Source organism: Ovis aries, chromosome 3 (genome assembly GCF_016772045.2).
Source record: "Ovis aries strain OAR_USU_Benz2616 breed Rambouillet chromosome 3, ARS-UI_Ramb_v3.0, whole genome shotgun sequence".
Taxonomy (NCBI): Eukaryota; Metazoa; Chordata; class Mammalia; order Artiodactyla; family Bovidae; genus Ovis; species Ovis aries.
The window spans coordinates 167,166,207-167,310,385 of record NC_056056.1 but is presented as its reverse complement, the minus strand read 5'-3'; the positions used below and the strand labels follow the sequence as shown (position 1 = coordinate 167,310,385).

Sequence of the window (144,179 nt, the reverse complement as noted above, 5' to 3'; positions counted from 1 at the left end):
TAGATAGCTGAATTCTTGGCAGTGAGTGTAAAAATATTGAGCAAGTGACTTTTTTTCTGTATTACTGAATATTTGGCATTGGTTAATACAAGCAATAACATTTAATAGACTTAAAACATTTTTTCCACTTGTGTAAAATCTTAGATTTGACCATGAAAAAAGTTTAACCAAAAGCTTTCGATGGTATAAAGACTTCCAGGGAGTCACTGGCATTCCAGAGGATTCCAGTGAATCATTTAAAGCTTAAGCCTGTCCACATCTTCATTTCACAGGAAACGTATTACTAGTGAAAAAAGTACCCAGTGTGTGCATCTTTGAATTTCAGCTAAGTTCTCCATAAGGAAAAAAATGGAATCTTTCACATTGTTATTAATACCACTAATGATTATAATGATCATAAAAATCCTAAAAGTATGATTTACAAGTAAGAACAGTGATAATAATAGAAGTAACAATCACTGAGGATGTCTGAGGTGTGGGTACCATGTGTCATCTCATTTAATCCCCACATCCCACTTAAAACAATAAGTATGTTTTTTCCTCCTATGTTATACATGTGGCTTCCCCAGGTGGCACAGTGGTGAGGTATTCATCTGTCAATGCAGGAGACACAAGAAATGTGGGTTCAGTCCCTGGGTTGGGAGATTCCCTGAAGAAGGGAATGGCTACCCACTCCAGTATTCTTGCCTGGAAAATTTCAGGGACAGAGGAGCCTGGGGAGCTCTAGTCTATGGAGTGGCAAAGAGTTGGACATGGCTGAATGACTAACACAGACACACAGACACACAGACACACACACAGACACACACACACACACACTGTGCCAGGATGCATCTTATTTTTATATTATCCATGGGGAGAATGAGGCCAAGAAACTCATCCAGGTCACATGATTCTAAGGTATTGATATGGGATGCAAATCCAGTTTCTCTGATTCTAGTCCCTATCATTTCAGTCATGTTAACCCAGTTGTGCTACTCTTCTTAGATCATGCAGCATTTCTGGAGCATGTTGAGCTGATCTCACTGCTCAGATAGACGGAGTCAAGCCCACCAAATATTTGCATCCAGCCCACCAACCACAGCCACCTTCTAGAGCTGTGTGCATGCATGCTCAGTCACTCAGTCATGTCTGACTGCGTGCAACTCTATGGACTGTAGCCCACCAGGCTTCTCTGTCCATGGGATTCTCCAGGCAAGAATACTGGAGTGGGTTGCCATGCCCTCTTCCAGAGGATCTTCCCAACCCAGCATCTCTTATGCTCCTGCATTGGCAGGCTGATTCTTTACCACTAGTGACACCTAAGAAGCCCCTCTAGAGCTACTACAGGCTAACAGTTGTTGATAGATCTCCTTTCTGTCCTCATGGAATTTAGTTCTCGAAGGGAATAATACACTCATAGCAGCCTCCTTAATCAAATTGCATGGTTCACCTATACCTCATAAATTTGGAGCCTAATTGTACACAAATTGCTTTTCTATTTGAACTACCTTTGAATTATGTTCAGAGAAGAGCAAGAAGAGAACGTATTTTTTCTCAGCTGGGGCTGCATTAAGATCAAATACGTTAGCTCAAGGGATCCTTCTATAAACACAACTTTAAAAGGGAAAATGTGTAACTATTTTGTTATTGTCACTGACAGATAAATGGAATGAAAGGAAAATAATGATAGGTCACCAGGGTTTAGCACATAAACTACTGCAGGTCTTTTATTTCAACAGAATGTACCAAACACAGCCAGGTTTCAACAAAATGTTATTTTACCTTTAACTGACAATCATTTATTCTAACCATTTACCAAACATATCCCTAGCAATGATTCTTCCTGTGTGGAAAGAGGTGATGACAGTTATGTGTTGAAATGCTGCTTGGCAGTCCCAGAACAGATCGTCCACGTATGTGTCTTCATCTGCCTTTTGGAGGCTGACTCTGAGCCTTTCCTCTCTGGGGGAGAGTCTAGCTTACTTGTCAGGCCCCCTTCCAGAAGGAGACCTTTCTTCCAAGCCCGAAAGTGAACTTTCCTACTGACAAAGCTATCTTAGAGTTCAAGAGGTATTAGAATGAATCAAGAGGAGAAAGAGCAGCAGCTGGGCTGTACTTCTTGCAGGATGAAGACACTATTGAGGTCTAAAAGTGAAAGCATTTAAAAAAGAGAAATGAAATGGGATGCAGCTATCAAAGGTGGAGAGAGGAATAGGTGCAAAAGAGACAGCCCACAAAATGAACTGAAATCTGGACTGTGACTCCCCCAGCTCTTCGGAATCCTTTCTTTTCTTATATACAGAGCAAGGTGGAGAACAATGTAGAGTGGGAAATGGGGACCTTTGCTTTGCATCCCTGAAGTGCTTGAAACAAAACAAGTCCATTTCCTACCCAAAGAAAAAAATGTAAAGTTGTAATATAAAAAACCTTAAAAGTAAAGCTTTAGTATCTTATGTTGAGGAGTCAGTTTTTAAGACTTGGCTATCTTCAAAAGAAGATGCCTGCAAAAAGGTTTTTAAAGACAGGTTAGACAAAATTCAACATCCATTTATGATAAAAACTCTCCAGAAAGCAGGAATAGAAGGAACATACCTCAACATAATAAAAGCTATCTATGACAAACCCACAGCGAACATTATCCTCAATGGTGAAAAATTGAAAGCATTTCCCCTAAAGTCAGGAACAAGACAAGGGTGCCCACTTTCACCGCTACTATTCAACATAGTTCGGGAAGTTTTGGCCACAGCAATCAGAGCAGAAAAAGAAATAAAAGGAATCCAAATTGGAAAAGAAGAAGTAAAACTCTCACTGTTTGCAGATGACATGATCCTCTACATGGAAAACCCTAAAGACTCCACCAGAAAATTACTAGAGCTCATCAATGAATATAGTAAAGTTGCAGGATATAAAATCAACACACAGAAATCCCTTGCATTCCTATACATGAATAATGAGAAAGTAGAAAAAGAAATTAAGGAAACAATTCCATTCACCATTGCAACGAAAAGAATAAAATACTTAGGAATATATCTACCTAAAGAAACTAAAGACCTATATATAGAAAACTATAAAACACTGATGAAAGAAATCAAAGAAGACACTAATAGATGGAGAAATATACCATGTTCATGGATTGGAAGAATCAATATAGTGAAAATGAGTATACTACCCAAAGCAATTTACAAATTCAATGCAATCCCTATCAAGCTACCAGCCACATTTTTCACAGAACTAGAACAAATAATTTCAAGCTTTGTATGGAAATACAAAAACCTCGAATAGCCAAAGCAATCTTGAGAAAGAAGAATGGAACTGGAGGAATCAACTTGCCTGACTTCAGACTCTACTACAAAGCCACAGTCATCAAGACAGTATGGTACTGGCACAAAGACAGACATATAGATCAATGGAACAAAATAGAAAGCCCAGAGATAAATCCACACACATATGGACACCTTATCTTTGACAAAGGAGGCAAGAATATACAATGGAGTAAAGACAATCTCTTTAACAAGTGGTGCTGGGAAAACTGGTCAACCACTTCTAAAAGAATGAAACTAGATCACTTTCTAACACCGCACACAAAAATAAACTCAAAATGGATTAAAGATCTAAATGTAAGATCAGAAACTATAAAACTCCTAGAGGAGAACATAGGCAAAACACTCTCAGACATAAATCACAGCAGGATCCTCTATGATCCACCTCCCAGAATGCTGGAAATAAAAGGAAAAATAAACAAATGGGATCTAATTAAAATTAAAAGGTTCTGCACAACAAAGGAAAATATAAGCAAGGTGAAAAGACAGCCATCTGAATGGGAGAAAATAATAGCAAATGAAGCAACTGACAAACAACTAATCTCAAAAATATACAAGCAACTTCTGCAGCTCAACTCCAGAAAAATAAACGACCCAATCAAAAAATGGGCCAAAGAACTAAATAGACATTTCTCCAAAGAAGACATACGGATGGCTAACAAACACATGAAAAGATGCTCAACATCACTCATTATTAGAGAAATGCAAATCAAAACCACAATGAGGTACCACTTCACACCAGTCAGAATGGCTGCGATCCAAAAATCTGCAAGCAATAAATGCTGGAGAGGGTGTGGAGAAAAGGGAACCCTCCTACACTGTTGGTGGGAATGCAAACTAGTACAGCCACTATGGAGAACAGTGTGGAGATTCCTTAAAAATTGCAAATAGAACTACCTTATGACCCAGCAATCCCACTGCTGGGCATACACACCGAGGAAACCAGAATTGAAAGAGACACATGTACCCCAATGTTCATCGCAGCACTGTTTATAATAGCCAGGACATGGAAACAACCTAGATGTCCATCAGCAGATGAATGGATAAGAAAGCTGTGGTACATATACACAATGGAGTATTACTCAGCCGTTAAAAAGAATTCATTTGAATCAGTTCTGATGAGATGGATGAAACTGGAGCCGATTATACAGAGTGAAGTAAGCCAGAAAGAAAAACACCAATACAGTATACTAACACATATATATGGAATTTAGGAAGATGGCAATGACGACCCTGTATGCAAGACAGGAAAAGAGACACAGATGTGTATAACGGACTTTTGGACTCAGAGGGAGAGGGAGAGGGTGGGATGATTTGGGAGAATGACATTCTAACATGTATACTATCATGTGAATTGAATCGCCAGTCTATGTCTGACGCAGGATGCAGCATGCTTGGGGCTGGTGCATGGGGATGACCCAGAAAGATGTTATGGGGAGGGAGGTGGGAGGGGGGTTCATGTTTGGGAATGCATGTAAGAATTAAAGATTTTAAAATTTTAAAAATAAAAAACTAAAAAAAAAAATAATAAAAAATAAAGACAGGTTAATTGACTGACTTCTAGGTTTTTTTCCTCCAAAACTGTAACCTACTTTCTAAATTGAAACTTCATTAAAAAAAAAATCTCTGCAACAACAATAACAACAACAAAAAAATACCTGGAAAAAAACATCAAGCTAGCTCATTATATGAAATCCTCTCTCACCTTATTCTCCCTGTAAGCACAAACTCAGTTTCAGGCATTAATATCATTACAATTAAATTTCTAGAAATGACACTAAGGAATGCTGACATATAATTAAAATATGATACTCATAGTAATGGAAGCAGTTAGCACACCTCAGACGTGGTAGAGAATGAAAACAGCCTTTCCTTTCTCCTCTCTGGATCAAATGGTACTTTAGTGATTTCTGAAAGCCTGTTACTAGATTTTTATTTTAATTATTCTTCCCACATTTCAATGTCACAGTGTTAAATGTTTTGTGTACCTGGCTGTTCTCAAGAGGATTTTGGCAGCCTGATAACTTAAATGTTATCCCAGTCCATTGCCTTTGAATTATAGAAGTCTCTAGAGCATATTCTTTCCTACCCTGGGAGATAGCATGGCTTAAAATTTTCTGAATAATTTTCAAAATCAAATTTGAAAGTTTTCATGAGAGATGATCCTCCCTGGTGGGTGATATGAAGCACAACCTAAGGGGAAAACATGAAAATAATTAGCATAAAACATATTAGCATATAGATGCCTTTGAAATAATAAACAGCACAAAACCAAAATGCTTATCCCCAAAAGAAAGTTACAAAAAAGGATGAAATTATCGTACACTTTTCACATAACAACCCTAGCCTGCAAGCAGAACAGGATATTTTCATTCTGTGAAGGATGAAATGACCAGGGCAAAAGAGAAATAAGCCCCAAACCAATGCTCCTTGGCTCATTATCACAGCCTCAGTATTCTCTATTTGCTCTTCACCCAGGCCCCTTGTTTTCTTTTAAACAGAAAAAATTAACAGGAAAACATGTATCTTCCATTTATTTCCTCCTAAGACCCATCACCAAGTAGACAGAGCTAATATTCTCTTTTTCTGATTTTTTCCCTCCGTTAGCTAATGTTATCTCTTCCCCAAGATGGCATAAGAAATGCCAGGCTTGTTCATTTCAATTACCAGGAGGACTCAGAGGCTAGCAGGACAGGGCTTTGTGTTTGTTAACAGTGGACCATGAACACCACTGATTCTTTTTATAGTTTGAATTGGTACAGCCTCTCAAGGTAGTAAAAAAGCATACTGTGTTGTGAGAGAAAGAATATGGTCTTTAGAGTCAATCCTCATTTAAAAATCTGATCTAGGTAACCTTGGAAAAGCACATTAAACACACTTTTTCAGTTTTCTCATCCATAAAATAGTGATAGTGTGGTCTACTTTTCTGGATTGTTTTGTGTCAATCAGAGGTTATACAGGTGTCCTCTGATTTTTGAAAGTTTAGGCCAATTTACTTTTATGAAAGACCTATATTAGTATCTGTTTTAGAAATCCTAAGGGGACATTTGCTCTTATGGAGAAAGGGGAAAAGCAAAAAGAGTATCACTGTTTGTTTGCAGTGAGCCGTTCTAGAGGCAGTGTATTCCTGCGTTGAGATTAGTCCCACCCAGTTCCCTCCGCTGTGTGTCTCTGCATCCAGGCTCTGTACCTCTGAACCTTGTCTGTGAGCATTTGTGTTTTATCTCAATTTATTCTGTGCATCAGTTACCAAGATGTGTCCCAGGAACTGCTTCTTTGTTTATGCCATAAGATGCTCCACTTCTTGGACAGCAGGGGTTGGTTTTTCCATTGGTCACATATTGATGTGAGAGTTGGACTATAAAGAAAGCTGAGCACTGAAGAATTGATGCTTTTGAATACGGTGTTGGAGAAGACTCTTGAGAGTCCGTTGGACTGCAAGGAGATCCAATCAGTCCCTCCTAAAGGAAATCTGTCCTGAATATTCATTGGAAGGGCTCATGTTGAAGTTGAAACTCCAACAATTTGGCCACCTGATGTGAAGAACTGACTTGTTTGAAAAGTCCCTGATGCTGGGAATGATTGAAGGCAGGAGGAGAAGGGGACTACAGAGGATGAGATGATTGGATGGCATCACTGACTCAATGGACATGAGTTTGAGTAAGTTCTGGGAGCTGGTGCCAGGGAAGCCTGGTATACTGGAGTCCATGGGGTCGCAAAGAGTCAGTTGGACACAACTGAGTGACTGAACAGAACTGTATATATAAGCTGGAATATAATAGGTGCTCAATAAAGGTAGTTCAACTTACTTTCCTCAGCAGCTTAGGTGAAAAGTCAATAATTTAGGGTTCCTGGGATTTGGTAAGCCTACTTTTCAACCACACTTCCCCAATACTACTTGGCTGATATGTGGGTGAACATATGGCCGAAAGACATTGATTAAGGAGAGATACTACAAAAGTATGTTTTGTCTTGGATCCCTGGTGGCAGGGGATTATGAAGGTGACAGTATAAATTGCACTGGAAATAATAAAGGCAAGAAAATAAAGATCCTACACATAAATTTCACTCACAAAGCCAAGTGAGTGTGTTTAAATTTAACTTTGCAGCAACTGACAAATATTTTCTATAATTCAAAGGAAGTCAAGATTTGTCAACTACATCTTAAATTATCTGACACAGGTGAATTCCCTGAACAAGTTCCATGCTGGAGTATCAAAACATAGCTGGTCCCCATGTTTGGACACTCTCTACATTATTTCAATTCTTATAATATTTCATTACTTTTAATAGCTCTCAATTAAGCATTTAGAACTTTAGGAAAGGCTCTTTTGCCCATAATACCATTTGATTTTCTCAATTTGTTTTCAACTTTGAACTTTTAATGGATGCTAATTACTTAAGCTGGTCTCTCGGAATATAAAACAGCAAAGGAAGCATTCATTACAAAATACTGAATTCTGCAGAGATTTGAAATTCCAACTTGGCTTATGTCATTTTCATTCTCTTTTTTCAGAGCACTGGTCTTGAAACTATCCCTTGTTATCAATGCCTGCTTCTAAGTCAACAGTTACATTTTCAGTTAAAAAAAAATTGCCCATCAATTTCTTAAATGTTTATATTGCTTTATTAAAACACTGCACACTGCTGACCATAGTAATGAGATTGGGAGGGAGGGAACAAGAAAGAAAACCCCTCATATGTATGTTTTGTTAACAAATATACTACCTACTTGAGTCTGTAATAAACATGTTGCTGAGTAGGTTTTGGCTAATTGGTATGAACACAGAGCAATGGTCCTGTTTAAACTTACGTTATGGGCCATCAGTATTGAGACAGACCCCATCTGCATGACATTCCACTTAATCCTCATCTTTTCTATTTGCTCAGGCTTAGTGGAGGCCTAGTTTATTGCCCTTTAGGGCCAGTTTAAAAAAGAAAATGTTTACAAAGACACAGCCCAGTGAATAAACCGAAAGCTAGTGTTTCTGTGGCTCTTGGGATTTGAAAATATTTTGATTGCCTGTGTGCCTTCTGAGAATGGCTCCTGTAGCTATAAAGGGAAAGGGAATGTTTCACAAATCAAATAAAAACACATGTATACAACAGGTATTCTCAACACTCTACCAGTCATACGATAAGGTAAAACATGTTCTCTTCTGAAATCCAAAAAGGATTTGAGGATCTACCGATTTCTTCTCATAAGGATATTTTGACTTGTTACAGAGCCTGGTTTTAAAGCTAATGATATGCATATGTGTTTGTTTTAGCATCATTTTTAGAGGTGAGTAGCAGGGAATGAGCAGCCCTCTATTTCTGCAGATTGTAATATCTTTTTCCCTTTCAGTCAACATTCCCAAATCATTCTATCATTATTCCTCCAAAGTTTCTGCTTTCAGAACTTAGAGTCAGTTAGAGTTTGATCAAATAAATGTAAACCTTTCGAGTGAACCTCCACTGGTTATTTTTAATATTAAGTTAGTAGGATTTTCTTCATTTGCTCTTTATAGGATCAAAATATTTTTTCTTCACTCTCACAATAGTCAAAGTCACAAAAATTTACTCTGGCACTAACATTTCCTTGATTAAAACCAAAGGTGTGAAAAGACTAAATCTTTATCATCAAATATATATATATCAGTTCAGTTCAGTCACTCAGTCGTGTCTGACTCTTTGCAACCCCATGAATTACAGCACACCAGGCCTCCCTGTCCATCACCAACACCTGGAGTCTACCCAAACTCACATCCATCGAGTCAGTGATGCCATCCAGCCATCTCATCCTCTGTTGTCCCCTTCTCCTCCTGCCCCCAATCCCTCCCAGCATCAGGGTCTTTTCCAATGAGTCAACACTTCACATGAGGTGCCCAAAGTATTGGAGTTTCAGTTTCAACATCAGTCCTCCCAATGAACAACCAGGACAGATCTCCTTTAGGATGGACTGGTTAGATCTCCTCGCAGTCCAAGGGACTCTCAAGAGTCTTCTCCAACATCACAGTTCAAAAGCATCAATTCTTCGGCACTCAGCTTTCTTCACTGTCCAAATCTCACACCTATACATGACTACTGGAAAAACTATAGCTTTGACTAGATGGACCTTTGTTGGCAAAGTAATGTCTCTGCTTTTGAATATGCTATCCAGGTTGGTCATAACTTTCCATATATACACAAATATTCTCAGTGATAAGGAAAAATAAGTTAACAAAAATATTGATGTTCTTCTATGATACAAGCACTTGGAGGATGAAGATGGCATCCAAATTTGGGATGTATGATAGAAAAAGAACAATAGCTAGTCATAATAAAGATTGAAGTGTATCTCCTTTATTTCTCCCAAACCAACCTCTTCCATTTCCCACTTCCTTTTGTGCCTGCGATGACTGAGCTTTCAACGTTACACCCAGAGATATGGCCTTGCTGTTATCTTGAATGTTTTGTCACCTGGTACACTGTTGTTTAAATAGGAACTGGGCCATTCTCATTTCTCATTCCACCCAACAACACATGTAATTTGTAAAAACCACGCCCCATTCATCTTTTCAATGCTAAAGCTGTTAGACATATTTGTGCAGAGTCATAGTAACATTACTGCAATATAAAAACATTAACGAATAGAACTTTTATATCCCTAGGATTTTTTCTTCATTAAATTCCATGACCTGAGCAACTAAGGTGTCCGTAAGTAGGCAAATGGATAAATAACCTGTGGTATATGCAGACAGTGGAATATTATTCACACTAAAAAAGAAATGATCTATCAAGCCAGAAATGACCAGGATAAACCTCAAATACACATTACTGAATGAAACAAGCCGATACTATGTGAAGTTCTGGAAAAGGCAATACTATGGACACAGAGAAAAGATCAATGGTTTCCAGGGGTGGGGTTGGGGAGGTGAGAAATGAATAGGCAGAGCAGGGATTTTAGGGCAATAAAAATACTCTGTGCCATATTATAATGATGGGTGTATATCATTATATGTGCTTGCTAAGTTGCTTCAGCCGTGTCTAGCTCTTCGCGACGCCATGGACTGTATAGCCTTCCAGGTTCCTCTGTCCAAGGGATTCTCCAGGCAAGAATACTGGAGTGAGTTGCCATGCCCTCCTCCAGAGGATCTTCCCGACCTCTGGAGACACAGGGATCGAACCTGTGTCTCTAATTACTCCTGCATTGGCAGGTGGGTTCTTCACCACTAGCACCACCTGGGACACTTGACTGTTTGATGAGGACCAGTTAATTTCATAATAAATAAAGGAAAGATTTGAGGAAGCAGACTAGAATGAGTATGATATCAAAGTCCAAGAGTGTAACTTAAATCATAAACATATGATTTTGGTTATCTGACACTGAATGGGAAAAATCATGGGTTCATCCAAAACTTCTTGTGTAAAATGGATTTCTTTAGTTTTCTTCCAGTGTATTTGAGATGTTTACAAGGCATAGATGCCTAATAACAGATGTCATTTACTGGGCTTTTAAGCAGTTCTACATAAATTGTCTCAGTTAGTAGGGGCAGGAATTGATATCCTACCATATTCAGTTCAGTTCAGTCACTCAGTCATGTCTGAGTCTTTACAACTCCATGGACTGCAGCACTCCAGGCCTCCCTGTCCATCACCAACTCATGGAGTTTACCCAAATTCATGTCCATTGAGTTGGTGATGCCATCCGACCATCTCATCCTCTGTCGTCCCCTTCTCCTCCTGCCCTCAATCTTTCCCAGTATCCGGGTCTTTTCAAATGAGTCAGCTGTTTGCATCAGGTTGCCAAAGTATTGGAGTTTCAGTTTCAACATCAGTCCTTCCAGTGAACACCCAAGACTGATCTCCTTTAAGATGGACTGGTTGGATCTCCTTTCAGTCCAAGGGACTCTCAAGAGTCTTCTCCAACACCACAGTTTAGAAGCATCAGTTCTTCAGTGCTCAGCTTTCTTTACAGTCCAACTCTAACATCCATGCATGACTACTGGAAAAACCATAGCCTTGACTAGACGGACCTTTGTTGGCAAAGTAATGTCTCTGCTTTTTAATATGCTATCTAGGTTGGTCATAACGTTTTCCTTCCAAACAGTAATTGCTTTTTAATTTCATGGCTGCAGTCACCATCTGCAGTGATTTTGGAGCCCCCAAAATAAAGTTAGCCACTGTTTCCATTGTTTCCCCATCTATTTGCCATGAAGTGATGGGACTGGATGCCATGATCTTAGTTTTCTGAATGTTGAGCTTTAAGCCAAATTTTTCACTCTCCTTTTCACTTTCATCAAGAAGCTCTTTAGTTCTTCTTCACTTTCTGCCACAAGGGTGGTGTCATCTGCATATCTGAGGTTATTTATATTTCTCCCGGCAGCCTGATACCAGCTTGTGCTTCTTCCAGTCCAGCGTTTCTCATGATGTACTCTGCATATAAGTTAAACGAGCAGGGTGACAATATACAGCCTTGAGGCACTCCTATCCAAATGTGGAACCAGTCTGTTGTTCCATGTCGAGTACTAACTGTTGCTTCCTGACCTGCATACAGGTTTCTCAAGAGGCAGGTCAGGTGGTCTGGTATTCCCATCTCTTTCAGGATTTTCCAGTTTGTTGTGATCCACCCAGTCAAAGGCTTTGGCATAGTCACTAAAGCAGAAATAGATGTTTTTCTGGAACTCTCTTGCTTTTTCCATGATCCAGAGGATGTTGGCAGTTTGATCTCTGGTTCCCCTCCCTTTTCTAAATTCAGCTTGAACATGTTCACAGTTCACATATTGCTGAATCCTGGCTTGGATAATTTTGAGCATTACTTTGCTAGTGTGTGAGATGAGTATAATTGTGTGGTAGTTTGAGCATTCTTTGGCATTGCCTTTCTTTGGGATTGGAATGAAAATGCATCTTTTCTAGTCCCGTGGCCACTGCTGAGTTTTCCAAGTTTGCTGGCATATTGAGTGCAACACTTTCACAGCATCATCTTTTAGGATTTGAAATAGCTTAACTGGAATTCCATCACCTACACTAGCTTTGTTCATAGTGATGCTTCCAAAGGCCCACTTGATGTCACATTCCAGCATGTCTGGCTCTAGGTGAGTGATTATCTGGGTCGTGAGGATATTTTTTTTTTTTTTTTTGTTAAACAGTTCTTTTGTGTATTCTTACCACCTCTTCTTAATATCTTCTGCTTCTGTTAGGTCCATACCATTTCTGTCCTTTATTGAGCCCATTTTTACATGAAATGTTCCCTTGGTATCTCTAATTTTCCTTAAGAGATTTCTAGTCTTTCCCATTCTATTGTTTTCCTCTATTTCTTTGCACTGATAACTGAGGAAGGCTTTCATTTTTCTCCTTGTTATTCTTTGGAACTCTGCAGTCAAATGGGTATATCTTTCCTTTTCTCCTTTGCGTCTCACTTCTCTTCTTTTCACAGCTATTTGTAAGACCTCCTCAGACAGCCATTTTGCTTTTTTGAATTTCTTTTTCTTGGGGATGGTCTTGCTCCCTGTTTCCCGTACAATGTCATGAACCTCCATCCATAGTTCATCAAGCTCTCTGTCTATCACATCTAGTCCCTCAAATCTATTTCTCTCTCCCACTGTGGCTCAGATCATGAACTTCTTATTGCCAAATTCAGACTTAAATTGAAGAAAGTAAGGAAAATCACTAGACCATTGACGTATGACCTACCATATTAAGTAATACTAAAATCGCTTACCACATAAATGCAGATTACACAAAAGAAATAAATGGACTATGTAAACCCCAAATAAAGGTATTTCATTTTTGAATGGGATTTCATGAAATTTATAGACTCAGGAAAAGAAGGGATGGAGGAAGTTTGATTTGAACCCCTGGTCTAATATCAGAAGGTGTCAGGGAAATGAGTTGGTAAAATAACACTGCCCTGTGGATAGACAATAAGAAAGGCTGCAGGGAAATACACAGGTAGTAAACGCAATCCCCAGTTCTAGTGGAAATATGGTCCTTAGGGCTATGGAACACTGTTCTCTGAATACACAAAAGCATCTCTCTGAAAATTGCTATGCTGAAGATCTGTAAGCCATTTCGTTCTATATACTGTCCACACCCTGAATACCTACATGTTTGGAGGTGATTTTTGCCAAATAGTAGGGAATTAACAGTTCTATCCTGGCATTCACCTGAGACAAAGCCTATACCACCATGAGAGGTCTGTGCTGAGGTATAGAAACTTATCTTTCATCAACCTAAATAAACCCAATCGGGCAGACACATTTGTTGATCAAAGTTTTATGTTTTCATCTCAAATCTAAATTTGATTATTCCATCACTATTTGTGTCAGTAAGAATGAAACTTGACCAATCATGAGTGAGCCGAGATAGAATCCCCAATACCAACAGTTCCATTTAGCTGGACAATATGCAGTGGGCTTGTTAACATAATATCTTAACGAGCACAGAAACTTGAAATATTTATTTACAGCATTTATCATCTAGTCTCTTTTCCACATAAGAGCACATAAGGGAGCAAATCAATGAAGAGGGTAAGGCAAAATAAGAAAAGTGATTGCCTCCACATATTCCCACTTCTTAGAGCAAAGTATGAGTAATTCTCCTTGCACCACTGGGTTGAACTGAAGAGCATATTTAAGAATAGCACAGAACTAATAAATCATGGTTATGTGATGACTTTGCTAAAGGAAAAAGATGGATAAATTCCTGAGATGACTTATTTTCAAACCCTGGAAGCCACATTTTAACAGCACATGAAACATACAAGGGCAGGCTGATAAGTTTGAATTTGGGCTGTCACATCATAGTATTTGTGCTTCAAATACCCCAATCTATAAAACAGAGAGAATAACAGCCCGTACACTAAAGGTTCTCAAGGCAAGAATACTGAAGTGGTCTGCTGGTCCCCTCTCCAAAAATTTCATGGGGTTCTCCAGGCAAGAACTATAAAGAAAGCTGAGCACTGAAGATGCTTTTGAACTGTGGTATTGGAGAATACTCTTGAGAGTCCCTTGGACTGCAAGGAGATCCAACCAGTCCATCCTAAAGGAAATCAGTCCTGAATATTCATTGGAAGGACTGATGCTGAAGCTGAAACTCCAATACTTTGGCCACTTGATGCCAAGAACTGACTCATTGGAAAAGACCCTGATGCTGGGAAAGATTGAAAGTGAGAGGAGAAGGGGATGACAGAGGATGAGATGGTTGGATGGCATCACTGAGTCAATGGACATGAGTTTGAGTAAACTCTGGGAGTTGGTGATGGACAGGCAGGCCTGGCGTGCTGCAGTCCATGGGGATGCAAAGAGTCAGAAACAACTGAGTGACTAAACTGAACCGAACTGACACTAAAGGTTCTTATGAGTGCTTAGAACAGTGCCTGATACATAGTGAACATTATGCATTTAGGTATTCATCATTATTCACAATCATATGTTCCTCATTGAAGAGACAAAAGAAAACCCACATGTTATACTGGTTTTAGCACAAGGGAGAATTAAACACCATTTCATTATCTCAGTCACAGCCAACTTATTCACTATCACATACAGGATATTTAAGATATGTCGAACACTACAGTATTAAACACTACATACAGTATTAAAATTTCCTGTCCTTATAGAGTTCACATTCTAGGGGGATGATAGACAAACAAATTTATTGTATAATGTCTGTAGTGAAGATTATTAAGGAGAAAACTAAACAAAGACATTGAAAGGCAGAGTGACCTTTATTCTGTTTCTATATTCAGCTGTGTTTGACAAAATGGCTCACTGCAGGCCACTCTTTTCCTCTGAAAGGAATTCTCCCGTTGACATTCTAGGTAACTGGTTCATTGAAATCCCAACCATTTGGATGCAACAAAAATAATCCAGCATATGAATACATCCAGAAAGACATATGTACACTGGTTTTCAAAAATGTAATGTGTATGTAATTTCCCGAATGGCTGGTTGTCACATCCATCTGGTCTTATTTCCATAGCACTTGAATGCACTACAAGAATATAAACCCTAAAAGCTAGAAAACAGAATTTAAATACCCAAACACATACGAGGTGTGTTTTCAAAAGCAGCAGACAAGCGAGCACTGTGGTAACTTCATTAGCTTCTCAGCCACAGTTGAAAGTAGCTGAGGCTAAGCATAAAGGCCACAGAACATAAAAGGCATTCCACTGGCAGATCTCATTAAGTGGGCTTAAGACAAGCTTGACAAGCTAATGACAAAAGTCTAATTTGAAATTTCTGGATATGAACCTAGAAGAAGTCCAAATACACCAGAAATCTACCATGCGTGCTATCTAAAAAGGCAACAACTTGGTGTCAATTAGGTCCATATAGTTTATGAATCAAAGCCCGGGTATGGATGTTGTCCTATTCAATTGCACTGAATAGGAAATAATGCTCTGTGTGTTTTGGGGTCTGGGCGCTGGGCTTATTTAAACTGCACAGATGTTGTAGGTTCCTAAATTAACAGTGGTCTCCAGGGAGATGGCCATCAGGCTGCATGCATATCCTGAAAAAGGCACGGCTAGAATCTCGAGCCACACCATTCAGAAAGCACTTTTGCTACTGTTTCCTCTTCTCTAATAAAAAGGTCTTTCCTGCTTCTAAATTCTGTCAGCACCTATGGGGGCTGGACCCTGTTAGATTATACTTACTCACCTGTTTGGAGAAGGAAATGGCAACCCACTCCAGCATTCTTGCCTGGAAAATCCCATGGATGGAGGAGCCTGGTAGGCTGCTACAAGTCCATGGGGTCGCAAAGAGTCGGACACAACTGAGCGAATTCACTCACTCACCCACTCACTCACCTGTTAGCATTCTCTAGTTGCTCTAGGTATGTGTATATCCATTCCAACTACTTTAATGTCCCTCGAGTGGAAGAACATTCACATTCAAGAAATCATAGCACTCAGGTATGCCCAGCAACATGGGAAGTGCCTTCTATATATTATAAATTCCCAAATCAACCTTTTTATGATCAATCCAATTTTATAGATTAAGCAAGCTGAAGATTCAAATAATTTGCCCCACCTATAATTAGAGGAGCATTAAATGGCTTCCCTGGTACCTCAGACAGTAAAAAATTCACCTGAAATGTGGGAGACCTAGGTTTGATCCCTGGCTTGGGAAGATCCCCTGGAGAAGGGCATGGCAACCCGCTCCAGTATTCTTGCCTGAAGAATCTCCATGGACAGAGGAGCCTGTCAGGCTACAGTCCATGGGGTCACAAAGAGTCAGACATGACTGACTGACTAAGATAGCACAATGATCTAAATATACCCAGGCCATCCAGTTGCAAAAACCACATTCATGTTCTACTACTCAGTGAGGAACAAATAAATTCTAAATGAATGAATACATGAATGGACAAATGCATTATTTAATATCTTTAGAATTAAAGGAGGAAAAATTTACCACCCAAAGTTCATCACTGTTGCAATAATAGGTATACAATGATGAAAGTGAAAGTGAAAGTGAAGTCGTGCCCGACTCTTTGCAACACCATGGATAGTAGCCTGCACCAAGCTCCTCCGTCCATGAGATTTTCAAGGCAAGAGTACTGGAGTAGTTTGCCATTTCCTTCTTCAGTACAATGATAGGATGGTTACTTAAAATTCTTGAAGGCATTGAATCTTTCTAAATTCAAGTTCTATATACCTACAGTGCTTTCTGCAATATCCAACACATGCAAGGTATTTGTAAGATATTTGCTGAATCAGTGAAATAATTTAACTTAGCATAACAAATTATAAATGGGTGAGATGGCGTTTGCAGGTCTTTCCCCTCTCCTATGTTAGCTCCTTACATGAAAGAAGAATACATTTTTCTATATATCTGGCTCCAGGCGCTAATTTCTTAAGAAATCCCTAGATGTACACTCATGTGTGGACCTCTGGGCCTTTTTCTGGGCCTGGGACCTTAGTTCCTGATCCTAGCTTTCGCAAATAAGACCCACATAAGCCCTAGTAATAACTGTGGAAAAGATAATGTCTAACTAGTGCGAACAGTGCAACCAGTCAGAATATCTTAATACAAGTTTGTTGAGGAGAAACAAATTCCATTTCACCTGTCAAAATCTGGATAATGTCCTGGATTTCATAATATACTCATCCTTGGTTCCTATACGTATACATAGTGATATTCTCTTAGGACATTTCCCTACCAATATTGCATCGAGAAACAGCATCGTTAGTTTCTTTTTTCCAAACAGTTCAGATAAAGACTCTGAGTGCATTTTCCTTGCCTCATCCTCTATCCACCCCACCCCTCAATATAGTAAGAGGCATTGGTTAAGTCACTTAGCATCTTTGCATAAATTATTTATAAAGAAGAATGAAGTGCCATTTGCTTTATCTCATTAATGTGAAGATTACATATGATAATGTGTACAGAATAATTCTTGAGCTATGAAGCGTTAGGTAGCTGTAAGAAACTATTGGAAAAGAAAACTCATGTACCATATACCTTGGGAAGCCAGGTGTTTAATTTCATTCTTATACAAATTATACGTGTATGTGCATACACATACGTTTATGTACAAATATATGCCTGTGATAAAATGGGCTTATATGTATATATTGGTGGGGAATTTTAATCACTTTAATGGATAAAATTTTTAAGAGTTAATGATTGCCACATTAAAAGCATTTCTCTAATTGCCTCTGTTGGTTTTTAATACAGAACTACTTTATTGTATATGGTAATTATATTTATTATTTATTGTCAACTTGATGACAGGCATCAGGTTACGGTGTTTGCATACATTATATAATTTGCTCATCATAACACCCCTATAAGTATGTATGATTTTCTGTGACATGGGTAAACTAAGGCCCAGAAGAATTGAGAAAAGTGCCCCAAGATCACACTGCTGACACATGACAGGCAAAATCTATCAAGTTTTGTTTACCAATTCAAATCCCATTCATTTGAAATTTGCATTAATTCAAATGTAGCCAATGTTATACTTTTCAGGGAGTAAGTTCAGATGAAGTCTATCCTTTGCGAATTGTTAGGGTTCCTTTGACCAGAACATAAACTGATCAAAAATATGCACTTTTTTCAAAATAAACAGGAGCTTAAAAATTTTTAGATGTCTTCAGAGGGTTTCCAGTCCCCACGTTAGATAATACATGGTTTCCCGTAACATAAGTTACTGAGATTTATACATGGGGTTAACGGCCGTGATTTTTACTCACTGGTGGCCACAGTTTGCCCAAGGAGAGCCCTCACATGTAACTCTTCTCCTGTGATAAAGCTGCATGAAGACAGAGGGAAAATTTAACAAAGAAGTATAATATATCCCTCAGGTAGCCTACAGTTTACCTTTTTGAAAATAAACCAGCATATATGAAGCAAAGTGTCAAATTCATCTTAGAATATATTAGCAATACTTGGAAGCAACAAAACTAAATAAAAATTTCTTCAAAGGATTAAGTCCCTCAGCCTTTAACTCAGTCTGACCTGCTTCCCCGACATGCCAATTAGAGCTCGAAGAGAAGATTCATGCATTTCACTTACAGACCCATTGAACCTTGGGAACAAGACATAAATCCTTAATAAGTCAGAAAGAGAGCTATATTTATTCTTAAAATTAACTAATTTTCACCCTGAAGTTAAGTGATTTGCCTAAAGACAATTCATTGAAATATCTGATGAGATGCCTTAACTCCAGCCTACGTTTCACATCACTGACCTGTTTTCCCATTTTAAGATTCTTACGTAGAAATGCTCACATGGGTCATCAAAGATTCTAGAAAAGATGATGACACAGAACAAGTTCATGTCTATACATGGAAACAAACTAACAAACAAAAACTCGTTTACTACAGTATTTACAGAATCTCACGGTGAGCAAAGAGTTCCCCAAACATTGCTATGAATAAAATAGATGGCTGAACTTTCTAGAGAGGAAATTTCTTCTTTTATCTATGCTTGGAAAGCCGACTTGCATTAATTCAGCAGTTGCTTTGGTGAATCCAGCAGCACAGAAAGTAAACACAGCTGACAAACTGGTTGACTAGCTCTAGTGATTGAATTCAACTCTTCACTTAGGTGATTTGAGGAATGTGTGTACACACACACACAAACACACTTTGGTTTTATAACAATGAACCTTCTTGGACTGTCCGCAGAACAATAAAGCAAACTACAATTAGCCACTGGGAAAGAAAACCTTCCTCCTCGAGCTTTTAAAATAGAGAAATTAGGAGAATAGAGGGGTCTTACCTTAAGTCTCTTTGAAAAGCCTAATGTCAAAAGGTTATCAAAGGCAAGACAATTCTGAAGGTGACTTTTCTAAGTGTACTATTAAATAATCATAACTGTCACGTCCATGAATTTTATTTTAAAAATACTGGGATTAATTTTATTGATTAGACAACAAATAACAATATTATGCTACAACTGGTAGTGATACAGAAAATGGAATGCAAAGCGTCCAAGCAGTGCATTATGTTCCTTTTCTCTACTTTGATTTAAGCTGTTTCAAGCCCTTCATGGTCTCCTGGGCCAGTTAACAGTGCTTTAACATGCTGCAGCTAAAATGTAACTACAGCAGTCATTTTCACAAATTCCTTATTTTTAGTAGTAGATTCTATTGTAATTTTGCTAGATCTAAACCTATCCTAGAGAACCCACATTACACAAAACTTTGGGGATAGAAATTAGCATAATTGAAATAATTCAATTTTTGGTAATTATAATTCTCACTTAAACCTAAATTAAATATGCCAAACTATAATTATGTTCAAATTTGCATCATGAAAATTATCCCCATTTTGCTCATGGCATCTTAAAACATCTAATAAGGGATCTTAAACTCTTAAGTTTGAGTCAAAAGGCCTTATTTTCACAGCCTTTGGGAAGAAGAGACTTATTATGCATTAAGCATAGTTATTTTGCCTCTTGGGAAAAGGAATATGGGTCCATTATTTCTTCATTATGTGGTGTGCAGGATTTGTATTATAATCTTTGGGTACATCTAAGTTACACTGCAATTAATGAGCGCTGAGTACCTCAGCAGACAGTAAAAGATTAATGCTTTCTTTGGAGAGAATCCTTACGCAAAGCAGATCATGCTTTAGGACAAAGGGAATGGGAACCACAGACACAGAAAAAGCTCTAATACTTCAAAACTGGGCAGCTGAAAATAAGCACTGCTTTTCTATTCATTTTTAAAAGATTAGAGATGCAAGAAAATCTGAAGACAATGAGAAATCACCTTTCAGCCCTGCAAACTGCTTGTTGATTCTTAAGATTCCTATGAGCAAACTTTTTTTATTATTATTACTATTAATTTATTAATTTGGAATGCAAAAAAACACATAAATTATTACTCAATGTAAGCTGTCTTTCTAACTAAACTTTCTGCTACTTGATTTCATTAAATTAGCCAATTGATATGATTAAACTTGCAAAATGTTTTATTTATCTTCCTCTTTGGGACAGTGGGTGGATACCATTTAGGAACATATTGGTCAAGAAATAGATGTTTCTGAATGTGCAAAGCTGGCACATAGTCAAAACACACAACCAGTTTCTTACAAAGGCACACAACTAGTTTCTTACAAAAAACATATGAATATATCTCCAGTTGAGTAAAATATTCACATTAATACTAGAATAAGGCAGAAGAACCCTGGCTGACATCCCATCTGTTCTTATGAATTAAATTTAGAAATCATATGTAATATAGACATTTCTGTCTGAATATCATAAAGCCCTGACACATCCAGGCTTTCATTAGAAAGCCCTACGATGTGACTTGAATAACAATCTGTCTTAGCTAATTAGTATTTTCAGTTTAGCATATTCACTTCCAGACATATTGCTGTTTGCACATGGTAATTTAGGTAAACAGATACCATCCACAGCTGCATCAATTAACACTGCTAATCAAAACTGAATTCAGGTAATTAGGCACATTTATGCAAAAAAAATGTATAATTTTGGAGAAAAACTAGATTCTTCAGTATTATGTCAATAAGTAAAAATCCGCTTTTGCTTAAGAAGATGAAGAATGAGAGGATAGACATCCTTATTAATATATACATCATGCAGACAGCATTAAAAAAAACCTCAAACTTTAATTGGCCTGTATTTTCAGAAATTGGATCATATTTTTCATAAATGTTTTCTTCAATGTTTCCACATAGTAAAGTTGATTCACATCTGCCTAAGGGTTTAATCATCATCAAACAGGACTCAAATGGTTAATGAATGCTCAAGTATTTATCCCATTTGTAGAGGTGTTGGTCAAACTTGCTCTCCTGTCTTACGTCTTGCGTAGCATCTCTTAGGAGAGATGCTCTCAGTATATCTCATCTTATCACACAATTTAATTTTCTCTGCTGCCAAGTACTTTCATTTGTAGTTAGAATAACAACAGAATTTCTTATTTTCCTGTAAATACTTTTAAACTTTCCTGGTTCTATATAGTGCCCTTAAGTTGCTTTTCCATTCATTTTCAAAATGAATATTGTGAATTATTTTCCCTGTATTCCTATAGACATAATCCACTTTTATCATTTTGATTAAATATTCTTATCAGTTCAGAAAAGCAGCTAGGTTCCCTGTTAGGTTATAAGTGACTGGTGACTAACAAGTCAGGATTGGGTGAGGTTGATACGCCTAGAGGTAAAGCTATGCAAAGGAAAAAAGGGGATCATTTAACAAATATCTTAACTTGCATATGGGAAAATATAACTGTCTCTACACCTGTATTCCTCTCTCTCAACTTCTCCTTTCTCTTTCAAACTCTGAAGTTAGAAAGCCTAAAACATTATTTCTTAGTTTATTTCTTAGTGCAGACACCAGGCCTTTAAATGAAGCATTGGGTTTAGTTAGCATCCCAAGCTTTATTTAATGGTAATAGTCACTTTCAATCCAATTTGACAAACATTTCCTCAGTACCTACCTGTATCAGGCACTTTTCTAGGCCCTGTGGGTAGATATAGGGATATATTTGGACTTATTGCAATTCTGTGAGCCACACTCTGAGAATTTATAGACCAAAAGAGCCAGCTTTCAAAAGGTGGAACAAATTTCCAAGGGAAAATGTATCTGTCAATCCCAAATTTGGGGACCTCTGAGGCTAATTTTTTAGAGGTTTACTTTTTTTTCTAACTCATCCATGTTAATTCCTTTAGTCTCATAATAAATCAGGAAATGAAAGTCAAAATTGTTTCATTAAATAGCATGGTGTATTTTTCTCATATTGTAGTCACCCTATAGAACTCGTATCCTTAAAATACTTATCAAAAAAATTTCCCCATATATTCCTTTAAACTCAACTGACAGAAACAACTGGACAATTCCCTATGGAACAGAAATCTAACAGACTCTGTGCTCAAATCCAGTTTCAAAGGCAAGGATTATAAAACTTGGAGGCACCTTTATCAGTGATTGTCTAACTATTGAACCAGCAAAAGTAGATGAGGGGGAATGAAGGTCACTCTTACTTGAACTCTATTAGACCCAATTATTTATGAATGTTAAATGAAAAATAGGTAAGCAAACACATTTTAAACATATTTTTTTAAAGGGCCTAAAGGGTGTTTTTGTGTTTGTTTTTTGTTTTTTTTTCTGAACTAAATGGCCAATATTTGCAGAGGACAATTTCTGGTCTCCATGAAATGAGCCAATAAGTGACGTTCATTGTCTGGAATAATCTGAACTGTTCTAAAGCACCGCTTCTCTTAGAGAATTCATTCTTTCATTGAAGATCCTGTGATTTAGGAAATTCCTCATCTGGGGAAAGTGTTAAACATTCCTGTGCTCACGATAAGCAAGTTTTGGCAAAATGGAAGACTACGGATAATGCAAGGGCAGCTCCCGTCTCAAAGACCTTGAAATATGGCACTGGCTTCCAACCCAGGCTGTGTCACTGACTTGACTTTAGGCATCACTCTCCACCCTTAAGTCTCAGGTTCTGGTTTATAAAATGTGGTTCATAGATCCACCTCCCTTGGTTGAAGAGGGTACCTGGAACATAGGAGTTGCTCAGTAAATGCTGAAATGGAATAAAGGTCAGACAGTGAAGGCTTCAGAAACGCTAAAGGCATTTTAGTCAGTTATTATAAAAGCAGTTCTCTAGCTTTCAAGGGATTACGTAGAGGTGGTGTGATCGTTTTAATACAAATAGCAGGTAACGCATCAATAGGCCACAGGCCATTGCACTGTATTAGGGCAACTTCCAATTCACTTGAAAACTAAAGCTAGGGAATTAACCTTCGCAATTAGCTGTAAAGTCAACATCAGAGCATTTACTGTCTGAGAGCATATTATTTTGTCAAACAAATTACAAAAAATAATTCATTGGACTGACATAACCACTAATTTTTTTTCCAGAATGGGTGTCTGTTAAAGAGAATAACATCTTGAAAAATTGATGTGACTTATTTTTTCACTATTATTGATTTTTAAAACCCTGAAAATCCTCAAGTTTGCCACTTGTTCTGCCTCTTCAGCCCAGAGCAATAAAGTTGCTCATGGTGACCCTACTCTAAATTTTTGTGAAATTAAATTGCTGACTGACAAATAATACAGGATGTATAAAATAATACAATGGTCGCTTTTAAAACTGTATGTTTTATTGAACAGGACTCCAACTAGAATATGTGTCCCATGAAAATGTCAAACGAATTAATTTTGGCCAGTTAATGGCAAAAAATATTATTTCACAACTAAAAGTGAAAATGTCAGGTCTGGGACTGGACGGATTAGAAGGGAACGGATTGTCAGAAACAAAGGCAACAAAGAAACAAAAGCATCTTCTAAACACACTGAAGCAAAACAAATGACTGGATTTGGGATTTAACAAAATATAATCTTATTTGTCTTTGCTCTTTCACCAATTCTTTTTTCTACCCTAAGATGATATGTATTTCTCTTCTCTGATCTATGATTTTGTGTTATGGAAAAGACGGCTGACGATTAACAGCAACACAGAGAAGATGTTATCAGTAGTCTGGCGCATTAGCTCTTTATGTTTAGAAAATGGTGTGTTTACAATAAATTAGAATGCCCCAAATTATCTTCATTTAGTTCTGGTAAAAGGTGAAACAAGAATAATCAAATTAGAGAAGACTGTTGATATGTCTGAAGAATTAGTAGTGTTTATTTTAGGGATTTAATTTAGAGGTGGGGTTTATCTTTTTTTTAGTGAAAATATTATCAGGGAACAGCTGGATATTTTTTTTAAGTTTGACAATTCAATGTACCAAAACTAAAGCTGATAATCTACACTTTATCAGGCAAGGTACAGAAAGTATTTGTTTACCATTTATAGTTGAATACTAACCCCATGATTAAGAATTAGGAAATTATCCTTATAGCAAACAGATCTTAGTTAAGCATGTTATTAGTCTGTGCTCCGTGGTATTATCCCACTCTCTGGAGGATGTGAGAGTCACTTTGTTAGCTGAATAATCTCAGTCAGTCTATCACAAGTTTTTCATCTTTGACTTTCTTCATAGGCCTGGAGTAGAAACCTATCATTATGAAGGATGTTTAAAGAGCACATGAAAAGCTTATATAAAAATAAACTATAGTACCTCGGGCTTCTTAATTTTTACACCATAATACCTTGGACTTTTCTACCTTGAAACATTCAGACTAATTTCTTTGATGACTAGAGAGAAATAAATTACATATGGAAGGAAGAGAACATTTATTATCATTTTAATAGTCCACGGATACATAAAAGGAAGATGTGTTCATCATGTGGTGGAAACTAAAACTAAAAATATTCACTGACTTAGGGATAAAAATATTTAATATAGTATGAAAAATGGAAGCCGTTTTTTGAAGCAACATGAATACGCAACTTTTCACAAGGCTACAAGAAAATTTAACAAAGAGAAATAAAACCAAGCCATTGAAAAGCTTTGTAAAGAACTAGTTTGCTCCTCATACAACGTTTTTGAAAAGACCTACGCTATCCATAGACTATGAGAGACCATGGGGAATAAAATTCTAGTTATCGGAAACAATCAACTTTTGTGAACAGCTTCATAAGCAACCATACCCAAAAGCCCCCATTTTTCAGGAGGCGTCATATGGATTTAATATGGATCTAATATGCAGTTTAGTGGTTAGCACTAGGTAAGAATAGATGTCACTGTTACTTACCCTTTTCCAGCTATTTCTATACTCTTTTTCTACTGAGAACACACATTCTTAAGTGTGTGAAGACTGTCTTCAGGCTCCCTGCTTTTGTTGGGGTGGTGGTTTTGACGCTTTGAATGGGGAGGGGGTAAAGCCTAGGACTCTTCCACATGCCCCCAATTATCTATATGTTATTCGGCATGCTCTGCCACCACCATGCTTTGGCCTGAACTATAATCCTTCCAAAGCAGCATCGCATTCAGATGTGCAAAAATGAAAATTAAAATAGGAGGGTTTTTTATTATTATTATTTGAATGACATACGACCTGCTCAATGTTTGCATTTAAATGGGCCGGCATAATTCAGCTCTGGCTTTTAATTTCAGAAGGGTTAATCACCCTAACAAAGGTCAATCAAACTTTAATCTTGAATAAAATTGCTACAGCCCCAATCACCTGCGGGACATCTATTATATTCCTATTTCCATGTGAAAGAATGCATTGCTTTCATTATGCATCACTAATCTTCTAACTCTTTACATTAGCACATTTTACCAAAAATATTAATTCCTTTGAAACTCTGACAAGAGTTCATTTCTACACATCTCAGGAGATAATCCTGTTTAAAAGAACGCGTGCATCAGCTGTGAACCACTTTCCTGGCCCTTTCTAATCCTCATAGACCTTTGCTCCTCCAAGTGAGTTCCTACAATAGCAAATCTCAATTACACAAAATATTATGGAGGTTTAGGTTAAAACAACATTATATTATTTTAGGAACTTAATCCTCCCTATTGTCTGTGACTGTGCCATTCATCTACTTGTTTCTGTCCATAATGTTTACCGCGTTCAAAAGTTATCGATTTGGAGGCAGCAGATGCTAACAATATTTGAATAGCAGTAGAAAGACTCAAATTCATTATTTCATTGACTTGATAAAAATGCATCGAGTGCCTATTATGTGCCACATACTACCAAGGGAGAGAGTGAAGTCAAAGAAAAAAAAAAAAGGAGAGACTTTATCAGGAGAATAACATTCTCTTCCGAAAACAATGTCCAGAATATAATAAAATCATGATTTAAAATACCACTTCTAGCTTTTCTTATCAACGTCTTTAAATTTTAGTGAAGACTGGCAATGCATTAAGTAAAAATTTAACCAAAATTTCAATAAACAGTTTTGTAAACTATCCAGACTTTTAAAGGCTTTACAATTTACAGTCCCATAAAAGAGATTCATTTTTAAAATTTTAGAATATGAAATCTGTCAAGTTTTAAAAATGAGCATATTCAGAATGTCTAGTCTCCTAGGGCTAGGAATAAAACCACAAGAAATTTTATGGACTTATTAAAAAATATACGTGCTGTGCATTCATTTGTTTCTGAAATGTTATTTCATGATGTTTTAAAACTGCTATTAACACCAAAGATAAATAGCAATGGACCAAAAAAAAAAAAAATCATTGCGCTTTTTTCTGCCATGACATAGTGCCTAGATGACCATGGCGAGAAAGTAAAAGACCCTTAACATTTGTTCCCAATTACACTGCAAATTGATTGCCTTGGAATTATAGCAGGGCTGTGACACAGCATAAATAATCCAAACTTTGCCTCCTGCATGATTTTTTGAGATACTTTCCTCTCTCTTTGTACTCAGAGGAAGCACACAAGCAGAGACACAGAGGCGCATGCCCCTCCTCATCAATATTCACATTCATTAATTAGCAATATGTGAAGGCTATCATTTGGGAAACTCCCCAGAGTATGAATATTCAATCAAGCAAAGCAAATCATGGTAAAAAGAAAATACAGGTACAATAGTCAAGGGCCAGACTGGCATTGAGGAATAACGCATGATCTCAAAAAGCAGCAGTTTTTCTGAGTGTTATAAAGAAAAAGCCCCAATCTCTTGCTTAAGACCTTAGACCTCCTCCCCTTCCACTTTGAGCATTTCTGGAAACTGAAATAGAACTTCTACACATTCTATAACTACGATTGCTTTTATTCACTCTTATAACTAGGTTGACACAATAGAATAAAGAGGAGTAATGGCTTTTACGTTGTTGAACAAAATAAATCCTAGTGCTATACAATATAATTGCTCAACTGATATTTGTTACCAAACAGTAATTCTGTAAACTGATAAAGATTAGCTAGATACAGTAACAGGCAAATATACTGCTTTATATTCCATTCTCACCATCAAAAGCTATTTCATTTCTGAGTTTCTGTATTTGGAAAAAACTCAAAGCTACCTGAGAATGTGCTGTAAGTGCTCAAGAATCATATGGATCTTTCTCTGAATCGTCCTCGTCACACGACCAAAAAAAGCCCACTAACCATCAAATAAAAATCTTAATAAGAGAGCCCAGGATGTTGGATTATGAAAGAAACCTACCTTTGGCTGAACAAGTTCAAGATTTCTCCTTTTGCCTCCACAGCTCTGCCGTTCCACCTTGAGCGAAAGTCGACTCCGAGTCCCTTGTGATCTTTGTGACAATGCCATCATATCACTGGCAAATTTTTCGATTAAACTTTGCAGACGTAGTAGCAACTTTGTTAATTATGATATTAGCCAGCTGGCAGGTACAATCAGTCAACCGCTGTAGGAGAGCCAGACAAAGAGACATCTAATCATTGCAACCAGAGCAGATAAATTTTGTTCCTTTCTCATACGTGTCACAGATTCCATCCCTTCTGACCCTCTCCTCAGCCATCGACTGTCAAATTTAGATTCTGCCAGCTCCGAGGTTCTCTTTATCCCTGCCTCAGATCTGAAACTCCTGGTTATCAGGAAGACACGCGTCACCAGCTGTCTCGGAGCAGGAAAGCAATCAGGTGAATACTACTTATTATCTTCTGTTGCTTTCCTGAGAAGTGACAAGATTGATTTGGGACCAAGAATACATTCAGATCTCAGACAGGTAGTTCCTGGGGTTTTTAGTTCAAACAGTAGGGTATGTGCAAAGTTGCAATAAGAAGGACTCCAACCTCTATGTTAAGGATATGGAATATTAGAATAAGGAGAAAAATTTTTTAAATCTACCAGAGTTCCATTTTCAGATGCCTTTGTCTTTACTTTTCCACCTTTGAGCTACCTTGGTAATGTCTTATGATCAGGTTGTTAGCAGGAGGAGCCAGCTTAATGGCTAAATAGCTTTAAGTAAACTCAAAAAAGTGATATGCTGACATTAAGAAGTCTCTACTCTTCTGTTTTTCATCAAGAAGCGTAGTCTATAAATTCTGATTACTGGAACATATCCTCACATAAAAGTGAAAATTCTATTTAGGCAAAATAATGAGAAACTAATTTGGGTGTCTCTGCTAAGAATAACATACAACTTTAGATTCAGAGATAGTTATCATTACATCCTAATACACATTTTCCCATCTAAAAGTCAGCCTATTGAATTATACAAAAATGTGTGTGTGTGTGTGTGTGTGTGTGTGTGATAGTTGTTAAGTCGTGTCCAACTCTTTGAGACCCCCATGGACTGTAGCCCACCAGACTCTTCTGTCTATGCAGTTCTCCAGGCAAGAACACTTGGGGTGGATAGCCATTCCCTTCTCCAAGGTATCTTCCTGACCCAGGGATCGAACCTGGGTTTCCTGCATAGCAGGCAAATTCTTTACCCTCTGAGCTATCAGGGAAGCCCATAGAAATGTGTAGATATACACAAATGTACATATAAAGAATTTAGTAAAATTTATATGCATATTAGCTAACATAAAGTTCCTTAAAATGATATGACAGTATCTTTGAGAGTGAAACATTCACTTGGTCAATGAAGAGTTTGATCTGCTTGTTAAGCCATTAAACTGATGTAATATTTACTAATGAATTATTTTCTCCATTGAAATATTTAAGCATCAATGAAGTAAAAAGTCTGCACTGCAAAGCTTTAGAAAGAATAAAATACATTATGATAATAAAAGTTATATTTATCAAAAAATTAGTAGGTCTGGGATGGAAGAATTTGGTGAAAATTTAAAATGCAAATTTGTGGTGCCATTTTACATAAGGATTCTTTGTATCTGACTCCCTAAAAAGGACCAAAATGTTTATCTCTACCTGTGAAAACTGCAGTTATCAGGCACTGTGTTAATCAATTGTGGTGTACAGCCTAAATATACACTTTATTTTCACATGAAGATGTTCCTGTAACAGAGGGCCCAAAGTCCCTGCACTTGGTTTATTTAGGCTAAATTGCTGAAAAGATAAATGTATTTAGTGGCAATCTGAAATATATACAATGAGGATAAGATCATTTAGAGAGCCCTCAAACTACAGAGAAAGATACTTTCATCCCAGGAAGACAAAGTGCTCCTTAAATCTCAGAAAAGGAGGGAGAAATATGATTTCAGGGAGTCTTAAACTATATATAATACATATGTATACATATATGTGTATTCAGAAATATATGTACCTTTTTGAGCATAAGACAGTGTTTATTCTTCACATGTTGGGCTGATATTAAGGAATGAGTTAGATGCCCTAAAAGCAAAAGAACAAAGAAATTGGAATTGTTGGAGGACAAGAATGTGTTGTAACACAATGTCAAGGACAAAGCATCTTAGATACGGCTTTTAGAGATGCTGTAGGAAGTAAGATGTGCCGATCACATTCATTGTCATAGCCTTGGTAACCATCACAAGGTCTGGCACATAATACTTTCTTGAGAAATACATGGCTATGAAGAATGAACACTGTTGCACACATCCTCCTCAAGGCCTAATTTACGTGTTTTGAAAATTAATAACACGAAAGAAATTATTCCCTTAGACTTATGTTCATGTGTGCTAAGTTGCTTCAGTTGTGTCCAATTCTTTGTGACCCTGTGGACTGTAACCTTCCAGACTCCTCTGTCCATGGGATTCTCCAGGCAAGAATACTGGAGCAAGTTGCTGTGCCATTCTCCAGGGGATCTCCCCAACCCAGGGATCAAACCCATGTCTCTTAGTCTCCTGCATTGGCAGGCAGGTTCTTACCACTAGTGCCACCTGGGAATTCCAAAAAGAAAGGGCTCATCTGGATCCTGAACCTGGTACCTCTCATACCAAGGCGAGAACTGTACCCTGTAGACCAACCAGCCAGCTGCCCTATGCTGATGGTTATGTTGATGGCTATCTATTAACTAGAGTATATATTCATTCAAAACTATATCTTTAAGATACTGAAAAAGAGTTCATACTTAAAAAGAGTTCAAAATAGACATTCTTATAAGATTCCTAAATAAGTGCTTTCATAACACTGTTAGTTCCCTTGAACATAATTCTGAATCAGAAAGTCAAAATGAGTCAAAAAGCTCTTTACTGGTTGAAAGAAAAAAGAAACTTTTCCATATGAAATTCCAGGAGATTAAAACGTGCACAAAGTTTTTCACTGCAGTAGTAAATATGGGAAAATAGAAACAAACTAATGTACCCCAAAATGGATATTATTAAATTATTTATGGCAATTACTTGTATGCAGTCATGAAGTGATAATGAGGATGACTTAGAAAACCAAATTCTTCTGACTATGCTGACTGAAGAAAGCAGAATAAAGAATGGTACATACTTTGATTACTGTACATGAAAACCTAAGAATACATATATTCCATATGCTTGCCATTATATGGCCAATAATCCTAGTTGCAGTACTATTTGTAAGAGCAAAAACTGAGAATGATCTAAAAAATATTACCAAAGGAAACTGGTTAAATAAGTTCTATTACATCCATACTTTAGAATGCTGTATGGCATTAAAATCAACAAAATATTGATATGAAATTATTTCTGAGATCGTTTTAAGCAAAAGAAGAATGGTACAGAACCATGTTATTGTATGTTACCAATTTAATACGGATTTTGTACATAATGCCTGTATATAAAGAGAATATTTCTGAAAAATATGCAAAAACCTGCCAACAGTGTTTGCTTTAGTATGGAAACTGGTGCTTGGGGAGCAGGAGTGAGTGAGAACTACTCTTCACAGTCTATTTTTGGCTATTGTGTACATTTATGTGTTATTTATTTATTTGAAACATTAAAAAATTTAACACTTAAAATTTTTTCCATCATCCCTACTTGAATGTGCAATCGGCATATTTTTGTTTCTTTACAAAAAATCCCAGACACTCTCCATTTCCCAGTGTTACTAGACATGGTTCACCTGCTTATGTTTGCCCCGTTGATCTGAAGGACACAGCACTGTTTTTCTGTGCCATAACCTGACCTTGGCAACTTTTGCTTCCAGCTCTTATTTCAATGCCATTTTTTTCAGTTTTAAATAATTCATTTTTTTCTTCCAGTTTTATTAATGAATAATTGCAGATAGCACTATAAAACTGATATAATGGTTTATATAGTATAAATGGTCTGGCTTACATACATCATGAAATGATTGCCACAATAAGTTTAGTGACATCCATCATCTCATATAGATACAAAGGAAAATTTTAAAAAATCATGTTAGAGTCTCTTGGACAGCAAGGAGATCACACCAGTCAGTCCTAAAGGAAATCAACCCTGAATATTCATTGGAAGGATTGATGCTGAAGCTGAAGCTTCCATACTTTGGCCACCTGATGTGAAGAGCCAACTCATTGGAAAAGATCCTGATGCTGGGAAAGATTGAGGACAGGAAGAGAAGTGGGCAACAGAGGATGAGATGTTTGGATGGCATCATTGACTCAATGCACATGGTGAGTCTGAGCAAACTCCAGAAGACAGTGAAGGACAGGGAAGCCTGGAGTGATGCAGTCCACAGGGTCGCAAAGAGTTGGACAGGACTTAGCGACTGAACAACAATAACATTTTTAATAGTATTTGTTACATAAGTTGATTTTCCTCATACAGTAAATGCCAGAATGTTGACATTACTACAGCACTTCCTTTCGCAAAGGATGTCTTTCTTCCTTACAAAGGATTTAATTCAGTATATGAGAGACAAACTGCATTCTTACATTCTGGACAATTTCAGAGTTGTTTCAAGTAAGGCATCTTTTATTCATGTTACAAATGTACAATTGTTTGTCCTCTGACAGGCAGTTCACTCTCAAGGCTAAGTTCCCTAGATGCCAGCAGAGTATCCAGAGCCAACGGGATACAAGTTGCAACACAGCAGCAAAGCCTAGTATATAATAGGTTGTGAACTGGTAGGTAACCCTACAGTTTGATGTGGGATTAAAATTTAAGACTTTTCTTGTCTTTTCAAATATGCAAATTTGAGAACTCGTTATTAATTAAAAATATTATCTAAACAAGTGTCAATAGTTATGTTCAGAGGAATCTTTCAACTAGCAAGTTTTATCCCTATTTGAAACAAATAAGACTTTTTTATTTTTAAAAAGTGAGACTGCCAATCACGGATGTTAGCCATCAAAATGCTTGAATTCACAACAGGCAATCTTTGGCCTCTACTACCTCATTTGCAAAACAGCATCCAACTGGAAGGTGAAGAAGATGCTTGAATGGGTAACTTGATGTAGCAGACACAATGGACAAGGCATGGGGGCACTTGATAATGGGTGCTCTGATGAGCAACAGCGGCATTGTTGTCATTAATTATAAACACAGTTAGATGGTCCACAGCAGCTCTAGGATATGAAAAACTGCTCGTTCTTTTCATTCAACAAAGCAGACTCTTTATCATCTGAGCCACATTTTCAAACTTTCATGATCATGTGATACACTTGGTGATCTTGTTAAAATGCAGATTTTGATTTGGTAGGTCTGGAGTGGAGCCTGACACCCCACATTTCTGACAAACTCTGAAATGACTCTGCTACTAGTTGCAGAGTACCAATCAGATAACCACCATGGACTCACAAAGGGTCTCATGACATGGCAATGAATCTTAAACATACACATGTGTGCAGTTACATTTCTTAGTTCTGAAGTAAATGCAAGTGTGCAATGGAAGGGCAAGTAGAACTTCCTCCCTACATTAATTCCTAGTGGATACAAAGGCAAGGGGGAAAACCCCAATAATATCTTTCATAATGAAAGGATCACACTTACAATGGCTTTTTAAGAGAAAAGGTAAAGATTTTAACCTCGAGATATTTTAAAAGACTGATAATTGTTATTTCCTTTCTTGTCATAATAGAAGTATACAGCCATAGTTTGTATTCACTCTGGCCCAATGACGAAACAATGTATTAACAAAATCCTTTTTATGGTGTAACTAAATATTTATGTTTCTAAAACAACTACTGAAAGCTAAATAGTTTGATTGGTAAGAACACTGTACACTCAGTGTGCTGATACAGCCTAGCTCTTAAGAATTCTGGAAACATCTGCTAAGCTTTCATTATTATTTCTATTGCTATGCAAGAATTCCTTTGATTTGCTTGAGGTTAACTGGTGAAAAATATAATTCAAATATGGGAAAATAATACTCTAAATTCTAAAACTCAGCAGACAGGCAAAAACGTTCCTAGAAGCTATACGATCCAGCTCACTTTCAGTTTGGATTTTTAGGCTTGAAAAAAAAAAAACGAAACTGAGATTCACAGTATGAAAATATTAATATTCATAGCACAACCAAGTACCACAAATATACTCAAAATATTTTTGAAAACATTGTTCATGAAACAGTACTTACTTTTATTATATGCAACACACTCTGATATTTCTATTTTTCCTTTTACCTTTTTCTTTTAATGCTGGTCATGCTTTCCGTACTCAGCTGATTTCATGGCCCACTAATTAGTTATTCAAACTTCTGAGTAGACAATAATGCATCCTTGGGTAACTTCTGGTTCTCTGGAAATTTATAGATGCAACAGATGTTCAAGAACTGAAGACATGTATGATGGTCATAGACCAAAATACATGTCAGAGAGCCTGTACAAGGGCATTTCAATGGCAGCTAAAAATTAGAAACCACATCTTCACCAATATACCTAATATAAATGTTTTCTCCCCTTCCTTCTTTGGAGGATAATGTAAGAAAATCACCTTTCACACTTAGGCAAGATTAAGGGAGGTCAAACGACCCAATTACTATTTAAGAAGCAAATTAAGAATTAATATGGGTCAGAACTGGTGAACATAAGGAAATGTGCAGGTAGCAATGTAGAGTCTTTTAAATAAATTCTAATACAGTAAACTGCATTGACCTGGGAGCTAGATTGGTGAACCAAACAAACACTATTCTAACATAAACTGGAACTCTTTGGACTTGTAAATCACAGACAAACATAGAAACAAAATAAGATTTTGGCTTGTGTTGACTCACTTCATGTGGGCAAGGACAGACTTTTCAGAAGTTCAAGCAGCACAGAATCATTACAGACTAAGAAGAGTGTAGGCACTTTTGTCTCAATCATACAGAAGGAACAGGGCAATCAAGCATGAGAGATAAGAAACTAAAGGAAATAAAATCAGGAAACCTAAATGAAGTTCACTGAAACCACATATCTTTGCTTGGTTGGTTGCTAGATTTTTTCCCCCCAATGGAAGCATGAAGTAATAAGTAAGTAGGTAGGAAAGAAGTAAGTAAATAAGGACATAAATACACGGAAAGCACATTCCAGATGGTAGTTAGACAAACTGTTTAGAGGAGAGTAACATTAGTGAGTGGGTAGTACAGAGTAGTTCTGCTTGGAGGATTGAGTAACATTCCTTATTCTTTCCTGTACAGTTCTTCTCAGATTCCATATGGGAAATACAAGAATAGTGATGAAAGAATCCCCAGTGCAGTGTTGAATACCATGTGGGGGCTTGAGGGTTACTTGGAGTATAAGGAAGTTAGCTGAATATTTTTAAAGCAGCAATATGATACGGTTACGAGCAGGGATTAAGTTCCTTATATATATATATTTTTTATCTCTAAATGGTTCGAAGTAAGGTATTTATTCTGATAATTCACCAATAGTTATTAGTATATTTAGTGTATGGCTGTTAGGGTAAAGTATATGTTTAATAGACTAGCAGGTCATACCATAATATTCTTCCTCTCAGAGAGAAACTTTTTCATACCCTCTCAAGGGCTTCTGGAAACATCAGATTTTTGCTCAGCTGAATTATTCTGACAGCTTTGACATTACATTATCATCACAAGACTGTGATACACTTAAATGAAGATTCACAGGGAATTAAAAATAAAAAGAATTAACACAAGTCTGCAAAATACCAGATGAGAATATCAAAGGTTACTCAGATAAAAACTTGATATTTTCTGGTTCAATTAATCATAACTTTATGTGCTTTAATGCAGGAAGCAAACAATCCATGCTGTTCCCTCAACATCCCTCCATTCCCACATCACGCAAGTTGCTATACCCGTATTTCATTTTAGATTTTTTTTAAAGAAATGTTATTTTAGCATCCTATACCCTAGAATGATCTTTCCATATGGATTAGTTCTGATTCTAACTGATTTTCCCTGCAACTCAGTCCAATCAAAAAGAGGAATATTGCCTAGCAGGGTCTTTATAGTTCTATGATAGATTTTGCTAAGCAAGCGCTATGCCTCTTACTTCAATATGGTCTATCAATAAGATATCACGCTAACATACAACAAACTGAATTGCAAAGATCAGTCATTCTTACTTTCCATGCAAGTCTGGTCCTACAAAGCACTGTGTGTGCACACTCAAACACACACACAGTGAAATAACTCTTAACTCTGGTGGTCCCTTCCAGAGCGACATCATTTAATTGCTTTGGGAAATTTTTTTTTTTTTTCAAGAAAGTTTATCAGGACAACAATGACAAAAATGTCCAGCACAAAAAGTGGACATGTTTGTACCTGAGTTTTAAATGGCAATTTTTATTTGTTTCTAAAATCATCCATTTATTTTAAGAGCCCCAGCTAGAACTGGAGTTTGGAAGACTACGCATGAAGAGGAAAGATGAAACAGATGCAATACACAGTTAAGATCAAAGAGCCCCATCAATTCATTCGGAGAGTCAAGATCCAGCTGAGCCTCGGAGCCTTGTCTGCATAATAAGAAAGGTTGACTAAAACATAAGGATTAAACAGATGAGCTGTCTCCTGCAGAGGCGCGGGAGGGAAGCCCCACTGAGACACTTGTAAAGACACTTTGGAAGCACACACCTGCTCTTCCACAGTCAAACCTACAGGAGACCAGCCTGGCCAAGACGTTCCACTAAAGTACTAAATCGCTAGTCTGAAGAGAAAAGCATATATGTCCAATGGATGTCTTGTTATTTGTCAAGATCTGTTTTCAGTCCCAGAAAATGACAAATTAATAAATCACCTCTATTTTTCCAAGGTGACTTACCAAGTGCTTGCTTTTCAAAACTAAAAAAAATATATAGTGCAAATTTTCCAATTTAATTAAACAGTATTAGGACAATGCCTACCTCATGATTAAGTTTTTTCAAATGAATGGTGTTTCTTGAGATAATCTGAATAATATTAGTAAATAAATGCTAGTTCCGTTTTCCATTCTCAGGAAATTATCTTTTTTTAAGTATATCCTATGTTTTTATGAACACAGTTCGGGTTATACTCATAGCTATGCTAAATTGTGTAATTTGGTGCTAAATTGTGTAATTTGGTTCTAAATAGCAAGAATACAGCATAGAAGCCAAATGTGCTTTAAGTGCTGTGCCTGTGGCAAATGATACATTTATTCTAAACATCTCACTGCAATGTTATTTTGTAGCTTCTGATAAGAAATTGTTCCAAACACAAAAATAATTTTCTGCTAAGAAAGCTAACCTGCTTTAAGAAAGTTAAGACATCCAGGCCTTTAGCAAGCCAGACCTGCTGGGATAAAAATTGTCCAGACTTGTAACAGCAGATTTCGCATTTAATTTTTAAACTCTGGCTCTGCTATGGATTAGTGTTCTCAAGCACTTCACATAGGGTGATTTAAATATGTAGTTAATAGACCTAAATAAATGGTAAGCATTAGCTTTTGTTTTATTCACCAAAACAAGCAATCCAATTTGAAGTGAGAGCAAGGAAGTCTCTCAGGAGCAGAACAAGTTGCAAAATGTCAAGAAGTGGCTTCATGGGGTTGAAGTGCAATCTCTGACCTGCCCCCTATTAGTCTAATTATATTATCACTCACTCACTCAACCAGCCAACCAACACATTTTTAGTGCTGATTATATGTAAGGCACAATGAGAGATACAGAGAATGACACACGAACCATAAGTAACAATTCTACACCACAACACCAAATGTGTGACGGGAATAAATTCTTACAGAAGTGGATCATTGTGTGATGAGGAAATAGAAGTCTTTGTTTAGCAGGTGAGATTCGATTAGAACATGAGGGATAAGGCAAAGAGAGAAGTGAAGTGGAGAGGGGGATTGGTTTTCCAGGGGAAAAGTACAAATAGAAGAACCCAGAATCCAGTTTGAGAGGCACCATTCCATTGGCTAGACAGACATTAAATGTAAGCTTAAAAAGGTTTGAAAAAAGTGAAAGTGCTAGTCGCTCAGTCAGTTCTGACTCTTTTTGACCCCATGGACGGTAGCCCACCAGGCTCTTCTGTCCATAGGATTCTCCAGACAAGAATACTGGAGTGTGTAGCCATTCTCTTCTTCAGGGGATCTTCCCAATCCAGGGATCGAACCCATTTCTCTTGCATTGCAGGCAGATTCTTTACCACCTGAGACACCACCTGAGAAGCTCGCCTGAAGAGGCTTAACAGGTAATTATTAGAAGACTTTGATAGTACTAAACTAGTTACTAGTTTACTCCAGTCTTCCTCTAGATGCAGTCTGGAGAATCGCCTGGCATTTCTATTGAAAACCCAGATGATCTGATCCACTCCAAATTTTGTGAATCAGCATCTTCAGGGATGAAACCCAAGAAACTGGGTTTTTGAACAAGTTTGCAACTTATGATATTATTTTTCATTTTTTAGAGGTAACAGGGAACCTTTAAAGTCAGGGAGATGTGAACTGAAGGATATGTTAGAAGAACTTGAGGAAGGGAGAACATGGAGACAAAAAGAAAGTCTGGGCAAGTAGCCCAATCCAGAATTTCTTATTTTAACTAGGTGTGCGGTGATAAAAATCACCTCTGCTCCAAATAAAAATCAATATTTTCATTCCTCTCAAAAGGCTTTAATCCAAAATCTCATCAGAAATTCCTTCGCATCAATATTCCAGTATGTTTTAAGACTGACTTTGAAGTTCAACTGATTTTTATAAGACATTACTATTTCCTTAAAGAAAAACTTTTTTAAAGTACACTATTCTACTGATAATTCTGCTTAAAGTGCCCATTTTCAGAAGGTCTCACACAATTCTAATTCTTCAGTTGAAAGTTAGTTTGGTTAATCACTAGAGAGATTAGAAAATCATCCATAAATACTATCATAGTGCTTAAAAATTAAGAGAATAAATAATATTCATTGCTGATGATGGTATTAAGAAAAAGAACTCTTAACATATATTTTGAGAGTTTAAATTGGCACACCATTTCCAGGGGTAACAAAATTTTAAATGCCCATACTTTTAACAAAAGAAATGGTGCTTCTAGTAGTCTGGCTTTAGAAGAGCAACCATAGAGATGCATGAGGGTAGATAAAGCGCAGGCATGTGCACACACACTCATAGATGCTCATATAACCACTGATACTCAGGAAAAAAAGGAAGTTAATTTACATAAACATTCAGAGAATTACATCAGGTTAAATAAGTGTTACAGAAAACTACTCAGTTACAGTCACAAATTCTGAAAATTTATGTTATTGTAGAATAATATTCAAGGTACATAATTTTAAGTACAAATTATTATAAAAATGTATATAATAATTCAACTTTTGATGGAAAAAATGTGTATTCATATGTTTCTTTGTTTACAGAAAAAGTTCTGTTAACAGTGATGGAATTGGAGAATGGAAGTGAAGGGTAGGGTTTTCACGTTTTAAGGTACATGTGTCTATATCACTTAGGATTTTATAACAATGAGAAAACACTTTTAAGTAAATTTAAAAAACTTTCAAATTTAACTTTTAAGTAGCTAAAATATAATATTTGCAGCCTATTAAATGCTTGTTAAAGATTTTAAATAACTTCTGAAAATAGCATCACTTTTGAAGATGCTGTGGAGGGGAAACTGCCTTCCATTCATTTTAATTACTTAGTTCTCAAAATTTAATAGAATTGCAGGCTTTTAAAATCATTCATAAAAGTTATCAATGCACATACTGACTTCTACTTTACAAAAACATTGCCTTTATATTTATCTATTAATCTTTCCGCTTGATGGAAGAAACACTATATTTACATTTCTAAATTGTATGAAATAAATATATACCCTTAATATTAAAGTTTATAGACTAAAGTATGTAATTACGCTATGTAATCATTCATTAGAACTTCCCTGATAGCTCAGTTTGTAAAGAATCCCCTCCTGCAATGCAGGAGACCCCGGTTCAATTCCGGTTAGATTCCTGGATCTGGAAGATCTGCTGGAGAAGGGATAGGCTACCCACTCCAGTATTTTGGCCTGGACAATTCCATGGATTGTATAATCCATGGGGTTGCAAAGAGTCGGACAGGACTGAGCAACTTTCACTTTCACTTTCAATCACTCATTAGACACTTTTCATAAGACTACCTTCACTCACTCTCTGATTTAATACTATTAAGTGCTTAGTTCCCATAAAATATCCTAACATAATTTATGGGAATGTTGAAGAGAAGTGTCGCTTAGTTGTGCCCGACTCTGCGACCCCATGGACCGCAGCCCACCAAGCTCCCCTGTCCATGGAATTTTCCAGGCAAGAATACTGGAGTGGGTAGCCATTTCCTTCTCCAGGGGATCTTCCCGATCCAGGAATCAAATCCATTTCTCTTGCACTGCAGGCAGATTCTTTACTGGCTGAGCTGAGGGAAACCCCTATGGGAATGTTAAATATGAACATTTACTTTACATTTAAGTGTAGCAATAATTTGTTCTCATAATTTTATTCAATAGATGCTATTTAAATCACTAATTTTATACTATACTAAAGATAGGTTTTTCCTACACCAACAATGCAATTAAAAAATAAGAAATTTATATAACTTTTAAAAAGTTACAAAATATCTTTAAACTCTTACACATTATTAAAAAAATCATTTCATCATGAAATTTAGTTAAGTAATTTATGCATTTATAGTTAGGTAATTTACATATTTCTCAGGTTTAATTTTCCAATTTTATGCAACTGGCTTTAATCTGAATCTCAACTAATTTTAAGAAATATGAGGGAGAAAGTAAAATATAAAATAGTTATAGTGTAAATGAAATCATATTTTCATATATTTAATAGTACAAATGGTATACTTGTTATCTTTGCCAGCTGTTACATTGCAGTGAAAGGAACAGCTTTACAAAGACTGTTCAGATAGGAAATAATAAGGAGGAAACTATTTACTGCACAGTTTTCATATAATTTGATGGTAATTAGCAAGTCTTACAGCTGTTATTTTATTTAAATTACTTTTAAAGTTAGCTTTATAAACCGTGAGAATATTTAAGCAAACATTGAGTTCAACGAAAGTATCCTTTCTATAAGTGTAAAAGTGAAAAATTCAATAGAATAAAAAATCACGTAAAAGGTTTTCTCTTGCTAAATGATCAGCTATTGCTGGAGTAGTTTCTGCATTATTTTGACATCAATACGTTAAAACTGGAGATTTCATCTCTTACTGACTTAAGACTTTTGAACCCTTGGAATGCAAGGTTACAATCGGGCTCATCCAGAGAACATCTAGGATGAACCAAAAATTGTCAACAAAAAGCTTGTAGATGAGACAAAACACATACCTATGAAACAATAAGAAAATATCTTAAAAATAGTGTCACTATGCATAGTACAATCAGAATAAAAGGACGGGCCACAAAAATACTCATAATACTTTCTCTGGTGTTTCTCAAATATTCAAGTTTGGCGATCTTTCCTCAGAACTATAACAAACATGTAAGCGCATCTCTTAGAATATGCATTCTTCAGCTCTATCAATGCTAGAGGCCCCACTCCTCCCCTAAAACTTATCACCCTGTAGTAACGGGAGAACTGAAAAAATTGAGAATAAAATAGGTAAAGCTCCAAAGGCACATATTGGCAGCTCAACAAACATTGTTTGCTATGATGATTTTTGTTTCTTTATGCTATCAGGGAGGGTTTCCCAGGTGGATTAGTGGTAAAGAATCCGCCTGCCAAGCAAGAGACGTCTGCCAAGCAGGAGACCTGGGTTTAATCCCTGGATCGCGAGGATCCCTTAGAGAGGAAACGGCAACTCATTCCAGTATTCTTGCCTGGGAAATCCTATGGACAGAGGAGCCTGGGTGACTACAGTCCATGGGGTTGCAAAGGTTTGGACACAGTTTAGCCATTAAATAGTAGCAGCAGCAGTAGCTATTGGGGTAACTTGTTTATTTATTTAACAAATACTATTCTGCTCCTCCTATGTACTAGGTAGGATGGTCGGTACAATGCTAGCTGAGGGGGGACAGAAGATGAATAAACAGATATAGTCCCTAAACAAACAGGAGCTGGTGTCCTTGTTTTAAAGATTCTCTCAGAGAAAATAATTATATAATCTTTTCTTAGCAGACTTTTCCAGGTCCACAATCACTTATTTCAACACCTTAAACTACATACCTTTGTTCTCTATTTGCTCTCAACAAACACAGTACACACCCTTTAGATGCATTAAGCTTATGACATGTGCATAGATTTTGTTTGTTTTTTAAATATCTTTTTAGGTTTTATACAGAAAGGCAGAATAATAATAATAATAATAAAATAACACGTCCTAGTTTAAGCCTAACCATTGAGAAAATTAGGATAAAAAGGAAACTGGTTCCATTTTAAATTTAGGTTACATAAATCATATCAGAAACAATCTGCCCGGGTATGCTAGGAGTTAATGCCATAGCTTTGGGCTTAAGAACCATTACTATTAACTTTTCAAAAAGGTTTCACAAAACTAGCACTTCCAAAGTATTGAAATTGATCTTAATTCTTCTTAGTATTTGTGCAGCTACAGAACTTTTCATTTTTTTTCCACCAAATACTTCTGCTTCATCTGCAACCAATGAATTCATTAACTTCATTATTAATTCAAATGATTTTTTCATTTTTGTAAGCCCCAAGGTTGTCTCACTAAGATCAGCATTCTCTCCGTGTGCCATAAAATGTAATCAATCTCTATTATAGTCATGAAAATGGTATTTGTCACTTTGCTGAGAAAAAAAAAAAAATCAATATATCTTCCAAGGCTGAACAGGCATTTAATGCAACGAATTGAAAACTATTAGAGAAATTTAGCTTGCCAGGAGTTTAGGACAAGCTAATCGAAATCCAGAAAATTCACAGACGATTAGCCCATGAAATACATAGATATGCCATAGAAATTAATATTTAGATATTAGAATAACCTGTCATCTCCAATCCTGACAAGAAAATGGATTTAGACAGGCGAATCTCCAAGGGGTTGCCATTTTAAAAAACAAAAGTGAAATCACAGACCAGGAAAATATTTCTTGAACATGGTTGATAAACAGGAAAAGTTTCTTTTTCTTTACCTATAAAATTACCAGGTAAAGAGATACTTCTAGAGTTGCAAAATTGTACGAAAACATAAAGACAAGAAACCTATAGATATACTCTCATTGGAAATACACTAGCTCTGGGGCTTTTTAAAAAATTGAAGTATAGCATACATGTATAAAATAGATAACTGAGAACATACTGTATAATGCAGGGAACTCTATTTAATGTACTGTGGTGACCTGAACAGGAAGGAAGTTCAAGAGAGGGAATATATGTATAAGTAGGGGCTTTCTATGTGGTGCTAGTGGTAAAGAACCTGCCTGCCAATGCAGGAGGCATGAGAGACGAGACGTAGGTTTGATCCCTGGATCAGAGAGATTCCTTAGAGGAGGGCATGGCATCCACTCCAGTATTCTTGCCTGGAGAATCTCATGGACAGAGGAGTCTGGCGGGTTACAGTCCATAAGGTTGCAAAGAGTCAGACAGGACTGAAACGACTTGACACACGTACAGGAACACACACATGCATATGTCTAGATGATTCATTTTGCTGTGTAGCAGAAAGTGTACAGAGGTTTCAGAGCGCCGGGTTTGAGTTCCTTGTGTCATTCAGCCAATATCCACTGCTGCTGCTGCTGCTAAGTCGCTTCAGTCATGTCCGACTCTGTGCGACCCCATAGACGGCAGCCCACCAGGCTCCCCTGTCCCTGGGATTCTCCAGGCAAGAACACTGGAGTGAGCTGCCATTTCCTTCTCCAACCAATATCTACTAGCTATCTATTTTACATATGGTAATGTTTATGTTTCTATGCTACTCTCCCAATTCATCCCACCCTCTCCTTCCCCCACTGTGTCCACAAGTCTGTCCACTGTGTCTGCTTCTCTATTGCTGTCCAGCTGTTCATTCACACCATCTTTCTAGGTTTCACATATATATACATATATATATACACACATATAATATATGATATTTGTTTTCCTGATTTACCTCACCCTGTAAAATAAGCTTTAGGTTCATCTACCTCAAAAATTCCCTGTCTTGAGCTGAAATCTCCTTTTTAAAAAGCTGTCACTCCTGCTTCTATTCCCATTTTTTTTTAATTGGGGTAGATTTACAATGTTGGTTAGTTTCTGATGTACAGCAAAGTGAATCAGTTATACATATATTCATTATTTTTTAGATTCTTTCTCCAGTTGGTCATTACAGAATCTCGAGTAGAGTTCCCTGTGCTATACAGCAGGTTCTTATTAGTTACCTATTTTCTATATATCGTAGTGTGTACATATCAATTCCAATCTCCCATCTAGTCCCATATTCAGAACAATGTAAAGTCAATCTGTTGCCTATCCTTTGAATCAACCCCCTAAATACTTAAGGTCGCCTGTCACTTCTTTTGACCTGGTTTTTCTCTGGACATTATCTAGTTTCTTCATCCATTTCTCTTAGCACATCATCTACCATACACATGGTTATAGAAAATTCATGGCATTGTCTTCTGAGATACTCCAATTTATAAATGTGCTGTGCGTAGTCACTCAGTCTTGTCTGACTCTTTGCTACCCCATGGACTGTACCTGCCAGGCGCCTCTGTCCACGGGATTCTCCAGGCAAGAATACTGGAGTGGGTTGCCATGCCCTCCTCCAGGGGATCTTCCCAACCCAGGGATAGAACTCAGGCCTCCCACATTGCAGGCGATTCTTTACCGCTGAGCCATGGGGAAGCCCCCTTTTATAGGTTGCTCATCCCACTTTTAGTCCTGCTATAACTACTTATTACAATTACTTTCCAAAATGACACTCATCATTTTCTACATGTGACAACTGAGGCAGCTTGCCCTGGCTTACACTATAAGAAACTTTCAGGGTGAGATTCAAATTCAGGTACCTCTGGGCCAAGTCCAATACGTTTTTCACTATTTCATGCTCTCCTTCTTTAGAAAATTGAAAGAATATGAAAGGGAAAAATGGCAATGAAGACCTAAAGAGAGACCTTCTAGAATAATTTGTATATTCCTGATAACGAGAAGTACGATTTGCCAAAAAGTTTATTATATGTTCTCAGTAGAAAACAATTTGTATTAAGATAGCTTTCCTTCTCTGCTCTAGAGTTTCAGTTAGAGATCAAAATAATAAAAGAAATTTCAAATTTGACATTTATGTCAGAATTTGAATTTTTAATCTTTATGACTAAAGAAGTTGACAGAGATAGAAAGCAGGGAAAAAAGTTTACAAGAGGAGAAACAAGATCCCAGTCATGGACTCCATGTAAATTAATTCCGTTTGTGCGATCACAAATCAACTACTAAATTCAATGTAAAAAAAATGTACATAAAAAATTCAGCACATCTACTTGTTTGGTGGGAATAAGTCAAAATAGGCTAGAGATAAATTGAATTTTTAAAAAAATGACCATTTTGGTGGGTGTCACATAAACATGCATGACAAAAGTTTTCATCATTACCAGGTTTTTGGTAACTCCCTAAGTGACAAAAGATCAAGGTGATTTTGACCAAATAATTCAAACAATGACAACTTAGTAAAAATATTCCCCTTAAACATGTTAGGACTCTATTGAGACAAACTAGACAATCACTTGTTTGAATCATGGCATTATGACTGTACAATATACCAAGCCTTTCAACTATCTTGAAAATTCAATTTCTTAGAAAATGAAAGTACATGATGGCTTCATCTTCATTTCCAACAGATTTTGTGGATATTCAATTCATATTTATGACTTCTTCAATTACAAAATGAATAAGTGACTCATAGAAATCACCTATTAGATGGCAAGGATGAAAATCAAAGCTTTTATTTTCTCTCAGAGTTTAACTTGCCCCTCTCTGGTTTTCATGAATAAGATTTTCTAATGCTTCCATATTTTGTTGTCACTCTCAGAAAATACTTCTCATAGTTCAGCTGCAACTTTCATCAAAATTATGAAGTTGCTTCATTTCTGATGCCACCACAAATCAAATTAATTAAATGTATGTCTTTGATTCTAACATGGCAGATCACTATGTCTTACTAGACAGTTAATCCAAGTCTTCTATAAATATGCTTCCTCCATCATAAGTTTCAGAGTGTAAATAAGCTCATGTCAGCTGAGCTAATCACAATATAATTAATGTACACAACAGAGCTCTGGTCACCCACTACGTGTCAAACACTGTACTAGATTAAGGGGATTTGAAGAAATAAGGTTTAATCCCTTCCCTTCAGGTAGGTTCAGTCTAGTGGGTAAGACATAAATATGAACGTAAACTTTCAACACAGTGGGGGTAAAAATAGCATTACAGAGAGTTGTTTACGTTCACAGATGTCATCGGTACCCGGAAACATGACCATCACACAGTAGGCACTCTAATAGATATCTGTTGATAGAGGAACAAGTGAATGAATCACACTGCACTAAGAACAAGGAGGAGAGGCACCTGCATCCAGCCTGGGCACTTAATTGTGCTGGGGATTGGAGTGATGGGTAAGGAAGAGTGTTTGATTCAACCTGTATTTGCTTCTGGAATATTCTGCCCTCATTCAGTAAAGGGGGAGGCAGGAGAAAGGGAAAGGTACTGAGAGAAGGTAAAACCATCTTAATTGAATATCTAAGAGGATTTTATTTTAAGATGATTTCTCCTAAATTGCGGACTCTCAGCCTGAACCTTGGAGAAAAGCAGTTATTTTTATGCTGATTACATTGTAGCCCTAAGATAGAAAGTGACATATTTGGATTTAAGTGGTTGAGAGCAGAATCAGACCAGCAAGTACAGTATGTAGTCCACTTTGTCACACCCCAGAGAATGTATAAATGACAAAGCTTTTTCTATTTGAAGGCAGACTTCAACAAATTTCTGAGACAGGAAATTAAAGGTTTGACTTCAGACTGCCAACAGATGAAACTCTATTCCTACAATTCCTACAACTCTATTCCTATAAAAGCTGTATTCCTATAACGGAATTATTCTAAATAAATTTATAATTATCCCTTCTTAAAGGTTTATCTTTATTATCCCTTACTAACCAGAATGCAAGTGTGAATTCAGGCAATTACAAAGATAGTTGTTGAGACAAAGTAATGACGGTCTCCTGGTTAAAATCCTATTCAAATGATGAACTTTCTGAGAACCTATTTTACTATAAAAACTCAAGAAAACTAAGCCAATGAGTGTAGGTGTCCTCCACTTATGCTGCCTTACACAATGATGAATCTAGAAGGGAAGGCAAGCTGATCCCTGTCTAAATATTTGTCTTCTTTAAGAGCTGACTTAGAATAAATTAAGTTTTTCTGCCTAAAAGCGCCAAGATAGAAGCAAAATAGAAACAATGTTTCAATCTTGATTATTTAGTCTCTCCCTCCCTACATAATTGCATGACCACTTTCAGACTTCAATATTTTGCCTTACTGTCCTTCTCATACCCCTGGATCAATTTCTAACTTAGGGTAATTTAACTAAAAGCTCTACTCTATTCCTGCTCCAATGCTATTCAATGATACTCAAGAAACTTACACTACTGGGCAGGTTGATGACACTGCAAAGGGATAACTCTAAAGCTCCTTTGCTTACACTTATCCATCTCTCTGTCCTAGTCCTCCAGGCAGGCTGTGATGTATCTTTACTACTCTTCCTCTCTTGTCAGCTGTCAGCTGACTACCTTGCTTCCTACCTTCTAAAGAATGAAAGACCCAAAGAGGTAGAAACCTCTTCCTTTTGCCATCTGACAGTTGTATTAAGCTTCTTCCTTCCTCTCTGGGAGGAGAGAGGTTCTTTTCCAGGTGGACTGTATCCTTGTCCATCTCCATCAGGAGTTGCTCCATCAGGTAATCTGCTTCTGTTCTGTTTCTCTTTCATTACAAACATCACTCCCAACAAAATGTTCTCAAATCACATACTTTTTCAAGAGCCTTCCTTTGATCCCACGAGTACTGGTAGCTACCATTCTATTTCCCTCCTTTCTTTCAATACCAAATGTGTAGAAAATGTAGGTGGCCTGCCTTTACTGACTAACTTTCTCAAGTTATATTTATTATTCCATCCCTTATAATATGACTTACATTCCTGCTAATTCAAACTTTTGAGATGACCATAAACTTCATTATTCCTAATCAAAGGCTGATGCTTAATCTCCATACTGATTGGCAGCTTAGTGCAATCTGGCATCAATAAGATTCCCTTCTGCTCAAAATCCATTCTTCCCCTAAGTCTTCACTGGATTCATTCGGTCTCCCTTGACAGACCCTTCCATTCTGTCATTATTGTTGTTTACTTGATAAGTTGTGTCTGACTCTTCTGCGACTCCATGGTTTGTAGCCCGCCAGGCTCCTCTGTCCATGGGACTTCCAACAAGTATACTGGGGTGGGTTGCCATTTCTTTCTCCAGGGGTTTTTCCTGATCCAGGGATCGAATCTGCATCTCCTGCATTGACACGCAAGTTCCTTACCACTGAGCCCCCAGGAAAGACTTCCATTCTACTCATCTTTTAAATGTGAGCTGGTTTACCAAGTTTCTAGCTGTGGGACTCTTCCATACTTTCACCCCTTCCCTCCAACTGGGGGTTTGGGGGAGAGGTTCTCAACTCCTAAATAAACACTCTGTCCTCTGGTAGAGTTGCCTACCTCAAAAGGCACAAATCATAATGAATAGTCACAACTCTTTTCAGTTCTGCACTCACAATGCTAATCTCTGGAGACCTCTACTAGGACTCCTTTCAAGTATTTCACATTTAATATTTATTTCCCTCCCTATCCCCAGTACATTTTCATATATCTAGTATTAACCATATTGGCATTGTCCATCCAATCTTCTAAACCTGAACATTCAGTGCAACCCTTAAAGTTTCCTCTCTCTGTCTCACCACATTCAATAGCTCACTAACATTGATTAATACTTACTCAGAAATATTTATTGTATCTAATCTTTTTTTCTTCATTTTATCATTATGCTTAAAATCAAGTTTTTTTAAATTATTGGGGGAAGCTGGAAAATTATTGGAGAAGGAAATGGCAACCCACTCCAGTGTTCTTGCTTGGGATATCTCATGGTCAGAGGAGCCTGGCAGGCTCCATGGGCTGCAAGAGTTGGCTATGACTTAGCAACTAAACCATCACCAGAAGCTTATAAAATCTTCCTTAATGCTCCCTCTTGTTTTTCCTTTTAGCCAGTAAATATATTTTTTCCACGGTGACAGAGTAAACCATCTTAGAAATAATAACAACGAAGCATTTCAAACCAAAAGACTGTTTAAAAAACAAAAATATAATCATATACCTTGGTTGACTATTTTCTACAAGATTAGAAATTTTAGATTCCTTTCCTTTGCATTCAAAGCTCACTGCCATCTGGCCTCATCATGTCTTTCTAATTCATTACCTCTCTTCCGTCACATCCACATACACTCCAAGTTTCACCATATTGAAATTCCCCCCATAACTGTGAGGTTCCTTTGCAGGTATTACTTTTTTCCTCTGCCTAGAATGCTTTTCTCACTATATCTTCATTTTGTATCTTTCAGCAAACAGCCTGAATTTCATCTTTCTGGGTAAAACCTTTTTCAGTCACCCATAGAGTTATTGAAACCAATAAACCTTCTCTAACTTCTTGTGTAGCAATGTATCCATTTTCCGGTCATTCTGATTTGACAATGAAGTCTTTTAGGACAGAGAATTTATCTCACTCATCTCTGAATCTTCAGAGCTTTAGCAGAGTGACTTGGTTACAGAAAGAAGTCAGTAAATATCAAATTAATACATTTTTGATGCATACATATTTTACATTAATTACTGAAAATTAATGATGGGAATTCAGTAAGGTAAAGAAATTCACCATTATTTTCATTTCAATAGGTCTACCAGGTTAAACACAAACATTACTTTTACAAATTAAGTAAATATGTCATAAAGACAGTAGATTGTTAAGTCATTTATAAACTATAGATTGCTTGATAACAAATGCATTACTGTCAACTATAATATAAAATATTATATAGTCATATATATTTTTCATAATTTATATATATTGAGAAATATAACTTACCATTAAATGTATTTACAATAGCTATCAGTTCAGTTCAGTCACTCAGTCGTGTCTGACCCTTTGCAACCCCATGAATCACAGCATGCCAGGCCTCCCTGTCCATCACCAACTTCTGGAGTTCACCCAGACTTATGTGCATCGCGTCGGTGATGCCATCCAGCCATCTCATCCTCTGTCATCCCCTTCTCCTCCTGCCCCCAATCCCTCCCAGCTATAATGGCCTATTTTATTAAAATATTTTTTTAATATTAAAATGACTTCATACATACAAAAGTCAATAAATGTTTTAAATGGTTCACACTTTCATATATAAAATTTGTTGTGTATTTATCCTCTTTGACAATGCATAAGAAAATAAACTGCTTTTCAGGTACCCAGATCTGACTATACTTTCTTTTGTCCTATCAGAAAATTTACAAATCAAACTTTTAACTTTTTTTTTTGGCAATTAAATCAATATAAGTAGAATATTTCTTAAATTCATTTAAAAAACTGTCATGGCAGTGATCTCAAAGCTTAAGCCCAATTCTGAAATTTTTCTTTGTATTATATTGAAATCTCTGGAAGAATAAAAACAAGTGATTTTAGTAAAACAGAAGCCATCTATGTATTATCCACCTATTATTAATATGCAACAGCAACTGTGTACATTTTGTTAGCTGGTGGGTCAAAAAAACAAGAGTTAGTAATACATGGCATTGCTACCATATATTGTTATGGTTTTCATGAAAGGAAGCATCTGTAGTCACAGTAAAAAGCCTAAAACAGTCACTACTGCAGAAGACAAGTGTTGAGAATCTCAGTTTCCACTGTGAACCTTTTCGGTCTTTGTTGTCATATCCAAGCATTTGCTGTATTACAGTAGAAGAAATCTAAACACTATCCTATGTAGCTGTCAACTTTTCTTTAAACTTTGACAAAGCCTGAATTCTTGGCAAACAGTCATTCATTTGAGAAGATTTGCATTCTCACTCATTATGCATTCTTAAGTCAGAACTGTTTCTACCCTAACCTGTGATTCTATAAGCATAATAACAAGAATTAAGTATTAATATTTTCCTAATCACTTTGTATCTTAAGGAAAACCATTACCTTGATTGATTTTGCTTTAGACACCTATAATTTGCACAAACCTGACAACCAGATTTCACGTATTTGAGAGATTTCAGACAGACAATGAGAACCTAATATTTTTCAATTAAAATCTTTCACAAGCCATCAACAGCAAAGTGAAATAACAGTGAACATACATGAAGATCAGAATGAGAGGCTCTCCCAACAGAGGTGGCCAAGGTTTCCAAGAAGGTAATCCTTCTTATATTACTTCCTTTACCGTTTCCTTCTCTAATCTTAGTATCAGTCTGAGGGTCATTTGCCATGTTTCCGAAGGACAGAAGTCAGTATAGCAGTAAGTGAAAGCAAAGCTCTCACTTTCCCTACCTTCATATCCCAGATAGAAAACAAACTGAAGTCGGAAAGCATATGTATTAGGGTATCCAAAATATGTGTGTGTGCATGCATGTTCAACTGTGCCTGACTCTGTGCAACCCGATGGACTGCAGCCCGCCAGGCTCCTCTGTCCATGGGTTCTCTAGGCAAGAATACTGGAATGGGTTGCCATTTCCTCCCCCAAGGGATCTTCCCGACCCGAGAATATAACCCAAGGCTCTTGGGTCTCTTGCATTGGCAGGCAGGTTCTTTACCACTAGCGCTACCTGGGAAGCCACCTCGAAGATATGGTGAAAATAAATATAAGAATAAATAAAACTGACCGCTTTTGACAAATGTAATTCTGTCTAGGAACTTTTCCTTCATATTTCTAAAATGACACACAATAATACTTTTGAGTCCTTTTATGGGAATACAAAACCCAAAGATAAAAGCTGGGGTTTTATGGTATTACATCCATTACACATAAAAGTTATTGTGCTAATAATACTTTTAGGACAATATTTTAACATTATAATGATAATGCTAATGTAAAGTATGAAGTATATCTTAGGAAATCCAGCCATTTAAATTTGGACTAAACCCAGTAATTTGAATGAGTGTGTGTGTACATTCTTAATCAGGTATTGACATCTATTTCCATTGGGCTTGAGACAATATAGTTTAGTAAGACAGGGCCATACTAATAAATGGTTAACAAAACCCAGATTTCTTGTTCAGCTTAAGAAAATTTCTGGAAGTTCATTAAAAATAACTATAAGCTCTGCAATTGCGTATTGTGGTTCTAAAGAACTCTGAGAGCTGACAGTTAATAAAATGGGTTCAGAAGGTTCAATGTATATGAAGAAGACAGAGCTGGCTCTTAGTAAAGAGCCAAAGAGCAAAGAGTAGAACAGAAAGAAGGGATCAGGTGGTATGAGTGAAAAGGAACACAAAGCAAGAGAAAGAGAAAGAAGGTTTTGAGTTTGTCTGTGATGGGAAATGCTCAAAAGATCTTGAGCAAGGGAGTGACATATTCAACATAAAAGTGAGCAAATATGACTCTTAAGGCTGCAGTGGGTTTTACAGACATGAAAAAAATGAAAGGGTAAGCAAAATGTCTAGGAATCTAGTGACAAGGAACAGAAAGACTGCCGTTTACATCATGAGATATTCTACTCTAGTATTCTGCACTTGTGGTCTTCCCTGGTAGTTCAGATGGTAAAGAATCTGCCTGCAATGAGGAAATCTGGGTTCAATGCCCTAGAGAAGGGAATGGCAACCCACTCCAATATTCTTTCCTGGATAATTCGGAGAAGGCTGGTGGCCTACAATCCATGGGGTCACAGAGAGTCAGACACAAATGAGTGACTGACACACACACACGCGCGTGCGCACACACATGCACATTCTGCCCTGTGCACCAAAGAATGGAGATAATTTATATACCATTGACACTAACTTCAAATGATATATTTACTCTCCATTATTCATTTAAGCCTGATGTCACAATCCATGGGTCAGAATTCACAGCTCTCGTGTGTGTGTGTGTGTGGGGGTGTGTGTGTTTATGTGTGTGTGTGTTTTAGAGGGAGAGAGTTGTTACACAAAGGATCATTGTTGAACATTTGAACTAGTCACCAACTAGTTTCACAGAAACATCTGAATTTCCAACTTTATAACCAGTAGATCTTTAAAAGTTAAAATCACAAGACCTGGCATTGCCATATTTTTATATAACAATGCATTGTCTTGGTTTTCAGACAGGCCATGCCTTTTCCATTTTGCCACAGTCCCCACTATTCTATATCATTGCCATGAGTTCCCTTCACTATTAACGTGAAGGGCTGGCTCATTGGAATTCATAAATCTTAGATTTAGATCTTACAAAATGGATTTATGTTTTGGAACAATTTTTCCCAAGTAGTTTCCTTTTCCATGTAAAGTACTAATCAACAAGCTTCATCATCAAATATCTTCACTGCTTATGAAGAATTTTCATATATTAATATGATCCACACAGTCATCCCATAAGCTAGGCAAGGTCCATATCACTTCCACCATTTTACAGATGAAAGACAAGAAGTTGGGCTTCCCTGGTGGCTCAGTTGGTAAAGAAATCGTCTGCAATTCAGGAGACCTGGGTTGGGAAGATTCCTCGGAGAAGGGCATGGCAACCCACTCCAGTATTCTTGCTTGGAGAATCTGTTATGAGACATAGACATCCCTAAGCTGACTTTTGGTAAGCATGCAAGTTGACATTAGGTCTTAGATCTTTCATCTTCTGGTAATTGGTCTTCCTGCTCATCGAAGCTATCTGATCTATATTCTAATGCTTATATTCTGGAATTTATAGAATCTACTCTCTTAGGAAATCCATTCCTATCTCTCATATTTGCTCAACATTTTCCCCCACTCCATCCTATTCTTAGACTCCATATTTCACCCAACCTAGCCTCTAGCTTCAACTGATATTTCAGCTCCAAAATAAAACCTTACTTCCTGAGGAAACTTTCTCCTTAGTTGTACCCATTGTACCCTCTACTGAGCCTGTTGTCACATGCTTCACACTGGATGAGTGTCTGTCTCCCTGTCTGGATCTTCAGTGCTACAGGATAAGAAGCACTCTTTCTCATTCAGCACTGTGTCTCCAATCCCTAGAAGAACTGTGTCTGGCACATGTAAAAGTCTGGTGCCAAGTTTCTGGTTTTGTGTTTAAAAATAGTGTTTTAATTATATCAGTCTAACTTAATAAGTGAACAGCGACTGACATTTATCGAGCATTTTCTATCAGCTTCTTCAGATGTTCAGATGTCTTTATTGATGTCAGAACGGCAGGATTCTGGATGGGAACAAAGTGTGTGTCTGTTCAAAAATACAATCCTGGGATTCACTCTCACCACTTTCTCGACTTGTAAAGGATGCGCTGCCTTCACGCTTTATTTGATATATACCATAGTTATGGCATCTCTTATCAATGACACTTAAATTCTTTGTGACCTCACCCAATGTCTAGTTTGTAGCCAAGAATTGAGACAGCAATTTAGCTCACTTGGGAAATTTTCCTGTTGTTTAATATAATCTTTTTTCTTTGTTGGCTTTGTCTAAACTGTCAGTTAGCAATAAATGGTGACAATCTTTATTCTTAAAAAGTGCTTATTTACTTTTTTAAAAGTACCACACTTTTTTCCTGGAATCCTCAGAAAACAAAACAAAACAAGGCAGGGGGAAGGATGTTTTAAAACATTCTCTAATCTCCTTCTGGTTTTACCCATTTTCTTTATTTCTTTTTTTAAACAAAAGCCTCTTTGTCAAGGTTCCTATAGCTAAAACTCATTAACTATAAGCTCTCTAAAAAATAAAACGCTATTCTAGGTATGTCTTATCTTATAGATCTTTGAGGCAAGGCTAAAGTCCTACTTAACAGTTAGGAACTCATTAATTACTAATGAGTTTTATTGTAGGGGAAGAAGGAAATAAAAATCGTCAGCAGATGGTAAGTTTTTGAAACTGGAAGAAAGCTGCTGGCAATCAATATGGCAAAGATAGTCAGTAGGGAGATATTGAGATCATAAATAAAATTTTGCTTTAAACCACTCCTAACTTTTAGCTATTGTCCAGACACAAGCAATATGATGTATGAAGTAGAGAAATACAAAATATCCCATAAAAACAGTAGTTCCACTGGGAGACTTATTAGTGAGTCCTAAGAAAACACACCATGAATGAAAACCCAAGGAAATTGACACTGTGCAAAAATATTGATATGTCTTTAGGAGTGTAGTGTTAGTCACTCAGTCATGTCCAACTCTTTGCAGCCCCATGGACTGTAGCCCTCTGGGCTCCTCTGTCCATGGAATTCTCCAGGCAAGGGTCCTGGAGTGGGCAGCCATCTCCTTCTTCAGGGGATCTTTCCAACTCAGGGATAGAACCTGGGTGTCCTGCATTGCAGGCAGATTCTTTACTTTTGAACCACCAGAGAAGCCCATATGTTTACCATTACTAAATTTAAAATGCTTCTTGATTTTTCTATATCTAGGCTGCATGGCACTCATTTTGTGAAGCACTTTCTGACTCTATACCCCAAGTGAGTCACTTTCCCTACATTCACAGGTCAGTCCATCCCTGTTTATTGTAGCAGATGCCACAAAACTCTAAATCCATCTCTGCATCCCTCTGCCTCCCCAGTCAGGCCGAAAACTCTTGGAAGGTGGAATCAAGTCCTCATCATTGTGTCTCCCATATGACCCGCCACATAGTATATACTCCATAAATGAATGATTACTGTGTGAGCGCGGCAAATCTGAGTAACAAACTAGATATGGAGACAGGGCATTGCTTAAGGACAAGAATGGAGCTTCATGAGAATTTCAGGGCACTAAGATAACCAATGTCATGGTCAGCAAAGTGCTCCATTATAAGGAGAAATAAAGACGCTCTGTATTTTCTGACGTTATTTTTACCTCCACTGGCTGCACAGAATCTGTGACACAACATAATACAGTGATCGATACAAACAGATCCTCAAATCTAGCACCTCTTCCGAGAAGCCAAAACTCAATTAAGATTAACCATAACCGACACTGTGCGTGCTGTCTAGTCCTGTCTAACCCTTTGAAACCCTGTGGGTTGTAGCCCAGCAGGCTCCTCTGTCCATGGGATTCTCCAGGCAAGAACGGGAGTGGATGGCCATGCCCTCCTCCAGGGGAGCTTCCTGAACCAGGGATCGAACCCAATCTCCTGTGTCTCCTACATTGCAGACAGATCTTTACCACTGAGTCACAGGGAAGCTCCATAACCAACACTAATACCATGTAAACGCAGCATGAACAGCCGTCATATGCTTGGAAAGGTGGGCTAGGAATCAGGCAAAAACTAAGCATTTTCTTGAAATCTGGGATACAATTCTGCTAATTAACATCAAAAACAGCGACTCTGACATCTTCTGTTTATTAAGCCTTCTCCCCTCATCCATTTCCTGCAGACGCTTCTCCAGATGGATATGGAGGCAGGCACCTGCTGCAGACCCCGTCCTCCCCTGGGAAACATGTGTTCGCTGTTTTCACGGCCATTCTATTTTAAGACGTGCTTTTAGGAATGCCAAAAAAGGGACCATGGTGAAGCTAACTTGCTCTGCCCAGCAAGAAGCAGGTGACAAGCATTTCTCTCATCACAGTGGAAACTAACCAGAAACATTTGCTTTGCTGGCTTTGTTATCATACCTCTTTTCATTTCTTTCACCTACTTGGAGACAGTGGGAGAGAATATTAATGAATCGATACAACAATGAACATGTCCTCTGGAGAGAAAGTGATATACTCTCAATACGGGGCTATCTCTATTATATCAAATAAGCTAATTTACAGTGGTCTACACTTCTCAGTTATGGAGGGTACAAGAGGATAGGCCTTCATGTAATAGCCACATTCCATACAAAATTAATTTCATCCCTGTGGGTATGTTGTTATGACATTCTATTTAACTTCAGCTAGATTTAAAACACACACACACATATACACACACACACACACACACACACACACAAAACAAGGGCCCTGACTTTTAACTGTGTTTTAGTATATTTCCAACCTGGGTATTATTAAATTAAATCTATGGCTATAAGACTTCTGTTGTTGAGTGAGGAAACTGTCTCATCTTCATATTTCAAAGGCCTAAGACAGTGCTCCTGAAAGCTCTGTCTGCCTGCATGGAGCAGGCAGTTTTGTTACTGTTCCACAACGAGATAAGCCAGAAACTGCGAGCAAGGATTTGGAAGTGCCTGTAGCCATGTGAGAGAAGGCAATGGCACCCCACTTCAGTACTCTTGCCTGGAAAATCCCACGGATGGAGGAGCCTGTTGGGCTGCAGTCCATGGGGTTGCACAGAGTTGGACACGACTGAACAACTTCACTTTCACTTTTCACTTTCATGCACTGGAGAAGGAAATGGCAACCCACTCCAGTGTTCTTGCCTGGAGAATCCCAGGGACGGGGGAGCCTGGTGGGCTGCCATCTATGGGGTCACACAGAGTCAGACACGACTGAAGCAACTTAGCAGCAGCAGTAGCAGTAGCCATGTGAGAGTAATTTAATGTTCACTGAATCTTATAATAAAGAAGTATGTGTGTTTTATATGCTTTTTTAAACTTTATCTTTCCAGTCATTCAATTTTATCCTATTTTATGAAAGTATTAATCTGCATCAGATTGTAAATTAAGAGGGAAACAACGCAGAATGGCAGTGGTGCCTGGGGTGCAGGGTCAGGCAGACCTGCAGGAGATTCTAGTGCTTCCATCCAGAGCCACGGGGACAAGTTGTGTCAACCCCCTGTGTCTCAACAGTCTTATCTGCAAAATGCACATAATGCTGTTTATATCCCAGGATCTGTGAGAAAAAAACCGAAGACACTGGCTTTGGTGTCTGCCTCCAGTTTCCTCGAGTATAAAATGAATATAATAATACCACACCACAAAGCCTCTACAAGGATTAGCAACTGGGTAATGTCTGTAACTCAGCACCTACTTGGCATCCACTAAAACCCCAAGGTTAGCAGTTATTATTATTGAAAGTTTTTTTTTTTCTTAAAGCATAGGAGGTAGTTGATACATACTAGCTATCATCTCTTCTTATTTGTGTAGAGGATCTTCTTATGGTTCATGGGCTCAGTCCAAACTTCCGAGTGAGCTAGGAGCATTTCAGACTGACCGTGCTGCACACAGATGCTCAAAAGAATGATCTGGGGCCTTTGAGAAAACAGTTTGCGGATCTAGCCCATCCAGACAGGCCCCTTCTGTACTCCAGTAGGCGTTTCTCCTCTTGCAGTTTCATCTAAGAATTTCTGTTTGTGCTGTCTCTACATTATATGGCATGATGCCGGCAAAAGGTAACGGACAGAGGTATCATAAGAATACACAGAAGAGCTATTTTAGGTAATAAGGGAAAAATGTCAAAGGAAGAGAATCCTGTCTCCTCTTTCACAAATTACTAAACATAATGCATCTTTTCATGTCCTTCCAGAAAAATGTTGCTTGAGAAGGCAGCCACAATGGTTGAAAAGAAGGCCAAAAAAACTTCTACCCCACTTTTGAGTTTACAACACACTTTCAGCTGAGGCTTACAACACGAAGCAGTGCCCCCTCCATTGACCAACTGAAGCTGAGAAATTATTTTCCAGCCATAAGTTCCTTGTGTAGGCATACCTGAAACATGAACCCAGTCCTTCAAATCCTCAAACCTATGCACAGAAAATACAGGTAAAGTAGAGGTACATTAAAAAAGAAGAATATTTCAAGGGCATGTCTCAGAATAGTAGTTTGATGTGTGAAAAACTTTAAATCATGAATACAAGCTTTAGTGAAAGAAATACAGTGAATAACCAAGAATGAATACGTGAGTGGATGTATATCTAAAAATAAAGAAGAGTATTAGAAAAAAAGTATTAATCAAAGGATTAATGCTTGTGGTCTAAGGCATCACTAAATGCAAAACCCATATACACAAATGGAAAAAGAAAAAAAGACAGAAAAGCAGACAGACATTCCTAGATGGCCCCAGGGCTTAGAGAGAGGCAGCCTTTGAGGATGTCAGACAAGCTCCAGGAGAGCCCATGCAGGCACCTCGGACAGCAGAAGGAACCTTACTCCTTGGCCCAGTTAACTGTTCCCACTCTGGAGAGACTTCCAAAAGGCAAAGGAGAGATCACACTGTCAAACAAACTTCTCCAGCTGCTTCCAGGTGCCTGGAATCTCATCAGCTCTGCATCTGATCTTTGATAAGAACTCAGTGACCCTGCCAAACACAACGACTCAAATGTTCTCAGTCATCTAGACCTTTGTGGGGATAACTTTCAGGTCCTTACTTGAAAGGAGGTTTTACCAGCAAAGGTAAGAAGAGAGGCAAACACAGGGCATTCAAAGGGAGTCAGGAGAGAATGCAGCTACTCGATAAAAGCTGGCAATGCTGAAGGGAGATATTGACTTTTCACAGCTTTACCTAAGGTTAGCCATTATTCTTTGAATAAGGCACTGCTTAGAAAACTGTGTATACAGGGTATGTATGTATCTGCACTGATATGCAATAAAAATTAGTAATACTTTAATCATTGATTGTATTTATTGACCTCTTACTATCTACCAAGCACTTTGTTTTACACTCATTATTCTGTTTAATCTTTTCAGCAACCAAATGGGGGTGGGTATGACTGCTTTCCTCATTTTATAGTTGAAGAAGTAAGCTTAGAAACTGTTTTTACAGCTGCTGCTGCTGCTAAGTCACTTCAGTCATGTCCGACTCTGTGCTACCCCATAGACGGCAGCCCACCAGGCTCCCCCGTCCCTGGGATTCTCCAGGCAAGAACACTGGAGTGGGTTGCCATTTCCTTCTCCAGTGCATGAAAGTGAAAAGTGAAAGTGAAGTTGCTCAGTCATGTCCGACTCTGTGCTACCCCATGGACTGCAGCCCACCAGGCTCCTCTGTCCGTGGGATTTTCCAGGCAAGAGTACTGGAGTGGGATGCCACTGCCTTCTCCGGTTTTTACAGCTAGTAAGTGGTAAAACAAGAATTCAAACCAGTCAATCTAATTTCAGTTTAACGACTACCTTTGTGCACCAAATTTAAGCTGCACTGTTTTCCTCATGAAACACACACACACACATATCAATATTCTAGACCCAGTCCCAGGCAGCACTGGTGATAAAGAACCCACCTGCAAATGCAAGAGATGTAAGAGACGTGGATTCAATCCCTTGGTCCAGAAAATCCCCTGGAGGAGGATGTGGCAACCCACTCCAGTATTCTTGCCTGGAGAATCCTATGGACAGAGGAGCCTGGTGAGCTACAGTCCATGGGGTCGCAAAGAGTTGGACATGACTGAAGTGACTTAGCACTCAGGAGCAAAGAAGCCAGAGCCTTCCACCTATTGTGCTCTTAATCTCCTGGTTTAATATACATCAAGTATACAAAAATTGGATTAAGAAGGGAAAGAAGCAGCAGTTCAACATTCAGAAAAGACAGGAAACAAGGAGAGAAAGAGTGAAAGTGGAAGGACATAAAACTTTAAGTGTGGAATATCTATCAAAGTAGAAATGGGGGGAAAAAAAAGAACTTTCTGTAGCTCTGAAAAACAGGCAATAAAAATGTAACCTTCTAAAGGAATTGGTTTAAGTTCAACAAAATCCTACAGATTTGATGGGGCTTTTTGCTAAATTCTGACAATGTTCATCTAAAAGCCCTAAGTAGAAAGTGTACACAGTGTGGGTAACTATAGTGATTTACAATTTACCTATCTATTGCCAGTTCATCTGGCTCACAGACTTGTTTATCTCTGCTCAAGGCTTTTCAGACTTGAATAGGAATAGCCAGAATACGCGACAGTGTTGGGAGAGGGGTAAGATAGTCTTGGCACATAGGAGAAGCTCAATAAATGTGAAGCCCAAGGAAAGTAAATTAAAAGTTTTTCAAATAAAAAAGCAATCACAACACATAAAGAATAAAATATTTAAAAATATAAGTGAATGTCTAACCTAAAACTTCAAATTAAAAATGGACTTGCTCTGGCACGTGTTTGGGGCAGCACCCCACTCCCCAGGCTCTAAGGAGTCCTTGTTCTCTCTTTTCCACCATTTTTATTACTTGGCTGAAAAATCTGGACAAGTATATACATGTGAATATGCGTGTGCATGCATGCAAGCTGGTCATGGATCACTGACCTTCATATTTAAACGTGAATTGGCTTAAAGGATCTGTTGTCTTTATGTTATGTTAGAAAGAAATGGTGCATCCTTCCTCTTAGCTCATTAACAGGGAGCACTGTACCGTGGCCCCTAAGAACCACAGTAGCGGAAAGATAAACATTTCTTTCCCTCTCTCCTCATCATGACAATTATGTATTCATACTTCATGCAATTATTTGATCTAAAAACAAAATAAAGACACAATACTCCAGCATGTTGCATTTAACAAACTAGAAAAAGAAACACACACATACAAAAAGATAGAAATGCAAAAAAAAAAAAAATCATTCTTATCCCCCACCCTTCTATCCCTTGCCTTAGAAGGGATAGCTATCAACCAAAGGGTTTTGAAAACCTGAGAGATATCATGCTGTTAGACCACTGGTAGGTCACTTCACCCACTAAAGCACAGCCATCACAAGTGTCCCAAAGACTCTGGCTATCCTCATGACACTGTTGATTTAGTTGAGCAAAGAAGTACATGATAAGTCTGAAATATTTTGAACTTATTGATCTTAAACTTTTCTTTAGAAAATAAACGAGTATCAGAGATTCTTCAAGGACCCCAAGGGATGTTTATAAATAAAAAATCTTTGTCAGCTTAAGGTCAAATTGGCTAAAGAACCCATCTAATGACTAAAATGGAGGGGTCTCATACTCCTGAAAAAATTCCAGATATAGTTATGGCATGGATATCCATAAGCCTCTAATCATTCATATATATGTGCACATGTGTATGTATATGTATAAATGAAAAAAATATATGTGAAATCATATATTTATCAATTGAATTTTTGCTAACATTTTAAAGGAGAGTTATTTTTCCATGGCACTCTCTGTTAACTTTTGATTGAGTCTGATAAGAAATAGCCAGGATGGTCATAGAACATAAAACAAAGTAAACTTATACCTCACTGTAAGAAGGTACAAGTACAGCCTCTAACTCCAGTGAAAGAAGAGGTTTTGTAAAATGTGTTTAATATATGGCATGTGGGCACCATCTGAGGAATATTTTGATTTATTCATAAAGCCTGCTACAGCTGTATCTCAATAATCAGATGTATCTCAGAGCACTAGTCTTCCCACCTTAAATGTATATTACATTTATCCCTCCGAGATGACTCTTACATCGTACCCTTAAGCCTCCTTAAAGATATATTCAGTACAAATGCAAAATGATATTATTCATCCCAATTTCGCCACTCACAAAGAAATCACCTCTGAGGGGACAATTCCACAGCCCACTGCTGCTCAGGGAGAAGACTAACACCTTTCCTCATGCCTTCTGCTCCCTAAATTCTCCTCTGTAAGGATATCAGAAAAAGGCATCCAACGTGGCGGAGTGACAGGTCAAAGGGTCAGGGATCAATACAGTGATATGTGTTAGGGTATTTGCTTGATTAAATGATCTTCATAAAATATTTAAAGAGGTTTATACCTACCACTTAGGAAAGAGGAGTCAAATTAACAGAACACAGAGAAATCAATTCTCAATTTCTTATTTCAATAGAAGCAAACAATAATACGTGAAATATACAACTTGAGAACCCTCACAAAAACCTATATTTAATGGTAATTTTCACCCTGCACATTTAGTTTCTGCTAACCCAAGAGCTATTAAAACTACTTGAGATTTTTCCATGACATCTGATTTAGTCAGTGGTAGGAAGTAGCCCAGTAACATGCTGAGTAGAAGGAGATACCCATTTGGATTGACAAAATCCACCAGAGTTAATCATCAAAAGTGAAATTTCTCTATCCTATAATCAAGAGTCGCTGGGCATTTGATTAAATACCCCAGGCATTTGGTCCCCAACCTACTTTTGTTTCTCCCCCCAACTGGCAAACAAGAGAAATGAGACCAAGAGCCTGAAGAAACAAAGCATGTACTTTAATACAGAAATGCTTTTACCTGCCATGCCTGCTGTGAACGGAATGGGCTGGGCTTTCAACACGTTAGTCAGCTTAACTCTCAGTTGGTGGCACTGGGAAAATGTAGCCACGAAGTCTTACTGCTCTGTTTCTGTTCTTTAACGGCCAACTGGAATATAACAGTGGAGTCAAAGGGAAACAAAAGAGAGATGGATCCAGAAAGAACCCGAAGGATGAGAACAAAGCAAGCAAAGAAAATGGTAATGAGTCAAAGGCTGCTCGCCAAAGCTGGCCTCCCAGACTATTTTCACACTGAAGATAATTATGCTTCCATTAATTGCCACTTTCCCCCTCAAAAACTCATGTTTTACAAACTACAAATTATCTAGTGGAATTCTTCTTTGTAACATGTTAGGAAAAGTCATAGGATGTACTTAATCCAAAGAGAAAATGGCTGCTATTACATTGCTCAGACATCGATAAGATATATTGTACATATTGTGGGAGAATTTTATATAAACATAAAGCATAGTGATGTTAAAAACACTAAGCTTTTGGGGCTACAAAAAAGAGCCAATGAGATCTTTTTTGATGTATGACAGTATCTGTACCAAATAGAGATGACTAGATATTCGAGAATCTTCACACTGTATCTACGGGCACCTGGAATTTTCCATGTGTCTGACTCCTTCATCACCTCTCCATCATACTTTGTACTTTTTTTCCTCCCATGCAGAATTTATATTATTATAACAGTAAACACAAGGCTGCCACTTACCATGAAATCTTTAGTTCCTACTTTAATTTTAGAATACTTCAAAGCAAGCATTTCATTGTCTTTGGTTTGATCACATTTAGGAATTCACACATCAAAAGTTAAACTTCATCAAAGGTTAGAGAATAGTTTGCCTTTTCCCCCCAAAAGAATTACCATGTACATAATTTATTTTTGCTTAAATATACATGATACATTGAGTTATAATTGTCTGAGCTGGAAAGGATGGGAAAACAATAAAGGGAATATAATTTATGCAGAAATAAAATACATTAAACAACCTAGCTTTAAATCCCTGGAACTGGTCACTATTGAGACAATGCATGTAAAGCTTTATATTATGGTTTTCTGTGTCAAACTGAAATGCAAAATTTTCTTTGGGCTGGGATCATAATAAATAATATTAACTTTTATCTCAACTTAATGAGACATGATAAAATCTTACCTCATACGATGGGACATCTAGAATTTGCACTTTCCATGTTATTCACTAATAATGCAGCAGCAACCTTCTAATAGTCTTTCTTTTAGAACATTGTTTTCCTGGGTAATCAGAGTCAGGGTATTAACCAAATGATGGAAAGTTAGAAGGCAAATCATAAATAATTTTTTGTGGTTGCTATTGCTTCAGCCAATCTGAAAGTTCAAGATCAGAAAAAGAGTGCTAAGAATTTCCCACTGTATATCAAAAAGAAAGAAATATTAAGATAATCCTACACATTACCACAAACTTGCTAGCATTTCATATTTTTAACTTCCTTATAATCAACTTTTGATCCCACAAAGTATGAAAATCCAAATTTTATCTACGCCCAGACATAGCAAAGCAGTGGTAATTTGGCAGTTTTCTACTTGGAGGCCTGAATTATCTTCCTTGATCATCTACTCTGTTCAAATTCATTATGAAAATGACCAATTTACCACCTCACTTCACACGAGGAAGACAATACTATAGAATGTAGGTCCCAGGGTAGAACAATCAAATGCTACCTGGGGACAGATGAGCAAGCTAGAGCATGTGTGAGTAACTTAAATTGCTCCAATTATTCTTTTACTTATAAAACGATTTCTATACTCCCCATTATGAGTTCCAAAAACATACGCTTGGAAGCAAGAGCCATGAGCATACATCATGTTCAACTGCCAGAAGCCAACTCACAATATATTGCTTACCTTGTAGAGATGGAGCAGCACAGGGCTCATAATAGGATGAGTGATGCATAAAATGTTCTTCAGCTCACTTCCCCTAGGATTTATGTTTCCAAACCTAGGAACACCGTCTGCCTGCATGGACCGAACGCTAAGCAATGCAGTCAAACCACCAATGCATTAGGTATAGTTTTTCAACTTTGTGAAATCTAGAAGAAACCCTAAAATAAGTACACAAACAAGCAAGTATGTGTCTAAAAATTCTGGCACAGATTAGCAGGAAGAGTACACAGTTTAAATTAGGAAGATCAGTAATGGGCACATATTTTTAAGTTTGCATAAGCAACATGCTTTTTCTTAGAAACTGAAGGAATATTGCCTCCTTGGTTGTAAGTTTATAAGAGAGACTGTTTTGTATTGTACAACACAAGTATTCCACAAGGAAATCACTGGATCTGAATTATAGATAAGATGTTGGTCAAAAGATCAATTTTTTTTTCCCAAAGGAATAAAGAAAATAAGTGAATTTAAGAAAAATATATGAGAAAAATATATGGTCCAAATTCTCATTGGATTGCCTCATTTAATTTTTTTGAAAAAAAAAAAAAAAGTCACCAATTTTCTAAAGGCATAGTTTCAAATCAGACTTGTTTCCAGTCTAAATTTAGCCTCCATTCCTTGTGTCATATTTCTTCTGTATGAGAAGGAAAATCAATGCCCTTACTCACCTTTGGAAGAATTTCACTGCCAAGCCTCCATGGTTCTACGGGATTCAATAATCCGTGGCTCCGTATCGATTTTTCTCTGACACCTGTAGAAACAGCCTCTCCTTCCTTTCTAATAAAATATAGCGACAAAAGTTGTGTAGTTTCTGAATAAATTAAAGAGGCTATTAAGCACAACTTCATCCTGCAAGGAAATGTGGTTTACACTTTCTAAAAACTCATTAGCTTCCCTTGATTTTTCTGAGCCACTTAAGAATAACTTGAACATATAGTTTTAAAACACAACTTGAGTGTTACATTCTTAAGTATGTTGCAACTAACACATATGTTACAATTAGTACTTATTTTTCTAAGAAAATAGACAAATGGTAAAGCCTATCAAACTTCAACTCCCAATTTAAAAATACCTCCAAAATCAAACCCTTTTTTTAAGTATGAAAAATCACAAGCATGCCTTGAAAATCAAAAGTTCTGATAAAACAGAAGACCCTTCCAGGCAGCGGAATAGAGCATATCGAATCCTAGGAGAGAGGGTGGTTACACTTTGGGATGTATTCTTTAGCATTAGAAGAGCTAGGAGAACAGGCAAGAGTCATCAGTTTCCTTGAGAAATATAAATATATTAAAACAATCTAAAACCTCAGAAATCATGTTTCCAGCATTCTTCACACACCTGATTTAAACTTCAAAGGTACTTGTTTCACCCTGGGCAGACTTCTTTGGGCTTATCTGAATACACATTTCCCGCAGCCATTCTGCGCCGCTGAGTGGAGTCACTACAAGTTGGCAACCCACTCCGTCACTCACTCCATGAGGCTGCAAATCTGCAAAATAAAAAATGCAGTGTTAGAAAAATTCCCTTTTCCTTTGCTTTTCCTTGTAAAATCCTAGAGAGGAAAACACAAAGCAGGTTGTTTCCCACAATATATGTGACACGTGGCATCTTGGTTAAAAGTGACACAGCCATGTTGCACGTGACAGGTTTAGTGTGAAGACCTGACAGATATAAACCTGCAAGAATAACCTCCCTGCCACAGATATTTAAGCTCATGTTAAAACTTTGATTTGATCGTCCCTTGATTAGCTTGCGCAACAGAGAGTGCTACTGCCTTTCAAGCTCATTAGAAATTATGGTATTCTTCACATTACTGTCAATTTAAGCTCCCGTTTTACTAAAATGTAGGCATTTTAACTGCTCATCAAACCTGTGCACATTTTTGAGTTAAAGAATTAGATCAGTCCAGACTCCAGTTCTCAAAGGAGAAGTTCCATTGTTTATCAGGCCATGTCTACACTGGCTGAGCAAAGCGCTCGGTTCAGAAGGAGAAGCGCCTTTGGCAGCTAGAGTCCACATAGCTGATCCATGGAGGCTCGGGTGAAGGTTCTGCACCTAATTATACAAGCGCAATGAAATTACTAAGCATTTGATGAGAATGACCCATGACGACCAAAAAGGCATGGCGTGATTGTTATTCTAATTTATTTACATGGTAGTCATTTAGGATGCAATTCAAAGACCCCATAACAAATAAGAATGCTTACACTTCACAGGAGACAATGGATGTGGATATTAAAATAGTTGATAATTCAACATTTGGTTGAATCCAAGTCATATTCTTCCTAAACAAGACAGTGATGGCATGATTTTAAAATGCAGTGCTTTTCCTTAACTGATCTAGATAAAACTTATAGCTCTGATTTTATATTTATTGAGAACAATCTTCAGAGTTTAACTAATTAAAAAGATTAGTTCAACCTCACAAAAAAAAAAAAAGGGTCAAAACGGTAATTGATATTTTGGAGGAAATATTTACACTCTTCTAACTTGCACTATTAAGATTTAGTAGTGACCGGGATTGCATTCTATTCTGGGGACAGTACTATACCATCAAATCATCTTGAACATGGAGATCCTTTCATTAATTTTTAGAAAAAAAAAGAGATTTAGCAGAAATGATCTGCTAACAGCTATGAAATTATAGGCTTCCCCCTCCATCCACCCAAACACACTCCACCCTGTGAAATAATAGATACGACATTAATCACATTTGGAATTTTGCCAGGATTCCCCCATCGGTGAGCAGGCAGAGTTGGACCAAATTGCCTTGAAGGAAAAAAGCCTCTCTCACACCCACAGATGCCTCAGAATGTGTTAGGGAACATCCATTCCAACCCTTTGCAGAAAGGAAGAATGTGTGGGAATGAATCAGAACAGTGCTCTCAGAGCTTCACTTGTCAGTGCCCCAAAATAAATTAGCTACGCTTACGCTATGTAGACCCCAAACTCTAGTTACCTCAATGCAGGTAGAATTGCCTCCCCCCACCTTTTTTGCTACTCTTATCTTCAGATTTTTAGGTTTGGGGTTAGTCTCTCTGTTTAATAATCATTCGAGTTAGATGGTAAGGTCCCTTTGGCTGGGTGCAAAATCCCACCTCCAGACCGAGTCATGAAAAGACATTTGTTGGCTAACTTATAAACTACCACTCATTCTAAAACCAAAATAAATCTAGGTGATCTAAGAATCACTTTACATAGCCAACTCTATCTAAGATATATTGAATCTAGTATCTTTTCCCATACAAAAGCCCTAAGAATGTCTAAATATAAAACCACTGTTGATATTTTTGCCACACCATGTCTGAGCACCTCATGATGTTGGAAGTGTCACGATGACAATGATGTCATGATGACGGTGGTGACGATGATGTCATGATGACGATGGTGACGATGATGTCATGATGACAGTGGTGGTGATGATGATGATGAAATAATAAGCACACTATGGTACTTACTGTGTGCCAGACACTGTTCTAAATGCTTTGTTCTAAATGCTTTATAGACATGAACTCATTCAATCCCTGTAACAACTCTGTAAGGTACGTGCTATTATCTCTCTTTTACAGATAAGGAAACAGAGTTACAGAGGCAGCAAGGAACCCACTCCAGATCACCTGGTCAGAAAATGGTAGGATTTGAAAATGGAAGGATTTGAATCAGGGCAGTCTGGCTTCAGAGTCATGTGATACTTATTTTCCTGTCCTTGCCTGGCCACAGCCACCAAACCAATGTCATTATGTGTAGAGATTTAAATCAAAACGTGGCATGAATGAGCCCCAGGCTCATTTATCTACTTCTTCCTGGGGCATTTTCGTCTATATGGAGCCAGCATCTCCTTCTGTCAGAATAAGTTCAATGCACCTCGGAGCAAAACTGATTCTCACTGATCATCATTCGGGATACTATTTACTCCTTTAAAACTTAAATTCTGGAAGATGTTCACTGAACATAAAATATATATCAAATCATAAAAGGAACTGCAGGAATGGAAAATGATTGAATGGGGACTTTCAGTAGGGCAGGGACCTAATTGTAGCCTAATGGAGTCAGGCTTCCTGAGATCAATTCCTAACAGTACTACTTTTCACAAGTGCATGAGTTATTTACTAATATCTCTCAACAACCTAATTTCCTCATCTATAAAATGGGAATAAAAATGGTATTAACACTGAGGGTTAGGAGGATTAAATAAACTGATCCCCACAAAATGCTTAACCTGCGCTCAAAAAATATATGCATAGTCTTGTTATTACTACATTTAGATTGTATAGATTAGACGAGCTGCAACTAAGCACTGACCATCAAAAGTTTTACCATTTCAGTGTAAAAGCATTAATATAGATTTTAGGAAAATTGGTTGTGGTCACAGGCAATTCTTTCAACCCAGGGACAATTTGGTTTTTAAAATTCACCGTGACATAGCTCCACAAATAATTTCATTCCCCTCTATTTGGTGAGAGCATAGACAAATTACAGAATATGAAAAAATCATCAGAGCTTAAAATTTTGTCAGAAACTCACTTCAAGAGCCAGTAGGCTTTTCTATATGGTTAACTTTTAAGTAGCATAAAAGGATGACTTGCTTAATTGTTTGTCTTTTATATCACAATCCATATTTTTGCACAGCATTACTGAAGAGACATTGACACAGACCACAAAGATGCAGTTTTAAAACTGAACAGTTCAGCAGCAGGAAAAGTGTCCATACTCCTCACTTGCCTTTTCCTTCTCTGCTCTCTTCTTTCCTTTAGATTCTAAAAACTTAGGCTTATGTTTAAGTCCTAACTCTTTCAGGTCAAAAGGGAGACTTAGAAATGCTACTTTAGGAACCTGAAATAGAAATTCCCATCGAAGAGAGAGTAATGTAAGCACTAGAGGAAGATGACTCGCAGAGTGCCCACTAACAACGGGCTCTTCTGTAAGAGTTATACAAAGAAAAAGGAACAGATTGGAACCTTTTTTTCTTTCAGTTCTAAAATGGACACGGCCACCAGAGAGAGAGCAAGAAGCCTAGAGGCCCCCAAAGAGAACTACGGAGAAGCTATTTGAGGTAAAGCTCATGCTTTCAGCTGGATATTCCCAGGATACACTGAGTATTCCCAGGATACACTGAATACCCTTTTTTGGTCCAGGGACCATGGGACTTGGGAACCACTTGCCGATCCCCAAGGTGCTGGCAGTGAGCAGGGGGGGTGGAGTGAGGGGCACTTGCCTCATTTCCCAGTGCCTCAAACATGGGATAAATACTCTTTAACAATCCTGAGGAGAAGAAAGCATTGATGTGAAAAGCTAGTCAAGAATTAAAATTTCGAATAAAGGGGTCAGAGTGTAGTCTCCTCTGGCATAAAGAGACAGAAATAGGAATGGTAAGACAACTACACAAGGTGTTCATTTTGATCCTACATGTGCACCTCTGGAAGCTTACCACCATCACCCTTCAGAAGGCTCAGACTTACAAACACACAAACCTTTCATTCTGAAAGGAAGTGTTAGCAATAATCAGTCTCCCGTTCTCCAGATAACGATGGTGCCTCCCAGAAAGCCATCAGCCTAAAAGATCATTGAGTCAGGGGCAATTCTAGGATTAGAATTCATGAAGGTAGAAGAAGATGGCTGAAGTGTTCAGAAGAAGTACATTTCCTGATAGCAATTCAATTATTCGGAGGAAAATGGAAAGTCCTGGAAACAACTGTCTTCTACTAGCAAGACAGGTCAGCAGCCTCAGCTGGGAATTATCTACACAAATGATAGGGGTGTGAAGAGGGGACGCTCTACTTGGTGTTCTGCAACCAAGAACATGTGGAGAACAGGGGTGACAAGGAGCCAAAGAGCGCAGTTTGGTTTCTCACTTGAAATGCTGAGCCACCTGGAGCAAAGAAATGGACTGTCTCAGCAATGCTATGGGAAGGTTATCCCACGCTCAGGCTTTCTATCTGCGAGCATCATTAAAGCAAGGGAGTGATGCGCCAGGCACAAAATTATCCTTCACAAATAAAATTCTCATTTTCTTGTAGCAGTGTTATTTTTCCTTATCGTCACCTATTTAGGTCTCATTTAAGGCTATTTAGGGCTTCCCTGGTGGTTCAGATGGTAAAGAATCTTCCTGTAATGCCAGAGACCCCAGTTCGATCCCAGAGTCAGAAAGATCCCCTGGAGAAAGGGAACGGCTACCCACTCCAGTATTCTTGCCTGGAGAATTGCATGGACAGAGGAGCCTGGTGGATTACAGTCCATGGGATCACGAAGAGTCGGACATGATTGAAGTGACTAATACTTTCACTTTTCATTAAGGTAACTTAAATCCTGTAAACACAGTGATTTTAGAAAGGATGTCACTTATTTCTTAACCATGTGCAAACATCAACCGTTGACACTGATTTCCCAACACCAAATGGAAAGTTACAAAAGAAAAAAAAAAAAGAGAGAAGAGAAAACTCAGATCTGCTGAGTGGTCCTCACTGACCACTCTGTGGACCTGTTGTCATTTCTCATTACCCTTTTTTTTATGATTGCTTATACAGATTAAACACAGGTGATTTGGTTCTTAGTGGAATGAATGTGAATTAATTCTGATCATAAATTTTAATGAGACAACACATCTCAGATGTTCCAAATACAACACTTATCTTTTTCTGTGGTGAAACTAGAAATTATTTTCTTTGGAAACTTTGGTTGTTTCATCTCTGCTATTTTGACTCAGTGGAATAACCTGCCTATCAATAAGGTCAGATGAGATAGAACTGGAATCTCAGGCTTCCTGTATCTATCTCCATATTCCTACCTCCACTCCACAGTTAAATATTTCTCTTTGTCTTTTATTCACAAGTTTTATAATCTCACAAAATGACAAGCCATACAGCATGACATCAGGCTTGATCTTGCCATTATGCCTGATTGTTCAAAATTACACTAGTCCTTGAATATTGACAAAATTCCTTTCAATATTTTCTCTGTTGGTTTATTAGGTGGCAGTGTCAGTCTTAAGGAAATGGGGCCTCATTTCTGGGGCTACTTGTTTAATTCTTTGAAGACTGACACCATAAACCCCCTCCCCAATCTTCTCTTCTGTATATCCTCAGTACATTTGACTTGTCAGAAATAATTAGAAATGACTTAATAAATATAAGACCATGTTCTTTACTTTTCCAGAATGAATGAGTGCAGAAAGCTTTGTTATGAGTTTTATTTGTTTGGAAATTTGCATTCAGCACCAGTCATATCTCATGAACAAGCAGAGGTCCGCCCTAATGTTTTAAATGTCTATTTCTCTGAATTCAGCCCTACCTCCCAAACGCGGCTTGTTCCTTATAGATTGTTATTAATGGTGAAGGCACTTCTTCTGAGGTGACCCTCACCTTCTTGTACCACTTTTCATATGAGCAAGTTCAAGGCAGTGACTTTTCTATGTCACTTTTTAATATCAGGGCAGCTTGTTTCAAAGCAGCTTTCTGACTAGAATGGAAAAAATAAAACCAGGAGGTGATGATAAAACCTTGAGCTCAGAGCTCTCTCTTATTTCACACTCTGTTCTTAGAATGGGCACTGCCTGTTCTTTTCATCAAAGGCAGAAAATCTGTTTTGTATCCAAGGTAAATGGACAATGCCCACAATTCCAGTTCCTTTCAAAGCTGACTATTCTCATATATGGTAAAAAGCTATTACAAAGGGTCCCGCTTTATCACAGTCCTGGTTGTATTGTTGGATAAATAAAGTCATCTCTCTGCGAAATGCCGTGTTCTATGTACCTCTCCAGGTGGATGGAATCCAATCTAATACTGGGAACATTATCCCTTTTCACTGATAATCGGGATTACAACTTTTCTGAATCTCGGATTTGTTGGTTGATATCAACGCCTCTGACAAGCTCTAGGAAAGGAACTCTGCCAGATGGGTTTACAAGTAGAGAGGCCAATGCTGGCTGAAACTCCTGCCACAGTTCTGGGAGACCAGTTTCTGAGATGGCTGTGGTCTGATGGAAAAAATTCTTGACTTGAACAAATGGGATTGGGTTTCCTCTCTACCACTTATTAGACGTGTGGCTTTGAGCAAACCACACATGCTCCCTGGGGCTTACTTTATAAAATGCTGGTAATAATACCTCTTGAAGTTTATATAATAAATTTGGCAGTGTATGTGGCAATGAAAGCATTGATTCATAATAAAGCCTCATACAAATGCTTGGCATTATTTCTTCTCAAACAACCACCTAGACCTAACGAGCAAATGCGTCATGGACCCCAAACAGGAATCCAGGGGACAAAGGCACATAAAATACAATCATGTTTATTCAACACTAGGAACATGGCTTTCCTCTAAAAAAATTACCATTACTAAAATTTAATCTTATGTATATATCATATGTACAGGTGACCAATTTTCAAAAAATGATAATGCAGTAAAATCCTCAAAATGACATATAGGGTAGACATAAATTAATACTCTGTTAATAATTCAGGAGGCATTTCATTGTCGTATTGCACCTAAGGGTCATAATTATGATTATCAGTGGCTCATTTACTGGAGAAATGGTAGGAATTGAAATCACTCTGTGATATAACTGAGAATAAATTTTAAGAATTAAGTCATGCTATCCATTTTAATACTGTCATCTGTCTCTATTTCAAAAAAGTAGCATCACCTCAGTAATACTAAGCTACCTGACTTGAGCTTTCTGGTGATCTGTGCTCTAAGGTGATGCTAACCACAGCAGAAATGTTTTAACATATCCCCAAGCATGCTGCCCAAGCATAATGACTTCTAGGTGTTCAAGGCAGGAGTTCTACTTCTCTGAATCTGGTGCATCAGGTTTGGAAAGAGCAGCAGGAAGTAACTGCAGAGGTGGGAAGCAAAGAGAAAATAATAAGCTCTGTCCTGACTAATGGATGAGACTGTCAAAAAGATGAAATGAGTTCAAGTTTGAGGAGGACTTTGAAGTTACTGGCATAGAGGAATGTAAGGAAAGTTGTTACTATAATTATTACTATTAATAGTCTCACTCAGTTTACAAAGGATAAGTTATATATAGCTTGAAAGAGAAGAATTTTTTTTTTTCAAATGATGGTACAATTTAGACCTCCATCATACAATTCTTGCTTTTTCAGCTTATCTCTCAGCCAACATGAATGACACGTATAGTCTCTTCTTGTTTTCTCCTGTTTTTGGCACAGTTGGAAGAGATGGGAAGATTGGAAGTTGTAAAAATAACTGTCTCTGAAGAGTAAGGTATAAAGTGCTTCCCTTGTGGCTCAGCTGGTAAAAAATCCGCCTGCAATGTGGGAGACCTGGGTTTGATCCCTGGGTTGGGAAGATCCATCCCCTGGAGAAGGGAAAGGCTACCCACTCCAGTATAGTCCATGGTGTTGCAAAGAGTCAGACATGACTGAGTGACTTTCACTTTACACTTTCATAAAGGGCTAAAGATGCTCTTTTTCAATATGGCTAAAAGCATGGAGCAATTATTGTAGGATGGTAGAATATTGAGGCTCGAAATCTGTACACTATTAGGACACCATTGTCACAAAGGGCAGATACATGTCATCATGATCCCTGCTCTGAGCTTGACCATCTGAACTGTCTCCTTGAAATTAATAAATCTGCTTATGTGCATGTGTGTGCAAATGCAGGCATGGGCTCCTATAGTTGTATAATTATAAATGCAAATAGTCACAGAAAAATCTGATATAGGACACATTTGGCACAAGGCTATCAACAATCATCCATGAACCAATTAAAAGTAAAACTAGATGAATAAAAAGTAGATATTCATTTCCCCACCATGAGAGGGACTATTTTATCTCTTTTAAGTAATTAACACAAGCATCTTTGGAATACTGCTGTAAGCACTTCACAGCGCTTATTGAGGGGGCAGGGGAGAAAACTATGAAGTGGTTTTATAATGGGCAGTACTCTCATAAACAAGAATGAGGGATATTCCAGCTGGCATGGAATGATTAATCCAGGGGATCTTCCTGACCCAGAGATCGAACCGGGTCTTCTGCACTGCAGGCCGATTATTTACCATCTGAGCCACCAGGGAAGCCCCTATATGTGTATATACATGTCTTTTATAATTGAGTCTACTACTCCAGGGAGGTAACTGAGTTCTGTAGAAGAGCTATTTTTGATCGATGTAAGCACCTTTCTGGCATTTAGCCATCACAGGAGCTTTCAAAGCTTCACCCAGGACACCATGCCCATGATAACCTGAAATCTAAGGGATCGAAAATAGTAGTAAACCTATCATGCTTGTCAGCCCACGTTCACAGCTAAAAGGGTTTTCCTTCTTGTTTGTAATGGGACAGATTTAAGGCAGTAGAGTAAAAGTTGTACCCTACTTATTATAAACCTGTGCATATGTACTCAGCATAGAAAATCCCCACAAGCTTTAGAACACAGGCCCAAGTAGCACACACTGCTTCCCCACTGCCAAGGGCACCATTCTTCCCATTATCAGTGCAGCTAAGCTAGGATCCTTTGACAGAACAGAGCACAAAGAACTAAGAGTCTTAAAAACTGGGTCTAATATTTTATCTACAATATGACCAATTTGACTTATGAGTTGGCCCTAATCATTCATTTGTGTGGTCAAGCGAGATCAGAAGATGAATTATCCTCTATTCACTCTCCTCAAGAAACTCACAATTGTACAAGCAATAACTTCAAATATAGTAAAGATCTTAAAAATCCATCTTTTCTAACCTTTGAAGAATTCATGTGTGTGTCTTTAATACAACCTAAAATCTTATTCATTGTAGGAGTGAGCATTAAAATTTATGTCCACACTTTGAAAATCAAAATAAAAGAGCTACTAACAGAGGCAGTGAGTTAAATGGGAAGTTTGTAAACCAGGACCATTGGGCCAAATCCAGCTTGCCCTGTTTGTGTAAAGTTTCACTGGAAGGCACTCATGCTCATCCATTTATGTATTATCTATGGCTGCTTTTGCACTACCACATAGCTAGAACAAAGAATAAGTTAAGTAAAATTGGACCATGTGCTTATAAAACAGAATGTACCTATTTGTCTATTTTCCACTTTGGGGTGTGTGTGTGTGTTTATTTTTGGCCTCACTGAGCATGCAGGCAGGATCTTAGTTCCCTGACTATTGTTCAAACCTGTGTCCCCTGCACTGCGAGCAGAGAGTCTTAACCACTGGACCGACAGGGATGCCTTTGGTGTGTTCTTTTGGGGAATCTATTTCTGTAGGATATTTGTAAGAGTGAATTCTTAAGGAAAGTGTGTTTCCTCTCTGATACTAGGCAGAACAAAAAGCTACAGTGAATACGTAGCATTGTAAAACATAGGTAGAGAGAATATAAATTAAAATTGGAGTGACTTTACAAGCAAAGTTTTTAAATCTCAACTTTGCCACTTGATTCACACCCATATGGGCCAAGTGCTAAAGTTTGGGTGTCTGTAGTGGCGAGTAGGAAGAAAGGCTGGAGTTGAATAATTAGGACAATAATGGATCTTATTTAACCAGTCTTTAGACATGTTTATGATGCTTTGAGAACTGCCCCAATTCCTGAATGTCTCAACTTTATCCTGAAAAGAATCTGGCAAAAAAAAAAAAGAAGAAATACTTAACATAAATTTTTGCAAAACATTTGCATGGATGGAGCTACATAGCTAACTGCCAAAGATGCTCCAATTTAATTATGCCCCACAAGTTGGCTGAGCTTGTCTGGCATTTCATTAACAAAAAATAAACCTTACTCTTCTGAGAAAATAACATTTGTCATATTTTGGGGGACAGCAAAGCTCAGTGTGCTACTTATTGGTACTATATATATATGTGTGTATATATGTATATATATATATATATATATATATCTGAAATGTGGATAAATAAACCTTTAAAATACTTTCTCTGACATCATAACTGACTCTTGTAACTCTTCTAAAGGAATTATGGTATTCTGTGCAAGTCAATAACTTAGTCTTTTTTAAATTTCAGCTTTTCTGGGGGAGTAAAACATAAGTAAAGTATGGATGCTGGGAGAGAGGTTAAAGGTACTTGTATATTTGTGACTCAGGTACTGTTCAGAAGGAAAAGGAAAATTAAAGTCCCAACGCATATACAAAGATATATATACACGCATATATATTTAAATGTTCACCTTCCTGACTCAGTTGCCAGCAGTGGGACCAACTGCTTCTGCACTGAATTCTTACCAAAGAGCATCTGAATTTAGTTGAAGGAAGTAGGTAACTAACAAGTTGTTCACAGCTACTGGTGGACTGTACAGCTCACAAAAATACAAATTAGAAAATCAGAGTTAATTCAATGACTGGCATATGCACAGGGTACTGATAAGAACAGACAGGTGGAGGGTGACAAGACATGTAAAGAACAGATTGTTGGAGGAGGTAACACACCTCCTTGTGTCTATGGAAGGAAGGTTAGGAGTGGGGAGGGAAGATGAGTGAGAAGTGACTGAGAGGCCAAGGAGTCTGTAAAAAGCAAAGCAATGATGTGGTTTATATGTAGAATTTGCAGCTATTGTGTGCTGCTTGAGAGCAAAGTTTAAAACAGGAAATCGTTAGATATAAGACTTTCAAGAGGCAGGAAATAGCACATTTAGGAATAGAATTTAAGATTCGACTCTTTGGGGCTTTATCCAGCATGGCAGGAAAACTGGGGAAGGTTTTAAACTTGCAAGTGGCAGGTTGACTTTCGGTTGTATGGATATGATGGTGCCAAGGCTGGTGGAAGAAAAGTCATGAAATAGCACGGATGCCCAAGCAAGAGAGAAACCACAGCAAGTGGCAGCAGGTCTGGCCTGCAGCAGCGGTAGTAAGGATGGTCAGTACAGTCAGATTTAAGAAGTATTTAGGATGGAAGGCTAGCAGGTCCTGGTAATGGGTTTGATTTGAAAAGCAACGGAGATGGGAAATGAGAAGCCAAAAATGACTCTGGGCTCTGTAGATTTGGGTGAATGAGTAGACAGAAGTCTTGTGGAAACAAGACTATGCAGAGACCACAGATGGAAAAACCAGGTTACAGGAACAATGAGGAGGTTTGTCTACACATGTTTATTTGGAGGGCTCCCAATGGACAGGGCAGACAGTTGGATATTCAAGTCTGAATTGCAGTAAGGAAATTCAAATTACATTGAAAATTTCGGAGTAACTGTAAATCACGGCAGTAAATAAGAGTATAAAAGGAAAGTGTGGTGGGTGAGAAAAGTAATGGGCTAAGGATGAACCTTGGGGAAGAGAAAGAAGAGAAGGCCAGGAAACAGACAGGGAAGGAACAATGAGATGATCTGGTGGGAATGGCGCCGCGGAAGCCAGGGTAGTAGAGAAGTTTGAGGAGGAAAGAATGATCAATGCACCAGAAATTCAGCGCTTCATGAAAGATCTCAAAACCCACCAGACGTCGCAGTCCACGAATCATTAGCTCCATTGTGAAGTTAGAACAGGTGTTAGATGCTGGGAATTGCAAAGTGGAGACAAGACAAAGAGCAAAGCACATACAGGTCACATTTTCAGGAGGTCTGAATAAGATGGGGAGTAGAGAGATGGGAGTGAAGATGGACAGGGCAAGGGGAAGGACTTTTTGGACAGGAAAAATACAGGGACACACTTGAACAGATGACCTGAGTCATCCTAGATGCCTGAGTGCCAACCCAGGCCACAGTAAACTCAGCTTTGGCTCCATCAACATCCATTCCACCCCATTCCCTTTTCTCTTCCAACCGTCCTTTTTGCTCTACGACATTCACACGGAGAGACCTTCTGGACAATCAACCTGAGTCCTGGGATTGCAGGTTCTTTAGCAAGCAAGCATGAAATGAGACAGAGGCAGATCCACAATTCTTTTATGATACTTCCTGAGGAAATCAGAGAACAGATTTGTTTTTTCTTAAATAATTACTGCTTTAAAAAATCTCTTTCTTAACTCCCATTTAAGCCCTATCAGTTATTACTAGAGTGATAATGCTTCATAATAACGCCTTTGTGATAGATGTGCGGGCACGTTATGAGATATAGAAAAAAAGATCTGATTTGTTGGTTGATGGCAAATATACGTGCCTTTAGTTTTCTACAGTTTAGAGTCTCCTACACTGGGAAAGGCCAGCACAGCATAAATAGAGGCTCAACTGATATAAATAGAATTGAGATCCTCCTGGCTTTGTCACCACCTAGCCCTGTGACCTTATGCAAGTTCTTCTTCTAAGTTCAGTCTTCAGTTTAACTACAAAATAAGGTACTTAAATCTGATGGTTTCCTCATCCAGAATTTCCAGCTAAAAGAAAATTATGATGCAAATTCCCATTACATTTTCTAAGATTTAGGAAATTACATCAAATATGTTCTGAAGTAAATCAACAGTTCCAAGGTCATTAAATTATGGCATATATCGTGGGAGAGAAATACCTACTGGTAAGAATTAGAAAAGAGAGTTTATACACATAGTCTTTTCTTCTTTTTTTTTTTTTAATGAAAAGCTCATCTGAATCACACAATATTTTTCTTTGCTTTCAAAGTCCCATATCAAGTGTTTGATGACAAATCAAAGCAGGATTGTTCCAGCCACAGTACACATGCCAGTGTCTCCAAAGGCAGAGTCAGAATGACAATTTCTGGAGACAAATGATTCGTTTCTCTTTCAGCTCTATTCACTAGAACATAACCACAGTCGAGATTCAATCTGAGGTTCAGTAATACAGAGGCTGTGCCTTTGGTTACCACACAGGCTGCAGTTTCTGCAGCGTCTCCCTAGACAATGCCGGATGAGAGGCCCTCAGAGAACTCCGGTGTATGGGAGCTGGGAAAGAAAAAAATGCTTTAGCTTTCAATATGTGAATATATGTTAATACTTGGTGATCCTGGATCTAAAATGGGATAGATCAAAGTGCAAAGAAATAGGCTTAAGTCTCTTTCTTCTTCATTCCAGAGACAGAAGGAAAAACACACAGTAAGTATGTTGGGCCCTCTTTCTGGAATTTATTACATACTCTCACTCAGTCTCACCCTATTGTAATTCTTCCATCAAATAAGCAAAACCTTTGAACAATTTTTAATTCCTTTCTGTCCTTCACTGTTTCTGAGTGTACCTTCAGTGGTGTTGGATTTCATTAATGTTATTTTGTGCGATTATTTCCTTCAGTTCAACTGTTCAGTCACATCCTACTCTTTGCAACCCCATTGACTGCAGCACACCAGGCTTCCCTGTCCACCAACTCCCAGAGCTTATTCAAACTCATGTCTACTAAATTTTCCCCCTTTTATTTCACATCACATCTACAGACCCAGTCTAGAATCTGGCAGTCACTTGCCTGAATTATTATGGCCTCTTTGATCTGGTCCTCAGATTTCTGAAAATTAAAACTCTTCATCTGCCTTTACTCAGCTTTCAAATTTCATGAACAAGCCTATGGTCCATACACAGCAGAACTGCTAGGGCTGCGTCCCTATTTTCCCTGGACCTCATCACTTCTACTTCCTGCATCGTCAAAGTTTCATGGACACTCTACTCCACGGGCTCTCCTGGCTTCACAGTCCATAGCGGCACCTCACCCTGCCCTGTCTCTTCGCCCTCTCTAGTCAGCCATATTCTTCTCCAGCAAGCCATCTTGATGCCCACTCATCTACTCATTACTCTTCCATTCCTAGGCCTTCTCCCAAAGTGTGTCCCACCTTTGTGATGATGCCTTCAACTCATTCAGTCTTCTCCCATTCTTCCCTCAGCAATTTCTGGCTTTAGCCTCTGTAAGAAGTCTACCTTTGCTGGCAATGTCTGGAAAGCAAACACCTTCATTGTAATTTCTCAGCCACATACCACCCACTACACCATCCCTTTTTTCAACACTTAAAACTACCCTATGATTTGCATGTCCTATACGTTCATAACTTCAGTGGTGTTTTCCCACTCCAAATGTATTATATCTGTATTTCCTTTATTAGACACTAAGCTCCCAAGTGCAAGAATTATATAGTTGTAAGTCAACCTTTTCTGGTACTGTCCAGTCATCATTTAAAACATAACTTTAATAGTGAGAATCATCTAGAAACTAGTATGCAATTTACCTGTTCTTCCAGGAGGATAAAATGAACCACAAGCTATGAGGTCTTAGTAACCACATAGCTCTATCAGCTCCTCAGTGGGCTTAGAAAGCACTAAGCTCTTTAAAAACAACAACAACAACAACAACCTTGCTCCCAGTCCTGTGGAGCTAATCCAACCACAGACTTGTCTTTGAAGTCAACTGGAACATCATGCATGGGTGAGCTCCAGAGAGCACACAAAAGCAAGGAAAGAAAACTAACATGTTATTCTCAACCAAAGAGACTGTGCTATTTCCGTGTTTCTACAGACACCTGGGCTTCCCACAGACTTCAAGAGCTTGCAGATGAAGTAGGAGAAGCTCAAGTTAGAAGTGTCTTGTGAATGGGGAATGTGCAGCAGATGAAGCCACAATAGAATGGAAGCTTGAAATTTCTAGTAAATAATAGTAAATAATACTCACTTTTTTCTTTATCAAGGGTCATAAAAATTACACACATGGAATTCTTCAAGGCTACAAAACTCCTCCCTGAGAATGTCAAGCTCTTCTAGAAATGGCATCCACTCTTCCTCTGAGGCACAACAATTACCTTGTAGACTAGCATTCAATTCCATGTAACAGCCATTTATCCAGAATCTTTACTGAGAAGGAGTTGCGCTCATCAGAATGAGAAGCACCATCACCATCTTGAAGAATAAAAGCATAAAGCAGCTCTCATAGCATATAGCCCTCCACGGCCACTTACAGAGCCACTCTCAAACAGCCTCGGTCCACGACGCAGCAACATGGTGAAATATAAATTACAGCCTTAACACTGCTTCTCAGAGTCAAGCACTTGAAACTAAATGACATTTTTGAAAATTAACTAAATTTATTTTGTGCCTACCTTTTGATCCTACAAGTCCTTTCCTAAAAACAAATTCTACAGAAATAAAAGAACCAAAAAGAGGCCCCAATACTTAACAACCATGTATGTTTAAGTAGGTTTTCTTTACCTCTCCAAGCTCAGTGTGGTAATTTGGAAACTGTGGATAATAATAGTACTTGCCTCACAGGCATGTGGGTATGATATCGGGAATGTGGGAAATGGCCAAGAAACGCTAGTGGGTGTTATAATCCTTATTTTACAGAGGAAGAAATGGTGTTTCAAAGATGCTAAACAATTGGTCCAAGGTTACAGCAGGTCTGGGATTGGATCTAATTTGATTTGCTTCCAAAGTCTCTACCATTCCTGCCTTAAAGGCTGCTGCTTAACTTAGAGCCCTGAAGTGAACAAGAAGAGGAGACATCAGCTGAGAAGATCCTCTGTGTGCCATCCTGATAATTATTCTAGGAAGCCTGCATTCCAATACACCGTTCTTCCAAAATACTGGAACATTAGACTCTCAGAAATAATTCAAGGTCCTCAAATCATGGAGCACTAAACTAAAACGTAAAAAGGATCAAAACCATGGCTGGTCAATATAGCCTAAAAAATGAACATACACCTGAAAACTCCGACACTCATAGATTACTGGAAAGATGTGGATTCACTACAGGTGCAAGGAAAAAGGCTCTGTGCTCTTGGACATGGATAGGACACTCTAATTTCAATTTCATCTTTACATATTTCCAAATGAAACATAAAATGCAGCCTTTGCCCTTAGAAGCATCATCCATCAAAACACTTCGGCTACTTTATTGGGGGAAAGAATTGTATGATGATGAGCAAGCTGCGCTGAAGTTAAATTAAGTGTGAGCATGCGGGAGATAGACCAAAGAGGTGTGTCAACCCCTGAAAGAATGAACAAGGTGAGAATGTCCACACTCAAACGTATTTGCTTTGAGAAGTGTGATGTTAAAATTACATTTGGAGAAGACAGTAAGACATCATGATGCAGCAAGTGAAAATGAAACTGAGAACAGTGAATCTCTAACTCAGCACAAACTTGATCTCTTTTTTTCCTAAACACTTTCTTTCATTTCTTCTGGTTCACAAATTTAACCATTTTCCATATTCCCAGATGTAGGATTCTTTGACCTTCTCAAGTTTTTTTTTTTTTTTCCCCATTTGTTTCATTTTTCTTCAAATGGTGTGAGTCCAAATGTATAGTTTTAGGCTAGATAGACTGTCTCTAAGTCTCTAATCTTCTCTGATCTTCATGTTCCAAATTGTCCTGAGAGAAAATGAGAGAAATTCTACTGAGGAATTTTTCAACCATAACTACATTGCATGGAGTTCAAAAGTTTCTACTGCAAACAGCTATCAGGATGAAATACAGCTCAGAGCAGACAGCAGTGAGAGAGTTCCTTATTTGGGCAGTGAAGGAATTTATAAGTCACAGGGAGGTATGTCACGTGTCTGCTCTCGTTACCTGTTTAGACAGGTAGATGGTGAACCTTGCTTCCGGAAGACACTGAGAATCGAGAATTGCTACATGCTAGAGAGGATGCTCCTTTCTAGTCTCCAAGTGGGTCTCATTAAGTATCTTTCTGTCTGATCTTTCGCATGATGAGTATCTATTATAAGTCCATCCACACACTAGGATCCCCAGGAGAAACAGTTCTTTGCTGCCCTCCCAGAAACCCTTAAAAAAAGGACATCTGTCTTCCCCTGCTTAGTGGCTGCCACACCCTATCCAAAGGAAATTCTGGTGGGATTGGAGTGTGTTTTTTTCCTCCCCAATTCTTCCCTTTCCTGAGAAAACAGAAACGGTCAAGGTTCTTCTATGTCTACAAAATATATACTCCTCAAGATGAAAGAATAATTATTATTGGGTTTTTCAACACAGTTCTCAATGCAACTAAGGATAAACATTTCAAGGCTTGTTAAATTTAAAAAATTTTTGTTTGACTAGTCTTTGGCTTTGGAAGATGAGAATCAATATACAAGCAAAACTGTTGATTTTTCTTAAAATCTTAAAAAATTTGTATTCCAGATAGGAACTAAAATTGAACCTATCCCCAAGCTCTTTGCTTAATGTTAGGTTTTATTTGGAGTAGTGTTTTTATTTTATTGTGGGTGAATGGGTGTGATATTTCTGTCAAGAGAGCAAAACTATGGGCAGGGCTTTAAACAACCAGAGATGCTATGAAAGACAGCTTTGAAAAGTTTTCCATTTTAGAGATTATGTTAGCTTGACTTCTCAAGATAGCAAGGAAGTTGAAGTATTTAAAAAGGAAACAAACTTCAATTTACATGTCTGTCCAAATTTTGGAAGAATAGGATGAAGTGCAAATAAGGCAATGGTAAACTCCACCAATCCTCACACACATATTCTATTATAAATAATTGAGTAAAGTAAGGCATTTAAAAGGTTCGGACAGTTGAATTAATTGACTAACCATGCAACACACTTGATATTTTAAAATCTTCATGGAAGGAAATTTTTTGCTGATGAAATCATTAAAAATTATAAAATCTATTTTCAAGAAGTTGGCCTTTATTCTAAATGCTCTCATTATTGTTCTCACAACAAATAATCTGAAACAATCTTCTGAACCCAAAAGCTATATTTGATTGTTAAAACTGTTTTCCACCTGTGAGAAAATAGCTTCTCCCTTCACAGTACTGAAGCATGATAACTAGGAGTAATTTTATTATATTATCCAATTAGTTCTTTAGAGTTCTTTTTCTCTTTCCAATTATACTATAGTCGATGAGAGAAAGATCATATTTTCTCCTTTTATAAAATCCTCTACAGTGCCTTTAGCAACACTGGTCAGACAAGATAATTAAGGGGGAAAAAGCCAATTGAATAATTGAGTAAATAAATGATTTGAATCCTTCCCAAATTTATGGCATAATTATGATTATTGAGTAAAAGAGAGACTGATTTAGTTAGGAAGATCATATGTTATACCAACCTTCACTCAACCTGGAATAGGAAATAAAATGCCCTAAACCAGTAGAAATCCAAAACTTTGAAAATATTTTGTTTGTAGTAAAGAATCACAAATTCTTCGCCACATGTACTGATATTCCCTAATGTATTTATTTAATACATGTATTAATGTATTTAATACATATATTAATAAATGTATTTATTTAATGTATTTAAATAAAAATTTAAAGAGATAACTGTCTAGAGGTGGTTAAAATGTTCATAAATATTAGAAATTCAATAAGCAACAAGGTGAATTGAAATGTATTGGATTGCATTGCATTGCACTGAATATGCAGGATTAAAGTACAATGAAGACTAAACTCAGGACTCAAATCTTTCTAGCACTTTGAAATCACCAGCCCTAAAAATTAAAAAAACACAGATCTCAGTCTTTAAGATGGCACACTTCCTATTTACACAGATAATTCCATTCTTATACCATTTTTTCTACTTGTCAAAACTATTTCCCTGGACTGCAAATAAGCACGTTAGGTGGGTGACAAGGTATGTTTCACATTTCCATTATGTAATTATACATATTCTTGGTGACTTTCTTGTCACTTGCAAGTTATACCATTCTTGTTGTTTTTAAAAAATTAAAATTAAAAGCTGCTAACATGAAACTATTTTTGTAAATGTCACCAAATAGAATTTCCTCTAAAGATCAACAGCATCATCACACAATATGCCTGAAAATGGAACGGTATTATTCGTGTGTCACTTAGAACCTTGTACATATTAAGTCCACAGCCAACAACGAAACAAAGGACTTAAGGAACTTTTCTAAACAAATCTTCTGACCAAAATGAGTTATTAACTTAGCATATTTAGAAATACCTTCTCTTTGTTTGTCCATTCAGACTGATACGTAATGTCCCCAAATTTACACAGTCCAAATTCAAGAGTGATCTAAAGGTCTTACCTGAGTGGTAACAAAACAACCAGTTAACTTAGAGAAAAAAAAAAAATATTCAAAGGACTCAACTGATTGAAATTGCATGGAGAAAACTGGGTGATTAAATATTTCCCTTTCCAACTGCATGTGGTGTGTTCTTATGGCAAATCACAGGGACTAAATATTGTTCTCCATTGTGCACCCAGGTGGCAGCGAGATACCAACAATTACACACTGTAGCTGAGCGCCAAGGTTCATGCCTGAAATTAGTGTCAAAATGAAAGGACCAAAGAAAGTTAGGGTTAAAAGGGAGGCAAGCTCATCCTCTGCATTTTACCAAGAGCAACACAGCATGAGATAAACAGATAAGCGTTTGGAACAGTTTCATATTTGGAACTCTTACTGACAGTTCAGCTGCTACTATTACAATACTGACTGCAGTAATGTTTCTCGTTTCTTAAGAGCAGGATAAAGCGAAAAGCCTCATGGCCCAAGCTGCATCCTCACTTATCTCAATTAGCTTGCAGGGATGCCCAAAGAATGGGGCTGCTTCAGCAGAGAACCTCCATATAAATTAGGGGGTACACACGGCTAGCATGTTCACTGGTTCAGGGAGCAACCTTTCCAACTTGCTTCACCCAAGAAAATTAATACACGTTATGTATGTATCAGGTATTAATAACACCTTCTTGAAGTAAGCCCTATATTCATATCCAGACACACAAGTCATGACTCTTAGTCAGTAAAATAGCTCCATGGCAGAGGTCAGATATAGTAGTTGCTTTAAGAAATATCCACCTGTATTTTCCTATGAAGTACACTTCCTAACTTAAGCAGTTGAGTTTGAGAATCTGTAAAACTACAGACATAACTATTTCCCTTGAGAGTTCAAGGCTACGATTTTTAATACAATTGAGTAAAAACATAAATAAAATTAACCAGAAGAGCTGCTCGTTGATATAGAGATTTGTGCGAGGATTTTGAATGCTGAATTTGAATTTTAATTTTAAAAAAAATCCAACAGGAAGTAGTAACTAATAAAGCTTTATGTTGGTTAAGCGACTGGCTGTTTCGTGGTGGGGAGGGGGTGGGGAAAACAGGCAGGGCCAGCAACTTCTGTATTGTGAGCCTTAATAGTGATGAAAACATGTATGAACAGGACACAATTGTATTTTCCCTTAGAAACATCAGAAAGTTCATTATGTATCTCATGGATATATATTGATACAAGTGACAGTTTATTCTCAGAAGAAGCAAAAATACATGAAAGTAAAGCTTGTTGTGTATAGCTATATAACCCTTAACAGGCTCCCCAACCCTTATTAAATATTTAAAGTTCTTTGAATGCCCTGGGCTATAAATTTGGAAATATTATTTTGTTTTTCCCTGTGAACTTTCTGTCTGTTGTCCATCTCTCCCTCCTTGGTCTCTCTTCCCTATATCCCCACCTCAAATGTATATTAGCTGTATGATCTATGCCAGGCCCTGTAATGGGCAGTGGGGCCCCTGCTTCCAAGACTTCCACTCTTAGCTTTTCTACTTTCTGATTTTACTGAGGAATCTCTGAATTCTTTGCCAACATGTCAATTGGGCATATCTATAAACAGTGAAGTGACTAGAATACAGGAAATATGTGAGGTGTTACCCAGCCACAAGTCACTTTACTTATTACAAATGCCACATGTCAAATGATCAGCACAGATAAAAGAATTTTAGGATTTCATTTCTAAGACAGGCTTCATAGCAACCATGGGCTTTGACCCAAACATTGAAGGATGGGAGGCATTGAAAAAGCAGCAGAAAGTGCTTCAGGTGCAGGAATGATCAGAGAAAATGCAAGGCAAACTTTGTGGGGGCAATGAGCAGATCAACCTTCCAGCGTAGAAAACTCCTGGCTAGAAATAGACAATGACACAATTGAAAAAGAAAAAAAAAAAAAAAAGACTGAAGTTAAATGGTGAGATTTCTGAATAAGTTTTGAAATTTTAAAATGTTGTTCTATTGGTTCTGGGGAATCTGTAGATGCAAAGGGAAATAACATAATGAAAGTATCAAAGTGCTTTGTGATACAAAGTGCCCTCTGTTCTAAGGGCAGAGGTTTGCCTGTTATAGACACTTCTTTTTTCTAAACATCTTGAGCAGCCAAGGCCATCATCAATGCTCAGTAATATTTGCTTAGTGACTAGAAGAATGAGTAGAGCCTGAAAGACCTGGGGTTTAAGTCATCTTGGCTGCTTACTAGCTTGGTGGCCCCCAGACAGCTACTTCTTAAAGCCACATTTTCCTCATCTGCAAGGAGGGTCAATGATGCCACCATGCTCATAATGTAATTGAAAGAACAAAGGTAAAGAGCTTAGGAAATTGACTGGCAAATGGAAAAGAAACGTTAGCCACTAATAATTAGAATTAGAGGTCCCTTAAAATAGAATCGGAGGCATTGGAAGAAAGCATAAAAAGTGATAAAACCAACTTGTTTGCTGTGTCGTGGGCCTGAATATCAATAAGATAGCTTATTAAAACTCACTGTGACTGTTTTGCCAATATATTCTTCTAAACTGGTATATATGCCTAGAATTTACTTTAAGCCATGTAAAGAAGAGGAAGGAGAAACACAAGTTCCAAAATGATATGGATTGTGATGTGATTGATCGATGATGTATGAATAATTGGTGAGCTTGCTATCATCTGCAAAATCAGGCAAATAATGAATATTGAATCAATGGAGAATATTAAATTAAGAGCTACAAAGATACAGGGTAGGCCCTGAATCAGTGTTGGTGGAATGAATGAATGAATATTTTCTAAATCCTTTTGGAAAGATATTGCTATAATTTACTAGATACCTATGTTTCAAACTTCTAGCAAACTGAATTTGTCTTCAAACATTTCCTAAAAATCCAATACTTTTAAAGATGTCTGTAGTAAATTATGTTAAAACCCTTGAGATTGTGATGGTTAACTCTACACCATATGTTCCTGACCACGGTAAGCCACCTTGTCTTCCTTTCTCCAAGGACACTCCTAGCCTTATGGTATATTTTAGTCTTTACTTTTGAACTGTAAACTCAATTGTCAGAAAAATGGAGGAAATTCAAGGATTTATGAATCATTGTGATTAAATAATGTCAAACAACATTAAGAATACAAATAATGGCTTAGATACATAATTAAAAATGGAAAAAGGTTCTGTTTACTATATGGTGTAGGATCATAAAGTCCAAAGCCTTTAGAAGGACTTGGGGCCATTATGAGTGTATATAGGCCATTTTTTTATTATTAAAAAATTATAAACACCGTTAAGCAAATTATAATTTTCACATTTTAAAATCTGAACAAACTTTAAATGTTTCAGTTAATTATTAGTGAGTGCTAGAGTATACAATTCAGGTTTTTAGAAAAATTTTTATTTTCTCTAATCATCCTGGTATCATTTAAACAAAAGTATTTGACTGTTGGCTGCGCAATTTAAAATCTGCTGTTGGATCTTGGAGGTGATTAATCAGTAGATAAAACCTTACCATGTGTCCTCGTCACCATGCTTGGATAGTAAGTTGGGGCAAACCCATTAGCTGTCTAAAAGGCCCCCTCCCTTCCCAGTTCTTTCTCTATAATAAATGTTCCTGCTGATGGTCAGTGTAATTTGAGGTTTGTCACCTGGCAAACTATTTTGTGGAAAATAAACTCACGTAGCTGAAGGAAAGATTTTATTGAATTATACAAGTAACTTGCCACTACTGGGAAAATCCTATATCCTAAAATCAACCCCTTGAACAACATCCCAAGGCCAGCTCAAATCTTTCAGCGCTTTATACACAATTTCCAATAAAACAAGTTTGATGTTTTCTTTTTTTTCTTTTTTCTTTTTTACCCCAAACCCAGACAAATAGTTCAGACAAATACCTTCAAAGTCAATACAACTTTCTAGGTGACAGAATAATGTTACACCAAAAAGACAAAAGCCAAAACTGTAGGAGGCAGAAAGCAACTAAGAGGAACCTATAACCCTGCAACACTGGTGTGTTGAAAGGAATATTAATTACAAGAAGAAACCAAACTTGGGAAAATTCAATAAACACATTAGAAGAGGATAATAATCTGATACTAGAGCATAATTTTAACTTTATTTTAAAAAATGTACTTACGGCATGTTAATTCAGCAATAATATTATATTCTGACTTTATTCACTACAATCAAGTTAAATTACATAAATTTTTTCTAATTAGCATTTAGAACAATGCAATTTGAAAGCTAATGGCTTTGTGTAACATACACAGAAAAACTGATTTAAGGATTTCATTTTGACTTAACACTAAAATTGATCTAATGTGTCACAACTCCAGTTCTCAAAAGATTTCTTTAAAATCCATATGCTTAACTTAACTTGTGTCTACATCTCCTGAAAGAATTGAGGTGCAAAGATGTTTCTGGTAATATTAGGTGCAATCAATATAAATTTATATCTCTGCACTTACCTATTCGATAAAGAGATATAATAACTGCATATTTTACACATATTTTTTATTTGTTAGCACATTTAAAATTTTTTAAAAATACATGATATCTGGAAGCAAAATCAAATCAATTTCGTGATAGTGGCTAGTAACAATATTTATTCCTTCTCTTTTCTCAGCCTTCCCTGACTTATATGAATGACTTTTTTCCTCTTGAAACCACAAACTGTCATATGTAATATTTAATATGTACCTTTAAGATACACCTACATATTGTAAGGAAGTACCAAATTAAAATGGGAGGAATCAGGAAATACTATTTTGTCTCAAGAGTTTAGTACAATTGCTTCAGCTGAGATAAATTCATGAAGACATTTCTAAAATACTTTTACATAAGGATAAAATGATTTCTATGTAAGAAACAATCACCAGCCAACGTTATTATCACCAGAAAATTGTAAGCTAGAATGAGCAATAAAAACATTGTATTTGGAATGAGATATTAGACAATAGCTATTAAAATATTTTACTCAATTTCTATTACACCTTAAAATGAAAGTCATCAAAATGTCATTACAGGCCTGTTCCCCAGATTCTTCAGAGACTGAATTTAATCATTTCAGGAAATTGAGCGCTATTCGACATTCACTTAAATCTTTTGAACTAACAGTAAAGCAAAACACAATGTGAAATTTATAAGACAATTTATATTAAAATATGTCCATATACACACATACATACATACCACATCCTGGGGAATATGTGCCTTCAGATACCTGGAATTCAATATTCCTCGTGAAATTAACCACTCATACAATGCATTACCTTCAAGAAGACCTAAGTAAGAAACCCAAGTTAAGAAGCCACAATTAAGCTTTGCAAAACCTCACTCTTATTAAAGCGCTAAAGAAGCAGTTAAGTAAAAATATCTTCAAAGCTCAATTTTTCTTAAATGACCTCCACCAAAATTATTGCCTGTACAACAGAACATAGAACTTTTAACTGCTGTTCAACTAAAGAGCTAAACATTAGTTGAATTAGTCCAATTACAGTAATAAAGGCATCCTTGTGTGTATTTTCAGAAAACTAACACACTTTGAAGAATTTTTAAGCTGTAAGAGACCATCCATATCACCAAATCCTGTTTTCTCTAACCAGTTCTAGAAATAAAGTCTACATAAAACAGATAAAGATTATTTTAATTGATCCTCAAAATGACCATTTTCTCTCAAATATAAAAATCTACTTATTCTCAAGGCTGAAAGTAAACATACAAAGTGTCTGATTGTTTTTTGTTAATAAAACCTAGGCAATCTTTAGCAAATGACTAACAATAAAATTCCCTAAGATAGTTTCTTCTTTTAACCTTTTATGTTTAGACCAAGGGTTTAAATTTTAAACACTCATTTAGAAAGCAGTTTTCTAATGTTACTGGTAAGAAGTACACGGAAACGGTTTGAAAATCGCACTTTAAAAAATGTTTAATTTTTACCTTTCAATTCCAGGAGGATGCCACTTCTTATGGAATCCATTTTTCCTGGAGATACTCAGTGTTGGCCGATTTAGAATAAAAAGCATTAGCATATCACTATTAAAAGAGAAAACTACACTACAAAGCCGCAGTCTCTCTTGGAAGGAATCAGACGGCAGTTATAAGCCATAAATGCCTTTCCTGATACCGTTTTGTTATTATCATCTTATTAGCAGACCGTGTGCTCCCCGCAGCATCAATTAATCAGTTTTTAAGGAAACGGGAAATGCACGCAGGCTCATCTGCTAAGCAAGGGCTGTATCCTCCACAGCCTCTTTAATCACCAAGGCTCCTTTAAACAAGGTTCTAGAATGCAAGGACGTCCGGGGACCATTAAGTAAGCATGGAGGCAGAACGTTCCTAGGAGCCACCAATAATGGATACAACTTTCCCTCAAAGAGCCGGCATGAAACTGAAGGCAACCCAGTCTTAGCACACCCGCCTGTCTATACCTCAGCTCTTCGTGGCAGTTGCCAAGCGGAGGCCAACCCCATCGTAGAAACTACTCCTGACTTCTTAGTGCCCCAGCAGAATCCTGGCATCTGAAGAAGGCCTGTTTCATAAGCAGCCCCAACTAAAGAGAAAGGAAAGAAACGGAAGGTTTACCCTCTCATCCTCCGTCCACCTACAGCCGCATCATCCGAATCAGGAATTAGACAAGAAAATGAATGCCAATTTCCTCCACTTTGCTCCAAGTTTCCGAGGCCCCTCCACAATAAAAGATAGCTGAGTTGTGGAGGCTGCCTTGTTCCATACCATTAACTCAGAACAAAACATATTTTTAGTGGGACAGCAGTGTTTACTTGTAAGAACTGATAAATGGTTCGCCACCATTTATCACTTGCAGACAAAGATGTTCAGCCACAATTTTGGACATAAATCAAGGTACATGCTCCTCAATTAAAAAAAAAAAAAATACTGCTTAAGTCCCCAAAACCACAGAGATTGAGGTCAGACTGGCCATAGCAACCAAGAACAGGACTTGGGTCTCTAGAAGGACCTAGCAACCGATAAATGAGTTCAGATCTCTTTTCATCTCCACTGGTGTGAAAGCCAAAATTAAAAAGATTAGATCACCCTGCACCCATTACAAAAGGCGCCACAATGAAAAAGTCATTTCCAGCCTTTGAATCACATCAAATAAATAACATTCATCCCTGCTATAATGAACAACTTTCAAAGTAAATTGAATCTCCATAGTACTGCTTTCCCTGGCTGCACAGTATTTACATAACAATATATCACAGGAAGCTCAGAATGGGTCTTGTAAATGGGGAACTCGGGATAAAAAGCATCTTTAGCCCCGATTACTGTATACTCAGACTGCTTTCCAATTCTCCTCTTTTAAACAATGTGTTGTATCAGGAACACAAACAATGTTTTTAAATTGTGGGAAATGAAAGTTTTTGGAACATTTTTAAATGCCTGGACTCACCCATTTTGTGGGGCACCAAGAATGTAGAAATCACTTAACCTCCTAAATCCATGCCCTGGATTCATTTTTGTGACAAAGAATTCTCATCTCTGTATACACTCGCTTCTTTGTTCATGCCAGCAGTTTTTACCCCATCTCCTGAATTTTTCTCTATTACTAAAGATGAAAGCAATTTGCAGATTTTCTTAGCATCTGTCTCATTCATTATTTGTCATTTCCTCGAAAGTATAAGGTATTCTCCATTGTTATAACAATGATATCTGTTAAGTTTTAGCAATAACTCCACAGAAAATATTCATCTTCCACAGTCTAATTTTGACAAAATTTCTCCAGGTCATTAACAACAACAACAAAATTAAGAACAAAAATCTTTAAATACCTAAGCTTCCATAAACTACTGTACAATTCAAATATTTCAAATGGAGTACATTCAAAAAAGAGAGTTAAATCTATGTTAAAAATATATCCGCATAATCCTATCTTTCTGTAACAGCTCACGTAGGCATTACTCTTTGAACTCCACAGGGAATCTCATTAATTTTTAAAACTCTCTGACCTCAGTACAGTTGAGTGTAAAAATAATTACAAATTAAGAATGAGAGAGCATCCTTGAATTCTACATGGCCATATGTTCTATGTTATCCAAAACATTGCTAACTATCATCAAACAGCATTTTTTTCCAGATATGAATTTAAACAGCATGATAAATGTCACCAGACAGACATTAAAAAGCAACTCACCCTTCTGCCCAGCCCCGCTCACACCTCACCTCCGATGATTCTAGTAACACAAAGCTCTGAGAACACAGGTTTGCAGGCAAGTGACAGCAGATGATACTCTCAGACAAATATTTCCCTATCGAGACTCCTGCTTTCTAGCTCAATGTCTCTCTCAGCCACAAGGATGCAAAATACAAGAACTGGGGCATAAATATTTTCTTACCTGAAACTTGTCAGAAGGACGGTCCTTGGGTCCTTGTCATTGTTGTCAACTCTGATGCCCCCTCTCTCGCCGTCGTAGAAATTGGCTCCACTGTGTTTATTGCCGTGTGCCTCAGTTACAGCTGTGGCACTCATCTGCCTGCATACAACCTATGAGGGGAAATGAGAGAGAGAGTAAGAGAGAGGGAGGGAGTGGATGTGTGTGCATGTGTGTGTGTGTGTGTGAGAGAGAGAGAGAGAGAGAGAGAGAGAGAGAGACTGCTGACTTGAGACTAAGAACCTGAAACCTCCGGCCAAGACAAGCCTGAATAAAAATGATCAAAGCTCTGCCCTTCATCAGGAGAGCAGACAGATATTTTTTTCTCCTCCACTGAAAAGTGGAACTGTCATTGGGGATTCTCACCAGGAAAGTGCAGAGGCAGACCGTCTCCAGAGTGTCAGCGCTGCCCAGCAGTCCGTGCAGAATACAGGTACCTATTGTTCCAGAGACAGATATGTAGCCAGCCAGTCAGACTCTGACAGATCTCAGCAAACCAGTGAGCCTGCCTTCATTTTAACTCCTTATTTACTAGTGCTTTTTGGTCAAATGCAAAGGTCTTCTCCTCACCCATGAGAGAGAAACGGAGATGATGCAGATGAGCTCTGTGGCAGGAACTGACCCTGTACCTTTTACAAAGAAGGACTTTTTACTACTATTATTGAAATGCTGAATTTGAAGCAACTATCTTATTTTTTCTGGGAAGAAATGAAGCATTAGATTATATGGGGAAGACTTAGTGAGTAAAAGAAAAATCTTGGCACCCAAGATGAACAGAACAGCCAGTCTTAAAAGGAGGGGAGCAATTGTGGCTCTGGAAAGCAGCCTAGAATATGAAGGGGGTTACCTGAGCCAAAGGGGTCCCAACGTTTTGCAGAGGGGTGTGGTGCACGAAATTCCTTCTGCACAAAAAGCTGCTCAGGAGACCTCTGTTTTCCTAGGGGTTGCAAAGACTCGACATTTGGAGACCCCATTAGACATCTCAAGCAACCCCCAAACATCTCCCCTCCTCAAAGCCTCAACATTGTCCTAATTATGCCCAAGGCAGTAAAACAAAATTAAGGAAGCTCAGAGAAAAATAACTTGGGCTCTATTTCCCCTGATGGATCCTGAGATCCAGGGAGCACCTCTGATGCCCTAAATTCCTGGACCTTCTAGATGACAGTGGGTTTCTAAACTTTATCTTCTGTATCAATTGAATAATTTTATTCTGCAAAGTGAAAGAAGGCAAAATCCCTTGCATTTGATTGTTTAGCACTATGAGAAGGCAGGTAATAGAAAAACAAAAGAAAAAGTAGCTTCTCACTGAATTAAAATAAGAGATAGACTTATGCACGCCGCAAAGCCTTAATCCACAAGCACTTTGGACTTTTTTCCAGAAAGAACACTAATTTTATTAATTGTTCACATTTACGCAAGAAACAGTGTGCATATTATGATATAGTAAGTGTGCCGCCGAGTCTATAAAATGGCTATCAAATTCCTTGGTAAGACCCACATTCAAGCATCACTTTACAAAGCCAGAGGGGGAAATACTCTTTGAAATACTCAAAGCTATAGGGGGAGGTTAAAGCATGCAAGGCTGTTAATGGTAATGAGATATGCTATACATATTTACGTGCTGCCCAGCAGCTTCTTCTAAATACCTAGGGTTGTTTTATTTTTTAAGAACTAAATAAGAGATTGCATCATGATGTTTCAAGACTATTTTAAAAAAAGGGGGGGAAAAAAAAGACCTAACAAATGCAGTTCCCTCCTTTCACACTGTCTCACAGCCTAAACGGCAGCATTTTGAAACCAGTTCAAGTTATGCCACTTTACCTAGAACTCTGTGCAATTAACACAGAACTCTTTTAGAAGTCAAAATTGCCCGATGTGGTGACTTCTGGAAGTCTACCTCTTGTATGGTCTTCAGGGAGAGCTTCTATTATGCTCAGAAGGGAAAGGATGTCAAGACGTTACCTGAACAGGGAGGAAAAGTATGCGAGGTCTCTTACTAAACTCATCTTCACCTATGAGACAGCAACAAAACAAGAGAATCCTGTAGCCTGTTTTCGCTAGGTGGAAGAAACAGATATTTTTCAAACCCATTTTAAAGAACACACATATCTTTGTAAGCTTAAGGGATAATCCAATTTATCATGACTGTCTTAATAGCAAAATAGCAGAAGGCCATTCAGTGAAAGAAAGATAGATGATAGGTACACAGACAGAACAGAACTGGATCACAGAGGAGGTGACAGCTAGCAGGCAAGGCTCCCACGACTGCCTCTAATGCAGCAGTTTAAAAGGGGCATCTAAGCTCTGCTCCTGAGCATGTGATAAGACTTAGGTGTAAGTACATTTAATTAGAGCATTACCCAGGCCCCATCCAGATGTCATTATCTTTTCTGGTGGTTTTTTTTTTTTTTCTCTCTCTTTTGATCTTCTGTCCAACTTCTGTTGTCTTCAAAAAACCAAGCTTGGTGTGCCAAACAGATTTTAAATATTCAGCTCTTACCATGTTTGAATATTGACAGTTCTCACAGTCGGGGTCCATTATTTTCTAGAAGCATGTGCAGAGGGTTATCAACATTAATGAGAGTCATGTGCACATGAAAATAAAAAAACCCGAGGATGCACTCCTGCAAAGTGTGTGTGTGTATAAATGGAAATTAGTATCTCAGCAAGGTATACATTTTTGTTGTTGTTCTTTTGTGAGTGAGGGAAAAGATCACTTTTTTTCTCAATAAAGTTCTTTGTGAAAACTCTACTAGGATGACTGTCCCTAGAACACCCCTGAAGCCTATTACACAGTCCTAAGTTATAATTCACACTTCAGTCCCCAATTTGCCAAATAATTCATGTCAAGCAGAAGTCCAACATAAAGTGCCAACTGTTTCTTGAAAGGAAAGGGGAAAAAACTGTTTCATGTGCTGGGTTTTTGAGGAATCAACCCATGAGGTGAGGGGCACCACTCATTAACAGTAGCAAGGGGTAGGCTAATTCCCCTGGTACTCGGATCCGTCTCTCTCTGTTTTCATCCGGAGACGTGAAATTAGGCTTCCCAGAAGAAATGTGAAAGGAAAACAGAATATCTTCATTATATTACAGAATAGTCCAATTTTTATAATTTACCCCCAGGACTTGCTACAGACACATTCAGTTACTCATTCACACAATAAGCCTCATGCTGGTAGAACTTCTAAGTGACTCTCTGGGAACATCGCAGGTAACCAGACTCCAGCAAAGTTAAAAATAGTCTCCCCATCAAATTAAATATTATCTAACTTCTCCACACAGTTATTTAAATATATAGAAGATCACCTCTGTGCATAATCTATAAATGGCTTGGATTACATATTAAAATTCTAATTAAAAGTTTTTGTCTTATCTCACTTGGCCGATGTGAGATTAGAGAGTAAATTCTGGTTCAGAGTGAAAGCTCAGGTGGAATTGAGATTTCTAACAGCTGCAAGTTGGCAATGCATGGCAGTATCATGAAGTATTTCTAATAGGAAGAAAAAAATACAAAACTATGAACAACTTCAGAAACCACCTTTAGATCCTGGGTATTTAGTGCCATAAAGAGATTTCCCGTGGATGTATTCCACAGAACTTTACTTTCTTGAGAGTTGGAGAGAAACAAAATTTCTCTTCTGTGAGAGGAAAGTATTGCCATATTCAAAACCAATATCTTAAAAATTCGATCATGCAACTGGCTGACTAGAAAACACATGGTGGAATATGTAAATTCTCTTCTCAACATTTAAGATCCAGGATGGGATAAATGCTACTTACGTTTCCATTTAATTCACTAAGTGAAAACACTGTTTCTAGGAGCACTGTTGTGAAAAGTTAATGAAAATTTGTTGGAAAATATTAGAGACTACTTTACACCACCCAAATGCCAGCAGTATTTAACAGTTCAGCCATTTGGTAATTAATAGAAGGAAAAGTATGCATTTTCCCCTAAAAATCCTCTCACTGCAGCAGAATAATACATATTATATAGAGTTTCCATAATCAACTTTCTGATACAGAGTTTAAATTAGGGAAACATTTTGTTTCAGAAAAGCTCCATGATATATTTTACTCATTAATTAGTAAGCAACTGGATATTTGGATAAAAGGGGAAAATATACTGTTTTCCTTATTCTCCAGAGCTGTTGGAAGTCACATCTGAGAACATAGGCCGAGACAACAGAATGCTAATATTTTGAATAGTAACAAAGGGAAAGCATTTGCATTGTTCCTTGTGTAAAGGAAACAATATGTTTTCCATGTTTCCATAAACATTCTCCTTAAGTGGTCTCAGACTTACAGCACAATGAGAAAAAAAAATTAACAGAGCTGATTGATGAGAGTTGATACTCAACACAAAAACATTGTGAAGAAGTTGGGAAACTCCCAGAGGAAATTAGGCAGAAAAGTTGGTCAAGATTTCCTCACATTTATTTTGTACAGCATTTTAAAAATCACAGAATATTCCCTTCAAGAAACTACAATTGGAAGTTTGGTTAAAAGTGTCCTGTATCCTATTCTTCGGGTGAGTTAGGACCTACCTGACTTTTCCAACAGCTGTTTGCAGAGCTTCACAGGAAGTGGGAGAGCGGCTGGTAGCCCCACAGCTCCAGCTAAAAGTGCTCTCCTTGCTTCATTCTGCCATGCACAGTCTTCCCATCCAAGTCTTTTGATAAAAGTCAGGATAAAGCATGATTTATTAATATGGTAAAGTCATTACAATCTTCAGCTAAAATGTTATTGGAGCTTTCCCTAGCTACTGCTGTTTAAGGAAGTCTTTAAAAACCAATTTAATTTCCTTCCACCCAGTCAAGTTTTCTCCACAGATAATTGGTTTTCATTATATGCACAAAAAGCATCAGTGAAGTCAGTGTGTATGAGGCATTTAAATATTTTCAAATGAAAGCCTGCATATATTTATGTTTGGCTACCCAAACACACACTTTCATTCGATTCTGTATCACTGATCATTTAACGACACCCTTTTAATACGAGAGCACCATGGAAATTGGAAAGGCTGCACCAACAGCCAAGTTAGTCATTAGTAATTGTAGAAGTTAAATAAAGTTGAAATGGTAGATGTCACATTCTTTTATTTTAAACAAGTATATTATTATAAAGCAAAGTGTTCTCTCTGCTAATTGTGCTGAATTTTTACATGCTTACAACTAGAATGCTCCTGTTTTTATTTTCAAAAGCTTAATCATTTCACTGGGAAAAATAAAACAACTCTAATATTTTTTCTAGTCATAATTTACACAACAGCCCTTTTAGGATTTATAGAACTCACCTCAGTATATTATTATCATCACAAGTGTGTTTGAGATGCTGGTGCAGAATCACTAATTGTTCATAAGTACCTTGAAACATTAGATTAGCGATGTTTATAATTGTCTAAATAGAGCATGACGATATGAAATCAATTACCATGCACATCAATCTTTGACATTTCATTTCAATGCATTACAACTGTGATAAAGTTGCCATAAACTTTTTTTAAAAAAGTCACAGTCTCTATTGCCTGAAAATCTGACTAATGAAGTAGTATTCAATTGCAAACATTGAAAAGACAAGCACTGTAGCATATGCAATGCTGAAACTGGTTTACTTACTTGAATATTCATCTTCCTCTGAATGAAGACTACTATTGAATTTGCAGAATTTCACACTGGAGAATTTTTCAGTGTCTTCTTGACCTCATAGTCCCTCCATCACAGGTGAACTATTATTAAATAAAAAGTTCCTTATTTCAACATCCATATAACTCTTTCAAAAGTCACTTAACTTCTGAGCATTGATAAGGTATTCTGAAACTTCCTCCTCGACACAGGTATTTGTTGCTGTCTGTTGTCAAATCAAATTCATCACAGCTTGTATAGTCAGGATCCTTCCTTTTTGACTCCTGAGGGTCCAGGGTGCTGAAGTGAGAAGATTTCTCCTTGGTATTTATTCGCTTTTTGATTGAAAGGAGAGGGTGAGTGGTTTTTTTCTTTCTTTTTTTTTTTTTTCTCCTTTTTTCTTTCAATTCAAAAGCAAAAACAGACATAGTTTTCTAAGTTGAATTTGGGTCTGAGATTTATTCCATTTCTGAATGAAACACAAACCAAAATAAAACATAGAGCAGAACAAATTCATTGTGCCCGATTCCATCAAGTCACTGTGATTTAAAAGAAAAAGACAATCAAATGAGAAAAGAAACATTCGAAGCAAATTAGTTTCTTCCCTCTGTCCCACACTACCCGCTTAAACCCCTGACCTCTCTGCAGGCCCCCGTCTTCCTCCTGTTGAATAGTAACTATTTCTGAACAGACAACACTTAATGAAGCTAAGGTCAGGCTGCTTCCAATTGGCATTTGCAGTGATAACAAATCAGAAATGATAGCATCACACAGATTTATGAATTTTTTACCCCTGCAGTCACAAACATCAGACGTTTACTTTATAAAGAGAGCTTTTAGATCCTTCCTGCAGTTTCCATAGTGATTTCATTTTTTTCCTTTTATCACAGATTGGCTGAAGAGCTGCTACCCTTTGTGCGTTAAAAGGCTTGTGCTACCAACTGTCGATATAAAAGGTAGCTGAGACAGAGACGCAATATATATACTGCCAAAAATAATTGAAACAGAGACATGTTGGTGAAAGGTTCCAGAAGAATTTTTTTTTCCTGTATCAATGTGATAGCACAGGAGAAAATAATTTCGCCTGAATTCTCATAATTACTTTGAGTTAAATGTAGTTGTATTTTACGCTGTGTACCATACTTATATTAAAACACTCATCATACAAAACATAATCCTTTCATAAAAGGGTTTAATATAGCTTACACTGTTCCAAGTGTCTGGGCTTGTTAAACATAAAAGTTCATTATGAAAACATTTTCACTTCAGTTACTTTAGTTTCGGCTGCAATGTTTACTTCAGTGTTTATTCTTCTTATCTCTCAGCTGATTCAATTTTTTTTCTGTTAAGAAAAAGTGCACTGCATTTTCAAATTAATCTAGACTGTCCTTAGCAAAACAGTAAAAACCTGGGGAAGAAATTTGTTCATTTCTTTCTAGCCTTGAGAAAGTAATGGCTCAGTACTTAATCTGGTGGTACACTGTTTTATGTACTTCTTCTCCCTATTAAAACTGAGCATTTAAATGAATTTTAAATGTTAAGCTGATTTTTCTTTCAGCTTTCATGTTATTTAATAATGTTGGCACCTGAATAATCCTACTTATAGGTTGCTATACTCCTAAGAGAAATGTCTGCTCTCTAACTACTTATTAAATATATCAAATTTGTCACAATGCTATAGATGCTTTACAAGTAAACTTTAAGCTTTAAATATGTTTTTTAAGATTATAATGAAAATAACACCATTGTTAATTACCATAGAAGTACATATTCTATTTATATATATTAAACTATTGAAATGACAGTAAATATAATAGTGATTTTAGAAAAAAATAACATTTCTATCAAAGTACTTAAGCTACATAATATGATATATTTTGGTATATTTCATATTAAAACTTTTGAATTTCCATAAGATGTAGAAATCTATGGACTTTTCCCTATGGTTATTACAACAAATACTTTATTCCATCTCAATTTTTTTTACAAAATATCCAAAGAGCATAGAGCCCAAATAGGCTAGCTATCTGAATTTTTATTCAGTGTGAACAAAATTGTATACCATAATAAGATTTCTTCTTCTTTTCATTCCACTTTCATCAGATAAAGTAGCTACAACATGGGTTTTGAAAGAGAAAAGTATAAGTTGACTTGGTGGTGGTGATGGTTTAGTCACTAAGTTGTATCTGACTCTCTTGACCCCATGGACTATAGCCCACCAGGCTTCTCTGTCCATGAGATTTCCCAGGCAAGAATTTTGGGGTGGGTTGTCGTTTCCTTCTCCAGGGAATCTTCTCATCAAAGGGATCAAACTCTTGCATTGCAGGCAGACTCTTTACTGACTGAGCCAACAGAGAGGTCCCATGAGTTGACTTACATGGTGAGAACCCTAAAAGATGGTAAGGTAGGTAGACATTGTTAAAGGATGCTGTTTTAGTCAAGTTCCTTGGGGATCAAGGAATAGGGATTCCCTTGACTTATCCTGGCTAGTGGCATAGTTGAGTGTGAGAAGACACTGAGTAGTAATAAATAAAGAAATCTCCCACTGATATACTGAACCATACTACTGAACCTCACAGAGAATAAAATGGGAGTCAAAGAAGCACCAAAGACCTTGCCAGTTACAATTCTGGGTTCAGTCACTGAACAAATTTTTATTGAACACATCATATACCAGACACTTTGGTAGATGTTTGGTGTACATTTGTAAATAAGAGCCATTATCTTTTCCTTCATGGAGCTTGTAGTCAGGAGGAGATAGAGGGAAAAAAGAGTTAACAAGCAAATAAAATATATATTGAGCAAATAAAATAGATATTGTATTAAATAAAATCACAGTGCCTCCAAAAACGACATCTGTAATGCAAGAACAGAAGAATGAAGCTACCACAGACCATTTGTGTCGGATGAGTGTTCCAGACAAAGGAAGATCATTGTTGTTTGAAGAAGATGAAGAGAAGACCAATGTGAATGGAGCAAGATGAGTGAGGGTGATGGTGGTTTATAAGTTCATCAGAGAATGCACAGAATGTGGCTTCAAGTCAATTAGTCCTAAACATATAAGTGTATCACTGAAGAGTTTAAACAGAGAAGTGACATGATCCAAGTTCATTTTTAAAGATCCTTCTGGATGCCATGTTCAAATAGATTAGAATAACACAGATGTAGAGACAAGCAAATAAATTGTAGAGACCCAGTAAAGAGATGCTGATGCCCTAGAGTAGGGAGATGCTGTCAAGATGGGAAAATGAACATGGATTTGAGTAGACGGAGGGGGCAGAATTGTTAACACATGGAGATGGATAGGCTGGTGTGGGTAGTGTCAGAAGTGAGAGGTAACAATTTCTAGAGTATTGTGAATGACAACTATGGGAAGGGGAAAACAGTAAAGGGACATAATTGATGGGGTGTGAAGAGTAAAAGTTTACTTTTGGACACATTAGATTGAAACATCTTTGGATGTCTCAGAGATGTGGTTTGGGTTGGAAACATAGAACTGTGAGTTTTCAGCATACAGGTAGTATTTACGGAGAAGGCAATGGCACCCCACTCCAGCACTCTTGCCTGGAGGAGCCTGAAAGGCTGCAGTCCATGGGGTTGCTAAGAGTCAGACACGACTGGGCAACTTCACTTTCACTCTTCACTTTCATGCATTGGAGAAGGAAATGGCAACCCACTCCAGTGTTCTTGCCTGGAGCACCCCAGGGATGGGGGAGCCTAGTGGGCTGCCGTCTGTGGGGTTGCGCAGAGTCAGACACGACTGAAGCGACTTAGCGACTTGGGAAGGTTGGTCATGAAAGAAAGCAGATGGTTGGGGAGGAGGTGAAGTTGAGGGAGACTTCCTTCAACACATTCAATATGGAAGAGTCTGGAGCATGTTAACTATGATGGGATTCATCCATGTATAAAGAAGAGTTTATTGATTGAGGAGAAAGAGAGAATGAGGGAAGAACTGAAGTCTTTGACAAGGCAAAAAGGGGTAGAATTTAGAGCACCTGTGGAAGCGTAAAACTTTCTAGAGAAGGCACAGTTCCACCAGTATCACAGGAGGCAATGAAATGAATATCTAAGAAGAAGCATGTAGGTGTGTAGATTCAGTGCTGAAAAGAGGAGGGCATTCATCACATATCAAGAGAATGAAGTGTGAGTTAAGGTGATCAGCTAAGAGCAAGGGGAGAAGAAAGGATCTGGAAGTTTGAAAATGGCATGAAATATGTCATTTTGTGTTAAAGAACTTTTCATAACACTTGTTAAAGACACTATCTGAGCCACCAGGGAAGCCCATGAAAGACAGTAGGAAGACTCTATTTGAGAGAGACCACTGCAATTGGGGGGTTTGCAGTAGGGAAGAGAGATCAGCTTACCTCAGGATACAACAAAGACAAGTGTAAATTTATAGCCAAGGAGAATAATGGGTGTTAATGGGTGTTAAATCTTTAAGAAGAGAGAAACATCAAGGGTAAGGAGGATTCTAGCTAAACCAACTTGACAAGATACTTGCTGAAGGGAGGCCAGGGTGATAAGATACCAAGAGTTGAGGGGATAAAGGATTTGATCAGAAAACAGAGGGAAACAGTGACAAACTATTTTCTTGGGCCCCCAAATCACTGCAGATGGTGACTGCAGCCATGAAATTAAAAAATGCTTAATCCTTGGAAGAAAAGCTATGACAAATGTAGTGTATTAAAAAGTAGAGACATTACTTTGTCAACAAAAGTCCATCTAGTCAAAGCTATGGTTTTACCAGTAGTCATGTATGAATGTGAGAGTTGGACCATAAAGAAGGCTGAGCACTGAAGAATTGATGCATTTAAATTGTGGTGTTGGAGAAGACTCTTGAGAGTCTCTTGGATTGCAAGGAGATCAAACCAGTCAATCCTAAAGGAAATCAGTCCTGACTATTCATTGGAAGGACTGATGCTGAAGCTGAAGCTCCAATACTTTGGCCAGCTGATGCAAAGAGCCGACTCTTTGGAAAGGCCCCTGATGCTGGGAAAGATTGAAGGCAGGAGAAGGGAACGACAGAGGACAAGATGGTTGGATAGCATCACTGACTCAATGGACATGAGTTTGAGCAAGCTCTGGGAGATGGTGAAGGACAAGGAAGCCTGGGGTGCTGCAGTCCATGGGGTTTCAAAAAGTCGGACACGACTGAGCAATTGAACAACAAAAAAGGGTAATCAGATTCCAAGGATGGTAGATTTTTCTAAACTGACTCAGCAGGATTTTTGCTAAAACTGGACTAAGCAAGCCAAGGACAGAGCCCAAGGTCAGGGCTTAATTATGAAAGGGCTCAGAGAAACCTGTCCAGAGTTTGTCATTCATTGAGAGAGTCTTTGTCATTGGTGGGGTAGAAATATGAGTTTACTAGACAAATATAGATGAGCTGTCAGGCAGATTTGAGGTTTACAGTCTTGAATCTAAATGAAATAAAATTCTGGATGCATGTGTGATTTTTTTTCCCAATGAACTTTAACCATTTCATCTGAGAAGTTACCAGTCTGGGGCTTTGCCAAGAAAAATGAGAAAGATATTAGATAAAATGAATTGGAAACATTTGCTAAGTCATGCTGTTTTGATGGACTATGGAATCACGTCTTGAGAAGGAGGGAAGAGAAGCCTTTCCTTTCTCCTCACAAATGAGAATGGGTAGGGCTAATGGGCTGTTGGTCTTGACAAGGTTGAAGACTGAATGAATGAGATGGAAGGACGTGAGACTGCAGTCTGAAACTGAGATATCAGAGGGAGAATAGTTCCAACCAAGACCATGAGAGTACATAACTGCTACTGCATGAAGAAACGGCCACTGGTAATAGGAAGTTAAAGACCTGAAAGGTATATAGGGTCAAGGAACAGGGTTGCCTTTCTGGAACATGATAAACATTTCCTGCATAAAGAAACTCCTGGTAAAGGACATTGTGTTCTAAGAAGAATGTTCTTAGCAGAGACTTTCCAACTAGATCATAAAAGTGATAAAACTGCATTTGAGAGAAAGGAAAATGGCCCAAAAATTGTAGAGAAGAAGGTACATATGGCTAGTGAACAGTAGGTAAAAGGGGAATAAGTTCTCAAGTAACAGGAAATGTGTCATAAATAATAAATGTACATTACAATACATATTTATGAATGAGCAATATTTGGACAAAAAAATTGAAATGAGACAGTCAACAAAAGAAACAGGTATGATCTTAAAGTATTTCTGATGTTTGAAATGATAGGAGTCATGATGAGACTATGACAATGAAAATGTGTATTTTGCTCAAAATCAATACGTGTAATGGAAGTGGTGGAAGTAAAACACAGCTTACCTAAAAGGAGGATGACAGTGGAGAAATGCAGATAAAAAGAACTTGAATAAAAATGAAAGAGAACAGGAATAAGAAGACTAATGCCACTGGGGTGTTCTGCAGATATCCCTGCTAGAAAAGACAATTTATAAAATAAATAACTATAGGAATAAGACATGATAATGTTGAGTAACTCCAATGATCTGCGCTTGTTCAGAAAGTCTCCTTCTGTTCCAAAAAATAAGCTGATACCTCCAAGTCAACCCTGGCAACAGTTTTGACTCTCAGATGATAGAATATACAATGAATGGGACAGATTCACTGAACTTCATTCTGACCAATAAGGAAGCACTGAATTCTTTTAAAACAAAAATGTACTGAGATGTTGTTATGTGTTTTGCTGGAAACCAAAAGTAGACCCTAAGGACAAAAGACAATATTTCTTGGGGTTAAAATGATAGTAGCCTAGGAAGAACATGTCTATTTCTTGTGGTTTGTAGTAGCCACAGAAGAGAAATATGTACTATGTTATGCAGATTTCAGAAAGTTTAAGGGAAATAGAGATGGGATTCTGTGTGTGCCAGGAAGAACTCAAGAAGGAAGAGGTCTCAAGGATGATGAGAAATTCTTAGAACAACTTAGCAAAAAAAAAAAAAATATATGAATAAGGAAAATTTGAAGAAAACAGTATTGCTTGAGTACATTTTAAAAGTGCTTGATTGAATAGAGTCATATAAAAAAGACAGAAAGAAAAACATATCTGAGGATGGTAAGAATAGGAGGGCTAAGAGCTATTAATATAAGATGCTATCAGAAAGGAAAAGATCAGTCTAAGCTGAAGTGTGTGAAAAGTATTTTTTTTTAAAAAATGAAACAAGCATTTTAACCTGTTTAACCTGTTTTTCAGGAAAAAAAAAAAAAAAACTGGAAAGGGATCAGTTCACTCCTGGGGGGGAATGAAGTCATTCATTCATGCAGCTATCCAGCAAGCTTTCACAGAGTTCTCACTGTGCAGTAGGTATTATACAAGCATGAAGTTGAAAAGCACACATTGTCCTCAAATAAAAACAACAACAACAACAAACTTAAAAGTAATAGTTACTAATAAATGAGTGCCTACCATGAAATAGGAAGGTTTAAAGCAGTTTCCATATGTTAGCTATTGAGTTCTGTTAGGAACTCCATGGAGAGTTATTAATACTATCTCCATTTTAAGATGAGAGTTTCTGATATAGAGAAAGCTTAACCAAATTGTTTAACATTACACAATTTATACAGAAGAAAGAAGTGAAAGTAAAAGTCACTCAGTTGTGTCTGACTCTTTGCAACCCCATGGACTATACAGTCCATGGAATTCTCCAGGGCAGATTACTGGAGAGGATAGCTTTTCCCTTCTCCAGGGGATCTTTGCAACTCAGGGATTGAACCCAGGTCTCCCTCACTGCAGGAGGATTCTTTACCAGCTGAGCCACAAGGGAAGCCCAAGAATACTGCCGTGATACCCTATCCCTTCTCTAGCAGATCTTCCTGAGCCAGGAATCGAACCACGGTCTCCTGTATTGCAGGCAGATTCTTTACCAATTGAGCTATCAGGGAAGCCCTTCATGCAGAAGGGTCAAGGTTTAAATTGAAGGGAAAGTCTGTAAAATCCACAAATCTCTTATCAGAAACTCTTGGAGACAGACATGTTTTAGAATTCAAAAACGTGCCGGGAAATATAAAATAATATACGCACTATTTAAAAAAATCCCCAGTATAGTCTGAGGCAGTGGTTGTAATACATTTATTAACAGTTTTATAGTGAAACATATTGGTTTAATACTAAATGGAATAACAAAGATTGTAACTCCATCTCTCAGTTCATGTGTAGACTTGTGGTCAAATGTATTTTAGTATAAGTTGAAGGAGAGAGAGATCTCTGAGAAAGGATAAATAAAAAAGGAAGGAAGAAGGAAAAAGGAAAGAAAGAAAAAGGAAGGAAGAAAGAAGATGGAGAGAAGGAAGGAGGGAGAAAACTTGGTTTTCAGTTCTTTTCTAATTTAGGGATCATCAATAAAGAAATTTGGACCTCTATTCTGTATAAGGGCTCCTCTGGTGCTTCAGACTGTAAAGAAGCTACCTATAACGCAGGAGACCTAAGTTCAAGCCCTGGGTTGGGAAAATCCCCGGGAGAAGGGAACGGCTACCCACTCCTGGAGAATCCCGTGGACAGAAGAGCCTGATGGCTATAGTCCATAGGGTTGCAAACAGTCAGACAAAACTGAGTGACTAACACTAATTAATTAACTAATTATTCTATATAAATTGCCGAGGAATAAAACAAAAATGAAATTCAAAGTATTTAACAACAGTATAGCTGGGGCACTGACCAATGAGAATGAAATAATGAAAACTAGCATTGGGGTGAGATCCTAAAGACCCTTCCATGTCAAGAATTAATTTTAGTTGATTACATTTAGTTGTTATATTTTAAGGAAGTCAAAGAATATCAGAGAAAGGTCATGGGGCTCTCAAGAGAGAGTAAATGAGAACAGTGGATGGAAAGGTAACCTTGAGATAACAACTTTTTAAAACAAACAAGAGGAAAAATTTCAATATAATACCACCAGTACCTTGGAGAGAGACCATTACATTATATAATTTCAGCATTGGCTCTTATAAATATATACATATACACAGAGTAGTACAACAAAGAGAAGAAACATCTAATACGTGGAAGTGGTTATAGGAGGGAAGGAAGGTGATCAGAGAATGGTTTCCTTATTATATTTATATTTACAGAATGTTGGAAATGGCAGCAAACACTGAAATCTTACACATGCTGGGTACTATTCTAAATATCTTATATGCATTCAGTTCAGTTCCGTTCAGCTGCTCAGTGGAGTCCAACTCTTTGCAACCCCATGAATCGCGGCACACCAGGCCTCCCTGTCCATCACCAACTCCTGGAGTTCACTCAAACTCGTGTCCATCGAGTCAGTGATGCCGTTAACTCCTTTAATTCTCACAACAGCTCTACAAGGGAGTGCTAATTTTATCGGCAGTTCACAGATGAAGAATCTGAGGCACAGAGCTGTTGAAAACTTTTTGCAGGCTAAACAGTTACTAGGTTTTGGGCCTATGTTTGAAGCTATGTAGTCTGGCTCCTGAGTTCACATGCAAAAGCTCATCATTCACACCACACTGTAAGTCCAGCTTTACATATTACTCCATCACATAGGACCAAGAATCTGAGCCCGGGATCAGAACACATTCATTTTCATATGTCCTTTCATTTCTCAGCACCCAGGATATGGTAGGTGCACAATAAATAGTTGTTATTGTTGCTCTCAAGTGATATAAAAGTTGAAAGGTCTAAGTAGGGAAAGTGGAGAAGATTCTAGCCAGAGAATGCAGTGTGAGCAAAGGTGGCAACTCCTTTTGTGGTTCCATCTTCATTACCAAGGGAAATAACCCTCAAGATAAAAAGGACAGAAATAATAGAGCCTCTAGACTCAAAACCTCCATGAACCAGTCCTGTCCCAGAAATGTGTGAAAATGCTAGATTGAAACAGAAAGCTTAGTATGGACTGAGTGGATTGGAGAGTGGATGACCAACCCAAAGACATTCAAATTCAGGCTTCTGGAAGCACTAATTTGGCTTAGAGGGACTAAGAAGTGAGATGATTAAAAAAAAAAAATAGCATTTAGGGACTTTGAAAAAAATTCAAACCCCAAATACGATGAACAGGTAGGATCATTTTTTGTCCTCTAGATTTATGAGCCATAAATCAGTGAGTCTGACATCAACTACTGGAGAAAATGCTACTAGAAATAATTGAATAGCTATGTTATGAGCAATTAGCAAAGGAAACAGAATAAATTGGAAGGCCCCCTGGATTCTTTAAGAAATGAGTAATCCTGAACAAAATATATTTCCTTCTTTGATAGGAGTTTTCCAAACTAGCAGATCATTATCCTATGACTTTTTGCAGATAAGGTGGAGAAACCTGAAACAGGTTTGTAGCTAAGAAATCTTGGCCTCTGTCCTCAGCCCTGGAGACACTCTATAAAGAGTATTATGTTGAAGTCAAGAGATCCAGCATACGATGGGACCGTGAGCTGTGGAGGCCCATCCAGATGACACAGCCAGGTTGATAAAATAACTTGAAACCACATCAATATGTAGAGTAATAGGGATATTTGGCCTAGAAAAGGCAACAGTGGGAAGGGAGTACAAAATGCCATCCCTAAGAGCTTTAAGGAGGCTTCCCTGGCAGCTCAGGTGGTAAAGAACCTGCCTGCAACGCTGGAGACTCAGTTCAATCTCTGGGTCAGGAAGATCCCCTGGAGAAGGGAGTGGCAACCCACTCTAATATTCTTGCCTAGGAAATCCCATGGACAAAGGAGCCTGGCGGACTACAGCCCATGGGATCGCAAAGAGTTGGACACAACTGAGCGACTAACACTGAATACACAGAATAGGAAAGAATGAGGTATAAACATATTACAGGCTCCCTTCTAGGACAATGGAATCTCAGTTTCTGGATCCCCATGTCTCTTGGGAAAATATCTTTCTAGTAAGTGAGACAGACTCAGAATTTTATTCCTTTACTGAGAGTTTACTTCAGGTCTACAACTTTATTAAAAAGGAAACTGAGAACTGAAACAGGTTAGGTGGTCTTGCCCAATGCCATGGACATGAATTTAAGCAAGTTCCGGGAGATGGTGAAGGACAGGGAAGCCTGGTGTGTTGCAGTCCCTGGGTCAAAAACAGCTGGACATGACTGAGCGACTGAACAACAAAAAGACTGGTAGGAGAAAATGCAAGATTCTGAATTTCTAGTCCAGTGGCTTTTCCACAACAATATGGCACCCGAAAGATCATTCAACTCTTTCTTCTTGGTTCTGGGAACTTGAAGAAGTGAAGTGAAGTGAAAGTCCCTCAGTCGTGTCTAACTCTTTGTGATGCCATAGACTATATAGTCCATGCAATCCTCCAGGCCAGAATACTGAAGTAGGTAGCCTTTCGCTTCTCCAAGGGATCCTGCCAACCCTGGGACTGAATCCAGGTCTCCCACATTGCAGGCAGATTCTTTACCAGCTGAGCCACACGGGAAGCCCAAGAATACTGGAGTGAGTAGCCTATCCCTTCTCCAGTGGATCTTCCTGACCCAGGAATCACACTGGGGTCTCCTGCATTGCAGGCAGATTCTTTATCAACTGAGCTATGAGGGAAGCCCAAGACAGTGTTAATTATCCCACTAAATTCTACTGCCAGTTCCCAAGGCCATAGGGTTCTAAGTAGAAAAAGCCAGGATCTGAAGCAATTTTTCACCTTGAAGTGTGATATATTCTTCAAGTGTCATGCAGCAATGGCCTTCTGAAGATTTTAATCTGCTTCATGAGGCAGACTGAATTTGACTTGCTGGTTTGTACAAAAAAAAGTGTGTTGTTTTCTCATTGATAGTCAAATATATTAAACTGACAGAACTTTAAACCTAATGTGCAAATATTCTCCATCAATACGTTAACAAAAGTTTCGTGTACCAGTAAGTAGCAATTTTCAATCACAAGAGCATGCATATTTTCCTGTCATTTACAGCAGCAACCACCATAGGGGTCATTTTAGAAACCACTTAAATACTCAATACAAAAAAAAAAAAAAATTCTCAGTACATGTTCCATGTCCAGGAGGCAAATTAAGATTTAGCACACAGGTTTTATACTCCGGGCACTGTCATATCATGTACTCCTTATAGCTATCTGTAAAGTATTTTATTATTAAATATGTATTTATCTGCTTATTAACATGCCAAAAATATTTGTCTATTAAACAGGTGCTGTTGTTGTTCAGTCACTCAGTCATGTCTGACTCTTTGCAACACCATGAACCGTAGCACACCAGGCCTCCCTGGCCATCAGCAACTCCCAGAGTTTACCCAAACTCATGTTCATTGAGTCAGTGATGCCATCCAGCCATCTCATCCTCTGTCATCCCCTTCTCCTCCTGCCTTCAAGACACTCTCAAGAGTCTTCTACAGCACCATAGTTCAAAAGCATCAATTCTTCAGCACTCTGCCTTCTTTATGGTTCAACTCTCACATCCACAACTGACCACGGGAAATATCATAGCTTTGACTATGCGGACCTTTGTTCAGTTCAGTTCAGTCACTCAGTCGTGTCCGACTCTTTGCGACCCCATGAATTGTAGCATGCCAGGTCTCCCTGTTCAACATCATCTCCCAGAGTTCACTCAGACTCACATCCATCAAGTCCGTGATGCCATCTAGCCATCTCATTCTCGGTCGTCCCCTTCTCCTTCTTCCCCCAATCCCTCCCAGCATCAGAGTCTTTTCCAATGAGTCAACCCTTCCCATGAGGTGGCCAAAGTACTGGAGCTTCAGCTTTAGCATCAGTCCTGCCAAAGAAATCCCAGGGCTGATCTCCTTCAGAATGGACTGGTTGGATCTCCTTGCAGTCCAAGGGACTCTCTAGAGTCTTCTCCAACACCACAGTTCAAAAGCAGCAATTCTTTGTCACTCAGCCTTCTTCACAGTCCAACTCTCACATCCATACATGACCACAGGAAAAACCATAGCCTTGACTAGATGGACCTTAGTCAGCAAAGTAATGTCTCTGCTTTTGAATATACTATCTAGGTTGGTCATAACTTTTCTTCCAAGGAGTAAGCGTCTTTTAATTTCATGGCTGCAATCACCATCTGCAGTGATTTGGGAGCCCCCCAAAATAAAGTCTGACACTGTTTCCACTGTTTCCCCATCTATTTCCCATGAAGTGATGGGACCAGATGCTATGATCTTTGTTTTCTGAATGTTGAGTTTTAAGCCAACTTTTTCACTCTCCACTTTCACTTTCATCAAGAGGCTTTTCAGCTCCTCTTCACTTTCTGCCATAAGGGTGGTGTCATCTGCATATCTGAGGTTATTGATATTTCTCCCAGCAATCTAGATTCCAGCTTGTGTTTCTTCCAGTCCAGCGTTTCTCATGATGTACTCTGCATAGAAGTTAAATAAGCAGGGTGACAATATACAGCCTTAACATACTCCTTTCCCTATTTGGAACCAGTTTGTTGTTCCATGTCCAGTTCTAACTGTTGCTTCCTGACCTGCATACAGATTTCTCAAGAGGCAGGTTAGGTGGTCTGGTATTCCCATCTCTTTCAGAATTTTCCACAGTTTCTTGTGATCCACACAGTCAAAGGCTTTGGCATAGTCAATAAAGCAGAAATAGATGTTTTTTCTGGAACTCTCTTGCTTTTTCCATGATCCAGCGGATGTTGGCAATTTGATCTCTGGTTCCTCTGCCTTTTCTAAAACCAGCTTGAATATCAGGGAGTTCACGGTTCACGTATTGCTGAAGCCTGGCTTGGAGAATTTTGAGCATTACTTTACTAGCATGTGAGATGAGTGCAATTGTGTGGTAGTTTGAGCATTCTTTTGCATTGCCTTTCTTTGGAATTGGAATGAAAACTGACCTTTTCCAGTCCTGTGGCCACTGCTGAGTTTTCCAAATGTGCTGGCGTATTGAGTGCAGCACTTTCACAGCATCATCTTTCAGGATTTGAAATAGCTCCACTGGAATTCCATCACCTCCACTAACTTTGTTCATAGTGATGTTGGCAAACTAATATTTCTGCTTTTTAATAAGGTGTCTTGCTTTGTCATAGCTTTTCTTCCAAGGAGCAAACATCTTTTAATCCCATGGCCGTAGTCACCATCTGCAGGAACTGTGTTTCCATTGTTTCCCCATCTATCTGCCATGAAGTGATGGGACTGGATGCTATTATCTTGCATTTTTGAATGTTGAGCTTTAAGCCAGCTTTTTCATTCTCCTCTTTCTCCTTCTTCAAGAGGCTGTTTAGTTCTTTGCTTTCTGCCATAAGGGAAGTGTCTTCTGCATATCTGAGGTTACCTATATTTCTCCCAGCAACTTTGATTCTGGCTTGTGCTTCATCCAGGCCAGCATTTCACATGATGTACTCGACATATAAGTTAAATAAGCAGGGTGACAATATATAGCCTTTTCATACTTCTTTCCCAATTTTGAACCAATTCATTGTTCCATGTCTGGTTATAACTGTTGCTTCTTGACCTGCATACACATTTCTCAGGAGGCAGGTAAGGTGGTCTGGTGTTCCCATCTCTTTAAGAATTTTCCACAGTTTGCTGTGATCCACACACAGTCAAAGGCTTTAGTGTAGTCAATGAAGCAGAAGTATATGGTTTTTTTTTTTTTTCAATTCTCTCGCTTTTTCTATGACCCAATAGGTGCTGACAATTTGATATTTGGTTCCTCTGCCTTCTCTAAATCCAGCTAGAACATCTGGAAGTTCTCAGTTCATGAACTATTGAAGCCTAACTTGGAGGATTTTGAGCGTTACTTTATTAGCTTGTGAAATGAGTGCAATTGTGCGGTAGTTTGAATATTATTTAGCATTGCCCTTCTTTGGGATTGGAATGAAAGCTGACTTTTTCCAGTCCTGTGGCCACTGCTGAGTTTTCCAAATTTGTTGGCATAATGAGTGCAGCACTTTCACAGCATCATCTTTAAGGATTTGAAATAGTTCAGCTGGAATTCCACCACCTCCACTAGCTTTGTTCATAGTGATGCTTCCTAAGGCCCACTTGACTTCACACTCCAAAATGTCTGGCTCTAAACAGGTAGCAATATTTTAATTTTTCACATAATGACACCATGGTTCTAAGTATAAGTATTCTGCCCAAGGTGTTATTACTGGTGAATTTGAGGTTTTTGCTTCATTGGAAAGAATTCTTAGATGAAATGACAGGTAAGAAGCAGATTTATTTAGAGACACATGTACACCACAGACAGAATGTGGACCATCTTAAAAGATCAGAGAGAGAGCAAGCTTCAAAATATGGCAGAGCTAATGTTTATGGGCTGGGTAATTTAATAGGTTAAAAAGTGGGAGGATTATTCCAGTTATTAAAGGTTGGAGATGTCCAGGAAATGGGCCACTGCCCACTTTTTGACCTTTTATGGTTGGTCCCAGAACTGGCATGGCACTGGTGGGTTTGTCACTTAGAATGCTCATGTATTACAGTGAGCATATAATGAGGTTTGAAGTCTGCTGGAAGTCAAATCTTCCACCATCTTGGACCCATTTGGTTCTAACCAGTCTTTGTCATGTCCTATGTCCATGTCACTGGCCTTGCCTGTGTTTTAAAGTTGTGCCCTGCCCCCTTCCCTTCTATTTCAATGTCAGCTAGTAAGTTGGGCTGGAAATTAAACTTAGACATACTTATGGCAAAGACCTGTATGTGCTTTCTACCCTACAGTTTTCATGTGGATCAAAAATGGTAACTTCTATATGATATAAAATCGTACTTAAGGAATATAGACTTGAAAGTTGAAATGATTTTATGTTTTCATCATGATGTTATATAAAATTCATGTATTCTCAAAACATATATTCTTAATAATTCTATATTTAAGCCAAGTCAATGAGAAAACTAGTTTTGATATATAAGCAAGGTTCAACACTGGGTCTAACTCTTATCTTTTTTTCCATGATCAGGTATGGTTGAGAATGGAGTGTGGAAGCTACAGTTCTCATCACTGTTCTGGCACGCTTGCTCTCCAGGTAGCAGTTTCTACATCTGTAAAATGAGAAGCATCAAACTGATAATTTCTACAGCCTCTTCTAGCTCTAAACCTTCTGTAATTCTTAATTACTTCACTTATGTCTTAGTTGCTCAGTTGCGTCTGACTCTGAGATCCAATGGACTGTAGCCCGCCAGGCTCCTTTGTCCATGGGATTCTCCAAGCAAGAATACTGGAGTGGGTTGCCATCTGCTTCTCCAACTACTTCACTTTCTTCTCTCAAAATTCAAAGTAGCACTGAACAGGAGAACATCCAGAAGGCACCACAAAGTGGAATAAATATAAGAAATTAAAAATCAAAAGCCAAAGCAAACTTCTTATTAGGTTCCAGAAGACAAAGGCCTGGAGTACAATACATTAAAAAAAAATGTATTCCCCTCCTTGCTACCTTAGGCTTTCTGGTTTAGTATAGGATCAAGGGTGGCAACAAAACAACTGTGTGGGATAATTTGTTTGGCTTGTAACCCTAATCCAATTATAAGCAGAAAATGCCAAATATATCTTGTAAAAATCTATCATTAGATTCCTTAAACATTTTTATAAGCTTAAGAGTTTAGATACCTTCAACACAAGTTCTAGACTCCTGGGTACCTTTCATATTCAACCAACATAAGAAGTGAATATGCAAAACTGCAAGATCAAAAATTCTTCCTCAAGGACATTTAATTAAATTCATTTATTTCTTTCTTTTCTACTTTTTTTTCTTTGCTTTACTTCATAATTGCTAAAAGAAAAATCTCCATCTGCAATAACATAACACAGATGTCTGACCCAAAATTCAGTTCAGTTCAGTTCAGTTCAGTTGCTCAGTCATGTCCGACTCTTTGCGACCCCATGAATCGCAGCACACCAAGCCTCCCTATCCGTCATCAACTCCCGGAGTTCACTCAAACTCACGTCCATCAAGTCGGTGATGCCATCCAACCATCTCATCCTCTGTCGTTCCCTTCTCCTCCTGCCCTCAATCTTTCCCAGCATCAGGGTCCTGTCAAATGAGTCAGCTCTTCACATCAGGTGGCCAAAGTATTGGACTTTCAGCTTCAACACCAGTCCCTCCAATGAACACCCAGGACCGATCTCCTTTAGAATGGACTGGTTGGATCTCCTTGCAGTCCAAGGGACTCTCAAGAGTCTTCTCCAACACCAGTTCAAAAGCATCAATTCTTCAGCGCTCAGCTTTCTTCACAGTCCATCTCTCACATCCATACATGACCACTGGAAAAACCATAGCCTTGACTAGATGGACCCAAAGTTAGCAATCAATAAATGCTAAGCATCATTATTAATTCTTTCAACAAATATTTATAAAGTGCTTACAATGTGAAAGTCACTGTGATGAGCACTGGGAATAAAATACTGAGCAAAAACAGCCATGTTTACTGACCGTATAGCTAGTGGAGGAGACATTAAAATTGCAAAGGAAAAGGATGGATTCTGTGAGAAAATACAGCAGACTGCTAGTCCTGTAGGCCAGGGAAAGCTCCCTGGAAGAGGAGACCCTTGAGCTGAGATCTGAAGAGGAGTATTAGTTAAATAAGCAAAGATAATGGGCAGGTTCCTATAGGCAGAGAGAAAACAAGGGCAAAGGCTCGAGAGTAGAAAAGTGCATGCCAAGCGTGAGGGAAATAGACAAGATTTCCTGCTCTAGAAAAGCTGACTTAGAGGCATGATGGAAGATGGAGCTGGAGATGTAGATAAGAGCCAAACCAGAGAAAGTTTGGTTGATTATGTTTCAAAGTGAAAGTGTTAGTTGCCCAGTCATGTCCAAATTTTTGTGACCCCGTGGACTATAGCCTGCCAGATTCCTCTGTCCATGGGATTCTCCAGACAAGAACACTGGAGTAGGCTGCCATTCCCTTCTCCAGGGGATATTTCTGACACAGACACTGAGCCCACATCTCCTGCACTGCAGGTAGATTCTTTACTGTCTGAGCCACCAGGGAAGCCCATGGAGTTCTGTTTTTTATTCTAAAAGGAATGGGAATATATTTAAGAGTTTAAAGAAACAGGAAAGTGATAGACTGTCCTTTCTGAATTTATTATTATAATTTCGATATAATTTCTTAGAATTCCTTTAAGATGTTTTCCCCTTATTTCCAATTCATATAATTTAAGGGTATTTTCTATTATAGTGTCTCCAACTAAGAAAGACTCTCTTAATTAAATTAATCATTATGGTGAGCTTAGATTTAATTTCATACATTGATGGGGTTGCTCTAACAATATGGTTGTATTTTGCAGCTATAAGCACTCTTTGACTAATTGATTCAGAAATCAGGTAGGTTACCAAACACTAACAGTTCTAAGGAACAATATTTCTAGTCATATTATTATTTTTACTGAAAAGGAAAAACACAATTTAAAAATAGGTGTTTAGTCCTCTAGATCTTCAGTTCAGTCGCTGAGCTGTGTCTGACTCTTTGTGACCTCATGAACCGCAGCACACCAGACCTCCCTGTCCATCACCAACTCCCGGAGTCCACCCAAACCTATGTTCATCTAGTCAGTCATGCCATCCAACCATCTTATCCTCTGTCATCCCCTTCTCCTCCTGCCCTCAATCTTTCCCAGCATCAGGGTCTTTTCAAATAACTCAGCTCTTCACATCAGGTGGCCAAAGAATTGGACTTTCAGCTTCAACATCAGTCCTTCCAATGAACACCCAGGACTGATCTCCTTTAGGATAGACTGGTTGGATCTCCTTGCAGTCTAAGGGACTCTCAAGAGTCTTCTCCAACACCACAGTTCAAAAGCATCAATTCTTTGGTGCTCAGCTTTCTTCACAGTCCAACTCTCACATCCATACATGGCCACTGGAAAAATCATAGCCTTGACTAGAAGGACCTTTGTCGGCAAAGTAATGTCTCTGCTTTTTAATATGCTGTCTAGGTTGGTCATAACTTTCCTTCCAAGGGGTAAGTGTTTTTTTAATTTCATGGCTGCAATCACCAACTGCAGTGATTTTGGAGCCCAGAAAAATAAAGTCAGCCACTGTTTCCACTGTTTCTCCATCTATCTCCCATGAAGTGATGGGACCAGATGCCATGATCTTAGTTTTCTGAATGTTGAGCTTTAAGCCAACATTTTCACTCTCCTCTTTCACTTTCATCAAGAGGCTTTTTCGTTCTTCTTCACTTTCTGCCATAAGGGTAGTGTCATCTGCATATCTGAGGCTATTGATATTTCTCCGAGCAATCTTGATTCCAGCTCGTGCTTCCTCCAGCCCAGCGTTTCTCATGATGTACTCTGCATATAAGATCTTGGGGACCATTATTTTCTACTTTTAACATAAAGGCTAAAATATCAATTTTATAAGATAAATTGTTTTTATTTATTTAATCTTTATTAAAAATAATCACAAATACATTATTAAAATTTGTTGAAAGAAAAGGGGTCAGAATAAGTGTTTGGTGAATGAAACACTAGTGTCAATCTGGGTTACATGAGACATGATTTTTCTCTGATCAAAATGGAAAAGCACGGCTGAAATACTGTAATCAAGTGTTCAGGTTAAACCACTGAAACAGAAATATTTCTAGTTCTAATATTGTGGTATAAAGTTAATATTTTCCTTTTATCCTGTTGGAAATTCTCCTCCTTCGAAGAAATTAGGTGAATGTGAGTAAGAAATTTAAGCTCTATATCTGATGAATTTAGGATACAGTTGAAGCCTTATATCAGAAAATGGATGGAGTGTCCAACAATAGCAGTATAGATCACGTGGAGGTGTATGCAGAAGAATGAAGAGGGGAGTTCCCTCAGCTGCAGAGATCATAGAGACCTATTGAATTATTATTTCCCTAACATAAATTAAAAATCTAAATGTCTGCTCTACTACAGTAAGAATGATAACAAACCAGCTAGAGAGGGGAGTTTCCTCAGATATGACTTGGTTCTGAAAAACAAAAGAATCTCAGCCAAATAAAAATAGTGTAGAAAAGCTAAACATTGCAGGAGGCAACCTATGGCAGTGAGGAGAAAAGAGAGCTTGTATCACGAACCAACCCACAGCTGGTTCTTTCTGTTAACTGGGGAGAGGTAAGGCTAAACAAAATCTCACATTTACCTGGGTCAAACAGAAAATTCCTACGCAACTAAGGCATGATCTTGGGTCTTCCCTGCTCGTACATAGAAACCTCCTTCAAATGGTGAGTTCAGAAGATGATAAATTTTCCACTTTAGGGTGAATTCAAAAAGGACAGACAAGGATAATATACGGAGATACTATTAAAAAAAAAAAACTAAGAAAAGGAGTCACAAACATAGTGATAGATGAAGAACACTCACCAAAATATTTTGAAAAAAGGTTTCAGTGAAGTAGATGAAATCTTTGACAAATATCTAACTAATTAAATGTTACTACTACTATTAAGAAGACAATTACTTCTAAGAAGCAAGAAAATAACTTGTAATAAAGGAACTCAGGGGAAAAATAGGAAACTGGACATGAAATAGGAGTTCCCAGAGATCTGCAAAAACAGTGAAAAAAAATTAAAAGTAAGAAATGATAATGAATTAGGCATATTAAGGGAGTACAGACACTGCTGAAATACAGTAAGAGATACAAAGAACAGAAATTTTTAAAATGAGTAAAATCAAATGGAAGGAAGAAAGAAAGAAAAGATGAGCATGAGAAAGGAGAGGAGAGAGGGAAAGGAAAAGATAAGGAGGAAGCAGAGAAAAAAAGAACTCAAGCAGTAATAGACAAGCAAAAAAAAGAAAAAAGAATTCTAACATGTACACAATTGGAGTCTCAGAACAAGAAAACTGAAGTAATGAAATAGGACAAATGTTAAAATACATAAAGAAAAAAAAATCTTTAATAACAAAAGAATTTAATCATCCTACAGGGAAGGTACAGTATTCCCAGAATATAATGATTTTGTATACTTAGTACTAAGAAACTATTAGAATATGACACAGGGAGCACTAACTGGGTGCTCTGTGACAACCTAGAAGGGTGAGATGGGGTGGGAGATGGGATGGGGGTTCAGGAAAGAGGGGACAGGTGTATACCTATAGCTGATTCACACTGATGTATGGCAGAAATCAACATAATATTGTAAAGCAATTATCCTCTAAGTAGAAATAAATAGATTAAAAGAATACCAAAATAAAGAATACAAAGTTTCTCCTGGCAAAATGGCTGAGTAACTTAAACAGTAATTAAAATTTTAAAATCAGTTTACCTTAAACTTCTTCAAACCAATACACAACCTACAAGATCCTGAAGAACAGTGTCACCCTGTAAGTGAAAGTGAAAGTTGCTCAGTCATGGCCGACTCTTTGTGACCCCATGGACTGTACAATCCATGGAATTCTCCAGGCCAGAATACTGGAGTGGGTAGATTTTCCTTTCTCCTGGGTATCTTCCCAACCCAGGGATCGAACCCAGATGGATTCTTCACCAGGGAAGCCCCTATAATCAGAAGCTAGCCAACATGCACTGGAGAAGGAAATGGCAACCCACTCTAGTATTCTTGCTTGGAGAATCCCAGGGATGGGGGAGCCTGTTAGGCGGCCGTCTACAGGGTCGCACAGAGTTGGACACGAATACAGCAATTTAGCAGCAGCAGCAGCAGCAGCCAAAATGCCATTTAGACATAAAAAGATAATCAACTGTTTAAAACATTAAATAATTCAGAGACTATTTCACACAAGAACTTCATGTATAAAGAATCTTCTATAAAGTAAACTTAAGCAAATTCAGAAATAACTGTGGAAAACTATGGCAAAAGACCACTGGCGAAAATTGAATCCCTTTAACAGCAGGATTAAGATTAAAACAAGTATGAAGATTGTGTTTATATAAGAGAATGCTGCTGTTGTTGCTGCTAAGTTTTATCAGGCGTGTCTGACTCTGTGCAACCCCAGGGACTGCAGCCTACCAGGCTCCTCCGTCCATGGGATTCTCCAGGCAAGAATACTGGAGTAGGTTGCCATTGCCTTCTCTGATATAAGAGAATATAGTGATATAAACATGAAACATTAGAAATGTTATAACTAACAACAGCTTGGAGAAGATAGAAGATAAAAAAAACTTAAGCACAGTGTTTTTCTCAAAATAGATGGAAGTCAATCAATTAAAGCTGACACATCGTGGAAAAAAATGAAAGTTTAATGCAAAAAGGTGGTTATAAAAAGGCAACTAACATAACATTGTTAATCAACTTTAGTTCAGTTCAGTCATTCAGTCGTGTCCGACTCTTTGCGACCGCATGAACTGTAGCACTCCAGGTCTTCCTGTCTATCACCAACTCCTGGAGTCCACCCAAACCCATGTCCATCTAGTCGGTGATGCCATCCAACCATCTCATCCTCTGTCATCCCCTTCTCCTCCTGCCCTCAATCTTTCCCAGCATCAGCGTCCTGTCAAATGAGTCAGCTCTTCACATCAGGTGGCCAAAGTTTTGTACTTTCAGCTTCAACATCAGTCCCTCCAAAGAACACCCAGGACTGATCTCCTTTAGGATGGACTGGTTGGATCTCCTTGCAGTCCAAGGGACTCTCAAGAGTCTTCTCCAACACCACAGTTCAAAAGCATCAATTCTTCAGCACTTAGCTTTCTTCACAGTCCAAGTCTCATATCCACATATGACCACTGGAAAAACCTTTGTTGGCAAAGTAATGTCTCTGCTTTTGAATATGCTATTTAGGTTGGTCATAAGTTTCCTTCCAAGGAGTAAGCGTCTTTTAATTCCATGGCTGCAATCACCATCTGCAGTGATTTGGGAGCCCCCCAAAATAAAGTCTGACACTGTTTCCACTGTTTCCCCATCTATTTTCCATGAAGTGATGGGACCAGATGCCATGATCTTAGTTTTCTGAATGTTGAGCTTTAAGCCAAACTTTTCACTCTCCTCTTTCACTTTCATCAAGAGGCTCTTTAGTTCTTCTTCACTTTCTGCCATAAGGGTGGTGTCATCTGCATATCTGAAGTTATTGATACTTCTCCCGGCAATCTTGATTCCAGCTTGTGCTTCTTCCAGTCCAGCGTTTCTCATGATGTACTCTGCATAGAAGTTAAATAAGCAGGGTGACAATATACAGCCTTGATGTACTCTTTTTCCTATTTGGAACCAGTCTGTTGTTCCATGTCCAGTTCTAACTGTTGCTTCCTGACCTGCATACAGGTTTCTCAAAAGGCTTAGTCCAATATAAAATAGAAAGTTAAAAATAATAAAACTAGGAAGTTGAATGGAAAAAATAAATTGGTGGCGGTTTAATACTAAAAAATATATATATAATAAAGGCAAGATTATCTTCTGACACTGAATAGCAAGAGAGAAGAAGGAAAGATGGGGAAGATTGTTACTCAGCGTAGAGAATTAATAGATAATGCGAAAGAAGTGGAAGATAAAGGAAATTATGAAAACTTTTGAAACAATAAGCAAGTACAAAAAAATCCATAAATCTTCAAATTTATCAGAAAAAAACATACACACATAAAACAATAAAAATAAGCTACATGGTAAAAGTACTTGAAAGTAATAGAAACCAAACATAAAGTAACAAACCTAACTAAGATCAAACATATTTATCATATCATTAAATGTTAATGGTCTAATCTCAACTATTAGAAAAAAAAGATGTGTAGCTAGTATTACAGAGAAAACTCCATTGTGTGCTGTGTAAAAGATGGGTATACAGAGAGATTCAGAAGAGTTGGGAACAAAAAGATAAGCAAATGCATAGCAAGTATCACAAAAACAAAAAGAAACTAGAACTGTGATCCTAATCTCAGACTAACATTTGGTTCAGCACACAGTGTTAACTAATACAAATAAACTCTTTATAATATGAAAGGGTACAATCCACAAAGAAGCTCTCAGTGTCTCCTTACCAAATATATCACTATTTCTAAAGCAAAATCTACAAGTGATATAATAAGAAATACAGTTACTTCACTTTAGTCCATAACATATCATAAGTACAAACATTATATATAAAGAGGCCTAAAATTTAATATGGTGGCTCAAATGGATATATATTAAATCCTATAACTTGAAAATTGATTATTTTTATTATTAGATATCAAATGAATAGTCATTAGAGAAGGATGTATTTAAGCCTCAAAGTAAACATCAAGAAACTCCAAGAAGAAGCAGTACTGAAAATATTATTAATACTTGATCTCAATGCAACAGAACAAATCAGAAAACAAAAACCACCCACCCACCACTTGAAAATTTAAAAGCTCTCTCTCAAACACCTATTAGGTCAAAAAGAATATTCATAAAGCAAAATTGCAAAATGTCTGAAAACTGACAATAAAACCCTACATATAAGAACCATATGAGTCAGTTATAGCAGGAATCATCAGTGAAGTCATATTTAAATACTCATACGAGTAAACAAGAAGAATGAATTAAGAATCCAACTCATGAAATTAGAGATTAATAAGGTAAACATAAGGAATCAGAAGATGAGTAAACATTAAAGCAAAAGTTATTTAATTAGCATATAGAACATATGGAGAGCTAGCAAATCTAAAAAATGGTTTTTAAAAATAATGCAACAACAACATGCCCACATACAGTCAAGTGGATGAACTATTAAGTAATATAATCAGGAAAGGAGAGAACATAAACACAGAAAAGAAATAATTGTAAATAGAGGAGAAATTTAAGAAATCATATCAAATGGCTTTGACTGACAACTTTTCCAAATTAATTTCAAAATCTGGTTGAGATGAAGAAGATATGACATTGTAAAACTGACTTCAGAAGAGAGATATAATCTAAATGATCAATTACTATAGAAGAAATAAAGAAATGTGTGAAATAGCTTCATCTCTCTACCCCCTCCAAAAAAGTCCCAAGGCTTAACTGATTCACAGAAAAACTCCTAGCAAACTTTTAAAGAACAGCTAATTCTCATTCTATTTCAAATTGTTGCAGACTGCAGAAAAGAGAAGAAAGCTTCCAATTTTTTTTTTTCTGCAGTAATAAAAACATCAATGCTGCTGCTGCTGCTAAGTCACTTCAGTCACGTCTGACTCTGTGTGACCCCATAGATGGCAGCCCAACAGGCTTCCCCATCCCTGGGATTCTCCAGGCAAGAACACTGGAGTGGGTTGCCATTTCCTTCTCCAATACATGGAAGTGAAAGTGAAAGTGAAGTTGCTCAGTCATGTCTGACTCTTAGCAACCCCATGGACTGCAGCCTACCAGGCTCCTCCATCCATGGGATTTTCAAGGCAAGAGTACTGGAGTGGGGTACCATTGAAGAACCCCAAAAACATTGCTTAGAAAGAAAACTTTCAACCAATCAAATTTATGAAAACTAACAAATCTCATATAAAACATTATTATGCAACAGTAAGCATGTTAAAAGGAATATAATACGATCAAGCAGGGTTTATTTCAGGAATGCAAGATTGATTATTTACTTGGAAATTTATTGATATAATTCACTATACTATAGTGATAATAGATAGATCTAAGGGAAAAAAAATCATAATTATTACCAAACATGCTAAAGTAAGTGCATGATAAAATTCAATATATATTCTTGAGAAACATTCTGAATAAAACAGAAAATATGACAAGATATGAATATAGTTTCCTTGCTTCCATTCTTGTCCTTTCCCACCCTAGTCTTTTCTTCACTTGTTGACCACAAGGATGGCATTTAAAAAGACATGAGATCACATTATTCCTCTGCTGATGCCAATCTAATGTTTCTTCACTGCATGCAAAGTAAAAAATGAGTCATCGTAACTGCTGCAGGCTGTTCACAATTTCCTACACTGGCTCTCAGGCACCATCACCTGTCACACTCTGTTGCTCACTACTCAATCCATACTGGCCTCAGTTTTTTCTCAAACATACCATGGACACCTCTCTTCAAGCCCTTAGTACCTGCCATCTCCTCTGCCTGGGAAATTTTCAGCACGCATACTGTATGGTTCTCTCCCTCACTGCCTTCTTCTTTTTTTCAAATGTCACTTTAGAGAGGCCTTTTCAGGCTTCCCTGGTAGCTCAGCTGGTAAAGAATCCACCTGCAATGCAAGAGACTCCGGTTCTATTCCTGGGTTGGGAAAATGCTCTGGAGAAGGGAAAGGCTACCCACTCCAGTATTCTGGCCTGAAGAATTCTGTGGACTGTGTAGTCCATGCGGTCACAAAGAGTTGGACACAACTGAGCGACTTTCACTTTCGCTAGGGAGAGGGTGGGATGATTTGGGAGAATGGCATTAAAACATGTATAATATCATATAAGAAATGAATTGCCAGTCCAGGTTTGATGCAGGATACAGGATGCTTGGGGCTGGTGCACTGGGATGACCCAGACGGATGGTACGAGGAGGGTGGTGGGAGAGGGGTTCAGGATGGGGAACACGTGTACACCCATGGTGGATTCATGTTGATGTATGGCAAAACCAATACAATATTGTAAAGTAATTAGCCTCTAATTAAAATAAATAAATTTAAATTAAAAAAATAAACACTTGAATTTTCATTTTATATCCCACTTGCTTGCTTTGTTCTTCTCCACAGCATTTATCATCTTCTACCATTGTACATACTTAGCTCTTTTTCTTATCTCTTAATTGTCTGCACTCAATAGAATACGGTCAGATATTTGGGCCCAATTTGTTCTCTGTTTTTTTCACAGATGACCTGGCATCTGCTGCTGCTGCTGCTAAGTCTTTTCAGTCGTGTCTGACTCTGTGCAACCCTATGGACAGCAGCCCACCAGGCTCCTCTGTCCATGGGATTCTCTAGGCAAGAATACAGGAGTGGGTTGCCATTTCCTTCTCCAACCTGACATATAATAAACACCTATTATTGAAAAAAATTAATTATACAGTATGCAAAAGTATGAAAAAGCCATTAACATATAGATGCATTTCTAAGATATATTTTAATGTGAAAAATGTAAGAGGCAGTAGAATATGCAGAATATGCTACTATTTTGTGTAGAAGAAGAAGGAAGAATTGGGGAGGAGAAAAGGGGGGAAGAGTGGTTCCGGGGGAAGGGGAGATAAAAAGTCTCTATTTGTGCGTGTGTGCGTGTGCTCAGTGCTTCAGTTGTGTCTGACGTTTTGCGATCCTTTGGACTGTAGCCTGCTGGGCTCCTTTGTCCATGGGGATTCTCCAGGAAGGAATACTGGTGTGGGTTGCCATATCCTTCAGGGGATCTTCCCGACCCAGGAATCAAACCCACGCCTCCTGCTTTGCAGGCAGTTTCTTTACTCACTGAGCCAGCTAGGAAGCCCCCTCTATGTGTATAGCCATGAACTATTTCTCGAAGTCCATATAAGAAATTGTGCTTCTGTGGTAGCTCAGCTGGTAAAGAATCCACCTGCAATGCAGGAGACTTTGGTTAGATCCCTGGGTTGGGAAGATCTGCTGGAGAAGGGAAAGGCTACCCATTCTAGTATTCTGGCCTGGAGAATTCCATGAACTGTATTTTCCATAGGGTCACAAACAGTAGGACGCCACTGAGTGACTTTCATACAAGAAACTGCTGAGACTGGGTGCCTTGAGGAAGACAAGTAGGTGGGTGAGGAACAGGAAGGGGAGATACAGTGTTCATAATATAACCTTTTGTTTCTTCTAGGCGTGACACATGAGACCATTTTGAAAATACCTTTTTCAAAAATAAATCATTTGAGCAAGAGTTTAATGCCAATTAAACACACACACACATCCACCTACACACAAGACATATAAAAATATATTAAAATGAATGAAATAACATCTTGCCTTTTCCAAATTCTGGAGTAGGAGAAAATTATCCCAAAAGGCATTTGCTTATGACATAATTTAATGTATATTTCATGGTAGCATTAGTGGACTTAGGAGTTTAGGGTTCTTTTGTGATTTTTGTATGTTTAATTTATGTCTTATTTCTCTGCTCAGCATCTAGTCCCTTTTTTACGGTTTGCCTTTGATTTTGACTTAGAAGAACCACCCTTTCCAGTTCTTTCACCATGTACTTCAGATTAAGCCAGTTAGTGCAGTCCTACCTGCTTACCACAGTTACTGGTTCATCTGGACTCTTCATCAACTGGGGCTAATCAACAACATCAAGACAACCCCAGAACTTTTGCCGAATATACTGAGGTGCAAACTCTCTTACACACGTCAGGTGTTAAATGGAAGTGAGGTAGACAGGTGAGTCACTCTATGGACCTGAGAATACATTCAGTCAGTGAAAGAAAAATGAGAAATAAACCTTTGTGAGAATATTTGAGACCTAGATCAAACCATTCCTGAAAGCAGCCAGCTCTACTCACAGACTTTCTTCTTCATATTGGCCAAACAAATTTCCTTTTTCCTTAGGTTAACTTGAGTAAGGCTATACGTCACTCATAGCTAAACATAACTAAGTCTTGACAGAGTAGCTCTCATTCTCGTGACACATGAACTCTAGACTATTGAAATACTGAGAAGCTAGAAATTTTGCCCTATGTCACAACTTTAGAATGGTTGAAACCAAGATTTAAATTCAGGCTTATCTGGCTCCAAAGACCTCTCTCTTCCTATAACACCTTGATGCTGAAGCCTTGGATACCACTGAGAGAGAGAAAGACAAAGAGTGAGAGAGAGACAGATAGACATAAACAGAGACAGACAAGAGATAATACTGTTGGACAACAGCATCACATATAAGAAAAAATAATCAGTAACTAAAGGTGGAACCCTCCCCCCACCCCCCGCCCACCGCACAAAGCTGAGACAGCCATTAAATGGAACAGTCGCACAATGTTAAAGACCTAAAGGTTATTTCATGCACCTGGCAACACTCTACCTGCTCAATGTATTTAAGCCACCTTTAAGGTTTTCTCTTAAAGAATGGATTAAAGACTTTTGAGTGTTGGATAAGGGTGAGATTTCATTGACTTTCCTTCACACTTTTCCCCAAGTCCCTGAAGAATAGGAACATAAGAGATAAACTAATGAAATGTAGTTAATAATTTAAGTTATGACTTACTCTTTCAGCCAGCATTTCTTTTGACATTTTCTAAACAGAAGGGGAAGTGAACAAAAAACTTGCCCCAGGATTCCAAACTGCAGGTGGCATCAAAGGAACTAAAACCAAGAAGAAAGTTCCATTCATCAGCCTCCCACTGGCCAACAATTTCTTCTGATAAGAGCTGGTGGAAGATCACTGTAAGACACGGTCAACCACTTTTTCATACTGCTCTCCCTGGTGGCAATAAAATTGATTTTCTGAAACATATTCTTAGGGCTTTGCACACTATGAAGTGCTAGACAAATGGAGGCATAATACTAATAACTGCTCTCATCATTAGAAAACCGTGGTTTACAGCAATAATTGTCAACCAGGGGTGACTTTGCTCTCCAGGAGATATTTAGCAATGTCTGGAGATGTTTTCGGTTGTCACAATAGGAGGGGGTGGTGCTACTGGTATCTAGTGGTAGAGGCCAAAGATCCTGCTAAATATCTTATGAATGCAAATAAGCGTCTCCCACAACAAAGAATTTCCAGCCACAAATATCGATGGTGTTGAGGCTGAGAAATTGATTGAGAGGGAGGGTAGTGTTTGTCCTGTGCAAGCCACAGTGATAGAATGTCATTGTATGTGTGCGTGCATGTGCGCGTGTTGGTGGTGTGGGGGGAAGTTGAAGCTTTCTCTTTCATTCTTTTTTGTTGTTGTTGTTAAGTTTTTTTTTAAGAACTTACCTATTTTATTTATGTATTTACTTTTGGCAACATCAAGCTGCACACGGAATCTCAGTTCCCCAACCAAGGATTGAACCCATGCACCCTGCATTGGAAGCATGGAGTCTTAACCACCAGACCTGCAAGGAATTCTCTCTTCCATTCCCTTATAGTTGCCCACTGAGTATCCAGGTTTCCAAAGCCAAACCTTGTGTGTCTGAGGTAAATATTTTGCCAATCAAGTCATCATCACCCAATAGCAATTTCAGGCTGCCTTTATGGAAGGAACAGCAGACGTTTAGAAGAAGGATGGTTTACATAGAATGTTTAAACTTCAATCTGAATCATGAAAGGATTTTGGTTGCTGAAATTTGGGGTAACATTTTGTCATCATTTTGAAAGTACTGTCACATCTCCAGTATATGTCTGTCCCATCTGTAATTTCAGCACCTGTTCATCAGACAAGGATGGGAGCAACTCTCTCTTAAAGCCTATATTGCTATGTACTAATTTACTAAGACTGTCTTCCCATGCATTATGCGTCCCCACTCATCACCATAAGTGAATAACCTTCCCAACCACATGTGGCCACACTTCAGCACTCCTGAAGAGGGTCTTAGAAAATACATTTTAAATAAATTCATTAGTGAAACTGGAGAAGGAAGTGGCAACCCACTCCAGTATTCTTGCCTGGAGAGACCCATGGACAGAGGAGCCTGGTGGGCTACTGTCTGTGGGTTCACAAAAGAGTCTGACCTGACTGAGCAACTGAAGATGAAGGTTAGCAAAATACATAATCAAGTAACATGCTTAAAGGAAACAGAGATCCTAGGTAAAGAATGGATCTGCTACCAAGACTTTCACTTTCTTTCACAATCCTGAAAGGTCCTTCCCACAGAGGGAGAAGGATGATGACCCAGAAACCTCTCTCTGTTGCTGTCCTCCACTGAAACTCCACTGAGGGAGATGGTCATGACAAAGAGAGATGAATGAACATTGATTCCTTTCTAGTCAAATCTGAGTATCCTGGCACAGTTTTATATTTTAGTGATAAATGTGATTTAGACTTTTAAAATCACTATTTAGAAAGTAGAGTAAAAAATAAATGTTCCATTCACCCAGCCCCTGTAGTGTCTCCATACTTTAGAGGAAACCACTGTTAAGAGCACAGTGACTCCTTCCATATTAACTTTATACCCCTTCATTCAGCAAATATTTATTGAGTGCCTACTATGTGTTTTGGAGAAGGGAAAGACTACCCGCTCCAGTATGCTGGCCTAGAGAATTCCATGGACTGTGTAGTCCATGGAGTCGCAAAGAGTCGGACACGACTGAGTGTCTTTCACTTTCACTTTCACTTTGTGTTTGGCCGCTGGGGTTGTAAAGATGAACAGACAAAACATGGTTTGTACCTTTTGGTACCATATACTGTGGTGAAGGGAAGAAAGAGAAAAGCAACACCTTCAGGTTAACATGTAAATTAAAGAAATATAAATTGGGATCAGCCCAAGGAAAGAAACAAATACAGAGCTGGGAAAGAGAATACTGAATGGTCCTGCCCCAGACAAATTGATCAGAAAATATTCTGGGAGAAACTAAAACTGGAAGATAAGAAAAGGCAAGCAAAGAATGGGAAAGAAAGTTCTAGAACTTTTTTTTCAATTAATATATAACAGAATTTCGTTCATGTTAATTCACAAATATTTATTCCCTCTTTTAATCAATAATCACTGAGAGCCTAGGTGCCAGTCCTGTTCCATTAAGATAAAATAATGAACAATATCTTTGTTTCCACTGATCTTATAATCTAACAGAAGAGTTTATATATATATATGACTATACATTAGACAGGCAGTCTGATTCCAGGATCTGCCATAGTCCCTCCTAGGAAACAGAGTCCTAGGTTTTGTTTTCTGGTTATAAAAAGTCATAATATATGTTTACTTTGTAAAATTTAAGAAATACAATTTTTTTAATTGAAATTATTTTTTAGCTTTTTAACAGCTGTTTGTAAGGAAAATATCATTCGTCATTGCAACCATTCAGAAAGTGAAAACCAACTAAGAGCAACATCATTACTGGACTCTACAGAAAGGAAGTCCTCTAAAACATTCCTGTCTTGTGTCACCTTGACCGTTCCCTGGGGAGAGACAGGTAGACCAGTTGTACTCTGAACTCCACAAGCTCCCTGCAGTGAATGCATAGCCTAGGTTATGGGATTTCAGCTCTCTCTACAATTGACTTTCCAGCTGTTCCAGTTTGCACTTCCAGCTGCAAATTTGTTTAACACTTCTCAGGAAGCCAAACACGTTAACGAGATGGTCCAAAGAATACTTTCAGGATTTAGATCAGTGTCCTGAATCAGATTCTAGGGCATCCCTGGTGCACTGCAGGGGGAGCCAAACAGAACAGAAATAAAGAATGCAGACTCTAGAGCCAGCTGGCCTAAGTCCAAAGATATAGGACCTAGGGCAAATGATTTAATCTTTCTGGCTGTTAGTTTCTTCGTACATAAAATAGAGATGACATATTAGAACTTGATCCGTAAGTTGTTAGCAGTAATTGTGAGTGGTATATTTAATATCTGTAAAGCACTTAAGGTAATGTTGTCAGAGTTAGCACTTAATAATGTTATTGGTTATTGTCATATAAAGTTACCTCTAACCTGAAGGGCCAGTCATCATTGGTTTTCTTTTCGTCTCTCTCTCTCTCTCTTTTTTTTTCTTTTTTTGTCTTCTCTTGTGGCTTGCATGACCTCAGTTCCCTGATCAGGGATCCCACCAGGGCCCTGGCAGTGTAAGTGCTGAGTCCAAACCACTGGACCTCCAAGGGATTCCTACCATTGGTTTTCTATTTTGCTCACAGAATTAGAGTGATAATTTTCTACTTAGTTTTTCTTCCCTGTATTTTCTAAGTTGTCTTTACTGAATATGTGCTACTTTAGAAAGTTAGAATAAAAATATTTTAAGCAATTTTCAACCAATTCAACTAGAACACAGAAAACTGAATGATTAAGTCCAGTTTTTAAAAATAGAGGCTACAAATGTTATTCATGGTAGTTTAGTTCTTAGTTGCTTAACCTCTCTTGATAGCTATGACCATGATTGCAAACCATCATGGACATCCTCATCACTTAATGGAGATACTTTAAATAAACAGAGCAGTTCTAATGTCAATAATATTATTTGGATGCTAAGCTCTCTCATCTGTCAAATGGGGTTAGTAATATCTGCTCTACCAATCCCACCACTTCACAAGAAGATAAAATAACACAAAAATTTACAATGAAATAATGACACTGACACTGAGACATATATTAGGAAATCAGCTATGACTCTCATAGTTAAACTTTTTATATTGTTTTATTCTGAGAAGGTAATTGAGAGTTCTTAACCCACTTGAGGAATAAGGAAATAAAGGCATAGAGCATTTACAATGTTTTCTCAACTTACACATCAGATAGTTGTAGAGACTGAACTAAAAACTCAGTGTCCTCATGCCTGATCAGTTCTCATGATCTCTTTGTTCAATATTTATCTGCCTTATTCTAGAGAAGGCCTCTGAGCAACTAACAGCTTCTCTGTGTATTAATTACTCAGTTGTGTCCAACTCTTTGTGACCCCATGGACTGTAGCCCATCAAGCTCCTCTGTCCTTGGGATTTTCCAGGCAAGAATACTGGAATGGATAGCCATTTCCTTCTCTAGACAGCTTTTGTACCTCTATTGATTGCAGTCCTCCTCCACTGCAAGTCTTAGAACCTTGAGGAATTTTTCAGAACCATGCAATGAACTTTTCAGCCCAACAATGCAAAAAGACACTGCCAAGGTTTAGAAACATGGTGAGAAACAAGGCATTTCCTGTAACTGTTTAGTATCTCCCCCAACAGTTCTGCTTAGCTAACCGTGAAAAATCAAAGTTCTAAATGTGATGGGGAAAGTTTCCAACAGCATTAGGTTGAAGTGTAAAATAGGATACAAAACTGAAGATAGATACATAAATAGATAGGCAGACAGACACAGATATGCTGCAATCTTAATACTGTATCTTTTAAAACAATTAAAAGAAGATAACTGTGGACTTCCCAGGTGACACTAGAGATAAAGAACCTGCCTGCCAATGCAAGAGCCATAAGGGAAAGTGGGATCAATCCCCGAGTCTGGAAGATTCCCTGGGGGAGGGCATGGCAACCCACTCTCATATTCTTGCCTGGGGAATCACACAAACAGTGGGGACTGGTGGGCCACAGTCCATAGGGTCACATAGATTCGGACACAGCTGAGGTGACTTTGCATGCATGCATACAATCTTATTTCTGCATCTTTTAAAATGATTAAAAGAAGATACACAAATGTTCTTGGTTAGATAACATATGACTAGTTGTCATCTCTAAAAGTGAGAGTATGAGTGATTTTTTTTATTACTATTCTTGAAGACATTTTTCAATTTTTCTACAATAAGCAGAAATTATTCCTATGATTGCTTAAAGATTCATAGCCAGTAACAGAAGTTATGGCTGTTTGCCCTGTCAATACGGAGCAGTGGTAAAGGCTGGAGAAGTAAGCACAGGTCTTTCTCCAACTCAAGGCATCATCCCTGATGATTTAACCCACTCAGTTTAACCCATAATTAAACTTATGTTTTACCCACATCCTTGATAAGTGTTAGTTGCTCAGCAGTATCCAACTCTCTGCAACCCCATGGACAGTAGCCCACCAGGCTCCTCTGTCCATGGAATCCTCCAGACAAGAACACTGGAGCAGGTTGCCAATTCCTTCTCCAGGAGATCTTCCCAACCCAGGGACTGAACCAGACTGAACTGGTTCTCCTACACTGCTAGAAGATTCTTTATCATCTGACTATGAGGGAACCTACATCCTTGGCCACTTGTCAAGTAAACCCAGCCCTGTGTCATTCAACCTGTGGCATGATTCCTGTCAGAGGTATTGGTCTGATTTAAATATGACCAGCAATTTTCTAGAGGCTTCTAAGGAAAAAAAAGTGATCTGTTCATCTGAGAAAGCCATAATTTTCTCTTTTTATCTGGTTGGTAAGATATGCAGATGTGAAGACAAAAACTTCAAAGGCAGAATGGGAGAATCAGCCCAACAACGAAGCTGACAAGAAGTAAAGATGGGAAAAAACAAAGACCTCTATGACATCCATGAACAGCTGAATCACACCAGCCCTGAAACCTGGCGTATCTTTGGATGATCCAGTTACAGAAGCCAAAAGGTCTCCCTCATTGTGAAAGCCAGTTTACATTTTCTATCACTTACGCAACAGAGTCAGCTATGTGGGTTTATGCCATACCTATGAATTTATATAGAGACTCCTCTAATTAGCACCACAAATTTTTAATTAAATGCTTTACTGAGAGTAACTTTCCAATTGAATTTTTCCTTCAATATTTTCTTTTAAAAGTATAAATAGGGATTAAATTAGATAATCTCTAGATCTGCCTCCCAGATCTAAAAACTTATGCTTGTCAACTCAAACTACAAATGATGTGAAATTTTTGAATTTTAGGTGTTTCATACTTAAGCTTCAGGTGTTTTACAAAGCCATTTGCTTTATGACAAACTCCTCCAATTTAGAGAAAATTCTGCCGGCTGTAGTTTTATGCATATTTATAGTCTTCAAAAACGGAGAGAATCAAACTCTAGTAAGATGGATAGAAACTGTAGACAAAGCTCATTAGCCTTGTCAGACATTTGATAAATAATTATAAACCAACTGCAGTAAGTTGTATGCATAAAACCAACCTTTGATCTCTTTGAAAACAACTGTTCCAGCAACAATTTAAAACTGTAATCACATGTAGTGTATCTTGAAGCATAGAACACATAAATGTTCTTTCAAATCTGCCTGAGACTGGATTACTTTCCAACTGATTGTTAGTTAAGAAGCTGATTCTATTCTATGCCGCATTTAAATAATGGGCTAAATAGTTAGCATATAATTTGAGGACTAATCAACAAAATGTTTATCATACACGAAAATGTAATCTTTCCCACATTAACTTGTTGTTAGACTGTGGAAAGATTAACTACACTAGAGAAATATATTCATTAGCTTTTAATGATCGTAACCGACAGATACCATAGCTTTAAATTGCTTTTCGGAGTCTGGTTTCTATTTTTATAATCGATGTTCTAACTAAACATTCATCATTATGAAGACAAATCTTGTAAGTTATACACATATTTCTGTCTCCCTATGACAGACATTGATTTAGAAAGGAGGGACTAGATCCAACCTCCAGGAAACAGCTGGTCTCCTTAGATAAGGAAATCACTGAACTGGCTTTTAATATTGTAAGAAAAAAAAGGAGCGAGAAAGGAAAACAAGGGAGACATTAGAAGCAGACCACAAAAATCTGAACCACCTACAGGAGACAACACAATTTACAATTCACAGAACATAACTTAATTATATTTCTTGATAGTCATCTTTATTGGTTATGTTCTCTCTGAAATCAAAATTGCCAGCTATGCCACTGATAGTAGAACAAAACGTTCTGAGAAAATCAGGTGGCATAAAAGGGTTAAAGGAGAAGAGCTGAAATCCTGGGGTAATGAAGCTCCAATACCTGACAGGCCACTCTCAAAGCATAAGCAGCAGTGAGAGCTTGAAGAAAGCTACACACCCAGGAAAATGCTTTGTTTTCCTCTTACATTAATAGATCCTTGTTGCACAATGACTTCATACATACAGTACATGATGCAGTCAGAGTACATGCAGTTTTCCCAAAGCAATTGATGATGGAGCATGCTTTGCCCAAACGTCACAAGTTGAGAAATGAAGGTACATTTTATTTTACCATTGCTAGGAATGTCTATTTTAAGAAACAGACACAAATCAGATTCCCCCTTTCCTAGTTTTCTCAGCAGAACTCTCTACTGGAATCTTCATTATGTTAACATTAAAAGAAAAATTAAATGATCTCTTCTATATTTGGAACTACATGTTGCCTTATGAAATGAAAATGTGTTAAGAAAAGACCTTTCAAATCGCTTAGCTCTATTTAACCAATAGGTTTCCTCAGTCAGCCTCTTTTTTGTTTGTTTGTTTGTTTTTAGAACTGGAAAACCTAGAAGGGACTTACTTTTAATTCCCAAATTTATAAAATACTTAAAGGCTCTGAGAATGATAGTTCCACTGAATATATGAAAGAAGATACTTAGAAATTTTAAGGGCTGCTCCCTCTGCCCAAATTCACAGGTATAAGTAACAGAGAGCAGCTGCCATGCCATGCCATGGTATTATTCTCACACGCATTTGATTTTCTTACAACTGAAAGTGATTTTAGGTATTGTACTTCTAGGATTACATGAGCCAATTGCTAATTTTCAATTAACACACAAGTCCTGCATGGAGTAGTTAACCCTTATGGATAATACAAACCCAAACCTGCAGACAATCCCCAAATCCTTGTTTTGGGGGATTAAAATGTATTTTATGACTTAAAAATATATTTAACTTTCTAATTCTATTTACACTGCCCTGATACTAAAACGGGTTTGCTTGTCCAGGCCACACAATAATGGTAACCTCTGAACATTTCAATGATAAGGGAAACTTTTGTGGTTAAGAGAAAAACAAAAATGATTATGAATAAATATAACATAGCTAACAATGACTTTTAGACACGATTATAAATGCATAACTTATCATTATGTTTTACTGAAAAACAAAATATGTCACTTTGGAATGTATTAGTGGTAGAGTAGTACTGAAATCACTCACAATTCTACCATGCAAATACAATTACCATATTTTCATTCAGAATTGCATATTATCTTCCATGCGCATTCCTAATTTTTCTTCTTACAGAGGGAGGTGGAGAAGGATGGGGAGGAAGAAAGTTGAAGAGATTGGATGGAAACAGACAACAAGACATGAACTCATTACAGACAAAATTACGGGGGAAGTTAAGGAAACTAAGGTTAAGTGAGATCCTCAAAAACAGAGGCTATTATAAAAGGCCTCTCTAAGACATTTTTTTTTAAATGTCTTAAAAATAAAAGTCTAGCTATAGACAGACCAAAGCTGGATGGAGGCTACTTGGTATGCCACATCACAGTACATGGCTTCAATCTTAAAGTCCTGCTGTCATGCGATTGCCCCAGCTTTCTTATCTACCATACCAGCCTGAAGGAGGGCAAGCAGATAGACAGAGAGATGCCTCACAGTCAGATCAACTCCCTGTAAACAGTCTTCCAGGGATTCCCATGCATCACTTCCTTTTGTATCTGATTGGTTGGCACAGGGTCATAAGGCCACGTGTGTATCAGTAAACCAGACAAGGGATTCCCTTCTCCAGGGGGTCTTCCCCATCAGGGATTGAACCTGGGTCTCCTGCATTGCAGGTAGACAGCTTACTGTGTGAGTTACCAGGGAAGCCCAAATCAGGGGAATGCAGTCTATAATCAGGCAGGAATGTGAGCAGTTCACACTGAGGTAGTGCTACCACCACACAGGAAGGGAAGGAGGGAACAGTGTCTCTGACCCACTGCACATTCTTTAGTTAATGTAGTATCACCTGTACTAAGCAGCAATCTGGACCCAGATCGTCTCTGATGAGCTGTATGGCCCTCTGAGAAGGGTCTTTGTTCAATTCTTAGAAGGACTAAGCGGATTAATACATGTAAAGCACTTGGAACTGTGCCTGACACACAATAAATACTCAAGATATGCTAATTAGCAATCATTTATTTTCAAATATTTATTTATTCTAAAAGAATGGTTTGTAGCTTCCGGGAATTCTATGCATGTGTGGAGCAAAAACTCATTTTTAGAAAGTTTCTTGAGGACCTTAGTGATGGTGATCTATTTGGTAAGAATCCTCTAAAATCCCTTGATATATTCAATATGTGTCAGGTTTTAAATTCCTTCTGGCGGTAACATTTTGTGATGGTTTTATCCTTGTTATTTGAGAGATGAGGTAGGGTCACAGCCCTCCTTAATGCCTGCAGGTTGTATAACATTTGAAAATTGTTTATTTCTTAATGCTGCTACTTTTTTTTTTTAGTGTCAAACAAACTTTTTTTGTAATTGAGTTTGGGTCTAGGGGAAATAAATCTTGTGAAGTCCAGGAAAAAGAAAAAAGAGAGAGAGAGCATCAAGGGAAAATCCTTCAGAAATATAAACTTTAACTGCTGTTAATAATGCCCAAACGATTCTTACGAAATTGTGAGCCACTGCCTGAAGCAGCCAAGGGGTTGTCACCTTCTTGGCCCCAGGCTGGTCACTGCCCTCTTATCTAAGGATACAGAGAAAATGCTAGAGATTTGCTTAGTACACTTACTTAGGTTGCCTCCTCTTATCTACCCTCATTGGTGAGGTCCTACATTATTCTCTTTTTAACCATAAGAAAGCCAGAAGTTCAGGACCACGAGACAATCAGCCTGAAAACTCAAGCAGTGACTGGCTAATTGCATGCAGTTTCTTCAAACACACACCACCCTGCTTAGAACTTTACCCCTGCAATTAAACTCCTAAAAATGTATTTGAAAGGGGTTTTGGGCTCCAAAATCACTGCAGATGGTGATTGCAGCCATGAAATTAAAAGATGCTTACTCCTTGGAAGGAAAATTATGACCATTCAAAAGCAGAGACATTATTTTGCCAACAAAGGTCCGTCTAGTCAAGGCTATGGTTTTTCCAGTGGTCTTGTATGGATGTGAAAGTAGGACTGTGAAGAAAGCTGAGCACCGAAGAATTGATGCTTCTGAACTATGGTGTTTGAGAAGACTCTTGAGAGTCCCTTGGTCTGCAAGGAGATCCAACCTGTCCACTCTAAAGGAGATCAGTCCTGGGTGTTCTTTGGAAGGACCGATGCTAAAGCTGAAACTCCAGTACTTTGGCCACCTCATGTGAAGAATTGACTCATTGGAAAAGACTCTGATGCCGGGAGGGATTGGGGGCAGGAGGAAAAGGGGACGACCCAGGATGAGATGGCTGGATGGCATCACCGACTCAATGGACATGGGTTTGGGTGCACTCCGGGAGTTGGTGATGGACAGGGAGGCCTGGCGTGCTGCAATTCATGGGGTCGCAAAGAGTCGGACACGATTGAGCTACTGAACTGAACTGAACTGAACTGAGCCACCTGAGAGAGGCACACAGCCATGGAGAGCAATCTCATCTCTGATTAGAGGATGTGAGCTCTGGCTTTTCTGAGGGCCTGGAGAAAACATGCCATTTCCGTCAGGTTATGTAGGAACAGCTTAATCCTTTTGTTTGCAGAACTGTTTTTTCAATCACTTCAGTGGGCACTGATGTCATGTGTTCATATGAGTTTGTTTCAGGGAGCACAGGGTTTGCTTTGTTTGGCTCAAGGAAAAAGATTGCATTGTTGCTTTATGCTTGTGCGTGCGTATATGTGTGTTGGGCACCCAGGAGAGGGAGACATGAAGCAGACCCGGGGACAGGTTGGCAGGACATCTGATGCTCACTAGCTGAAGAGCGCACTCAAGTCTTTATCATGGAAGGTGTAATCAGATTTAGAAGCTGAAGAGCAGGTTGGCTGAAGGACTGCAAAACTAAGGGCACAAGCCGTGATGCTTTTAGGACACAAAATACTGAGTATACTTTTGTAATGGAATCTCCAGGAGAAAGGATTCCTTCCATGGGTTAGCAAGTGGGGGTGCATAATGGCTTCACAAAGTCAACAGGCTTTTATTGAGGACCTATAATGGGCTTCACCAAATTGGGAAACACTGCCACATGGGCTTGGCATTAGGTTTCAAAAGATGTTGGACTTGGGGCTATCAGAGAATCTGGGTCTAGGATGAGGCCTAGTTCCTGCACATCAATGGCTTATCATCTAGAAGACACTGACAGCATACGTGATTTTTTTTAACATAAAAAAAAGGCATATCCATAAGTGATATGCAGACATACTGGAGTTACGTTGATCAGTATAATCCATCACAGTTGCCCTAAAAAGTGGGCATATGGAGCAGGGAAGATAGAAATGGCGAGTAAGGATAACCTGAATATCAGTAGAGCACCCCTGCTTTTGAAATAACAACAAAGCTGTCATTGCTGTTCAGTTGCTAAGTCATGTCTGACTCTTTTATGACCCCATTGGGCTGTAGCCCACCAGGCTCCTCAGCACATGAGATTTCCCAGACAAGAATACTGGAGTGGATTGCCATTTCCTTCTCCAGGGGATCTTGCTGATCCAGGAGTTGAACTCATGTCTCCTGCATTGGCAGGCAGATTCTTTATTGCTGAATCATGGGGAGGCCCAACAAAGTTACAAGGAGAATAATAAATAAATACATAGATAGATAGATAAAATCTTTTCAGTTCCTGTTCTAAGTTCTCTGTGTGCCTTAATTCATTTAATCCTCATAACATCCCTTTGAATGATGAAACAAGAAATGCCTACCATTATAAACCCCACTGAACAGATAAAGCCACTGCAACACAGAGTTAACAGGACTAACTTGTCCAAGGCCAAACAACTAGTAAGGGGGGCTCTAGAATTTTAATAGACTGTAAACAGAATTGGGTTGAATCATATTCCATGTGTGATGGGAAAGCCTCATTCCTTCTGAGCTCATCAGGAATTTTAGAAACAGGATGGCAGCTTATACTTTTTCTCATCACCTTCGCCTCCAGTTTCATGCTTTTGCTGAATTACTGCAGCTCATAGATGGCTTTATCATCTTCTGCATTTGTTTTTTGTTGTGTATCTCAACACTATAGATTGAAACACAACTCCTATACATAAACATACAGATATATATTATTCACATAAATCTTCCTTTGAGTCAAAGAACTGACTAGACAATTTTTAAGGACTTGTGAAAAAAAAGCGAGTTTATGAAGAAAGCTGAGCACTGGAGAATTGATGCTTTTAAACTGTAGTGTTGGAGAAGACACTTGAGAGTCCCTTGGACTGCAAGGAGATTCAACCAGTCCATCCTAAAGGAGATCAGTCCTTAATATTCATTGCAAGGACTGATGCTGAAGCTGAAACTCCAATACTTTGGCCACCTGATGCAAAGAACTGACTCATTGGAAAAGACCCTGATGCTGTGAAAGATTGAAGGCAGGAAGAGAAGGGGATGACAGAGGATTTGATGGTTTGATGGCATCACCGAGTCGATGGACATGAGTTTGAGCAAGCTCTGAGAATTGGTGATGGACAGGGAAGCCTGGCATGTTGCAGTCCGTGGGCTTGCAAAGAATCAGACACGACTGAGTGACTGAACTGACTGAAAACAAAAGTGAGTTTATGAGCAAAATCAGCTTTTTAACCCCATTATGTTTGAGATTAGGAATCATAACTACAAAACGGCATTCCACAAATAGTAATGTAAGTGCATTATATTTGACCAGCACAACTTTTCAAAATGTGAATCTGAATACCTTCAGATGAGGCCAGAACTTTCCAACTCACCACAGGCCCCTGTCTGTATTGTCACAGGCAGGTCAGCTTCACTGGTTTGCACCGCCGATCTGGACCATGAAGCATTTCTATTTGCCATCCTCAAAACAACTTCCTTGAATTAAGCAACTTTAATGCATGGGTTGTCAGCTTTCAGAGTTGGAGCTGAAAACCAGAACCAGAATGTAAAGTATGAGGTATTGAGAGTCAACCACAAATTTCATCCATATTTCTAGAGCTGGAAAAAAATATCACTGCTAAATACTATTTATTATTAATTTATCATCAATCATTTTATTGATGAGACTAGAAAAAATCTTATCACTAAATGAATTAGCAGAATCTGAAAAACCAGAATTCTTTTCCTCATTAAACAAAATAGATTACAGTTTGTTCCATGCACCTGGACTAGGGAGAGATGCCACGAGTTTATCCAAGTGAATGCTTGGTTGTTGGGAAAAGCAAGAACTATTAGAACCTTAAAGTAACTGGAACCTTTGTAAACAGCAAATTTAAACCAGTAACCAGAAAATTTAAATGAGGTCACCTGAGGCAGGCCATCAAGCCTCCTCCAGACTTCCCCCTAAAGTCTCTGAAAGCCTAAGGGTCATGGTAGCTTTTATTCAATCATTATTCATTCATTCAAAGGTATGTATCCGGATCCAATCTGAATCAGGCACTATCGTAGGTCCTTGAACTAGAGGGGGAAACAAAACAGACAAAATCCCCTCACGTAGAAAAGAAACTACAGACCATAAACAAACACACAGATTATAGAGATCTCATATAAGAGTTTCAGAAAGTAAGTGCTCTAAAACAAAGCAAAACAAATCACACACACACGAAACTTTAAAACAGTTATTTTTACTAACAAAACTTATGCAAATTAGTGTATGGCTTCAATATGAAACAACAACATAATTTTTAATAGAAAAAAATAAAATGTAGAGCTACATATACAGAAAGGGCACTAGAACAAAAGTTGGCACACTGTACCTTGGTTTTCTTATTTTGGATACATTCTTAATACCAAGAGATGCTCTACCTACATCTCTTAACATCTACCTACATCTCTTACCTAATTAATTAGATAACATATTAAAGTGCTTCATAAATAATAAATGGTATTTATTAAAAAAATTAAAAAGCAAACAAACATGTGAGCAGGCATGCAAGAGGCACTTAGGAGTTGACCAGTGGTTTTGAGAGACTGAGGGGCTTACAGTACAAACACTCAAGATCCAATATTCAGCTCCTGGTTCTCAAAGTGAGCACCACTTCTCCTGCTCAGAGCCTCGCTCCTCACCAGCTGCCTCAGCCTTCCTTTGCTACCATTTCTCCTTTTCCTTATCTGCTCCCTTTCACACACTTCATTCTGGATGATTTATTATGAATTTAGATTAGTTATCTTTGGTTTTTACACTACTGCCAACGTAGACCCTCAGGTTCTCACCCTTTGCTCTGTGGTATTTGTCAAATCATGTTCCTTACCCAGCTGGAAAATGTGAGGCAATCACGAAAGCATCCTGACTCTACCATTTGCCTCTATTCCTTTTGTATTGCTCCTTTTTCCCATGAGGTTCTTAAACGTCTGTGCTGAGCCATTGTGTTCCATCCACAAGGCAAACTAGAATAAGGTCATTACTTTATATGATATTATTTACACAGTGGGTTTTTTTTTTCCACTCAAGCAGCAAGAACTTTGCTTAATGATATTTTATTCGAAATGTGAGAAAGATTTCCACGTTCAGTTTTTGCTAAGGACATGATAGGTATCCTAGAACAAAATATACATGTGGTTATCTGAGGAAAAAATGACTTTTGTTTGACCAAAAGAATAAATAAATAAATAAATCTTAGGAAAAACTATTAGCAAATAGAACCATTCAGTTAAGAGTTGCAATAAGCAATTTCAGTTTTGCTAAAGATAATGAAACCACTTCTTTTTTGCTTATTCCTGGAATTGGCCAAATCATTATGGATCTCGGTAGTAACTAATGGTCTAAGACAACAGGGTTGGCAAATGAGTATTTTATAGCTCAGTAACTCTTTGAATGCAAGCTAGACCATTCAGGTATTTAAGTGTTATCCATGGCCTCTTGAACTGAACAAATCGGTCTGTAATAATTAAAATACTGTAAGCAACGGTGACACAGTTCCTGAGTTTTCAAAGAGATTCTCTTTATCCCTAAGGGAAGGAAATGAGGTGTTGCCTTGTTAGAAATGCACTGTTTACATCTAGAAGCATCTTGACAAGCTGGTGGAAGAGGCTCATTTGTAAGCCCAAAGCCCCTTGGCTGCCCTGTCTCTGCAGCTCTCTAGAAGTTTCCATGGAGGGAGCGGTGAAAGGCGACAGCAGCTGAACTCACTTGAGTGCTTCTTTCTCAGGCTTTCCATCTCAGTGAGCAGCCCTTTTACTTCCTGAGTCAAGACTTCACCATCATGTCACACTCCACAGATCTCCATGCATCAGGGAAATAAAAAGTAGTTTCTATTTTTAAAATGATTGGAGACATTCTACATACAGGAACATCAT

The 144,179-nt window shown here is 37.9% G+C and overlaps 2 long non-coding RNA genes across 3 annotated transcripts; one reads left to right on the top strand and one right to left on the bottom strand.

Annotated features, from left to right (window-relative positions):
* Positions 1-33,931: 33,931 nt before the first annotated feature.
* On the bottom strand, positions 33,932-94,513 carry LOC105609280 (uncharacterized). Of its 2 annotated transcripts, none has more exons than XR_006059360.2 (8): positions 94,433-94,513; positions 94,031-94,179; positions 66,231-66,381; positions 65,561-65,669; positions 64,857-65,053; positions 64,129-64,319; positions 62,949-63,077; positions 33,932-34,126 (listed from the first exon to the last, which is right to left on the bottom strand). It is a non-coding gene; the product is annotated as an uncharacterized LOC105609280 (long non-coding RNA). The 2 variants fall into 2 exon arrangements; XR_009600270.1 differs by lacking the exon at positions 33,932-34,126 and adding an exon at positions 59,852-60,114.
* On the top strand, positions 94,350-116,287 carry LOC132659628 (uncharacterized). The gene is made up of 2 exons (XR_009600271.1): positions 94,350-94,499; positions 115,516-116,287. It is a non-coding gene; the product is annotated as an uncharacterized LOC132659628 (long non-coding RNA).
* The last annotated feature ends 27,892 nt before the right edge of the window (positions 116,288-144,179 follow it).